General features: G+C 47.3%; 2 protein-coding genes across 6 annotated transcripts in view; both read left to right on the plus strand.

The window, feature by feature from the left end:
- Positions 1-6,243: 6,243 nt before the first annotated feature.
- On the plus strand, positions 6,244-102,989 carry ACVR1C (activin A receptor type 1C). Of its 2 annotated transcripts, none has more exons than XM_072122464.1 (9): positions 6,244-6,489; positions 51,829-52,059; positions 83,747-83,986; positions 85,023-85,253; positions 86,789-86,956; positions 87,080-87,236; positions 89,213-89,337; positions 90,409-90,542; positions 93,173-102,989. In XM_072122464.1, the coding sequence occupies exons 1-9, from the start codon at positions 6,411-6,413 to the stop codon at positions 93,296-93,298; spliced, it is 1,491 nt and encodes a 496-aa protein (XP_071978565.1). In that variant the 5' UTR covers positions 6,244-6,410; the 3' UTR covers positions 93,299-102,989. The 2 variants fall into 2 exon arrangements, with proteins under 2 accessions (XP_071978565.1, XP_071978566.1); XM_072122465.1 differs by having other exon boundaries at positions 90,412-90,542; positions 93,173-102,988.
- A 32,141-nt stretch (positions 102,990-135,130) lies between these two features.
- The window catches only part of CYTIP (cytohesin 1 interacting protein), a 26,598-nt gene continuing 17,549 nt past the window's right edge, over positions 135,131-144,179 (plus strand). The window contains exons 1-3 of one of the 4 annotated variants that reach the window (XM_072122468.1): positions 135,131-135,178; positions 138,135-138,363; positions 140,613-140,668. In XM_072122468.1, coding sequence (XP_071978569.1) covers positions 138,190-138,363; positions 140,613-140,668 — 230 coding nt within the window. In that variant the 5' untranslated portion in view covers positions 135,131-135,178; positions 138,135-138,189. Of the gene's footprint in view, positions 135,179-136,210; positions 136,316-138,134; positions 138,364-140,612; positions 140,669-144,179 lie in introns of those variants that run through there. The other 3 variants (XM_072122467.1, XM_072122466.1, XM_072122470.1) reach the window with 3 other exon arrangements.

Raw genomic sequence — 144,179 nt, forward strand, 5'->3', positions numbered from 1 at the left:
CATAGACCTCAGGTCTTGCTGTGTGATAGACTCCACAGACCTCAGGTCTTGCTGTGTGATAGACTCCACAGACCTCAGGTCTTGCTGTGTGATAGACTCCATAGACCTCAGGTCTTGCTGTGTGATAGACTCTACAGACCTCAGTTCTTGCTGTATGATAGACTCCACAGACCTCAGGTCTTGCTGTGTGATAGAGTCTACAGACATCAAGTCTTGCTGTGTGATAGACTCCACAGACCTCAGGTCTTGCTGTATGATAGACTCCACAGACATCAGGTCTTGCTGTGCGATAGACTCCATAGACCTCAGGTCTTGCTGTGTGATAGACTCCACAGACCTCAGGTCTTGCTGTGTGATAGACTCCACAGACCTCAGGTCTTGCTGTATGATAGACTCCACAGACATCAGGTCTTGCTGTGTGATAGACTCCATAGACCTCAGGTCTTGCTGAGTGATAGACTCCACAGACATCAGGTCTTGCTGTGTGAAAGACTCCACAGACATCAGGTCTTGCTGTGCGATAGACTCCGTAGACCTCAGGTCTTGCTGTGTGATAGACTCTACAGACCTCAGGTCTTGCTGTGTGATAGACTCTACAGACCTCAGGTCTTGCTGTGTGATAGACTCCACAGACATCAGGTCTTGCTGTGTGGTAGACTCCACAGACATCAGGTCTTGCTGTGTGAAAGACTCCACAGACATCAGGTCTTGCTGTGCGATAGACTCCATAGACCTCAGGTCTTGCTGTGTGATAGACTCCACAGACATCAGGTCTTGCTGTGTGATAGACTCCACAGACATCAGGTCTTGCTGTGTGATAGACTCCACAGACCTCAGGTCTTGCTGTGCGATAGACTCCATAGACCTCAGGTCTTGCTGTGTGATAGACTCCACAGACATCAGGTCTTGCTGTGTGAAAGACTCCACAGACATCAGGTCTTGCTGTGTGATAGACTCCATAGACCTCAGGTCTTGCTGTGCGATAGACTCCATAGACCTCAGGTCTTGCTGTGTGATAGACTCCACAGACCTCAGGTCTTGCTGTGTGATAGACTCCACAGACCTCAGGTCTTGCTGTGTGATAGACTCCATAGACCTCAGGTCTTGCTGTGTGATAGACTCTACAGACCTCAGGTCTTGCTGTGTGATAGACTCCACAGACATCAGGTCTTGCTGTGTGATAGACTCTACAGACCTCAAGTCTTGCTGAGTGATAGACTCCACAGACCTCAGGTCTTGCTGTGTGATAGACTCCACAGACCTCAGGTCTTGCTGTGTGATAGACTCCACAGACCTCAGGTCTTGCTGTGTGATAGACTCCACAGACCTCAGGTCTTGCTGTGTGATAGACTCCACAGTCCTCAGGTCTTGCTGTGTGATAGACTCCACAGACCTCAGGTCTTGCTGTGTGATGGACTCCACAGACCTCAGGTCTTGCTGAGTGATAGACTCCACAGACCTCAGGTCTTGCTGTGTGATAGACTCCACAGACCTCAGGTCTTGCTGTGTGATAGACTCCACAGACCTCAGGTCTTGCTGTGTGATAGACTCCACAGACCTCAGGTCTTGCTGTGTGATAGACTCCACAGACCTCAGGTCTTGCTGTGTGATAGACTCCACAGACCTCAGGTCTTGCTGTGTGATAGACTCCACAGACCTCAGGTCTTGCTGTGTGATAGACTCCACAGTCCTCAGGTCTTGCTGTGTGATAGACTCCACAGACCTCAGGTCTTGCTGTGTGATGGACTCCACAGACCTCAGGTCTTGCTGTGTGATAGACTCTACAGACATCAAGTCTTGCTGTATGATAGACTCCACAGACCTCAGGTCTTGCTGTATGATAGACTCCACAGACCTCAGGTCTTGCTGAGTGATAGACTCCACAGGCATCAGGTCTTGCTGTATGATAGACTCCACAGACATCAGGTCTTGCTGTGTGATAGACTCTACTACACAGACTCTCCACAGGGAAGTATATACTACTATCACTATGAATAATCAGACAGGTTCCTGTCAAACAGGGACATAATCCAGACCATAAGTATACAGTCAGGGAGGCTGAGTTGTGAGCTATAGCTCAGCCTTCCTGACTGTATACTTATGGTATGGATTATGTAGATCATCTCAGGGCACCCCCAGCTATGAGATATGTTTACTCACTTTATGCTCTTGTGATGTTGGCTTGAGGCATCATGGGAATGTACAATTATGTGGGTGCCAAGAGAGGGTGTAGGGGGGGGGGGGAGTTGTGTGGCTCCAATCTGTGAATCGGCAGAATGGAAGACTCCACAGACATCAGGTCTTGCTGTGTGATAGACTCCACAGACCTCAGGTCTTGCTGTGCGATAGACTCCATAGACCTCAGGTCTTGCTGTGTGATAGACTCCACAGACATCAGGTCTTGCTGTGTGAAAGACTCCACAGACATCAGGTCTTGCTGTGTGATAGACTCCATAGACCTCAGGTCTTGCTGTGCGATAGACTCTACAGGCATCAAGTCTTGCTGAGTGATAGACTCCACAGACCTCAGGTCTTGCTGTGTGATAGACTCCACAGACCTCAGGTCTTGCTGTGTGATAGACTCCACAGACCTCAGGTCTTGCTGTGTGATAGACTCCACAGACCTCAGGTCTTGCTGTGTGATAGACTCCACAGTCCTCAGGTCTTGCTGTGTGATAGACTCCACAGACCTCAGGTCTTGCTGTGTGATGGACTCCACAGACCTCAGGTCTTGCTGTGTGATAGACTCTACAGACATCAAGTCTTGCTGTATGATAGACTCCACAGACCTCAGGTCTTGCTGTATGATAGACTCCACAGACCTCAGGTCTTGCTGAGTGATAGACTCCACAGGCATCAGGTCTTGCTGTATGATAGACTCCACAGACATCAGGTCTTGCTGTGTGATAGACTCTACTACACAGACTCTCCACAGGGAAGTATATACTACTATCACTATGAATAATCAGACAGGTTCCTGTCAAACAGGGACATAATCCAGACCATAAGTATACAGTCAGGGAGGCTGAGTTGTGAGCTATAGCTCAGCCTTCCTGACTGTATACTTATGGTATGGATTATGTAGATCATCTCAGGGCACCCCCAGCTATGAGATATGTTTACTCACTTTATGCTCGTGTGATGTTGGCTTGAGGCATCATGGGAATGTACAATTATGTGGGTGCCAAGAGAGGGTGTAGGGGGGGGGGGGGGGGGGGAGTTGTGTGGCTCCAATCTGTGAATCGGCAGAATGGAAGAGGATCAAGAGGATCATAATAATTCAACTATTTTAAAATTCCTTGTTCAAAATGGTTTATATTATTTATATTTCTGTCTGAAATATTTTTTGATTCTTTTATCCCTTTTATAACGTTGGACCCTAATGGACCTTCTAATTTTGGAGTGGGACGCCCCTATTTTTGCGTTGTCTAATAGAGATAATTGTCCCAAAGTAATGTAACGCTGTAAAAATAACAATTATGGATGACATTTATAAAAAAAAATCAGACGCCTTTTATGACGCCTTTTGCACAGAACCACTTTGGACCAGCTCGGACTTGACTGAATTTTCTGCAGAGCTTCGTATTAGATCAGCAGCCAAAGCCATTTAACCCTTTAGATGGTTCAGTTACACAATAATAAAAGTGCCCTTCATGATGCCAGTTTTTATAACCAGAACCAATCTGGACAGCACCGGTCCACACCAGTTAATGTGAGACGGCTCCATCTTTGTTGCTCAGAGTTCATTTAACCCTTTGAAACCTCATGTTACAATCAATAAAAAGTTTATATCTGTCCATTGTGGTGCCGGTTTTCATGCTCATAATCCCTTTGGATACGCTTTGTATTTAACCCTTTGAAAACACCAATTACCTGTTGCTGATGCCCGTATCAGATTTGGGACATTGTGATGTGGGAGAACCTTGTATTTGCTTAGGCAGTTTAACCTGTTATTTACTTCTATCCAGTAGAGAAGCCATTTGCCCCCTGAAACAGGGACGAATTATAGGGGGGTGCCCGGGGCGCACGCCACAGGGCCCCCACCACTTTGCCCTAAAAGGGGCTCCCACCAAATGTGAGCGATTCACCCACTGTGCACAGGGTCCGGGCTGTGTATTAGCGGTACCAGGCAGACATGGGGCAGGCCCCCGAGATGCCAAATCTCATGCCCATAACTACCCGGGGTCAGACTGTATCTGCTCTATTTTATCAGAATGGAAACGATAATGTATATGGTCTGTGGTGTATATAGTTAGGAGCAGTCTCTCTATCTCTCTCTCTGTAGTAGGAGCAGTCTCTCTCTCTGTAGTAGGAGCAGTCTCCCTCTCTGTAGTAGGAGCAGTCTCTCTCTCTGTAGTAGGAGCAGTCTCTCCCTCTCTCTCTGTAGTAGGAGCAGTCTCTCTCCCTCTCTCTCTCTGTGTAGTAGGAGCAGTCTCCCTCTCTCTCTCTGTGTAGTAGGAGCAGTCTCTCTCTCTCTGTAGTAGGAGCAGTCTCTCCCCCTCTCTCTCTGTGTAGTAGGAGCAGTCTCTATCTCTCTCTGTAGTAGGAGCAGTCTCTCTCTCTGTAGTAGAAGCAGTCTCCCTCTCTCTCTCTGTGTAGTAGGAGCAGTCTCTCTCTCTGTAGTAGGAGCAGTCTCTCTCCCTCTCTCTCTGTAGTAGGAGCAGTCTCTCTCTCTGTAATAGGAGCAGTCTCTCTCCCTCTCTGTAGTAGGAGCAGTCTCTCTGTCTATCTCCCCCTCTCTCTCTCTGTAGTAGGAGCAGTCTCTCCCTCTCTCTCTCTGAGTTAGGAGCAGTCTCTCTCTCTCTCTCTTTCTGTAGTAGGAGCAGTCTCTCCATCTCTCTCTCTGAGTTAGGAGCAGTCTCTCTCTCTCCCTCTCTCTCTGTCTCTCTCTATCCCCCTCTCTCTCTGTGTAGTAGAAGCAGTTTCACTCCCTCTCTGTCTATCTCTCTCTCTCCCTCTCTCTCTGTAGTAGGAGCAGTCTCTCTCTCTTTATCTCCCTCTCTCTCTCCTCCTCCTCTCTCTCCCTCTCTCTCTGTCTCTCCCTCTCTCTCTGAGTTAGGAGCAGTCTCTCTCCCTCTCTCTCTCTCCCTCTCTCTCTCCCTCTGAGTTAGGAGCAGTCTCTCTCCCTCTCTCTCTGAGTTAGGAGCAGTCTCTCTCCCTCTCTCTCTGTCTCTCCCTCTCTGTCTATCTCTCTCTCTCCGTCTCTCTCTCTCTTTCTGTCTTCCTCTGTCTCTCCCTCTCTCTTTCTGTCTCCCTCTCTCTGTTCCTCTCTCTCCCTCTCTCTCTCTCTCTCTCTCTGTGTCTTCCTCTCCCTCTCTCTGTAGTAGGAGCAGTCTCTCTCTCTGTCTCTCCCTCTCTGTCTCTCCGTCTCTCTCTCTCTCTGTCTCTCTCTCTTTCTTGCTCTCTCTGTCTCTCCCTCTCTCTCTCTGTCTTTCCCTCTCTCTCTGTCTCTCTCTCTCTCTCTCCCTCTCTCTTTCTTGCTCTCTCTCTCTCCCTCTCTCTCTCCCTCTGTAGTAGGAGCAGTCTCTCTCTCTGTCTCTCTCTCCCTCTCTCTCTCTGTCTTTCCCTCTCTCTCTGTCTCTCTCTCTCTTTCTTGCTCTCTCCCTCTCTCTGTCTTTCCCTCTCTATCTGTCTCTCTCTCTCTCTTTCTTGCTCTCTCTATCTCTCCCTCTCTCTCTCTGTCTTTCCCTCTCTCTCTCTGTCTTTCCCTCTCTCTCTGTCTCTCTCTCTCTCCCTCTCTCTTTCTTGCTCTCTCCCTCTCTCTCTCTCTGTCTCTCTCTCCCTCTCTCTCTGTCTCTCTCCCTCTCTCTGTCTTTCCCTCTCTCCCTCTCTGTCTCTCTCCCTCTCTCTTTCTTGCTCTCTCTGTCTCTCCCTCTCTCTCTCTCCCTCTCTCTCTGTCTTTCCCCCTCTCTCTCTCTGTAGTAGGAGCAGTCTCTCTTTCTGTCTCTCCGTCTCTCTCTCCCTGTCTTTCCCTCTCTCTCTGTCTCTCTCTGTCTCTCCCTGTCTTTCCCTCTCTCTTTCTTGCTCTCTCCCTCTCTCTCTCTCCCTGTCTTTCCCTCTCTCTGTCTCTCTCTCTCTCTTTCTTGCTCTCTCCCTCTCTCTCTCCCTCTCTGTCTCTCCGTCTCTCTCTCCCTGTCTTTCCCTCTCTCTCTCTCTCTCTCTCTCCCTCTCTCTCTCCCTCTCCCTCTCTCTCTGTCTCTCTCTCTCTGCTCCTCTCTCTCTCTCTCTCTCTGGGTGACAGCCGGGGGTGCAGGTGACAGCCCCGGGAGGAGGCGGAGCTGCTGGCTGAGGTTCTCCTGTCGGAGAGTTGCCGGGAGCTGCAGAGCCGCTTCCCCCGTGTCCTGTCCCTCTGCTCGGACACCGCATCCGCCCCGGGCCGGGAGGCAGCCGCCTGCAGATGAGCGTGCAGAATGCGGAGCTCCGGGCTCTCCCCCCGGGCCACTGCCCGGCTCCTGCTCCTGCTGCTGGGGGCCACCAGCCTGTGCACAGGTACCGACCCGACACACGCTTCACAGACACTGTATACAGACACAGAGTATATACATATACAGAGTATACCTACACTATATACACTATTATATACACTGTATGCAGATACAGACTATATACATGTACAGAGTATACCTACACTATATACATTATATACCCAACTACACATACACTATTTATACATTATATATACAGATGCAGAGTATACCTACACTATATACTCAGACTATACATATACTGCACTATATATACATTCTATACATAGACTATACATACACTATATACACACTATTATATACACTATATGCAGACACAGACGATATACCCAACTACACATGCACTATATATACATTATATCCCCAACTACACATACACTATATATACACAGACACAGACTATATACACACTATTATATACACTGTATACACAGACTTACATATACTGCACTATATATACATGATATACACAGACTATACATACACTATATACATTATATATACAGACACAGAGTTTACCTACACTATATACACACCATTATATACACTGTATACATAGTATACAGACTATACATGCACTATATATACATTATATTCATAGACTATACATACATGTACTGCACTGTAAAAAAAATATTTATATACACTGTACATACTGCACTGGGATACGCTGTATACACACACAAACTATACATACAGTACTATATTTAGATGTAATGTAAAGAGATTCAGAATGTATACATGTACTAAACAGGGATACAGTATATACATATACTGAACTTGGATGAGCTATATATGTACAAATATATATACACAAGCTATACATACAGCCCTATATTAGATGCATTGTAAATACATTTATATTTTAGACATTTATTATACAGTGTATATATATAATACATGAATTATACATATAAGAACATTATATACCTGTGATGTATATAATATATCTGCTATATACGCATTATAAGGACGCATTAGATATGCAGGTATGATAAAGCCGCACACTGTATATTCCCATGTGTTGTACAGAGATACACCTTATATAAAGGGAGACCTTATACATGCATGTCCTGCTAAGGGACATGTACATATAGAAATACACGTGACATACGCTCTGTGAGTAAATATCTATTCATATGTTAACTTGGGAACAAGACATTTTATTCTATTCTACATGATCTGTTCTATACATACACATGTACTGTGCACATTATATAGGGGAATACACTATATTTACTGAAGAAGTGCACATCACACACATGTATACAGTGATATACCATAGAAGCCTGTGTTATACAGGGATACACCTTATATACAGGTGCAAAAGAATAAATTACTTGTGCACTTTACACTATATAATATATGGTAGTATAACAATATATAGTATATTATTACAGTAGAAGATGAAACAAAATATCCATGTACATACAGGATACACTATATATATACATTTACTGTCCAGGAGACACATTCCATACATTCACTACTCTCTATATAAAGCTTTGCCTGGATTATATATATATATATATATAATGTGCTATGGAGGATTACACCTATATATTTATGTTCTCCTTGTGTACATGTTGTGTATTGGATATTACATTGTATACATTCACATGTTACATGATATATACATGTACTGCACACTGATAGACTACAGTCCAGTATATATGTATCCACTAGATGTACATATTATTATGTAGGTGAATACAGTAAATGTTCTTCTATGATACATGGATATTATATCCATATCCAGACCATCCATGAGTCTGTGCACATGTGTAATATCTGGATGTAGTGAATATTTCATGCATTTATGGGATGTATATAGTTGTTGCTGCAGTAAATGTATCACATAAATAATATACAAAACTATTCACCGATACAGAATATAAAGTATCTGTGTATTTCCACACATCATATAGACACATCATACACACACATGCTCTGTATAGGAGTGCACCATATTGGGATCACCTTATACTTTCCTTATACTCAGTTATTAATATATTCAATGTGTCCTAAAATATTATTACGTGTTACAGTACAAGAACCTGTGACCATTCAACTTTCCTACACTCCTGAATGGCAATTTGATCTAGTTAGCAAAAATACAATAGTGTGTTTAGTGCCTAATTGATTTTGCCAGTCAGAGCCTCAGAAAAGCTGGGTATGCTCATAGTCCCCAGCTGTGCAGGAAACAGATATAACTAATAAAGGAAATACTAAAATGACAAGTTATTCCTTATCTACACCAGACCCCCCATTGATCTCAGTATTGGGGTCACCTGTTTGGACGCAGAGGGGTCTGCAGCTCTGTACAAGGCTATGAGACAACTGGGTCATGCCCGGTGTTCATGGAGTTGAATGGCAGCTGGATAGTTAAGTGGGTTTACTAGAAATACCCCTTTAAGATTCACCATTTTCTGGCAAAGCTGGGTGACAGTTATTATGGCTCACAGTGTAGCTATTACAGGTGCTTTCATCCAGCTTCCCTAGAGTCCTGAATGGTGAATCTAAATGTGCATTAATCTGCCAATCAGACTGCGGATAGGTGATAAGTTGTGATCCTCGGAATATCCCTTTAAGTATTGGCTAAATAGAAACATTAGGACAAGGTAAGCATGGAATGTGTATATATATATACTCCCGTGTATCCTCCTTTATATAACCGCAGGTAACAGATTGCTTTGTGCTGCTGCGGACTGGCGCCATCCGGCTGGCATTACACACTCCATCAGCATTAAGCCCAGTGGGCGCCTACTTAAGGGGGCGGGGGGTCGGTCTCTTGGGTGCTGGAGGCATCTGCACGGGTCAGTCCCGTATTTTGGGGATGTTTGAGGAAACCTCTGGGTCAGTGTTGTCCCTGGGGGATATTTCCCGTCGTATGAACGTTGTGTCGGAGGCTTTAGCTCGTCATGATTAAATCTGCTGCTGCGGGTGAACTCTGAGCCCTCGTGTAATCTTCTTATGGGCGAGAGCTAAAAAAAGGTCAGAAATATCCGAGCAAGGAGACGCCGTCCATGGACATGTGATTACGTAAAGGCAATGGAACAGATAGGAGCCGATACAAAGTGGATACAATGAAAGTTCTACATCAAACGCCTCCCAAAAACGCAATGAGCGGCGCAGATACGGATGTCATTAGTGGTAACGCGTTATAACATAGACCCTTTCACTGCCACGGGGTTTCGGATATTTTGTGTAACGAGGAGGATTTTAGCATTTAGGTTACAAATGATAAAAAAAAAAAAGAAACATATTCAGAAATTTTTGGGAAAGTAGAAACCTGGCACCCACCAAAATACCACGCAGCCGCTCAGAAACACATGAACCCTCATGCAATTTTGCAATAAATGAATTTTTTTTTATAAGTGTATAAAAATTGATGGTTGAAATGGTTAATAGTTTCACCCAAGCAAAATGCTTTATCAAACCATCAAGTGTAAAAGGTCACGACCTGTGGAGTTTATATAGAGAGGCTTAGGCTCAGTGGGATCTGATTGCTGCCCTGTGGCTCCATACATTGTATAGTTAATCTGAAAGCAGCTGATAGCTGGGGGGGGGGTCCCAGATGACAGACCCCCCCCCAATATCTCCTTCTCATGACTTATCCAGTGGATAGATCATCAATCTCAAGTCCTGGAAATACCCAGCGCTCCACCTCCGCTCCGCCTGGTGCTCTGCTATCTGATACATTGGCTGGGCACCCAGAGCACGCTGACCTAGGAATGGGAGGCTGGTCCTTCATTTCCACCCCCCCCCCATTCCTGCTGGTCCTTCATTTCCACCCCCCCCCATTCCTGCTGGTCCTTCATTTCCAGCCCCCCCCCCATTCCTGCTGGTCCTTCATTTCCACCCCCCCCCCATTCCTGCTGGTCCTTCATTTCCACCCCCCCCCATTCCTGCTGGTCCTTCATTTCCAGCCCCCCCCATTCCTGCTGGTCCTTCATTTCCACCACCCCCCCCCATTCCTGCTGGTCCTTCATTTCCAGCCCCCCCCATTCCTGCTGGTCCTTCATTTCCACCCCCCCCCATTCCTGCTGGTCCTTCATTTCCACCCCCCCATTCCTGCTGGTCCTTCATTTCCAGCCCCCCCCCATTCCTGCTGGTCCTTCATTTCCAGCCCCCCCCCCATTCCTGCTGGTCCTTCATTTCCAGCCCCCCCCCATTCCTGCTGGTCCTTCATTTCCAGCCCCCCCCCATTCCTGCTGGTCCTTCATTTCCACCCCCCCCCCCATTCCTGCTGGTCCTTCATTTCCACCCCCCCCCATTCCTGCTGGTCCTTCATTTCCACCCCCCCCCATTCCTGCTGGTCCTTCATTTCCACCCCCCCCCATTCCTGCTGGTCCTTCATTTCCACCCCCCCCCATTCCTGCTGGTCCTTCATTTCCAGCCCCTCCCCATTCCTGCTGGTCCTTCATTTCCCACCCCCCCCCATTCCTGCTGGTCCTTCATTTCCACCCCCCCCCATTCCTGCTGGTCCTTCATTTCCACCCCCCCCCCATTCCTGCTGGTCCTTCATTTCCAGCCCCTCCCCATTCCTGCTGGTCCTTCATTTCCACCCCCCCCCCCCCCATTCCTGCTGGTCCTTCATTTCCACCCCCCCCATTCCTGCTGGTCCTTCATTTCCAGCCCCTCCCCATTCCTGCTGGTCCTTCATTTCCACCCCCCCCCCCATTCCTGCTGGTCCTTCATTTCCACCCCCCCCCATTCCTGCTGGTCCTTCATTTCCACCCCCCCCCCATTCCTGCTGGTCCTTCATTTCCAGCCCCTCCCCATTCCTGCTGGTCCTTCATTTCCACCCCCCCCCCCCCCATTCCTGCTGGTCCTTCATTTCCACCCCCCCCCATTCCTGCTGGTCCTTTAATTCTCACAATTAATCTTTATTTATAGAACATCATATTCTGCAGCACTTTCCACATTGTGCAGTTTCTCTGTTGTTCCTCCTGGAAATCTTTGAGTTTACTGATAACCAGGACCTGCAGTTCCGGTCCAGACAGCGCTGATCCGTCATACATAACCCTGCGATACAGGAATTGGTAAGCGATGTACAGATAGATTTCCAGGAGGAACAAAAGAGGACAGTGCGATGAGGAAATCCACCATGAAAATCCATCCTGATAATTTTATATTTGTCATCCACGGGCTCCTTCCTTCTAAAATCAACTTTTATCATTATGCTAATGAGGCAGTAGGGCTCTGGGGCTTTACCAGAGCCCCCCATTCTGTAGCTGTTACACTGTGCAGAAGCTCTTCCCCCTCCCACTGTTTGAGATTACAGCAGCCAGAGGAAGGGGAGAAGTGCTAGTAGAGGGGAGGTTGAGAAAGTGTAACAGTCTGTGAAGCTACAACACTAAGGGGCTCTGGTAACAACCTCAAGAGCCTTCTGGCTAATTAACATAATTATGAAAGTTGCTGTTAGAAGGAAGGAGACCATGGATAACAAATATAAGAAGATCCCACAGTCCCGGTGCCTGGATCTATTGGTAAGTGCTTATCATGATCAATTTTGTTGATCGATTTTCTTTAAAGAATCATCATCCCAGAAACCTTAAGTCAGTGGAATACAGTTACTCTTAGTTGTACCTTAAAGGGGTCGTCCACTTTAAGCACATTACAGCAAATAATTGATATGGTTTGTGTAAAGAAAAGTTATACAAATTTCCAATTTACTTTATGTATCAATTCTTTACAGTTCTCTTCACTAGAGATGAGCGAACATACTCGTCCGAGCTTGATGCTGGTTGGAGCATTAGCGTACTCGAAACTGCTCGTTGCTCGGACGAATACTTCGCCCGCTCGAGAAAATGGCAGCTCCCGCCGTTTTGCTTTTTGGCGGCCAGAAACAGAGCCAATCACAAGCCAGGAGACTCTGCACTCCACCCAGCATGACGTGGTACCCTTACACGTGGATAGCAGTGGTTGGCTGGCCAGATCAGGTGACCCTGGGATAGACTAGCCGCTGCCCGCGCTGCTCGGATCATTCTGTGTCTGGATGCCGCTAGGGAGAGAGCTGCTGCTGGTCAGGGAAAGCGTTAGGGTGTTCTATTAGCTTACTGTTAGGCAGGAGTGATTCTCCAAGAACCCAACAGCCCTTCTTAGGGCTACAATAACGTTATACTTTTTTTTTTTTTTGTTTGCTTGTGGCTGGGCTTGCTGGCACTAGTAGTGCAGCTAGTACCATATTGTGAGGAATTAGCAGGGGGACTTGCGACCGTTGTGTTTAGCGCTTAGTGACGCACATATCCACCTCAAACACCAAAGTGGGAAAATTTATTAGGGGTTTGAGTAGAATTAGGCAGTCTGCTGATTTTTTTTTTTTTTTACCTTTATTTAATTTTATAGCTCAAACTCTTCTTGCAAAGCACAAAATCCAGTTGTGTGCTGTCAGTGTAGGTTAGAAACTAGCCATAGCAATAGGATAGCATCGTTTTGTTAAAAAAAAAATAAACACAAAAATTTTTTTTTTCAAGTTTACACTTTAATTTGGAAAATGTTTAACCCGAGGGCTAGGGGTAGAGGACGAGGGCGGGGACGTGGGCGTCCAACTACTGCAGGGGTCAGAGGCCGTGGTCCTGGGTGGTCCTGGGTGGGGTGAGACACCACCTGCTGATGAGGGAGCAGGGGAACGCCGCAGAGCTACACGTCTAGGTTCATGTCTGAAGTTACTGGGACTCGTGGTAGAGCACTGTTGAGGCCAGAACAGTGCGAACAGGTGATGTCGTGGATTGCTGACAATGCTTCGAGCAATTTGTCCACCAGTCAGTCTTTCACGCAGTCCACCCATGTCACCGAAATCCCCACTCCTCCAGCTTCTGCACCTCAGCCTCCTCCCCCCCAGTCTGCCCCCTCCCACCAAAATGTGGCATTTGAACCGGCATACTCTGAGGAACTGTTTCCTGGACCCTTCCCACAGTCACAAACCACTTGTCCGGTTGCTGCTGAGCAATTTTCCGATGCCCAGGTTTTCCACCAGTCGCAGTCTGTGGGTGATGATGACCTTCTTGACGTAGTGGAAGTGTGTAAAGAGGTGTCCGACGATGAGGAGACACGGTTGTCAGACAGTGGGGAAGTTGTTGTCAGGGCAGGAAGTCCGAGGGGGGAGCAGACTGAGGGATCGGAGGATGATGAGGTGACAGACCCAAGCTGGGTTGAGAGGCCGGGTGAACACAGTGCTTCTGAGACGGAGGAGAGTCCTCGACCAGAACAGGTTGGAAGAGGCAGTGGTGGGGCCAGACGGAGAGGCAGGGCCAGAGCTGGTGCATCAGCGCCAAATGTTGCCCGTAGTCAAGCTCCCGTGGCGAGGGCTCCTGCGGCGAGGGCTAGATTTTCAGAAGTCTGGAGGTTCTTTAAAGAAACACCGGATGACCGACGGACTGTGGTGTGCAACCTGTGCCAAACCAGGATCAGCAGGGGTTCCACCACTACTAGCTTAACCACCACCAGTATGCACAGGCATATGAATGCTAAGCACCCCACTCAGTGGCACCAAGCCCGTTCACCTCCAGCCGGGCACACCATTGCTCCTTCCCCTGTGTCATCTGCTAGTCAGCCCCCTGCCCAGGACCCCGGCCCAAACACCTCCCGTGCGAAAACCCCATCTTCGCCTCCACGATCCTCCACAGCATCCACCAGCGTTCAGCTCTCCATACCCCAGACGCTGGAGCGCAAAAGGAGGTATAGCGCAACCCACCCACACGCCCAAGCCCTCAACGTCCACATCTCCAAGTTGCTTAGCCTGGAGATGCTGCCCTATAGGCTGGTAGAGACCGAGGCCTTTCGAAACCTCATGGTGGCGGCCGCCCCTCGGTATTCGGTCCCCAGCCGCCACTACTTTTCCCGATGTGCTGTCCCAGCCCTGCACCAGCACGTGTCAGACAACATCATCCGTGCCCTGACCAACGCCGTTTCTGACAAGGTCCACCTGACCACGGACACGTGGACGAGTGCTGCCGGGCAGGGCCACTATATATCGCTGACGGCACATTGGGTTAACTTGGTGGAGGCTGGGACCGAGTCTGACCCTGGGGCTGCTCATATACTGCCGACGCCGAGGATTGCGGGGCCTACCTCGGTCCAGGTCTCAAAGGCCTACTATGCCTCCTCCTCCTCCCACCCCTCCTCCACCTCCTCCTCCGAACTACCATCCGTGGGCACGGCGCCATCAGTCGGTAGCTCTAGGCACAGCAGCAGTGCCATCGCTAAGCGACAGCAGGCGGTGCTCAAACTGCTGAGCCTAGGCGATAAAAGGCACACCGCCCAAGAGTTATTACAGGGCATCACGGCGCAGACTGATCTGTGGCTGGCACCGCTGAACCTGAAGCCAGGCATGGTTGTGTGTGACAACGGCCGTAACCTGGTGGCGGCTCTGCAACTCGGCAGACTGACACATGTGCCATGCCTGGCCCATGTGTTAAATCTGATAGTTCAGCGTTTCCTCAAGACATACCCCAATCTGTCAGATTTGCTCACGAAGGTGCGCCGCATCTGTGCGCATTTCAGGAAGTCCAGCACAGATGCTGCCACTCTCAGGGCAGCGCAGCGCCGCCTCCAACTGCCCGCTCACCGACTGTTGTGCGACGTGCCCACGAGGTGGAATTCAACACTGACCATGTTATCCAGAGTTTACCAGCAGCGCAGAGCGATTGTAGACTGCCAGATGTCAACTTCCACCAGAACTGGTAGTCAGGTCAGTCAGCTTCCTCAAGTCTACAATGAGGAGTGGACGTGGATGTCTGATATCTGTCAGGTGCTGAGTAACTTTGAGGAGTCAACACAGATGGTCAGTGGCGATGCCGCCATCATCAGCCTCACCATCCCGCTGCTTGGCCTGTTGAAAAACTCTCTGATCAGCATGAAGTCGGAAGCTTTGCACTCGTCACAAGAGACGGGGGAAGAAGATTCCCTTGTTGATAGCCAAAGCACCCTGAGGTCTGTTTCTCAGCGCATATCGGAGGAGGTGGAGGTGGAGGAGGATGAGGAGGAAGAGGAGGAGAATGTTGGCGAGACACAAGAGGGGACCATTGTTGAGTCCTTCACTGTTCAGCGTGTATGGGCAGAAGAAGAGGAGTTGGAGGAGTTGGAGGAGGAGGAAATGGACAGTCAGGCCAGTGAGGGGAGTGAATTCTTACGCGTTGGTACTCTGGCGCATATGGCAGATTTCATGCTAGGCTGCCTATCCCGTGACCCTCGCGTTCAAAGAATTTATTCCAGCACCGATTACTGGGTGTTCACTCTCCTGGACCCACGGTACAAGCAAAATCTTTCCACTCTCATCCCTGCAGAGGAAAGGAGTGTGAGAATGCATGAATACCAGCAGGCCCTGGTGCACAAGCTGAAACAGTATTTCCCTTCTGACAGCGCTAGCGGCAGAGGGCGTAGTTCTGCGGGACAAGTAGCGAGGGAGAGTAGGCGAGCAGGCAGCTTGTCCAGCACTGGCAAGGGTACGCTTTACAAGGCTTTTGCCAGCTTTATGTCACCCCAGCAAGACACTGTCACCTGTCCCCAGTCTCGGCAGAGTAGGGCTGATCTTTACAGAAAGATGGTGAGGGAGTACGTAGCTGACCATACCATCGTCCTAAATGATCACACAGCTCCCTACAACTACTGGGTTTCAAAGCTGGACATGTGGCACGAACTGGCGCTGTACGCCTTGGAGGTTCTTGCCTGCCCTGCCGCTAGCGTCTTGTCCGAGCGGGTTTTCAGTGCAGCTGGTGGCATCATCACCGATAAGCGTACACGCCTGTCGACTGACAGCGCTGACAGGCTGACACTTATTAAGATGAAAAAAGCCTGGATTTCTCCTAATTTCCAATCTCCACCAGGTGAAGGAAGCTCAACCTGAATAATTTATCCACTCCTCCTCCTCCTCATTTTCCTCCTTCTCCTCCTCTTTGTACACTAAAGCAGAGGAAACTGGCTATTTTTTGACAGGGCCCACTGGCTCTAGCTATAGTACTTTATGCATTTAATTTTCTGGAGGGCCAACTACCCTGTCCTCTGTTTTAAACAATTTTTGGGAGTGCCACATACAGGCACTCAATCTATGTAATTTTTCTGGAGGGACACCTACCTGCTCCTCTGGTTTGAAAACTTTTTTGGTCTGCCACATACAGGCACTCAATCTATGTAATTTTTCTGGAGGACCAGCTACCTGCTCCTCTGGTTTGAAAACTTTTTTGGACTGCCACATACAGGCACTATCCAAATTAAATTGTCTCCATAGCAGCCTCCACACGTTGTCTCCATTGCTACCTCCACACGTCATCGCCATAGCTGCCTCCAAAAGTAGTCCATATAGCTGCCTCCATACATGGTCCCCTTATCAAACGAGCTGTGTCAGGCAGAATTTGGGGTTGTTTTCATGGCTTCCATGTTAACTTTGTCGCCACCCTGCTGTGTAATCCACAAAATATACTGGGAAACTTTTATCATGTAGCGATATTATTTGAGCGCTTCTTGCTCACCTCCTTTGGTTCCTCTCTGCCACCCATTGGTTTGAAGCCTGAGTCCATTTAGAGTATGTCGCCATGCCACTCTCTAGCCTGCTGCCGCTGCCTCTGCATGCCGTCCCCTATAGTGTCAGGGTCAATTATTAGATGTTTTAGATGCTATCTAGCTTCATTCTGTCACTCTGTCATGGCCATGCTGTTGCCCATAATTTTGGCATAATGGTGCGATTAAGCAGCCTCAGAGGCATCCATGCATGCTGCCCCTGCTGTTTCCTGTCCATTTCCGTGGTGTTTCCATCCTTTTCTGAGGTTCCCAGGTGTTTGGCCAAGCTTCCCTGTGCAGAGCCTTGGTCCCCTTGAAAAATGCTCGAGTCTCCCATTGACTTCAATGGGGTTCGTTATTCGAGACGAGCACTCGAGCATCGGGAAAAGTTCGTCTCGAATAACGAGTACTCGAGCATTTTAGTGCTCGCTCATCTCTACTCTTAATTCTTTACTTCCTATAGATAAACACAGGCTAATGGTCACATGATGTCACACAGGTGCAGGGCTTGTTAGTATCACATGGCTGTGATTACACTGAGTACTATAACGAGCCGTGCACCTGTGTGACATCACATGACCAGGGATATAACGAGCCGTGCACCTGTGTGACATCACGTGACCAGGGATATATAACGAGCCGTGCACCTGTGTGACATCACGTGACCAGGGATATATAACAAGCTCTGCACCTGTGTGACATCACATGACCAGGGATATATAACAAGCTCTGCACCTGTGTGACATCACATGACCAGGGATATATAACAAGCTCTGCACCTGTGTGACATCACATGACCAGGGATATATAACAAGCTCTGCACCTGTGTGACATCACATGACCAGGGATATATAACAAGCTCTGCACCTGTGTGACATCACATGACCATGGACCGGTGCTTATTTACAGGAACTAAAGAGTGAAGTTTCCGTTGCATGACAGCAAGCAGAGATCTAGAAAAAACCCTTAAGAATTGCTATAGAAAGTATATTAGAAAATTGTATAAGTTTTTATTACACAAACAATATCAATTATTTGGTAGAATGTGCTTAAAGTGGACAATCCCTTTAATTCAGAGGTATTATTGTTATATTCCATCCACAGGAGGGGTCCAGCTTCTGGACAGCACTCGGCTCGCTCCGAGACCCCCATTCACTGTCTATTAGAGTGTTGGAGATGCTTCGCGCTGCTCCCCCTCTGACATTGGCACAGTACTGTATGGAGGGACACACGCACCCCCTGCCGCTCCACCTCTGACACTGGCACAGTACTGTATGGAGGGACACACGCACCCCCTGCCGCTCCACCTCTGACACTGGCACAGTACTGTATGGAGGGACACACGCACCCCCTGCCGCTCCACCTCTGACACTGGCACAGTACTATATGGAGGGACACACGCACCCCCTGCCGCTCCACCTCTGACACTGGCACAGTATTGTATGGAGCGACACACGCATCCCCTGCTGCTCAACCTCTGACACTGGCACAGTATTGCATGGAGCGACACACGCATCCCCTGCCGCTCCACCTCTGACACTGGCACAGTACTGTATGGAGCAGAGGGACACACGCACCCCCTGCCGCTCCACCTCTGACACTGGCACAGTATTGTATGGAGGGACACACGCACCCCCTGCCGCTCCACCTCTGACACTGGCACAGTACTGTATGGAGCAGAGGGACACACCCACCCCCTGCCGCTCCACCTCTGACACTGGCACAGTATTGTATGGAGGGACACACGCACCCCCTGCCACTCCAGCTCTTACACTGCCACAGTATTGTATGGAGCAGAGGGCCACACGCACCCCCTGCCGCTCCACCTCTGACACTGGCACAGTATTATATGGAGGGACACACGCACCCCCTGCCGCTCCACCTCTGACACTGGCACAGTACTGTATGGAGCAGAGGGCCACACGCACCCCCTGCCGCTCCACCTCTGACACTGGCACAGTATTGTATGGAGGGACACACGCACCCCCTGCCACTCCACCTCTGACACTGGCACAGTATTGTGTGGAGGGACACACGCACCCCCTGCCGCTCCACCTCTGACACTGGCACAGTACTGTATGGAGGGACACACGCACCCCCTGCTGCTCAAACTCTGACACTGGCACAGTATTGTATGGAGGGACACACGCATCCCCTGCTGCTCAACCTCTGACACTGGCACAGTACTGTATGGAGGGACACACGCACCCCCTGCCGCTCCCCCTCTGACACTGGCACAGTACTGTATGGAGGGACACACGCACCCCCTGCCGCTCAACCTCTGACACTGGCACAGTACTGTATGGAGGGACACACGCACCCCCTGCCGCTCCACCTCTGACACTGGCACAGTACTGTATGGAGGGACACACGCACCCCCTGCCTCTCCATCCATTAGTGAGGGGTGCACTCCAGCACATGAGGACTGTGCAGCGAGATCTTTGGGGGTCCCAGCATCGGATTTTCTCTTGTGGACAGAGGATAACACTTGGTACATCCCCTATGAGGCTGTGTGATGTCTCCATGCGGCCTCCTGCAGCCTTGACCCTGCAGACGACTTGATTTATGCTGCTTTTTTTTAACCATTCACCGTTCAGAACCAAAATCCAGCGACACGGGTGTTTTCTTCTGGGCTCCTTCATTAGGATCATTTTTGGAAGTTTACAAATAATGGAAATGTTACATATTTATAGCAGAAAAAAAAACATCCCCCGAAAAGAACTTTCCATTGCAGTGAATGGTGGAGGATGCTCCTCAGTCTCATCCCGGACCTTCAAAATGTTTAACTCCGCGCTGTCGTGTATCGAAGCCTTCAGAAATGTTTAGGTGTTTTCTTTACTTTGAGCTGAAGCTTTAGTCTAGAGATTGTATCTGAATATTGTAATAAAATAGATACAATTGATATAATGGGGCAGATTTACTTACCCGGTCCTGTCGCGACCCCGCGGTGCGTTGTCCAACGTGGATTCGGGTCTGGCGCAATTCACTAAGATCGTGCGCCTGAGTTCCTGCAGGTGTCGCTGCTGCGCTGAGGTCCGCCGGAGTTCACCTGCTTCTTCTTCCCGGTGCATGTGAGTGCTGATCTTGCGACATAAATCCTTTTTTAAATTCTGCGGTTTGTCCGAATCCGTCGGGTTGTCTGATGGCCACGCCCCCCGATTCCTGTTGTGTGCAAGCCGGCGCCGATGTGCCAAAATCCAATCGCGCACACCAAAATCCCGGGGCAATTCAGCGCAAAACGGAAATATTGGGGAAACCCGACAAAAGTGCACTCCGCGGACCCATTGTAAATTAGCCCAATGTGGGGGGTTTGAAGGGGGCGGGGTTTGTGGAAGCAGTGCCCCATATAATATTCTGCTCACTTCTTCCACCTATGGCAATAAAAATGCTTCTCCACCAGAAGCTCAAATGTCTTTATTTATATATAATACTTAATGTTTTGTATATAAACCAAATAAAAATTGCAATAAAACATAAAAAATACCTGGTGACCTACAACTCGCAGGTGGCAGCCGTCTCCCCCCTGTATCTGTCACTATCAGGATAGCTACAACTTTTCTCTGTGCCTTTTTTGGTTCTTCTTTCTCCTGTGGTGAGCAGTGTATCTGAAGTACAGCATAGAAACGGGGAGAGGAGGTGAAAGATTAACTCATTACATACCCTGAGCATATTTCCCTTGATGATTTAGACCACTAACGAGAGTTCTCTCAGCAGTGATATGAGACAGAAAGTTAATTTAGGGAAAAATGCTTTAAGAAAATCCATCATGATAAACCAGGGACATTACTCATAGATCCAGGCACCGGGGCTGTGGGAATCTTATTATATGTGTTAACCATGGCCTCCTTTCTTCTAAAATCAACTTTTAAAATTATGCTAATGAGCCAGAAGGGTTATCAGAGCTTTTCCGTGCTATAGATTCACATGCTGCTACACAGTCTCCCCTCCCCCTGCTCTTGCACAATGTAACAGCCTTTAAATCTGCAAATACAGAAAGAAAGAAGGAAAAGGATTATCCATCACTTAGAGGGAGACACAAGTGAATGACTGGATGATTGTAGATGTTTCTCCTCATATCGCCGGGGCTCCCGATCACATATGAGCATGAACAGCGAGGGTTAATATTGCGGTCCCTGTCTGACCTCTGATCTGTGACCACGGCTCATCCTGTACATGGATCTATCAGTGATGATTAGCGAGGGCTGTGTCCTTTGTAGGGAACATATTGTTGGGGTAATGTAATTAGTAGAGATGAGTGAACCCATCAAAATTTTGTCTCAGCTAAACCCGAACTTTAAAAATCTGTTCGGGACCTTGTACCGAACCCATAACAATGATCACAGGTATTAACTGTTTAAATGCTGCCAGCAAAGTCATTAAAATGATTGTCCGTGATCTCTGCAGCATTTTAACAATAATAATAATAATTCCATTCCATGTATATAGCGCTCACATATACCGCAGCGCTGCACAGACCTTGTCCCTGTCCACAATGGGGCTCACAATCTAATCACCAACCAGTATGTTTTGGAGTGTGGGAGGAAACCGGAGGACCCAGAGGAAACCCACGCAAACATGGATTTTGGGTAGAGTCGGTGATCCCCCCAACACAGCGTTGCCCCTTCATACCGGTGCACACGGCTGCCGCGATTGAAAGCCCCTAGCTACTTTGCCATCAGCATTTAAATTGTTAAAACCTGCAATTGGTGCCTGGACTGATCACGGCTGTTACCGGCCGGGAGGTGTTGGGGCATGAGCAGAACCCGGCCTCAAACTTCTAATGAGATTCGGGGTCGGGTCCAGGGAACCTCAACCTCTTCAACACTAGTGATCAGGTGTCTCTACAAATAGTGTGACAGAGTATATATATATATCTATACTGCACTATATATACTATGTACTTATATACCTATATACTATGTATCTATATACTATGTACTTATGTATCTATATACTATGTATCTATATACTATGTACTTATGTATCTATATACTATGTACTTATGTATCTATATACTATGTACTTATGTATCTATATACTATGTACTTATATATCTATATACTATGTACTTATATATCTATATACTATGTATCTATATACTATGTACTTATATATCTATATACTATGTACTTATGTATCTATATACTATGTACTTATATATCTATATACTATGTATCTATATACTATGTACTTATATATCTATATACTATGTACTTATGTATCTATATACTATGTACTTATGTATCTATATACTATGTATCTATATACTATGTACTTATGTATCTATATACTATGTACTTATGTATCTATATACTATGTACTTATATATCTATATACTATGTACTTATATATCTATATACTATGTATCTATATACTATGTACTTATATATCTATATACTATGTACTTATGTATCTATATACTATGTACTTATATATCTATATACTATGTATCTATATACTATGTACTTATATATCTATATACTATGTATCTATATACTATGTACTTATATATCTATATACTATGTACTTATGTATCTATATACTATGTACTTATGTATCTATATACTATGTACTTATGTATCTATATACTATGTATCTATATACTATGTACTTATATATCTATATACTATGTACTTATGTATCTATATACTATGTACTTATGTATCTATATACTATGTACTTATGTATCTATATACTATGTACTTATGTATCTATATACTATGTACTTATGTATCTATATACTATGTATCTATATACTATGTACTTATATATCTATATACTATGTACTTATGTATCTATATACTATGTACTTATGTATCTATATACTATGTACTTATGTATCTATATACTATGTACTTATGTATCTATATACTATGTACTTATGTATCTATATACTATGTACTTATGTATCTATATACTATGTACTTATGTATCTATATACTATGTACTTATGTATCTATATACTATGTACTTATGTATCTATATACTATGTACTTATGTATCTATATACTATGTACTTATGTATCTATATACTATGTACTTATGTATCTATATACTATGTATCTATATACTATGTACTTATATATCTATATACTATGTACTTATGTATCTATATACTATGTACTTATATATCTATATACTATGTACTTATATATCTATATACTATGTATCTATATACTATGTACTTATATATCTATATACTATGTACTTATGTATCTATATACTATGTACTTATATATCTGTATACTATGTACTTATATATCTATATACTATGTATCTATATACTATGTACTTATATATCTATATACTATGTACTTATATATCTATATACTATGTATCTATATACTATGTACTTATATATCTATATACTATGTACTTATGTATCTATATACTATGTACTTATATATCTATATACTATGTATCTATATACTATGTACTTATATATCTATATACTATGTACTTATGTATCTATATACTATGTACTTATGTATCTATATACTATGTACTTATGTATCTATATACTATGTATCTATATACTATGTACTTATATATCTATATACTATGTACTTATGTATCTATATACTATGTACTTATGTATCTATATACTATGTACTTATGTATCTATATACTATGTACTTATGTATCTATATACTATGTATCTATATACTATGTACTTATATATCTATATACTATGTACTTATGTATCTATATACTATGTATCTATATACTATGTACTTATGTATCTATATACTATGTACTTATATATCTATATACTATGTACTTATGTATCTATATACTATGTACTTATGTATCTATATACTATGTACTTATGTATCTATATACTATGTACTTATGTATCTATATACTATGTATCTATATACTATGTACTTATATATCTATATACTATGTACTTATGTATCTATATACTATGTACTTATGTATCTATATACTATGTACTTATGTATCTATATACTATGTATCTATATACTATGTACTTATATATCTATATACTATGTACTTATGTATCTATATACTATGTATCTATATACTATATACTATGTATCTATATACTATGTACTTATGTATCTATATACTATGTACTTATGTATCTATATACTATGTACTTATGTATCTATATACTATGTACTTATGTATCTATATACTATGTATCTATATACTATGTACTTATATATCTATATACTATGTACTTATGTATCTATATACTATGTATCTATATACTATATACTATGTATCTATATACTATGTACTTATGTATCTATATACTATGTACTTATGTATCTATATACTATGTACTTATGTATCTATATACTATGTACTTATGTATCTATATACTATGTACTTATATATCTATATACTATGTATCTATATACTATGTACTTATGTATCTATATACTATGTATCTATATACTATGTACTTATGTATCTATATACTATGTACTTATGTATCTATATACTATGTACTTATATATCTATATACTATGTATCTATATACTATGTACTTATGTATCTATATACTATGTATCTATATACTATGTACTTATGTATCTATATACTATGTACTTATGTATCTATATACTATGTACTTATATATCTATATACTATGTATCTATATACTATGTACTTATATATCTATATACTATGTACTTATGTATCTATATACTATGTATCTATATACTATGTACTTATGTATCTATATACTATGTACTTATATATCTATATACTATGTATCTATATACTATGTACTTATGTATCTATATACTATGTACTTATGTATCTATATACTATGTACTTATGTATCTATATACTATGTACTTATATATCTATATACTATGTACTTATATATCTATATACTATGTACTTATGTATCTATATACTATGTACTTATATATCTATATACTATGTATCTATATACTATGTACTTATATATCTATATACTATGTACTTATGTATCTATATACTATGTACTTATATATCTATATACTATGTATCTATATACTATGTACTTATATATCTATATACTATGTACTTATGTATCTATATACTATGTACTTATGTATCTATATACTATGTACTTATGTATCTATATACTATGTACTTATGTATCTATATACTATGTATCTATATACTATGTACTTATATATCTATATACTATGTACTTATATATCTATATACTATGTACTTATATATCTATATACTATGTACTTATGTATCTATATACTATGTATCTATATACTATGTACTTATGTATCTATATACTATGTATCTAAATACTATGTACTTATATATCTATATACTATGTACTTATGTATCTATATACTATGTACTTATGTATCTATATACTATGTACTTATGTATCTATATACTATGTATCTATATACTATGTACTTATATATCTATATACTATGTATCTATATACTATGTACTTATATATCTATATACTATGTACTTATGTATCTATATACTATGTACTTATGTATCTATATACTATGTACTTATGTATCTATATACTATGTACTTATGTATCTATATACTATGTACTTATGTATCTATATACTATGTATCTATATACTATGTACTTATATATCTATATACTATGTACTTATGTATCTATATACTATGTACTTATATATCTATATACTATGTATCTATATACTATGTACTTATATATCTATATACTATGTACTTATGTATCTATATACTATGTACTTATGTATCTATATACTATGTACTTATGTATCTATATACTATGTACTTATGTATCTATATACTATGTATCTATATACTATGTACTTATATATCTATATACTATGTACTTATGTATCTATATACTATGTATCTATATACTATGTACTTATGTATCTATATACTATGTACTTATGTATCTACTACATATGCTGTATACAGAGTCTATACAGCCAGTCCCCGGGTTACATACAAGATGGGTTCCATAGGTTTGTTCTTAAGTTGAATTTGTATGTAAGTCGGGACTGTATAGCTTATAATTGTAGCTTCAGGCAAAAAAAATTATCACCCAATTATCAATTGGAGTTTAAATTTTTTTTGCTGTAATTGGATCAAGCATTATCCATAAAACTTCATTACAGACACTACAGAGAGGTCACCAGAGGTCACAGTTACGTCTGTAACTAGGGGTTGTCTGTAAGTCAGGTGTCCTTAAGTAGGGGACCGCCTGTATTCTGGAACCATAACATTACTATATAATGTATCTCCCCGAGAGTCACAGATCAGATGATGCAAATAAGCCCAAGGTTTATTGTGGCTCCAGTGTCATCAGTGCAAACAGCAGAAACATTGTGGGGACAGTAATTGTTTCTATTAATAATAAGTAATGGTGACATTGACGTTACTATAAACCTTGTCTGCACCTGCACCAGGCAATGCAATCTGCCGGCGTCATCTGAACTCTAATGATACAGTCCATCTATGGTGACCCATATAGTGGGTACCTACCTACACAAGCCTATAGTGGGGGGGGGGGGCTGGGCCGTGCACCCTCTCCAGGCAATGTCATCTGACCTGCGCTGCGACTCTGATGATACAGTCCATCTATGGCGACCCATATAGTGGGTACCTACCTACACGAGCTTAAAGGGGAGGGGGTGCACCCTCTCCAGGCAATATCATGCACAAAGACACAGAGGCGGCTGCTGCTCTCATGTCATGTCCTTTGCACTGGGGGTTCACTATTTACTGGACCCTTCCCTGTCCATAGGATCAGCAGGACAGGGAGGTGACACTGGGAGAAGAGGGAATGGATTTGGGTTGGAATCCCAGTGCTCCGGGTTCTGAGGACACTCCCCGGGTGACCGTCTCATTAGTATATGGATTATCACACTGGGAATAGCCGGGATATTGTACAGAACTAATAACATGATGGAATCACAGAGCTCCGGATTCTGAGGACACTCCCCGGATGATGGAATCACAGAGCTCCGGATTCTGAGGACACTCCCCGGATGATGGAATCACAGAGCTCCGGATTCTGAGGACACTCCCCGGATGATGGAATCACAGAGCTCCGGATTCTGAGGACACTCCCCGGATGATGGAATCACAGAGCTCCGGATTCTGAGGACACTCCCCGGATGATGGAATCACAGAGCTCCGGATTCTGAGGACACTCCCCGGATGATGGAATCACAGAGCTCCGGATTCTGAGGACACTCCCCGGATGATGGAATCACAGAGCTCCGGATTCTGAGGACACTCCCCGGATGATGGAATCACAGAGCTCCGGATTCTGAGGACACTCCCCGGATGATGGAATCACAGAGCTCCGGATTCTGAGGACACTCCCCGGATGCTGGAATCACAGAGCTCCGGATTCTGAGGACACTCCCCGGATGATGGAATCACAGAGCTCCGGATTCTGAGGACACTCCCCGGATGATGGAATCACAGAGCTCCGGATTCTGAGGACACTCCCCGGATGCTGGAATCACAGAGCTCCAGATTCTGAGGACACTCCCCGGATGATGGAATCACAGAGCTCCGGATTCTGAGGACACTCCCCGGATGATGGAATCACAGAGCTCCGGATTCTGAGGACACTCCCCGGATGATGGAATCACAGTGCTCCGGGATCTGAGGACACTCCCCGGATGATGGAATCACAGAGCTCCGGATTCTGAGGACACTCCCCGGATGATGGAATCACAGAGCTCCGGATTCTGAGGACACTCCCCGGATGATGGAATCACAGAGCTCCGGATTCTGAGGACACTCCCCGGATGATGGAATCACAGAGCTCCAGATTCTGAGGACACTCCCCGGATGATGGAATCACAGAGCTCCGGATTCTGAGGACACTCCCCGGATGATGGAATCACAGAGCTCCGGATTCTGAGGACACTCCCCGGATGATGGAATCACAGAGCTCCGGATTCTGAGGACACTCCCCGGATGATGGAATCACAGAGCTCCGGATTCTGAGGACACTCCCCGGATGATGGAATCACAGAGCTCCGGATTCTGAGGACACTCCCCGGATGATGGAATCACAGAGCTCCGGATTCTGAGGACACTCCCCGGATGATGGAATCACAGAGCTCCGGATTCTGAGGACACTCCCCGGATGATGGAATCACAGAGCTCCGGATTCTGAGGACACTCCCCGGATGATGGAATCCCAGTGCTCCGGGATCTGAGGACACTCCCCGGATGATGGAATCACAGAGCTCCGGGATCTGAGGACACTCCCCGGATGATGGAATCACAGAGCTCCGGATTCTGAGGACACTCCCCGGATGATGGAATCACAGAGCTCCGGATTCTGAGGACACTCCCCGGATGATGGAATCACAGTGCTCCGGGATCTGAGGACACTCCCCGGATGATGGAATCACAGAGCTCCGGATTCTGAGGACACTCCCCGGATGCTGGAATCACAGAGCTCCGGATTCTGAGGACACTCCCCGGATGATGGAATCACAGAGCTCCAGATTCTGAGGACGCTCCCCGGATGATGGAATCACAGAGCTCCGGATTCTGAGGACACTCCCCGGATGATGGAATCACAGAGCTCCGGATTCTGAGGACACTCCCCGGATGATGGAATCACAGAGCTCCGGATTCTGAGGACACTCCCCGGATGATGGAATCACAGAGCTCCGGATTCTGAGGACACTCCCCGGATGATGGAATCACAGAGCTCCGGATTCTGAGGACACTCCCCGGATGATGGAATCACAGAGCTCCGGATTCTGAGGACACTCCCCGGATGATGGAATCACAGAGCTCCGGATTCTGAGGACACTCCCCGGATGATGGAATCACAGAGCTCCGGATTCTGAGGACACTCCCCGGATGATGGAATCACAGAGCTCCGGATTCTGAGGACACTCCCCGGATGATGGAATCACAGAGCTCCGGATTCTGAGGACACTCCCCGGATGATGGAATCACAGAGCTCCGGATTCTGAGGACACTCCCCGGATGATGGAATCACAGAGCTCCAGATTCTGAGGACACTCCCCGGATGATGGAATCACAGAGCTCCGGATTCTGAGGACACTCCCCGGATGATGGAATCACAGAGCTCCGGATTCTGAGGACACTCCCCGGATGATGGAATCACAGAGCTCCGGATTCTGAGGACACTCCCCGGATGATGGAATCACAGAGCTCCGGATTCTGAGGACACTCCCCGGATGATGGAATCACAGTGCTCCGGGATCTGAGGACACTCCCCGGATGATGGAATCACAGAGCTCCGGATTCTGAGGACACTCCCCGGATGATGGAATCACAGAGCTCCGGATTCTGAGGACACTCCCCGGATGATGGAATCACAGAGCTCCGGATTCTAAGGACACTCCCCGGATGATGAAATCACAGAGCTCCGGATTCTGAGGACACTCCCCGGATGATGGAATCACAGAGCTCCGGATTCTGAGGACACTCCCCGGATGATGGAATCACAGAGCTCCGGATTCTGAGGACACTCCCCGGATGATGGAATCACAGAGCTCCGGATTCTGAGGACACTCCCCGGATGATGGAATCACAGAGCTCCGGATTCTGAGGACACTCCCCGGATGATGGAATCACAGAGCTCCGGATTCTGAGGACACTCCCCGGATGATGGAATCACAGAGCTCCGGATTCTAAGGACACTCCCCGGATGATGAAATCACAGAGCTCCGGATTCTGAGGACACTCCCCGGATGATGGAATCACAGAGCTCCGGATTCTGAGGACACTCCCCGGATGATGGAATCACAGAGCTCCGGATTCTGAGGACACTCCCCGGATGATGGAATCACAGAGCTCCGGATTCTGAGGACACTCCCCGGATGATGGAATCACAGAGCTCCGGATTCTGAGGACACTCCCCGGATGATGGAATCACAGAGCTCCGGATTCTGAGGACACTCCCCGGATGCTGGAATCACAGAGCTCCGGATTCTGAGGACACTCCCCGGATGATGGAATCACAGAGCTCCAGATTCTGAGGACACTCCCCGGATGATGGAATCACAGAGCTCCGGATTCTGAGGACACTCCCCGGATGATGGAATCACAGAGCTCCGGATTCTGAGGACACTCCCCGGATGATGGGATCACAGAGCGTTTCTCTGCTGGAGGAGGTGGAGGATTCCCTTTACATGGTCGCTCCATTTGCAACAAACTTTCCATAAACAATAGAACAGGTGAATGCGGGAAACATTGTGATACATCAGGACAAAGCGCTTCCTTCCACTCTAATCTCCGATGGCTTCCAACTAGACAGAAACTTACAAAGGAAATTCCCTTAAACCTCTTTTATAATCAAACTCCATCTTGATTCCTCATAGCTCCCGGCCCCGGGACTGTGGGATCTTCTTATATCTGTTATCCATGGTCTCCTTCCTTATAAAATCAATTTTTAAAATTACCCTAATTAAACCTGAAGGGTTCAGGGGGCATTACCAGAGCCCTTCTGTGGTATAGCTTCACGGGCTGTTACATAGTCTCCCCTCCCTCTGCTCTTTCACAGTGTAACAGCCTGTAGATCTGCAGCAGGAAGGGGCTCTGGTTACACCCTGAGGAGTCCTTTTGGCTCACTGTCTTACCCTACTCTCTGCTCCCTTCTCACTTCACCCCTCCCTCTCCTTCTTGCCATCTTACACAGTGGGAGGGGGGAACTCCTCGAGTACAGTGTAACAGCCTGTGAATCTGTAGCACAGCAGAGCTCTGGTAGCACTCCAGAGTCTTTGTGTCTCATTAGCATAATTTCAAAAGTAAATTGTAGAAGGAAGAAGGATAAGAAATATAGGAATATTAGTAAAATCCTGGTGCCCGGATCTATGAGTAATGTCCCTGGTTTATCATGATGGACGTTAGATTTCCGCTAAGGAAGGAGTCGCAGCAGCTAAGCCTCATCCCACCAGAGCAGAGAATCACATACAGAGCGTGTACAGAGGAATATCGCTTAATGCTTCCCCGGTTTCACCTTCTTCCTGGTGCATATAAGTGCTTGATCTTGCGACACAATTTGAAAGTTAAATCCTGCACTCAGTCCAAATTCGTCGGATCATCCAATGCCAAAATCTGCACGCATGCGCCACAATGCAGCGCCAATCGGTTATCGTCAGAAAACATCCGCCGTTTGTGTGGTCCGCGGACCCTTAGTAAATGAGCCCCAATGTACCAGTGATTTGTGAAAAGGTTATTGAAAGGTTAAAAACGGTTTAAAAGTTATTAGAAAAGTTAAACTTTAAGAAGCTTTTTAATCAAAACATAAAAATGTCTAAAATGTTTACATATCGAATTCCTTTTGATTGCTCTTTTTCAATAAGATACAATTTGTTGACATTGATGCCATTTTTGCCGCTCGGCAGGTAAAATCACGGACATCATTACGCAGATCCGTGGACATTGCGAGGTCACATCACCCTGTAGTCAGGTACAGGAGGGGAGGGGGAGGCGGCTCTTATTATGGGCACATTCACTGCATTATGCTCAAATATTCTCTCATTATAAAATCTAATTGGTAATTTGCAAAGAAAAATTGGAATAAAGTTTTGCAAATGTAAAGCACAAGAAAAGAGCAAAGGCTGGGTTTGATATTTGTTTCCTATTCTCCATCCTGTCCTCTATCAGATAAAAGCTCAGTACAAGGACAAGTAAAGCCCCTTTACAATAATGTGCAGCACGTTGTGTACATACAATAACTCACTGCTCCCCCTCCTAGCTGCTGTGACTCACTGCTCCCCCTCCTGGCTGCTGTGACTCACTGCTCCCCCTCCTAGTTGCTGTGACTCACTGCTCCCCCTCCTGGCTGCTGTGACTCACTGCTCCCCCTCCTGGCTGCTGTGACTCACTGCTCCCCCTCCTAGCTGCTGTCACTCACTGCTCCCCCTCCTAGCTGTTGTGACTCACTGCTCCCCCTCCTAGCTGCTGTGTCTCACTGCTCCCCCTCCTAGCTGCTGTGACTCACTGCTCCCCCTCCTAGCTGCTGTGACTCACTACTCCCCCTCCTAGCTGCTGTGACTCACTGCTCCTCCTCCTAGCTGCTGTGACTCACTGCTCCCCCTCCTGGCTGCTGTGACTCACTGCTCCCCCTCCTAGCTGCTCTGAGTCACTGCTCCCCCTCCTAGCTGCTGTGAGTCACTGCTCCCCCTCCTAGCTGCTGTGACTCACTGCTCCCCCTCCTGGCTGCTGGGACTCACTGCTCCCCATTCTAGCTGCTATGACTCACTGCTCCCCCTCCTGGCTGCTGTAACTCACTGCTCCCCCTCCTAGCTGCTGTGACTCACTGCTCCCCCTCCTAGCTGCTGTGACTCACTGCTCCCCCTCCTGGCTGCTGTAACTCACTGCTCCCCCTCCTGTCTGCTGTGACTTACTGCTCCCCCTCCTGGCTGCTGTGACTCACTGCTCCCCCTCCTGGCTGTTGTGACTCACTGCTCCCCCTCCTAGCTGCTGTGTCTCACTGCTCCCCCTCCTAGCTGCTGTGACTCACTGCTCCCCCTCCTAGCTGCTGTCACTCACTGCTCCCCCTCCTAGCTGCTGTGACTCACTGCTCCCCCTCCTAGCTGCTGTGACTCACTGACCCCCCTCCTAGCTGCTGTGACTCACTGTTCCCCCTCCTAGCTGCTGTGACTCACTGCTCCCCCTCCTAGCTGCTGTGACTCACTGCTCCCCCTCCTAGCTGCTGTGACTCATTGCTCCCCCTCCTAGCTGCTGTGATTCACTGCTCCCCCTCCTAGCTGCTGTGACTCACTGCTCCCCCTCCTAGCTGCTGTGACTCACTGCTCCCCCTCCTAGCTGCTGTGCCTCACTGCTCCCCCTCCTGGCTGCTGTGACTCACTGCTCCCCCTCCTGGCTGCTGTGACTCCCTCCTAGCTGCTGTGACTCACTGCTCCCCCTCCTGGCTGCTGGGACTCACTGCTCCCCCTTCTAGCTGCTATGACTCACTGCTCCCCCTCCTGGCTGCTGTGACTCACTGCTCCCCCTCCTAGCTGCTGTGAGTCACTGCTCCCCCTCCTAGCTACTGTGACTCACTGCTCCCCCTCCTAGCTGCTGTGACTCACTGCTCCCCCTCCTAGCTGCTGTGACTCACTGCTCCCCCTCCTAGCTGCTGTGACTCACTGCTCCTCCTCCTGGCTGCTGTGACTCACTGCTCCCCCTCCTAGCTGCTGTGACTCACTGCTCCCCCTCCTAGCTGCTGTCACTCACTGCTCCCCCTCCTAGCTGCTGTGAGTCACTGCTCCCCCTCCTGGCTGCTGTGACTCACTGCTCCCTCTCCTAGCTGCTCTGAGTCACTGCTCCCCCTCCTAGCTGCTGTAAGTCACTGCTTCCCCCACCCCTCTGCAGAGACCTCTGTATAATCTGACACCTTCAGCAGAGATAAATAAATAGAGAAAGAAGTTTCTTATATTTATTTGTGTTATTAGATTATTGATACTTTGTTGCAGGGAGGAGCCTCCTAATAACGGACAAATCTCCCATGTTGGGTTCTGATTGGTGTTTCGGTTCTGGGGCAGGGATGGGGATGGTCACCATTAGAGTTCGGGTTTATTGTTTGGGTTTGGCGGTTGAACAATCTAGCAAATGATTGGCCAGTTGTTATGGTCAGGGGGCTGAACCCGAACACTGAACCCAAATTTGGACATTTGTTCTGCTAATATCTAGTTAGTTCATACATTTGTGTATATTCCCTGGTGGGCTGTTAGCATGTTACGTATCGTTTTTTATTATATATTTGGTCACCGGGAAGGTAAAGTTCTATCTTTTTATTTTGGAGGGTGGAAGGTTTCTGATGCTGGATGTATAGACTCGCTCTCCAAGCCTTCTCTTTTGTATATTGCATCTGTGAATAAGAAGTATAGAACTTTTAGATACCGAATGTTTGTTGGATATACAGGCAGTCCCCAGGCTACGTACAAGATAGGGTCCGGAGGTTTGTTCTTAAGTTGAATTTGTATGTAATTCGAAACTGTATATTTGATAATTGTAGATCCAGACAAAAAAAAATTTTGGCCCCAGTGACAATTGGAGTTTAAACATTTTTTACTGTAATGGGACCAAGGATTATGAATAAAGCTTCACCACAGACACCTTACAGCTGATCAGTGCAGTCTGGGACTATAGTAACATCCAGAGAGGTCACAGGGGTCTGTCTGTAACTATGGGTTGTCTGTAAGTCGGGTGTCCTTAAGTAGGGGACCGCCTGTATTTAAGAGCCCTCATTTTTTTGTTGGTTAGAAGAGTCATATTTTACCTGAGATGAATCAAGTTTAGAAGCTTGAAGGGAGCGTCACTGCAGACACCCCCATCTTCAGTTCTATAGCACCTAACAACATGCTGCTGGTGTCATAGTCAAGATAAGAATCTCATTGCTCAGTACTTGTGGTTCTATGAGGCTAGAGAACAGGAGATATGGGCTGTTAAAAACATAGTTGGGAATGTGAGCTGTAGCTTAATATCCAACTGCCAGTGACTCTGGATGATATAACCACAAAGCATGAGAGATTCTTATATTTAATATGACACCAGCAGCATGTTTTCAGGTGCTACAGAACCAAAGATCGAGTCGCCTGAAGTGACACTCCCTGCAGCCTCTAAACGTGACTCATGTCATGCAAAATATGACTTTTTATAAGGTAAACTGGAGAGATTTTTCATGAAGGAAGGAATTCTAGAAAGGACATTTTACTCTCGACCTGAGGGGTGGGTAATTTAATGGGGTGACCGGTTCTCTACCATCAAAATCCATCACCAGGAACATTCCTCATAGCTCCAGGCACTGTGACTATGGGAATCTTCTTATATTTGTTATCCATGGACTGCTTCCTTTTAAAATCAACTTTTAAAATTATGCAAATGAACCTGAAGGGCTTTTTGGCATTTTTAGCAGAGCCCCTCCATGCTGCAATATCATAGGCTGTTACACGCATTCTCCCCTCCCTCTGCACGTTCCCCCATCCCTCTGCCTGATTTAATCTAACATAGTGGGAGGTGGAGACAGAGTAACAACCTCTGAAGCTATAGCAGCGTAGGGCTCTGGTAACACCCCCAGGAGCCTATCTGGCCATAAGCATAATTTTAAAAGTTGATTTTAGAAGGAAGGAGGCCATGGATAACAAATATAAGAAGATCCCACAGTCCCGGTGCCTCCTGGATCTATGGGTAATGTCCCGGGTTTATCAGGATGGATTTTCATGATTTTCATGGCAGAAAAAAACAAGACCAAAGGGATGAGGTTTTTGGGGCTGTGATGAACTGTGATAGGGTGACCAGGGGGCGATGCTTCTTCTCCTTGATTCTCCAAATCGGACGCAATTTTAGCAACCAGTCTGGGTAACCTGCATCCCACCAATACATGATGCCCCGGGGTCTGCGGTGCCCCTGGGTATAACACTATCCATTATTCCCCTATGGTATTTCCTTAGCCCTGGTGGACTAGTGTATATAACTATAGACAGAGGAGTTAGAGACTTTTGTATTCTGGCAGCGTCTCCTCCTTATCGTCTGATACGTCCTTATCTACGCCGATCTCTTGTGTATCACATCACCGCGGGGCAGAAGCAGGGCACAGGCTACGGTTCTTAACCTGTTTTACTTGACCAGCAATGGCCACACACAAGGCAACCTAGATTGGAGCTAGAAACGATGGATCGGGCCGAGCTGCAGAACCAGCGCCTACAGATGTTATATATGTGACCAGGGACGTCCCTCACCAGGACCTTACGGACTCTGTGTCCTACAAACCTTCAGATTCCCCAGAATTCTCCTTTCCTGTTGGTCCTTCTGAGCGATTCCTACAATTCTCATGTCCCGGAGCCTCCATTCTCACATATTCGGTGTATAGTGTAACTGTCCGGACCCTGCGCAGATGTTCCCTTCTAGTGACAAGGTGACAGAGCTGACGGCAGGGACCGGCATCATAACTGCATCACACAGTCCTAGTCCTATTATCTAAGGCGGCTTATCTCCAGCCCCTCCAGAACCTGAGCTCCTGCCTGGAGATGATAGCGCGAGTATTAACCGCAGTAAGTGTCCACCATGTACCGTACACAAGGTCCTGAGTTTCCTTTTTATGAATTTGTATCATTCCAAAAAGTTTCTTAAGTTTTTGAAAAGGTGAAAACATTGTGTAATGTAGAGAAGCTCAGACCTGGAAGATCTACGAGGAGTGGACACAATTGTATCTGCGATGCTACATGGATACATAGAGATACATTACAACTAGTCCCATTGTCTACACCGGGTAACGTTGTATCTGCTACTGACCAGGACTTGTGTGTAGGGAAGATCCGTATCTCCCAATGTCTGAAGAAGGTAAAAGGGACAAAAGATGCAGCACATTTGTGTATGTAACAGTGTATCCGTCATTTCTGAAGATTTTAGATATTGGGGCTCATTTACTTACCTGTCCCTTGCGCGATCCCCGCTGTGCGTTGTCCGGCGATCATGGCCTCCGGCGCAATTCACTGAGATTGTGCACCCGATTTTCTGCATATGTTGCTTCCCCGCTCAGGTCCCCGGAGTTCACCTTCTTCTTCCTGGTGCATGTAAGTGCATTGTCCGTGTATAATGTGCTGTGCGGGGAGTCACTAACATCATGCGCCGATATCCTGCATGTGTCGCTTCCCTGCTCAGGTCCCAGGAGTTCACCTTCTTCTTCCTGGTGCATGTAAGTGCATTGTCCGTGTATAATGCGCTGTGCGGGGAGTCACTAAGATCCTGCCCCCGATATCCTGCATGTGTCACTTCCCCGCTCAGGTCCCCGGAATTCACCTTCTTCTTCCTGGTGCATGTAAGTGCATTGTCCGTGTATAATGCGCTGTGCGGGGAGTCACTAAGATCCTGCGCCCGATATCCTGCATGTGTCGCTTCCCCGCTCAGGTCCCTGGAGTTCACCTTCTTCCTCCTGGTGCATGTAAGTGCATTGTCCGTGTATAATGCGCTGTGCGGGGAGTCACTAAGATCCTGCGCCCGATATCCTGCATGTGTTGCTTCCCCGCTCAGGTCCCCGGAGTTCACCTTCTTCTTCCTGGTGCATGTAAGTGCATTGTCCGTGTATAATGCGCTGTGCGGGGAGTCACTAACATCATGCGCCGATATCCTGCATGTGTCGCTTCCCCGCTCAGGTCCCAGGAGTTCACCTTCTTCTTCCTGGTGCATGTAAGTGCATTGTCCGTGTATAATGCGCTGTGCGGGGAGTCACTAAGATCGTGCCCCCGATATCCTGCATGTGTCACTTCCCCGCTCAGGTCCCCGGAATTCACCTTCTTCTTCCTGGTGCATGTAAGTGCATTGTCCATGTATAATGCGCTGTGCGGGGAGTCACTAAGATCCTGCCCCCGATATCCTGCATGTGTCACTTCCCCGCTCAGGTCCCCGGAGTTCCCCTTCTTCTTCCTGGTGCATGTAAGTGCATTGTCCGTGTATAATGCGCTGTGCGGGGAGTCACTAAGATCCTGCGCCCGATATCCTGCATGTGTCGCTTCCCCGCTCAGGTCCCCGGAGTTCACCTTCTTCCTCCTAGTGCATGTAAGTGCATTGTCCGTGTATAATGCGCTGTGTGGGGAGTCACTAAGATCCTGCGCCCAATATCCTGCATGTGTCGCTTCCCCGCTCAGGTCCCCGGAGTTCACCTTCTTCCTCCTGGTGCATGTAAGTGCATTGTCCGTGTATAATGCGCTGTGCAGGGAGTCACTAAGATCCTGCACCCGATATCCTGCATGTGTCGCTTCCCCGCTCAGGTCCCCGGAGTTCACCTTCTTCTTCCTGGTGCATGTAAGTGCATTGTCCGTGTATAATGCGCTGTGCGGGGAGTCACTAAGATTGTGCGTCCGATATCCTGCATGTGTCGCTTCCCCGCTCAGGTCCCCGGAGTTCACCTTCTTCTTCCTGGTGCATGTAAGTGCATTGTCCGTGTATAATGCGCTGTGCGGGGAGTCACTAAGATCCTGCACCCGATATCCTGCATGTGTCACTTCCCCGCTCAGGTCCCCGGAGTTCACCTTCTTCTTCCTGGTGCATGTAAGTGCATTGTCCGTGTATAATGCGCTGTGCGGGGAGTCACTAAGATCCTGCGTCCGATATCCTGCATGTGTCACTTCCCCGCTCAGGTCCCTGGAGTTCACCTTCTTCTTCCTGGTGCATGTAAGTGCATTGTCCTTGTATAATGCGCTGTGCGGGGAGTCACTAAGATCCTGCCCCGATATCCTGCATGTGTCACTTCCCCGCTCAGGTCCCCGGAGTTCACCTTCTTCTTCCTGGTGCATGTAAGTGCATTGTCCGTGTATAATGTGCTGTGCAGGGAGTCACTAAGATCCTGCACCCGATATCCTGCATGTGTCGCTTCCCCGCTCAGGTCCCCGGAGTTCACCTTCTTCTTCCTGGTGCATGTAAGTGCATTGTCCGTGTATAATGCGCTGTGCGGGGAGTCACTAAGATCCTGCCCCGATATCCTGCATGTGTCACTTCCCCGCTCAGGTCCCCGGAGTTCACCTTCTTCTTCCTGGTGCATGTAAGTGCATTGTCCGTGTGTAATGCGCTGTGCGGGGAGTCACTAAGATCCTGCGTCCGATATCCTGCATGTGTCGCTTCCCCGCTCAGGTCCCCGGAGTTCACCTTCTTCTTCCTGGTGCATGTAAGTGCATTGTCCGTGTATAATGCGCTGTGCGGGGAGTCACTAAGATCCTGCGCCCGATATCCTGCATGTGTCGCTTCCCCGCTCAGGTCCCCGGAGTTCACCTTCTTCTTCCTGGTGCATGTAAGTGCATTGTCCGTGTATAATGCGCTGTGTGGGGAGTCACTAAGATCGTGCGCCCGATATCCTGCATGTGTCACTTCCCCGCTCAGGTCCCCGGAGTTCACCTTCTTCTTCCTGGTGCATGTAAGTGCATTGTCCGTGTATAATGCGCTGTGCGGGGAGTCACTAAGATCGTGCGCCCGATATCCTGCATGTGTCGCTTCCCTGCTCAGGTCCCCGGAGTTCACCTTCTTCTTCCTGGTGCATGTAAGTGCATTGTCCGTGTATAATGCGCTGTGCAGGGAGTCACTAAGATCCTGCACCTGATATCCTGCATGTGTCGCTTCCCCGCTCAGGTCCCCGGAGTTCACCTTCTTCTTCCTGGTGCATGTAAGTGCATTGTCCGTGTATAATGCGCTGTGCGGGGAGTCACTAAGATCCTGTGCCCAATATCCTGCATGTGTCGCTTCCCCGCTCAGGTCCCCGGAGTTCACCTTCTTCTTCCTGGTGCATGTAAGTGCATTGTCTGTGTATAATGCGCTGTGCGGGGAATCACTAAGATCCTGCACCCAATATCCTGCATGTGTCGCTTCCCCGCTCAGGTCCCCGGAGTTCACCTTCTTCTTCCTGGTGCATGTAAGTGCATTGTCCGTGTATAATGCGCTGTGCGGGGAGTCACTAAGATCGTGCGTCCGATATTCTGCATGTGTCGCTTCCCCGCTCAGGTCCCCGGAGTTCACCTTCTTCTTCCTGGTGCATGTAAGTGCATTGTCTGTGTATAATGCGCTGTGCGGGGAGTCACTAAGATCGTGCGTCCGATATTCTGCATGTGTCGCTCCCTGCTCAGGTCCCCCAGGCCTGCCTTCCTGGAGCACCCAATTATAATCACATCCACTGCTCAGTGCCCCCGTTTGGCACATTTTATGTATACAATTATTTAAAGGGTTCCCAGGATTTTGATATACATGACAGTCTTAGGGTAGATCTCGTTGTATGGAGCTTTCTGCTCGCTATTATTGGTTTGGCCCAGGGGTCTCCCAATATCAGCTGATCAGTGGGATTGTGTGTGGTCCGACCCCCCTGGTTTTCCAGGAATTGCTCTTGATGGCCTAATCCTCATGGTAGACCACCAATAGTTGGTATGGGGGGGCTGACACCATCTTTTGAGCTCCACATAAATTGGTGTGAGGTCCAGGTGTCAAATATCCTATCATCAATAATTACTGGAAAACCCATTAAAGGATCGATTATCCATATAAAAATCCTATTGATCTTTTTCAAACATTATTTTCCTAGATCCCTGACTGTTTGTCCTTGGGCAGCAGTAATTTCCTATGGACATTGGTGGAGGGGGCAGCGTTTACCCGCCGATGTCGGACGCGCGGCTCGTTGCTTGCAGCCTGCAGACGTTCATGTGTTGGGGGTTAATAATGGTCTCTTTTCTGGTGATTGTTCTTGAAATGAGAATGTGTGCCGGAAGTCATCGGGTCGGAGCGTTTTGGCAATTCCCCAGGACATTGCTCCATACGTGAGGTCGATTCCTTCCAAACATTATAGTGAAAATGTGATATTTCTGCCGCGCGTGTATGACCTGTATACAGGCCAGAGCTGTAGGTTCTGGACATTGGGTCACTGGGTGACGGCGCCTGTAGAGCTGCCATCTGTGGCCGCCTGAAGAAAGTCACAGAAAGATACATAAGACCGTGCTCTTCTCTATGTAAACCTCCGACCTTTACCCCTGTACTAGAGCTAATAAACTGCGGTTACTTATCAGCTCACGACAGCTGCAGCCCTTCCATACGAGCTGCTCTCCAAACATATATTCACAAGTAGATATTTAGGGATTTTTAGATGTATAGAAAGACCCCAATGACCTCCCCTGGATGTGAAAAGCCAAATTGCTCATTTGGATTGAATGTCACAGGGTGTAGTCACATCTGTAGTCACCATGAGGTTCATATATAGTCATCTTCTATAGTGATGTTACCCATGGGAACCCCAGAGAGCCAGGGCCAGGCCCAACAGAACCCCAAAACCTCTGGTCAGACACAGCCCCAAAACCTCTGGTCGGACGCAGCCCCAAACCCCCTGGTCAGACACAGCCCCAAAACCTCTGGTCAGACACAGCCCCAAACCCCCTGGTCAGACACAGCCCCAAAACCTCTGGTCAGACACAGCCCCAAAACCTCTGGTCAGACACAGCCCCAAACCCCCTGGTCAGACACAGCCCCAAAACCTCTGGTCAGACACAGCCCCAAACCCCCTGGTCGGACGCGGCCCCAAAACCTCAGGTCAGACGCAGCCCCAAAACCTCAGGTCAGACGCAGCCACAAACCCCCTGGTCGGACGCAGCCCCAAAACCTCTGGCCGGACGCAGCCCAAAAACCTCTGGTCAGACACAGCCCCAAAACCTCTGGTCGGACGCAGCCCCAAACCCCCTGGTCAGACACAGCCCCAAACCCCCTGGTCAGACACAGCCCCAAACCCCCTGGTCAGACACAGCCCCAAAACCTCTGGTCGGACGCAGCCCCAAACCCCCTGGTCAGACACAGCCCCAAACCCCCTGGTCAGACACAGCCCCAAACCCCCTGGTCAGACACAGCCCCAAAACCTCTGGTCGGACGCAGCCCCAAACCCCCTGGTCAGACACAGCCCCAAAACCTCTGGTCGGACGCAGCCCCAAACCCCCTGGCCGGACGCAGCCCAAAAACCTCTGATCAGACACGGCCCCAGACCCTCTGGCCAGTAATAGTTTGGAAGCTTTTTATTCTTCACGTATTTGACCATTGCTTTGGTTACTGACAGTCGTTTGCTTTTCTCAGATAAATCATCACGTTACCAAGAAATGTCCTAGAATGCCCCGGGCTTGGCAGAGGGGGCCCCAATAATGGGAACCATCCAATGGATATTGGCAATGGTGCAGCCACGGGAAAGGCCTGGATCTTTGTCAGATCAGTAATATCAAGACTTTAATATGGAAACGGTGCCAGAAATGTGTGTGTTTTGCAAGGATCTCCATTAATGATTACTAATGAGTACATTCATAGCATGATGTTGTAGGATATGGAGAACTTAGAGCTTCCGAAACATTTCCCCAGTTATTTGTGGTACAATTAGTGCCCTGGCTTATAGTCGGGTCGGCTTATAGTCGAGTATATACAGTAAATGCTACATGTACTGATGTGCTCCTCGTAGTTCCTGAAAATCTTACTGCAGATTTTGGCTTGATCCTGTTGGTGAGTTTCCCTACAATAACCTCTTAGGACTCTACATATAATAATGTGCCGTGCACTGGCCCCGCTCTGGTATCATCGTGGATCAAGTCCAAACTATAATCCTACAGTGTAGATCCAGAGGAAGGAAAACAACTAATTGACCCAAAAGAACTAATTGACCCATAGTAGGGTGGCAGCCAGAATAAATCCCTGGATCTACCTCCCGTTGCTGGAATCCCGTTCCCATTACAGGTTATGTTTTGCTCCAGGAGAAGCCTCTGGGACATGTGCAAGTTATCAACCATCACAGCAGCAGAAACGTATGGAGAACCAGATCCTCCACATGATGGACTTATAGTAAGGTCTGTTGAGTTGGATCAGGGTGAGGAATGAACAGACCCATTCGAATTTGACTGAACCGAAAAGTTCTCTTGAGGTTTGACCAAACCCAAACGCTCGGGTGTTTTCCTTTAATTGGTGCTGATGCCATGTTCCAGGGATCGCTGCTCCCCATGACATCTTTGCCGGTGGCTTTGGGGGGCGAGACAAACACTGACACCAAAATTCTGGTTATAGTCTGGTTTCGGGTTCATGAACCTGCAATGTTCGTCATGGATCCTATGCAGGTCACTAGTCACGGTGCCTGTCATGTCTATACCATGTATATGGGTCTTATAGGGAATCTGTCAGGGACCAATAATCTCGCCCCATGCCTTTATACAGATGGGGTTTAGTGTCCCAGATATATTTAGCTCACATCTGGCCATTGCAACTTGGAGAAAATCAGATGGAAAGCTGCAGGTGTCCACCGATGTGGGTCCAGGTGAAGCCTCCCGTGCATGCACAGGGACTATGGGGAAGCCTAGGACGCTACACGCTGCAGAAGATCTGGATATTGGGGTAACATGGGGTCTCAAATAATTAAACCTCTGACCCATTCCCACAAGTTACAGCAATGGGCAAAAGGGGAGCGATATATATTTCATATCCCGGAAACCCAAATGCCTAAAGACCTAAAGACACCCTGATGGTTTACTGGTCCCAAACGCCCGGACAGGTTCCCTTTAAATATGACTCAGGACCATAAAGTGGAGGATAATGACTTTACTGTCAACACTGGATTCATAGAAGTTACCGACGGCCGTCCAGGAACATATTACTAGAAATTACTGACAATTACTAGAAATACAACTCCCAAACACGGCCAAACTGGACTTTCCCTTTAATTGTGGATAACAGACACGACCCCAGTTACTGGATGTGATCACAAAACTATTAATATATCTGGATGTTCCTCAAAGTCCTGATCCGTCCGGTCTGGAGCCAACAATAAATCCGAGCAGATAGTGAGCGGTGGAGACCCCCATGTAGAGTCCTCACTCATCTGTAGGGGGGTGCCCAATGGTCCCCGCTGATGTGGTCCCCAAGCATTTGTGCACCAGACCTTCATCACAGGTTTCATAGGGAGCAGGAGGCTCAGATTATTCTACAGACCTGACGGATGTTAAAGATTAACCGGCTCCATGTGTTAATGACATTTTATTATCTGAACTCTTGTCTCCAGTTCAGCGGCTGCGGCATTGGCCCCGGTGATAAGCTCATTTCTGAAGTTACTCTAGGACAACACAGGGAATTGTCTGCTTTACCGAACTACAAATTGATAAATAATACAAAAATCTGTAAAGTTTTCTATTGTCACAATAGGGAGAATGGGCTGCAGGCCCTGATTTACCCACAACCTACATAACAAGCCTTGCGAACCCGAATGGTCAGGGACTTGTGGTGGACAATCCCTACCACTGACAAGGAGCGATGACAAGACCCAGAGAGACAAAGCAACAAAGTCAGGCAGGACAGGGTCCGATCCAAGGTGCTGGCGAGGCACAGAATCCAATAGCAAGACAATAGTCAAATAACAAGGTTCAGATACACAGTAAAGCAAAACAATAGCAAAAAGCAAGAGAAGTAGATAATAGGTGTCAGAAAGACCAGAATTAACAAGCAATGTGAAATCAGGACTGGTCTGATATGTAAAGGAGTGTCGGTACGCCGCCCCCAGCAGCTGACTGGTTTTGTCATCCATCACTCATTCCACTGCTGAACACAAACTGAACTCAAAATAACACACCCAGCTTTCCCACCGAACAGATCCTGAATGGCAGCTGTCAGCTCTGGGAATGGTTTTCAAGCACAGAAACCTAAAACCTGATCCCATTCGGAGGATTCTGACACATATATTTAGAAGCTATAATCGCACATATACATAGTTTTTACTCCCAAGTAACATCTATTCCTTTTTATCTCCTTCTCCATGATCACTTCTTCCAGCCATTTGATATCTTTTACATCACCCTCTACCCAAACTCATTATCCCACTGTTACCCCCAGTGATGTAACAGTTAAGTGCCCTCAAATCCTGTGTTTTAGCAACAAAACACAGATATTGACCCCAAAAAAACTAGAAAAGGTTGAGCATTTTATAGGCATTCATCTTACATAGAGCTGACCTTACATGAATCTTCATACAAAACATGTGAATTTTCGGGGGCATATGGGGGTAAACATAACTTTGAGCCTCTGTCCCTTATTTTTAAGACCCTGGTGGCTAGAGCTTCATTATTGGAGCATGGGGGGCGGCGAGCTCCACCTGGAGACACCAGTTATGATCCCAATTGTTGCCTTCAAGGACAATAATCTCTTTCCCCTCCTTAGTTTGTGACTGTATCAATGTTCAGAAAATACATTAGAAAATGTTGCCTCTCCCCGGAGTCCAACATCAGGATCCTGTGTAGCTGCAACGTTTCCTCTATGGTTACAGCATTTCAGCTTTTTGGTGACCTCGATCCTTGTACAGTGACCCGGACTGTAGAGGTCAGAAGTGGCGCATTGGACGCTTCTTCCACATCTGCGACATCCCGGCACTAAGAACCCGTAGACCCCTGTCTGTGGGAGAGGCGTCGGAGAGCGCGGAGTGTCAGACATGTTTATAGAGGAGACGTTTCTGGGTTTTCGGTGGAGGGTGCGGGAGCGGATTAATAAGAAGCTGCTTCACTTTCTGGCTGTCAGAAGGTCTTAATGATGAGGCCTCCGGGTATAAGGTGCTGGACATTTATCCCTAAGGCTCCTAAATATAAATATATATATGTAACTTATAGCAGGTCCCTTCCTCGTGGGACCCCGGGAGATTAGTCGTCTGTGGGGTAAAACAGCAGCAAAAATGCTAATTGTATAAACTGAATGCTAAAAATTATAAAAAATTCTAATAACTATTCTCTCATCCACTATTAGGGAACCATATAACTATTTAGGGGTGCCCTCATTCCCCCAATTACAAAAACTAATTTGACTTCATTCTGCTGACCGGTCTGTCAGTCGTTGGGGTGAAGTCTTGTGACTGGCGTTTTTAAGGAAATCTACCACTTACTATGAGGCTTCATTAACCAAACATCCATCCAGACGGCATTGGTTATGCTGATGCTGGGACTGATCTTGGCTTGTGCCGTAACCCACCATTTTCTGCAATTGATAATAAGTTGAGGCAAATTATGCTCTGGCCTCCTCATGCCGTCACACAGACGCCTCGGTGCTCTGTTATTGTCCTAATTATGCACACCTCCAGCGTGCATGTCACACCTCATGCGTGCATGTCACTCCTCCAGCGTGCATGTCACTCCTCCAGCGTGCATGTTACACCTCCAGAGTGCATGGCACACCTCACGCGTGCATGTCACTCCTCCAACGTGCATGTCATACCTCCAGCGTGCATGTCACACCTCACGCGTGCATGTCACTCCTCCAGCGTGCATGTCACTCCTCCAGCGTGCATGGCACACCTCCAGCATGCATGGCACACCTCCAGCATGCATGTTACACCTCCAGAGTGCATGGCACACCTCCAGTGTGCATGTCACACCTCCAATGTGCATGTCACTCCTCCATTGTGCATGTCATTTCCCAGTCCGCCCTCTCTTTCTCCATTCCCAAGAGCTGGTGACGTTACCAAGCTCTCCAGAGCTGTAGCTGATGTGCACTGGTTTGGTTACACGGAAGCCTCTGAACTGATGAATGTCTCCGAACCAAGTGCTAGGACATGTGCATTACAGCTCCCAAGTGCTCGGTGACATCACCAACTTGGGAATGGGGAAAGGGATGGCGGGCCGGGCAATGACATGCACGCTGGCGGTGTGACATGCACGCTGGCGGTGTGACAAACACGCTGGAGGAGTGACATGCACGCTGGAGGTATGACATGCACGCTGGAGGTGTGACATGCACGCTGGCGGTGTGACAAGCACGCTGGAGGTGTGACATGCACGCTGGTGGTGTGACATGCACGCTGGAGGTGTGACATGCACACTGGAGGTGTGACATGCACGCTGGCGGTGTGACATGCACGCGTGAGGTGTGACATGCACGCTGGAGGAGTGACATGCGCGCGGGTGGTGTGACATGCACGCTGGAGGTGTGACATGCATGCTGGAGGTGTGCATAATTAGGATAATAACAGAGCACCGAGCCGTCTGTGTGACAGCATGAGGAGGTCAGAGTATAATTTGCGTAAACTTATAATCCTTTTTTTTGCACAAAATGCTAAGTTAAAGCACAAGCCAAGATCGATCCCAGCATCAGCATAAGAAATACTGTCTGAAGGTATTTTTGGTTAAACAAGCCCCACACTAAGTGGTAGATTTCCTAAGTAAAGGGAACAGTAATGGGGTCTAACTTTGCCCCTCAATGTAGAATCAGGAGTAACGGTCACTTTTATTATAGTAGAATACATACTTGTCACTCATGTGAAAGAAAACCCCACATTTTATATGAAACTTGTATTATTTCAACACAATGATAGCGATATCAGAAACCTCCAATAACGCTATCTAAGACCGCTGCGGAGTACAAAAGGAACGCCGAGGCACTGCCTCTTCCCTAGACCACCCCCTCGTTCCATAGCTGGGCAGTGACTGCTGCGCGACACCGCCCCTAATCACACCCACAACCCCGCCCCCTCATGAATACGCTGGACCGCTCTGAGAGCGGTCTGTCATTTCTATTGTACTCCGCAGCGATGTTAGATATTATTACCGGAGGTTTCCATTGTCTCCCTTTATGAGGCTCTTTATTATACGTCTCCCTGGATACACACAACGTCATATTCTCTGTATTTGTTCTAGTTATGAACTTTCTGCATTTAGTTTTGTTTTAATCTCTATAAAAACTATTTGAAGGGGAATTAAATAAGAAGGACCACAGGCGAAGTCTATACTGTACCCATATACATACACAAGTAAGGGGAGTTATACCGGGTCTATATCACGGGGGGTGGACGACTATCCAATGTGTAGGGGGAGCTTGGATACATTGACTATAATGTATATTTTATGTGTTTGTCAGGGTAAAGAACCTGCTGTAATGAATGCACAGAGCGGCTTCCAGGAGTTCTACATCTTTATGTAGGATTTCCTTTAAGCCATGGGGATGGGGTGTGACCCTCTCATTCTGGAAACCTACAAGCATTGCTAATACTGTCCGCCGTACCTATGGCTACATTAAAGGGGTTTGCCATCTGAAATCTATTTCAAACTCTCTCTGTCTAGGAAGATGTACAGCACTTTTTATCAGGTTGCATAGATGTCTATGGAGAGGGGAGGAGGAGCAGTGAGTCACAGCAGCCAGGAGGAGGAGCAGTGAGTCACAGCAGCCAGGAGGGGGAGCAGTGAGTCACAGCAGCCAGGAGGAGCAGTGAGTCACAGCAGCTAGGAGGGGGAGCAGTGAGTCACAGCAGCTAGGAGGGGGAACAGTGAGTCACAGCAGCCAGGAGGAGGAGCAGTGAGTTTCAGCAGCTAGGAGGGGGAGCAGTGAGTCACGGCAGCTAGGAGGAGGAGCAATGAGTCACAGCAGCTAGGAGGAGGGCAGTGAGTCACAGCAGCTAGGAGGAGGAGCAGTGAGTCACAGCAGCTAGGAGGAGGAGCAGTGAGCCACAGCAGCTAGGAGGGGGAGCAGTGAGTCACAGCAGCTAGGAGGAGGAGCAGTGAGTCACAGCAGCTCGGAGGAGGGCAGTGAGTCACAGCAGCTAGGAGGGGGAGCAGTGAGTCACAGCAGCCAGGAGGGGGAGCAGTGAGTCACAGCAGCTAGGAGGAGGAGCAGTGAGTCACAGCAGCCAGGAGGGGGAGCAGGGAGTCACAGCAGGAAGGAGGGGGAGCAGTGAGTCACAGCAGCTAGGAGGGGGAGCAGTGAGTCCCAGCAGCTAGGAGGAGGAGCAGTGAGTCACAGCAGCCTGGAGGGGGAGCAGTGAGTCACAGCAGCTAGGAGGGGAGCAGAGAGTCACAGCAGCCAGGAGGGGGAGCAGTGAGTCACAGCAGCTAGGAGGAGGAGCAATGAGTCACAGCAGCTAGGAGGGGGAGCAGTGAGTCACAGCAGCCAGGAGGGGGAGCAGTGAATCACAGCAGCTAGGAGGGGGAGCAGTGAGTCACAGCAGCTAGGAGGGGGAGCAGTGAGTCACAGCAGCTAGGAGGGGAGCAGAGAGTCACAGCAGCCAGGAGGGGAGGCAGTGAGTCACAGCAGCTAGGAGGGGGAGCAGTGAGTCACAGCAGCTAGGAGGGGGAGCAGTGAGTCACAGCAGCTAGGAGGGGAGCAGAGAGTCACAGCAGCCAGGAGGGCGAGCAGTGAGTCACAGCAGCTAGGAGGGGGAGCAGTGAGTCACAGCAGCTAGGAGGGGGAGCAGTGAGTCATAGCAGCTAGGTGGGGGAGCAGGGAGTCACAGCAGCTAGTAGGGGGAGCAGTGAGTCACAGCAGCTAGGAGGGGAGCAGAGAGTCACAGCTGCCAGGAGGGGGAGCAGTGAGTCACAGCAGCCAGGAGGGGGAGCAGTGAGTCACAGCAGCTAGGAGGGGAGCAGAGAGTCACAGCAGCCAGGAGGGGGAGCAGTGAGTCACAGCAGCTAGGAGGGGGAGCAGTGAGTCACAGCAGCTAGGAGGGGGAGCAGTGAGTCACAGCAGCTAGGAGGGGAGCAGTGAGTCACAGCAGCCAGGAGGGGGAGCAGTGAGTCACAGCAGCTAGGAGGGGGAGCAGTGAGTCACAGCAGCTAGGAGGGGGAGCAGTGAGTCACAGCAGCTAGGAGGGGGAGCAGTGAGTCACAGCAGCTAGGAGGGGGAGCAGTGAGTCACAGCAGCTAGGAGGGGGAGCAGTGAGTCACAGGAGCTAGGAGGGGGAGCAGTGAGTCACAGCAGCTAGGAGGGGAGCAGTGAGTCACAGCAGCCAGGCAGCCAGGAGGGGGAGCAGTGAGTCACAGCAGCTAGGAGGGGGAGCAGTGAGTCACAGCAGGTAGGAGGGGAGCAGTGAGTCACAGCAGCTAGGAGGGGGAGCAGTGAGTCACAGCAGCTAGGAGGGGGAGCAGTGAGTCACAGCAGCTAGGAGGGGGAGCAGTGAGTCACAGCAGCTAGGAGGGGGAGCAGTGAGTCACAGCAGCTAGGAGGGGGAGCAGTGAGTCACAGCAGCTAGGAGGGGGAGCAGTGAGTCACAGCAGCTAGGAGGGGGAGCAGTGAGTCACAGCAGCTAGGAGGGGGAGCAGTGAGTCACAGCCGCTAGGAGGGGGAGCAGTGAGTCACAGCAGCTAGGAGGGGGAGCAGTGAGTCACAGCAGCTAGGAGGGGAGCAGTGAGTGACAGCAGCTAGGAGGGGGAGCAGTGAGTCACAGCAGCCAGGAGGAGGAGCAGTGAGTCACAGCAGCTAGGAGGGGGAGCAGTGACTCACAGCAGCTAGGAGGGGGAGCAGTGAGTCACAGCAGCTAGGAGGGGGAGCAGTGAGTCACAGCAGCTAGGAGGGGGAGCAGTGAGACACAGCCGCTAGGAGGGGGAGCAGTGAGTCACAGCAGCTAGGAGGGGGAGCAGTGAGTCACAGCAGCCAGGAGGGGGAGCAGTGAGACACAGCAGCTAGGAGGAGGAGCAGTGAGTCACAGCAGCCAGGAGGGGGAGCAGTGAGTCACAGCAGCTAGGAGGGGGAGCAGTGACTCACAGCAGCTAGGAGGGGGAGCAGTGAGTCACAGCAGCTAGGAGGGGGAGCAGTGAGTCACAGCAGCTAGGAGGGGGAGCAGTGAGTCACAGCAGCTAGGAGGGGGAGCAGTGAGTCACAGCAGCTAGGAGGGGGAGCAGTGAGTCACAGCAGCCAGGAGGGGGAGCAGTGAGTCACAGCAGCTAGGAGGGGGAGCAGTGAGTCACAGCAGCAGGTAGGTCTCCACCCAGCATCTCAGAAAGGATAACAAATAATAGATACAGACTACTGAGATAAGAACTACTGAAAAATGTAGATTACAAGTCACATAATGACCAGAAGGAATGTTGTTTCTCATATTCACATGGTGGACTCCTTATTTCTGCAAAGTTAGTACAAAGTTGAGAAAAGCTTGGAGATAAAATGTCATGTGATGATGTCACTTGCTCTGTGGAGGCAACAGATGATTTATTTTGTCCAAATTACATAATGAAAACAAAATATTTACACAATTCTCTTTATTGCTGTTCTGATATTGTGTGTTCTGGAGCAGAGGATATTATCACATGCGCTTCCTCTGTATAATGGAGGATGTTATAATGTATTATACTGTTACTCTTGTAAATAAGGTGGTGTTTGGGTCATTTTATGTCACTTTCTCGGCTGCTCTCAATTATATCTTTAGAACTCAATCCAAAGTTGACTTACAATATGTAAATTTATGCTGCTGTATTATGGCGCAGGAACGGGGTGGTCTTACACGTCCCTGTATCCTCTTTTTTCCGTGCCGTCTGTAGGTCCAGTCTTGCACTCTGTAATTTTGAATACAAGTTTATAGCATTTAGACTTCCATTACTGCAGTACAGAGACCTGTTCATAGACAAAGGGAACCGGTGATGCAGGAGGCTCTTGTGGATCCCGCTCAGTGGATCCGCTGCTGCTTTTCATCCAGATCATTCTGCGTTGCGGTAACAGCCAGAGATGAGATGTTTCTGCCCTAATCCCCAGCTCCTTACACATTTCCATTGACATATTTGTCCTCTCTCCACCAAGTGATTTCACAACTAAATACATAGTAGAAAACGAAGACTCTTCTTTGCAGCCTCCACGAGATATCAGTCCCAATATCTGACCAATATAATCCTGTGTTCTGTCATAGAGGAGGGGCTGGAACAGAAGAGGCGTGTGTATGTTATGTAAATCTACCCTGACAGATTAACATAACACATGCCCCATCCTCCTCTGCTCCATAACCTCTTCTTTTTCTAATGGTCAGATACTGGGACTGATATCTGTACAACTTTAGGGGCTAGGAAGAAAATGCAAAGTGCCCCATGATATGTGAAGGAGCAACTACATTATGGTACATTCATCTTCACATTCGCCAGGTGGTGGAATTGAAGTTGTCAGGACCGGAGCCAGCACTGGGCATACCTGGGCAAGTGCCGGGGCCCAGAGCTCCTGGGGGGCCCACATAGGCCTGTATGTAAAGAATCCATAGGGAGTGATGGGGACTTTATATAAAATAACCATGAGGGGCTGTTAGGGAATATTTTAGGGAACGGGAGGCTGTTTTAGTGCCTGTATTTATAATGCCGCCATATAAGTTCACTGCAAGGGGCCTACTGAGGGTCTGTCGCCCAGGGGCCTAGTGAAACCTGGAGCCGACCCTGGGAGTTGCGGAGATGGTGCAAGTACTCATTAATGGTAAATGTTGGATCCGGGATTCAATATGAGGTCAAAGATAGCGGCCAAATCTCCTGCTGCAGGGACCTTGGTAACTGCTCGTTAGATTTTGTTTTCATGTTATTTGACTAATGTTAATGTTCTTTCCCCGGGAACAATCTAATCAATCTGATCACACTGTATTACTCATCACCAAAATATGTAACTGTTGCCTCTTTGTCTCCATTTTCAGGTCTCCAGTGCGTCTGTCTGATGTGTGAGAGCACCAACTACACGTGCCAGACGGAAGGAGCCTGCTGGACCTCGGTGATGCTGACCAATGGCAAGGAGGAGGTCATCAAGTCTTGTATCTCTCTCCTCGAGTTAAAGGCTCAGGTTTACTGTCACAGCTCCAACAACATCACGAGGACCGAGTGCTGCCACTCCGACTTCTGTAACAATATTACACTCCATTTACCCTTAGGTGAGTGAATGAGGAGGATTTAACCATCAAAAACATACAAATATTTTTAGAAAATGTCAGTTGTTCCTCCGTCAAAGTCTCCCGGCTCCCAAGTGACCTACAAGTAGACCCCCAATTTAGGAAGGTTGGATGAGACGACTTCAAAACATAAATTTTCTGTTTCACAATAATCTCTCATTTTAGACTAAATTCAGGTAAGAATTGATGCCCGGGGGCCCCTGATGCCGGTGCAATCCTTCTCTTATTGTTGTGACACCCAGAGCCCTCTACATGTTCTGCTCATATTCACATCCCTTGTGTAAAGAAGACAATGGAGGCAGCACCCATAGTCCTCCCACCCATAGTGCTCCCACCCATTGTCCTCCCACCCATTGTCCTTCCACCCATAGTCCTCCCATCCATAGTCCTCCCACCCATAGTCCTCCCACCCATAGTCCTCCCACCCATAGTGCTCCCACCCATTGTCCTCCCACCCATAGTCCTCCCACCCATAGTCCTCCCACCCATAGTCCTCCCACCCATAGTCCTCCCACCCATTGTCCTTCCACCCATAGTCCTCCCACCCATAGCCCTCCCACCCATAGTCCTCCCACCCATAGTCCTCCCACCCATTGTCCTCCCACCCATAGTCCTCCCACCCATAGTCCTCCCACCCATTGTCCTCCCACCCATTGTCCTCCCACCCATAGTCCTCCCACCCATAGTCCTCCCACCCATAGTTGTCCCACCCTCAGGGCACCAAGAAGATCATTAGCAAAAATGTTTAAACTGAATTTTCTCTAAAATGACAAATGACCAGCAAATAGGTAACACACGGAAATATTGTTACGTGCCCTGCCGCCTGCCCCCTGCCCCCTGCTCTCTGCACCCTGCACCCTGCTCCCTGCCTCCTGCTCCCTGCACCCTGCCCCCTGCTCCCTGCCCCCTGCTCCCTGCCCCCTGCTCCCTTCCTCCTGCTCCCTGCACCCTGCCCCCTTCTCCCTGCCCCTTGCACTCTGCACCCTGCTCTCTGCACCCTGCCCCCTGCACCCTGCCCCCTACTCTCTGCCACCTGCACACTGCCCCCTGCCCCCTGTACTCTGCTCCCTGCACCCTGCTCCCTGCACCCTGCCCCCTACTCTCTGCCGCCTGCAGCATGCCCCCTGCTCCCTGGCCCCTGCTCTCTGCACCCTGCTCCCTGCCCCCTGCACCCTGCCCCCTGCTCCCTGCACCCTGCAGGCTTTAGTGTCGGGTTGATCTGTGCGCTGCCTGTTCTTGTTCTTATTTTTGATGCAGGTTTTTATTTTACAATTCATTTCACCTACGTGTGTGTGTGTGTGTGGGTATATGTATGTGTACATGTCCTGTGTGTGTATGTGGGTATATGTATGTGTACATGTCCTGTGTGTGTATGTGGGTATATGTATGTGTACATGTCCTGTGTCTGTGTATGTGGGTATATGTATGTGTACATGTCCTGTGTCTGTGTATGTATGTGTACATGTCCTGTGTCTGTGTATGTGGGTATATGTATGTGTACATGTCCTGGGTCTGTGTATGTGGGTATATGTATGTGTACATGTCCTGTGTCTGTGTATGTGGGTATATGTATGTGTACATGTCCTGTGTCTGTGTATGTGGGTATATGTATGTGTACATGTCCTGTGTCTGTGTATGTGGGTATATGTATGTGTACATGTCCTGTGTATGTATGTGGGTATATGTATGTGTACATGTCCTGTGTGTGTGTATGTGGGTATATGTATGTGTACATGTCCTGTGTGTCTGTGTATGTGGGTATATGTATGTGTACATGTCCTGTGTCTGTGTATGTGGGTATATGTATGTGTACATGTCCTGTGTGTGTGTATGTGGGTATATGTATGTGTACATGTCCTGTGTCTGTGTATGTGGGTATATGTATGTGTACATGTCCTGTGTCTGTGTATGTGGGTATATGTATGTGTACATGTCCTGTGTCTGTGTATGTGGGTATATGTATGTGTACATGTCCTGTGTGTGTATGTATGTGGGTATATGTATGTGTACGTGTCCTGTGTCTGTGTATGTGGGTATATGTATGTGTACATGTCCTGTGTCTGTGTATGTATGTGTACATGTCCTGTGTGTGTGTATGTGGGTATATGTATGTGTACATGTCCTGTGTGTGTGTATGTGGGTATATGTATGTGTACATGTCCTGTGTCTGTGTATGTGGGTATATGTATGTGTACATGTCCTGTCTGTGTATGTGGGTATATGTATGTGTACATGTCCTGTGTCTGTGTATGTGGGTATATGTATGTGTACATGTCCTGTGTCTGTGTATGTGGGTATATGTATGTGTACATGTCCTGTGTGTGTGTATGTGGGTATATGTATGTGTACATGTCCTGTGTGTCTGTGTATGTGGGTATATGTATGTGTACATGTCCTGTGTCTGTGTATGTGGGTATATGTATGTGTACATGTCCTGTGTGTGTGTATGTGGGTATATGTATGTGTACATGTCCTGTGTCTGTGTATGTGGGTATATGTATGTGTACATGTCCTGTGTCTGTGTATGTGGGTATATGTATGTGTACATGTCCTGTGTCTGTGTATGTGGGTATATGTATGTGTACATGTCCTGTGTGTGTGTGTATGTGGGTATATGTATGTGTACATGTCCTGTGTCTGTGTATGTGGGTATATGTATGTGTACATGTCCTGTGTGTGTATGTATGTGGGTATATGTATGTGTACATGTCCTGTGTCTGTGTATGTGGGTATATGTATGTGTACATGTCCTGTGTGTGTATGTATGTGGGTATATGTATGTGTACGTGTCCTGTGTCTGTGTATGTGGGTATATGTATGTGTACATGTCCTGTGTCTGTGTATGTATGTGTACATGTCCTGTGTGTGTGTATGTGGGTATATGTATGTGTACATGTCCTGTGTGTGTGTGTGTGTATGTGGGTATATGTATGTGTACATGTCCTGTGTCTGTGTATGTGGGTATATGTATGTGTACATGTCCTGTGTGTCTGTGTATGTGGGTATATGTATGTGTACATGTCCTGTGTGTGTGTATGTGGGTATATGTATGTGTACATGTCCTGTGTCTGTGTATGTGGGTATATGTATGTGTACATGTCCTGTGTCTGTGTATGTATGTGTACATGTCCTGTGTCTGTGTATGTGGGTATATGTATGTGTACATGTCCTGGGTCTGTGTATGTGGGTATATGTATGTGTACATGTCCTGTGTCTGTGTATGTGGGTATATGTATGTGTACATGTCCTGTGTCTGTGTATGTGGGTATATGTATGTGTACATGTCCTGTGTCTGTGTATGTGGGTATATGTATGTGTACATGTCCTGTGTATGTATGTGGGTATATGTATGTGTACATGTCCTGTGTGTGTGTATGTGGGTATATGTATGTGTACATGTCCTGTGTGTCTGTGTATGTGGGTATATGTATGTGTACATGTCCTGTGTCTGTGTATGTGGGTATATGTATGTGTACATGTCCTGTGTGTGTGTATGTGGGTATATGTATGTGTACATGTCCTGTGTCTGTGTATGTGGGTATATGTATGTGTACATGTCCTGTGTCTGTGTATGTGGGTATATGTATGTGTACATGTCCTGTGTCTGTGTATGTGGGTATATGTATGTGTACATGTCCTGTGTGTGTATGTATGTGGGTATATGTATGTGTACGTGTCCTGTGTCTGTGTATGTGGGTATATGTATGTGTACATGTCCTGTGTCTGTGTATGTATGTGTACATGTCCTGTGTGTGTGTATGTGGGTATATGTATGTGTACATGTCCTGTGTGTGTGTATGTGGGTATATGTATGTGTACATGTCCTGTGTCTGTGTATGTGGGTATATGTATGTGTACATGTCCTGTGTCTGTGTATGTGGGTATATGTATGTGTACATGTCCTGTGTGTGTGTATGTGGGTATATGTATGTGTACATGTCCTGTGTCTGTGTATGTGGGTATATGTATGTGTACATGTCCTGTGTCTGTGTATGTGGGTATATGTATGTGTACATGTCCTGTGTGTGTATGTGGGTATATGTATGTGTACATGTCCTGTGTCTGTGTATGTGGGTATATGTATGTGTACATGTCCTGTGTGTGTGTATGTGGGTATATGTATGTGTACATGTCCTGTGTGTCTGTGTATGTGGGTATATGTATGTGTACATGTCCTGTGTCTGTGTATGTGGGTATATGTATGTGTACATGTCCTGTGTGTGTGTATGTGGGTATATGTATGTGTACATGTCCTGTGTCTGTGTATGTGGGTATATGTATGTGTACATGTCCTGTGTCTGTGTATGTGGGTATATGTATGTGTACATGTCCTGTGTCTGTGTATGTGGGTATATGTATGTGTACATGTCCTGTGTGTGTGTGTATGTGGGTATATGTATGTGTACATGTCCTGTGTCTGTGTATGTGGGTATATGTATGTGTACATGTCCTGTGTGTGTATGTATGTGGGTATATGTATGTGTACATGTCCTGTGTCTGTGTATGTGGGTATATGTATGTGTACATGTCCTGTGTGTGTATGTATGTGGGTATATGTATGTGTACGTGTCCTGTGTCTGTGTATGTGGGTATATGTATGTGTACATGTCCTGTGTCTGTGTATGTATGTGTACATGTCCTGTGTGTGTGTATGTGGGTATATGTATGTGTACATGTCCTGTGTGTGTGTGTATGTGGGTATATGTATGTGTACATGTCCTGTGTCTGTGTATGTGGGTATATGTATGTGTACATGTCCTGTGTGTGTATGTGGGTATATGTATGTGTACATGTCCTGTGTCTGTGTATGTGGGTATATGTATGTGTACATGTCCTGTGTCTGTGTATGTGGGTATATGTATGTGTACATGTCCTGTGTGTGTGTGTATGTGGGTATATGTATGTGTACATGTCCTGTGTCTGTGTATGTGGGTATATGTATGTGTACATGTCCTGTGTGTGTATGTGGGTATATGTATGTGTACATGTCCTGTGTGTGTGTATGTGGGTATATGTATGTGTACATGTCCTGTGTCTGTGTATGTGGGTATATGTATGTGTACATGTCCTGTGTGTGTGTGTATGTGGGTATATGTATGTGTACATGTCCTGTGTCTGTGTATGTGGGTATATGTATGTGTACATGTCCTGTGTCTGTGTATGTGGGTATATGTATGTGTACATGTCCTGTGTCTGTGTATGTGGGTATATGTATGTGTACATGATCTGTGTGTGTGTGTGTATGTGGGTATATGTATGTGTACATGTCCTGTGTCTGTGTATGTGGGTATATGTATGTGTACATGTCCTGTGTGTGTATGTGGGTATATGTATGTGTACATGTCCTGTGTCTGTGGGTATATGTATGTGTACATGTCCTGTGTGTGTATGTATGTGGGTATATGTATGTGTACATGTCCTGTGTCTGTGTATGTGGGTATATGTATGTGTACATGTCCTGTGTCTGTGTATGTGGGTATATGTATGTGTACATGTCCTGTGTGTGTATGTGGGTATATGTATGTGTACATGTCCTGTGTGTGTGTGTATGTGGGTATATGTATGTGTACATGTCCTGTGTCTGTGTATGTGGGAATATGTATGTGTACATGTCCTGTGTCTGTGTATGTGGGTATATGTATGTGTACATGTCCTGTGTCTGTGTATGTGGGTATATGTATGTGTACATGTCCTGTGTCTGTGTATGTGGGTATATGTATGTGTACATGTCCTGTGTGTGTGTATGTGGGTATATGTATGTGTACATGTCCTGTGTCTGTGTATGTGGGTATATGTATGTGTACATGTCCTGTCTGTGTATGTGGGTATATGTATGTGTACATGTCCTGTGTGTGTGTGTATGTGGGTATATGTATGTGTACATGTCCTGTGTCTGTGTATGTGGGTATATGTATGTGTACATGTCCTGTGTGTGTATGTGGGTATATGTATGTGTACATGTCCTGTGTCTGTGTATGTGGGTATATGTATGTGTACATGTCCTGTGTCTGTGTATGTGGGTATATGTATGTGTACATGTCCTGTGTCTGTGTATGTGGGTATATGTATGTGTACATGTCCTGTGTCTGTGTATGTGGGTATATGTATGTGTACATGTCCTGTGTCTGTGTATGTGGGTATATGTATGTGTACATGTCCTGTGTGTATGTGGGTATATGTATGTGTACATGTCCTGTGTCTGTGTATGTGGGTATATGTATGTGTACATGTCCTGTGTCTGTGTATGTGGGTATATGTATGTGTACATGTCCTGTGTCTGTGTATGTGGGTATATGTATGTGTACATGTCCTGTGTGTGTATGTGGGTATATGTATGTGTACATGTCCTGTGTGTGTATGTGGGTATATGTATGTGTACATGTCCTGTGTGTGTATGTATGTGGGTATATGTATGTGTACATGTCCTGTGTCTGTGTATGTGGGTATATGTATGTGTACATGTCCTGTGTGTGTATGTGGGTATATGTATGTGTACATGTCCTGTGTGTGTATGTATGTGGGTATATGTATGTGTACATGTCCTGTGTCTGTGTATGTGGGTATATGTATGTGTACATGTCCTGTGTGTGTATGTGGGTATATGTATGTGTACATGTCCTGTGTCTGTGTATGTGGGTATATGTATGTGTACATGTCCTGTGTCTGTGTATGTGGGTATATGTATGTGTACATGTCCTGTGTGTGTGTGTATGTGGGTATATGTATGTGTACATGTCCTGTGTGTGTGTATGTGGGTATATGTATGTGTACATGTCCTGTGTGTCTGTGTATGTGGGTATATGTATGTGTACATGTCCTGTGTGTGTGTGTATGTGGGTATATGTATGTGTACATGTCCTGTGTCTGTGTATGTGGGTATATGTATGTGTACATGTCCTGTGTGTGTGTGTATGTGGGTATATGTATGTGTACATGTCCTGTGTGTGTGTATGTGGGTATATGTATGTGTACATGTCCTGTGTGTGTGTATGTGGGTATATGTATGTGTACATGTCCTGTGTCTGTGTATGTGGGTATATGTATGTGTACATGTCCTGTGTCTGTGTATGTGGGTATATGTATGTGTACATGTCCTGTGTGTGTATGTGGGTATATGTATGTGTACATGTCCTGTGTCTGTGTATGTGGGTATATGTATGTGTACATGTCCTGTTTGTGTATGTGGGTATATGTATGTGTACATGTCCTGTGTCTGTGTATGTGGGTATATGTATGTGTACATGTCCTGTGTCTGTGTATGTGGGTATATGTATGTGTACATGTCCTGTCTGTGTATGTGGGTATATGTATGTGTACATGTCCTGTGTCTGTGTATGTGGGTATATGTATGTGTACATGTCCTGTGTCTGTGTATGTGGGTATATGTATGTGTACATGTCCTGTGTCTGTGTATGTGGGTATATGTATGTGTACATGTCCTGTGTCTGTGTATGTGGGTATATGTATGTGTACATGTCCTGTGTGTGTGTGTATGTGGGTATATGTATGTGTACATGTCCTGTGTCTGTGTATGTGGGTATATGTATGTGTACATGTCCTGTGTCTGTGTATGTGGGTATATGTATGTGTACATGTCCTGTGTCTGTGTATGTGGGTATATGTATGTGTACATGTCCTGTGTGTGTGTATGTGGGTATATGTATGTGTACATGTCCTGTGTCTGTGTATGTGGGTATATGTATGTGTACATGTCCTGTGTCTGTGTATGTGGGTATATGTATGTGTACATGTCCTGTGTCTGTGTATGTGGGTATATGTATGTGTACATGTCCTGTGTGTCTGTGTATGTGGGTATATGTATGTGTACATGTCCTGTGTTTGTGTATGTGGGTATATGTATGTGTACATGTCCTGTGTCTGTGTATGTGGGTATATGTATGTGTACATGTCCTGTGTGTCTGTGTATGTGGGTATATGTATGTGTACATGTCCTGTGTTTGTGTATGTGGGTATATGTATGTGTACATGTCCTGTGTGTGTATGTGGGTATATGTATGTGTACATGTCCTGTGTGTGTGTATGTGGGTATATGTATGTGTACATGTCCTGTGTCTGTGTATGTGGGTATATGTATGTGTACATGTCCTGTGTCTGTGTATGTGAGTATATGTATGTGCACATGTCCTGTGTCTGTGTATGTGGGTATATGTATGTGTACATGTCCTGTGTCTGTGTATGTGGGTATATGTATGTGTACATGTCCTGTGTCTGTGTATGTGGGTATATGTATGTGTACATGTCCTGTGTGTGTGTATGTGGGTATATGTATGTGTACATGTCCTGTGTCTGTGTATGTGGGTATATGTATGTGTACATGTCCTGTGTCTGTGTATGTGGGTATATGTATGTGTACATGTCCTGTGTCTGTGTATGTGGGTATATGTATGTGTACATGTCCTGTGTGTGTGTATGTGGGTATATGTATGTGTACATGTCCTGTGTGTGTGTATGTGGGTATATGTATGTGTACATGTCCTGGGTCTGTGTATGTGGGTATATGTATGTGTACATGTCCTGTGCCTGTGTATGTGGGTATATGTATGTGTACATGTCCTGTGTGTGTGTATGTAGGTGTACATGTCCTGTGTCTGGGTATGTGGGTATATGTATGTGTACATGTCCTGTGTCTGTGTATGTATGTGTACATGTCCTGTGTCTGGGTATGTGGGTATATGTATGTGTACATGTCCTGTGTCTGGGTATGTGGGTATATGTATGTGTACATGTCCTGTGTCTGTGTATGTAGGTGTACATGTCCTGTGTCTGGGTATGTGGGTATATGTATGTGTACATGTCCTGTGTCTGTGTATGTATGTGTACATGTCCTGTGTCTGTGTATGTATGTGTACATGTCCTGTGTCTGGGTATGTGGGTATCAGTCGTCATCAATATGTTACTTTGTTGCTCCATCTATTTCTTGTTTCTATGAGCCGGTCTTCTGTCTATAATCCATCCATACGATGCTGGGATCCTCCATGATCCATTATAAAACATAATGTAGGAAATAAAATCCTAGAGACCTATAGATTGGGTTGTCTTAGATTGGGATCCGAAGTAGAACGGATTTTCTTTATTAGTCCTCCCCTTTAAGTCACATATGGAGTTGGTTATTGACCTTTCCCCGGTCTCCGCAGACATCTGTATACGTCGCAGATTCCCTGTAATGGATGTAAAACTGCTGATACTTACCCATCGCTGAAACTCCCACAAATAACCAAAGGGAAAGAAAATAATATAAATAATATAAATAATATAAATAATCCTCTTCCACCTTCTCTCGGAGGTCTCGTGGTGTCCTCAGGGGACGTTGCATAAACTGCTGGAGGCTTTTGCTCCACTCATTTGATGAAATCCGCGCTGATTCCCCGGCGCTGACACATTTTACTTGTTGTTTGCTTATTGCACAAGGAGCGATAATTGGGTAAAAGTGAAAAGGGAAACAGTTACCCAAATCACAGACTTGTCCTCTGTCTCCAGGGTCAGAAAGTTCTCCAGATGTGACCACAGTTTATTCTTAAAGGGTAAAACATCACAATGGAAAAAGGCCACAGAGGACGTATGACATAATGGAGGCTCAAGGAGAAGGGTTGTCACAGTACAGGACATATACACACATATACACACATATACATACACATAGTACAGTACAGGACATATACACACATATACATACACATAGTACAGTACAGGACATATACACACATATACACACATACATACACATAGTACAGTACAGGACATATACACACATATACACACACATAGTACAGTACAGGACATATACACACATATACACACATATACACACACATAGTACAGTACAGGACATATACACACATATACACACATATACATACACATAGTACAGTACAGGACATATACACACATATACATACACATAGTACAGTACAGGACATATACACACATATACACACATATACACACATATACACACATATACACACATATACATACACATAGTACAGTACAGGACATATACACACATATACACACATACATACACATAGTACAGCACAGGACATATACACACATACATACACATAGTACAGTACACGTGCATATACATACATACATACATACATACACACACATAGTACAGTACAGGACATATACACACATATACATACACATAGTACAGTACAGGACATATACACACATATACACACATACATACACATAGTACAGTACACGTGCATATACATACATACATACATACACACATATACATACATACATACACACATATACATACATACACATAGTACAGTACAGGACATATACACACATATATACACATACATACACATAGTACAGTACACGTGCATATACATACATACATATATATATACATACATACATACACACACATAGTACAGTACATGTGCAAATACATACACACATATACACACATATACACACATATACATACATACATACACACACATAGTACAGTACAGGACATATACACACATATACACACATACATACACATAGTACAGTACACGTGCATATACATACATACATACACACATATACACACATACATACACACATATACATACATACACATAGTACAGTACATGTGCAAATACATACACACATAGACACACACATATACACTCACCGGCCACTTTATTAGGTACACCTGTCCAACAGCTCATTAAAACTTAATTTCTAATCAGCCAATCACATGGCGGCACCTCAGTGCATTTAGGCATGTAGACATGGTCAAGACAATCTCCTGCAGTTCTCCCGAGCATCAGTATGGGGAAGAAAGGTGATTTGTGGCCTGTGAACGTGGCATGGTTGTTGGTGCCAGAAGGGCTGGTCTGAGTATTTCAGAAACTGCTGATCTACTGGGATTTTCACGCACAACCATCTCTAGGGTTTACAGAGAATGGTCTGAAAAAGAAAAACCATCCAGTGAGCGGCAGTTCTGTGGGCGGAAATGCCTTGTTGATGCCAGAGGTCAGAGGAGAATGGGCAGACTGGTTCGAGCTGATAGAAAGGCAACAGTGACTCAAATCGCCACCCGTTACAACCAAGGTAGGCAGAAGAGCATCTCTGAATGCACAGTACGTCCAACTTTGAGGCAGATGGGCTACAGCAGCAGAAGACCACACCGGATGCCGCTCCTTTCAGCTAAGAACAGGAAACTGAGGCTACAATTTGCACAAGCTCATCAAAATTGGACAGTAGAAGATTGGAAAAACGTTGCCTGGTCTGATGAGTCTCGATTTCTGCTGCGACATTCGGATGGTAGGGTCAGAATTTGGTACAACAACATGAAAGCATGGATTCATCCTGCCTTGTATCAGCGGGTCAGGCTGGTGGTGGTGCTGGTGTCATGGATCCATCCTGCCTTGTATCAGCGGCTCAGGCTGGTGGTGGTGGTGTCATGGATCCATCCTGCCTTGTATCAGCGGGTCAGGCTGGTGCTGGTGGTGTCATGGATCCATCCTGCCTTGTATCAGCGGCTCAGGCTGGTGGTGGTGGTGTCATGGATCCATCCTGCCTTGTATCAGCGGCTCAGGCTGGTGGTGGTGGTGTCATGGATCCATCCTGCCTTGTATCAGCGGCTCAGGCTGGTGGTGGTGGTGTCATGGATCCATCCTGCCTTGTATCAGCGGCTCAGGCTGGTGGTGGTGGTGTCATGGATCCATCCTGCCTTGTATCAGCGGCTCAGGCTGGTGGTGGTGGTGTCATGGATCCATCCTGCCTTGTATCAGCGGGTCAGGCTGGTGGTGCTGGTGTCATGGATCCATCCTGCCTTGTATCAGCGGGTCAGGCTGGTGGTGGTGGTGTCATGGATCCATCCTGCCTTGTATCAGCGGCTCAGGCTGGTGGTGCTGGTGTCATGGATCCATCCTGCCTTGTATCAGCGGGTCAGGCTGGTGGTGGTGGTGTCATGGATCCATCCTGCCTTGTATCAGCGGCTCAGGCTGGTGGTGGTGGTGTCATGGATCCATCCTGCCTTGTATCAGCGGGTCAGGCTGGTGGTGCTGGTGTCATGGATCCATCCTGCCTTGTATCAGCGGGTCAGGCTGGTGGTGGTGGTGTCATGGATCCATCCTGCCTTGTATCAGTGGGTCAGGCTGGTGGTGGTGGTGTCATGGATCCATGCTGCCTTGTATCAGCGGCTCAGGCTGGTGGTGGTGGTGGTGTCATGGATCCATCCTGCCTTGTATCAGCGGGTCAGGCTGGTGGTGGTGGTGTCATGGATCCATCCTGCCTTGTATCAGCGGCTCAGGCTGCTGGTGGTGGTGTCATGGATCCATCCTGCCTTGTATCAGCGGCTCAGGCTGGTGGTGGTGGTGTCATGGATCCATCCTGCCTTGTATCAGCGGGTCAGGCTGGTGGTGGTGGTGTCATGGATCCATCCTGCCTTGTATCAGCGGGTCAGGCTGGTGGTGGTGGTGTCATGGATCCATCATGCCTTGTATCAGGGGGTCAGGCTGGTGGTGGTGGTGTCATGGATCCATCCTGCCTTGTATCAGCGGGTCAGGCTGGTGGTGGTGGTGTCATGGATCCATCCTGCCTTGTATCAGCGGCTCAGGCTGGTGGTGGTGGTGTCATGGATCCATCCTGCCTTGTATCAGCGGGTCAGGCTGGTGGTGGTGGTGTCATGGATCCATCCTGCCTTGTATCAGCGGCTCAGGCTGGTGGTGGTGGTGTCATGGATCCATCCTGCCTTGTATCAGCGGCTCAGGCTGGTGCTGGTGGTGTCATGGATCCATCCTGCCTTGTATCAGCGGGTCAGGCTGGTGGTGGTGGTGTCATGGATCCATCCTGCCTTGTATCAGCGGCTCAGGCTGGTGGTGGTGGTGTCATGGATCCATCCTGCCTTGTATCAGCGGCTCAGGCTGGTGCTGGTGGTGTCATGGATCCATCCTGCCTTGTATCAGCGGGTCAGGCTGGTGGTGGTGGTGTCATGGATCCATCCTGCCTTGTATCAGCGGGTCAGGCTGGTGGTGCTGGTGTCATGGATCCATCCTGCCTTGTATCAGCGGCTCAGGCTGGTGGTGCTGGTGTCATGGATCCATCCTGCCTTGTATCAGCGGGTCAGGCTGCTGGTGGTGGTGCCATGGATCCATCCTGCCTTGTATCAGTGGGTCAGGCTGGTGGTGGTGTCATGGATCCATCCTGCCTTGTATCAGCGGCTCAGGCTGGTGGTGGTGGTGTCATGGATCCATCCTGCCTTGTATCAGCGGCTCAGGCTGGTGCTGCTGGTGTCATGGATCCATCCTGCCTTGTATCAGCGGCTCAGGCTGGTGGTGCTGGTGTCATGGATCCATCCTGCCTTGTATCAGCGGGTCAGGCTGGTGGTGGTGGTGTCATGGATCCATCCTGCCTTGTATCAGCGGGTCAGGCTGGTGGTGGTGGTGTCATGGATCCATCCTGCCTTGTATCAGCGGGTCAGGCTGGTGGTGGTGGTGTCATGGATCCATCCTGCCTTGTATCAGCGGCTCAGGCTGGTGGTGGTGGTGTCATGGATCCATCCTGCCTTGTATCAGCGGCTCAGGCTGGTGGTGGTGGTGTCATGGATCCATCCTGCCTTGTATCAGCGGCTCAGGCTGGTGGTGGTGGTGTCATGGATCCATCCTGCCTTGTATCAGCGGGTCAGGCTGGTGGTGGTGGTGTCATGGATCCATCCTGCCTTGTATCAGCGGCTCAGGCTGGTGGTGGTGGTGTCATGGATCCATCCTGCCTTGTATCAGCGGCTCAGGCTGGTGGTGGTGGTGTCATGGATCCATCCTGCCTTGTATCAGCGGCTCAGGCTGGTGGTGGTGGTGTCATGGATCCATCCTGCCTTGTATCAGCGGGTCAGGCTGGTGGTGGTGGTGTCATGGATCCATCCTGCCTTGTATCAGCGGCTCAGGCTGGTGGTGTCATGGATCCATCCTGCCTTGTATCAGCGGGTCAGGCTGGTGGTGGTGGTGTCATGGATCCATCCTGCCTTGTATCAGCGGCTCAGGCTGGTGCTGGTGGTGTCATGGATCCATCCTGCCTTGTATCAGCGGGTCAGGCTGGTGGTGGTGGTGTCATGGATCCATCCTGCCTTGTATCAGCGGGTCAGGCTGGTGGTGGTGGTGTCATGGATCCATCCTGCCTTGTATCAGCGGGTCAGGCTGGTGGTGCTGGTGTCATGGATCCATCCTGCCTTGTATCAGCGGCTCAGGCTGGTGGTGGTGGTGCCATGGATCCATCCTGCCTTGTATCAGCGGGTCAGGCTGGTGTTGGTGGTGTCATGGATCCATCCTGCCTTGTATCAGCGGCTCAGGCTGGTGGTGCTGGTGTCATGGATCCATCCTGCCTTGTATCAGCGGCTCAGGCTGGTGGTGGTGGTGTCATGGATCCATCCTGCCTTGTATCAGCGGGTCAGGCTGGTGGTGGTGGTGTCATGGATCCATCCTGCCTTGTATCAGCGGCTCAGGCTGGTGGTGCTGGTGTCATGGATCCATCCTGCCTTGTATCAGCGGCTCAGGCTGGTGGTGGTGGTGTCATGGATCCATCCTGCCTTGTATCAGCGGGTCAGGCTGGTGGTGGTGGTGTCATGGATCCATCCTGCCTTGTATCAGCGGCTCAGGCTGGTGGTGGTGGTGTCATGGATCCATCCTGCCTTGTATCAGCGGCTCAGGCTGGTGGTGGTGGTGTCATGGATCCATCCTGCCTTGTATCAGCGGCTCAGGCTGGTGGTGGTGGTGTCATGGATCCATCCTGCCTTGTATCAGCGGCTCAGGCTGGTGGTGGTGGTGTCATGGATCCATCCTGCCTTGTATCAGCGGGTCAGGCTGGTGCTGGTGGTGTCATGGATCCATCCTGCCTTGTATCAGCGGGTCAGGCTGGTGGTGGTGGTGTCATGGATCCATCCTGCCTTGTATCAGCGGCTCAGGCTGGTGGTGCTGGTGTCATGGATCCATCCTGCCTTGTATCAGCGGCTCAGGCTGGTGGTGGTGGTGTCATGGATCCATCCTGCCTTGTATCAGCGGGTCAGGCTGGTGGTGGTGGTGTCATGGATCCATCCTGCCTTGTATCAGCGGCTCAGGCTGGTGGTGGTGGTGGTGTCATGGATCCATCCTGCCTTGTATCAGCGGCTCAGGCTGGTGGTGCTGGTGTCATGGATCCATCCTGCCTTGTATCAGCGGCTCAGGCTGGTGGTGCTGGTGTCATGGATCCATCCTGCCTTGTATCAGCGGCTCAGGCTGGTGGTGCTGGTGTCATGGATCCATCCTGCCTTGTATCAGCGGCTCAGGCTGGTTCTGGTGTCATGGATCCATCCTGCCTTGTATCAGCGGCTCAGGCTGGTGGTGGTGGTGTCATGGATCCATCCTGCCTTGTATCAGCGGCTCAGGCTGGTGCTGGTGGTGTCATGGATCCATCCTGCCTTGTATCAGCGGCTCAGGCTGGTGGTGGTGGTGTCATGGATCCATCCTGCCTTGTATCAGCGGGTCAGGCTGGTGGTGGTGGTGTCATGGATCCATCCTGCCTTGTATCAGCGGGTCAGGCTGGTGGTGCTGGTGTCATGGATCCATCCTGCCTTGTATCAGCGGGTCAGGCTGGTGTTGGTGGTGTCATGGATCCATCCACCATGCTAGTAACGGGTTGGACCCCCTTTTGCCTTCAGAACTGCCTCAATTCTTCGTGACATAGATACAACAAGGTGCTGGAAGCTCCTCAGAGATTTTGCTCCATAGTGACATGATGGCATCACACAGTTGCCGCAGATTTGTCGGCTGCACATCCATGATGCGAATCTCCCGTTCCACCACATCCCAAAGATGCTCTATTGGATTGAGATCTGGTGACTGTGGACTCCATTTGTGTCCAGTGACCTCATTGTCATGTTCAAGAAACCAGTCTGAGATGATTCCAGCTTTATGACATGGCGCATTATCCTGCTGAAAGTAGCCATCAGATGTTACAGGGTACATTGTGCTCATAAAGGGATGGACATGGGCAGCAACAATACTCAGGTAGGCTGTGGCGTTGTACCAAGGGGCCCAAAGACACCATGACACCACCACCACCAGCCTGACCCGCTGATACAAGGCAGGATGGATCCATGACACCACCACCACCAGCCTGACCCGCTGATACAAGGCAGGATGGATCCATGACACCACCACCACCAGCCTGACCCGCTGATACAAGGCAGGATGGATCCATGACACCAGCACCACCAGCCTGAGCCGCTGATACAAGGCAGGATGGATCCATGACACCACCACCACCAGCCTGAGCCACTGATACAAGGCAGGATGGATCCATGACACCACCAGCACCAGCCTGAGCCGCTGATACAAGGCAGGATGGATCCATGACACCACCAGCACCAGCCTGACCCGCTGATACAAGGCAGGATGGATCCATGACACCACCACCACCAGCCTGACCCGCTGATACAAGGCAGGATGGATCCATGACACCACCACCACCAGCCTGAGCCACTGATACAAGGCAGGATGGATCCATGACACCAGCACCACCAGCCTGACCCGCTGATACAAGGCAGGATGGATCCATGACACCAGCACCACCAGCCTGAGCCGCTGATACAAGGCAGGATGGATCCATGACACCACCACCACCAGCCTGAGCCGCTGATACAAGGCAGGATGGATCCATGACACCACCACCACCAGCCTGACCCGCTGATACAAGGCAGGATGGATCCATGACACCAGCACCACCAGCCTGACCCGCTGATACAAGGCAGGATGGATCCATGACACCACCACCACCAGCCTGAGCCGCTGATACAAGGCAGGATGGATCCATGACACCACCACCAGCCTGAGCCGCTGATACAAGGCAGGATGGATCCATGACACCACCACCACCAGCCTGAGCCGCTGATACAAGGCAGGATGGATCCATGACACCACCACCACCAGCCTGAGCCGCTGATACAAGGCAGGATGGATCCATGACACCACCACCACCAGCCTGAGCCGCTGATACAAGGCAGGATGGATCCATGACACCACCACCAGCCTGAGCCGCTGATACAAGGCAGGATGGATCCATGACACCACCACCACCAGCCTGAACCGCTGATACAAGGCAGGATGGATCCATGACACCACCACCACCAGCCTGAGCCGCTGATACAAGGCAGGATGGATCCATGCTTTCATGTTATTGACGCCAAATTCTGACCCTACCATCCGAATGTCGCAGCAGAAATCGAGACTCATCAGACCAGGCAACGTTTTTCCAATCTTCTACTGTCCAATTTCGATGAGCTTGTGCAAATTGTAGCCTCAGTTTCCTGTTCTTAGCTGAAAGGAGTGGCACCCGGTGTGGTCTTCTGCTGCTGTAGCCCATCTGCCTCAGAGTTGGACGTACTGTGCGTTCAGAGATGCTCTTCTGCCTACCTTGGTTGTAACGGGTGTCGATTTGAGTCACTGTTGCCTTTCTATCAGCTCGAACCAGTCTGCCCATTCTCCTCTGACCTCTGGCATCAACAAGGCATTTCCGCCCACAGAACTGCCGCTCACTGGATGGTTTTTCTTTTTAGGACCATTCTCTGTAAACCCTAGAGATGGTTGTGCGTGAAAATCCCAGTAGATCAGCAGTTTCTGAAATACTCAGACCAGCCCTTCTGGCACCAACAACCATGCCACGTTCACAGGCCACAAATCACCTTTCTTCCCCATACTGATGCTCGGGAGAACGGCAGGAGATTGTCTTGACCATGTCTACATGCCTAAATGTACTGCCGCCATGTGATTGGCTGATTAGAAATTAAGTGTTAACGAGCAGTTGGACAGGAGTACCTTATAAAGTGGCCGGTGAGTGTACCTCCATAAGGGAAAAGTTTCTCTGTGTCTTTTCCTGCTTTTTTCTCCTGCAGTGAGCAGTGTATCTGAAAGCCCTGAAAGATTCAGCTCTGTAGGGTCATTAGACCATCCAGGGACTTTCTGTAAGGAGTTAAGTCTTTAGACACTTTATCAGCTTCTCCTTATCTGTCAGTGGTTATAGGACAGAAAGGTGATTTACACAAACTGCTTAATATAGGAAGAAAGGCCGGGGAAAAGAAGGACACAGGAACAGATTTCTCCAATAAAGTATATAACAAAGTTTACTATTATCACCTGTTTTGTTCATTTATGCAATTTTCTTGAAACTCTCTCCCTATCTCAGCACATAATCATCCAGTGTCTATATTTATTCAGTTTTTCCCCTGGGCAAATGTCCAGCAACTACCAATTCTGCAGAAAGGACCTTGGACATTGATTGTTCTATTTTTGGCATTTTGTTTGATGAGTGGAATATGGTATTTTGTTCCTGTCTATCTATCTATCTATCTATCTATCTATCTATCTATCTATCTCCTATCTATCTCCTATCTATCTATCTATCTATCTATCTATCTATCTATCTATCTATCTATCTCCTATCTATCTATCTATCTATCTATCTATCTTCTATCTATCTATGTATCTATCTCCTATCTATCTATCTATCTCCTATCTATCTCCTATCTATCTATCTATCTATCTATCTATCTATCCATCATCTCCTCCATCACCTCCTCCATCATCTTCTCCATCATCTTCTCCATCACCTCCTCCATCACCTCCTCCATCACTTCCTCCATCATCTTCTCCATCAACTCCTCCATCATCTTCTCCATCACCTCCTCCATCACCTCCTCCATCATCTCCTCCATCACCTCCTCCATCATCTTCTCCATCACCTCCTCCATCACCTCCTCCATCACCCCCTCCATCACCCCCTCCATCACCTCCTCCATCACCTCCTCAATCACCTCCTCCATTACCCCCTCCACCATCTCCTCCATCATCTCCTCCATCACCTCCTCCATCACCTCCTCCATCATCTCCTCCATCACCTCCTCCATCACCTCCTCCATCACCTCCTCCATCACCTCCTCCATCACTTCCTCCATCATCTTCTCCATCATCTCCTCCATCATCTCCTCCATCACCTCCTCCATCACCTCCTCCATCACTTCCTCCATCATCTTCTCCATCAACTCCTCCATCATCTTCTCCATCACCTCCTCCATCACCTCCTCCATCATCTCCTCCATCACCTCCTCCATCATCTTCTCCATCACCTCCTCCATCACCTCCTCCATCACCCCCTCCATCACCCCCTCCATCACCTCCTCCATCACCTCCTCAATCACCTCCTCCATTACCCCCTCCACCATCTCCTCCATCATCTCCTCCATCACCCCCTCCATCACCTCCTCCATCACCCCCTCCATCACCTCCTCCATCACCTCCTCCATCACCTCCTCCATCATCTCCTCAATCACCTCCTCCATCATCTCCTCCATCACCTCCTCCATCATCTCCTCCATCATCTCCTCCATCACCTCCTCCATCATCTTCTCCATCACCTCCTCCATCATCTCCTCCATCACCTCCTCCATCAACTCCTCAATCACCTCCTCCATCACCTCCTCCATCATCTCCTCCATCATCTCCTCCATCACCTCCTCCATCACCTCCTCAATCACCTCCTCCATCACCTCCTCCATCATCTCCTCCATCACCTCCTCCATCACCTCCTCCATCATCTTCTCCATCACCTCCTCCATCATCTCCTCCATCACCTCCTCCATCACCTCCTCAATCACCTCCTCCATCACCTCCTCCATTACCCCCTCCATCACCTCCTCCATCATCTCCTCCATCACCTCCTCCATCACCTCCTCAATCACCTCCTCCATCACCTCCTCCATCATCTCCTCCATCATCTCCTCCATCACCTCCTCCATCACCTCCTCCATCATCTCCTCCATCACCTCCTCCATCACCTCCTCCATCACCTCCTCCATCACCTCCTCCATCATCTCCTCCATCACCTCCTCCATCACCTCCTCCATCACCTCCTCCATCACCTCCTCCATCACCTCCTCCATCACCTCCTCCATCATCTCCTCCATCACCTCTTCCATCACCTCCTCCATCACATCCTCCATCACCTCATCCATCACCTCCTCCATCACCTCCTCCATCACCTCCTCCATCACCTCCTCCATCATCTCCTCCATCACCTCCTCCATCACCTCCTCCATCACCTCCTCCATCATCTCCTCCATCACCTGCTCCATCACCTCCTCCATCACCTCCTCCATCATCTCAGGACGCCCCTCGCCCCCTATGTAATCCTGATTAGCACTGGAATAAAACAATATCATTCACAACAGTTCTTTGCTCTTCACCAGACTCCTGTGTGACCGCGGCCCGATCTCATGTCCCCCCGGGGTATCAGGGGCTGAAGTGGCTGCAGCTAATCCCCCCCCCCAGAGTTCTGCAGATTAGGGGTCCGGCTCAGGAACCTGTGAGCTCCGGGTATGTCCCGGGTGGGTGAGAAGCCGCAGCCTCATCTCTGAGCTTTGTCTCTGGAGTTTCTGTAAGGATTAGGGCAGAACCTGAAGACTAGAAATACAGTAAAGACTGGAGCCCAAGAAGAGCAGCAGAGGCTGCGGCACCCCTTACCCATCATGCCTGGTCCCTTCTTCCCCTGACATTATTTGCTGGTTTGTTCGGTTTGTTCTTAAAGGGATTTTCCATAAGTTTTTGATCACCTAAGATTCTGCTCTCAGTCTCCATCTGATCGTGGGGAGAAGTTCTCTGCATCTCAAAAGAGCTTCCCGTAGAGGGGAGAAGAGTCATATTTGCCAGACTTTTGGTGGAAATTTTACATCATAGAGGAAGTTCTACAAAGATCAGTGGGGAAAACCTGTTGATGGTCCCTTTACCTTTAACCCTTAACGACATTGGTTTTTGTGTTTCCGTTTTTTGCTCCTTTTTCTGTGTAACAAATTGCACTTTTTACTATTATTCAGACTTTAACCCCAGGATGTCTGATTGATCCCACCATATACTGCCATACTATAGTATGTACTACATATTGTGTATTACAATGTCAAATCACACATTATAATGAATGGGTTAAAACGAGACTCCATATGACCCCACACTATCATAGCAACCGATCGCCAATCCCCCCCGATGAGCTCAAAGGGGGCAGTGACCGAACCAAAAATGGCGGCTCCTGATGCGTAATTGGCGCTGTGACTACTGGGGGCATCACTATGACTTCTGGCTCCTGGAGGAAGGCGCTATGACTATTGTCTACTGGGGGCAGGCGCTGTGACTACTGGGACATCACTGTGACTTCTGGATCCTAGAGGCAGGAACTGTGACTAGTGGCAACTGGGGGAATCACTATGGATTCTGGATCCTGGAGGAAGGCGCTGTGACTATTGGCTACTGGGGCAGGCGCTGTGACTACTGGGAGCTGGCACTGTGACTACTGGGACATCACTGTGACTTCTGGCTACTGGAGGCAGGCGCTGTGACTACTGGGACATCACTGTGACTTCTGGATAATGGGGACAGGCTCTGTGACTACTGGGACATCACTGTGACTTCTGGATCCTAGAGGCAGGAACTGTGACTAGTGGCAACTGGGGGAATCACTATGGATTCTGGATCCTGGAGGAAGGCACTGTGACTATTAGCTACTGGGGCAGGCGTTGTGACTACTGGGAGCAGGCACTGTGACTGTTGGCTACTGGGGGCATCACTATGACTTCTGGATCCTGGAGGAAGGCGCTGTGACTATTAGCTACTGGGGCAGGCGTTGTGACTACTGGGAGCTGGCACTGTGACTACTGGGACATCACTGTGACTTCTGGCTACTGGAGGCAGGCGCTGTGACTACTGGGACATCACTGTGACTTCTGGATACTGGGGGCAGGCTCTGTGACTACTGGGACATCACTATGACTTCTGGGAGGAAGATGCTGTGACTATTGGCTACTGGGGCAGGTGTTGTGACTACTGGGAGCAGGTGCTGTGACTATTGGCTACTGGGGGCATCACTATGACTTCTGGCTCACAGAGGCCGGCGCTGTGACTATTGGCTACTGGGGCAGGTGTTGTGACTACTGGGAGCAGGTGCTGTGACTATTGGCTACTGGGGCAGGTGTTGTGACTACTGGGAGCAGGTGCTGTGACTATTGGCTACTGGGGGCATCACTATGGGGCACATTTACTAAGGGTCCTCAGCCGCGAATCGGTCGGGTTTTTCCCGAATATTTCCTCTTTGCGCTGTATTTCACGGGATTGTGGCGCACGCGATCGATTTTTGGCGCAATCGCGCCGACTTTCGCGCGACAGAAATCGGGGGGCGTGGCCACCGGACAACCCGAAGGATTCGGAAAAACCGCAGAATTTAAAAAGCCATTTGTGTCGCAAGATCAAGCACTCACATACACCAGAAAAAAGCAGGTGAACTCCAGCGGACCTCGGCGCAGCAGCGACACCTGGTGAATATCGGCGCACGGACCTTAGTGAATCCCGGCAGAACCCGAATCAGCGGCGGAGAACCTGCCGCTGGATCGCGACTGGACCGGGTAAGTAAATGTGCCCCTATGACTTCTGGCTCACAGAGGCCGGCGCTGTGACTATTGGATACTGGGAGCAGGTGCTGTGACTATTGGCTACTGGGGGCATCACTATGACTTCTGGCTCCTAGAGGCCGGCGCTGTGACTATTGGCTACTGGGAGCAGGTGCTGTGACTATTGGCTACTGGGGGCATCACTATGACTTCTGGCTCCTAGAGGCCGGCGCTGTGACTATTGGCTACTGGGAGCAGGTGCTGTGACTATTGGCTACTGGGGGCATCACTGTGACTTCTGGCTCACAGAGGCCGGCGCTGTGACTATGATCTTGGTTCATAACGTAGCAGGACAGTTATGAGGTAGCAATGAAAATAATTTTTTGGTTGAGGGTCACAGTAATGTGAGGGACTATATAGAAGGACATTAGGACGGTTGAGAACCACTGATGTAAATACACTCCAAAATCCTAGGAAAAATTCCAGGATAAATCTGAACAATATGATAAACGATAAAGTTACAGAGACGTCCTGTGACATTACTGCTTCTTCCTATCAGCGTGGACATTGCCCTGCGATACCCCGGGGACAGGACGGCAGATATAGGGCCACGATGGGTACGGCTTATCCTATAGGATTAGTGGAAGGGTTAAAGATCGCACTTTTATCTTGTTCACCCTCCTCAATCCTGATTGGTTGTTCTGAGCCGCACCTCCTGCTCTGATTGGTGACATTAAGAGGAGGTTTCCATTTATTACTTTATGGCAGTTTGTAGAATAGTGAGAAGTGAATGACCCCCTGTGATATGATAGGACACTGGTGTATGTCACTCGCTGCACTAGGATACAACTTACCATAAAACATATTACTGCTACATGTGAACAAGGGACAAGGGACGGGGGATGGCAGATCTACAGTGTGCGCTAGAGATCGGAGCTGTCACTAGACGTGGGTCAGTACCAGTGCACTTTACTTTAGGAGTGCACTTCCCGCACTAACACGAGCCTCATGTGCAGCGTCCAAGTGCAAGGGATCAGCCGCTGCTTCTCCATGTATAATAGAACAGCGACACCTACTGGTGGTTCGGGGATTTCCTGGATTTGCCTTTTCCAGGTCTTTGAAAGAAATTGAGAGACAGCAGCAAAATGACCATTGAAAATGCAAATATTGCCCAGAAAAATCCTGGTGGGCTGTGGAAATCCCAGTAATGTACTAGGTCCGGCGGGGTCCAACTTCTGTAAATCTTATCAACTCTGGAGACACTTGGTTCAGTTGCCTCCAGTACAAATACCTTGAGTAAGGATGTGGAGGATGGGGGTAATCCTGCACTGGAGGACCTATACCTTACACTGCAGGACCTATACCTTACACTGGAGGACCTATACCATACACTGGAGGACCTATACCTTACACTGGAGGTCCTATACCTTACACTGGAAGACCTGTACCTTACACTGGAGGTCCTATACCTTACACTGGAGGACCTATACCTTACACTGGAGGTCATATACCTTACACTGGAGGTCCTATACCTTACACTGGAGGACCTATACCTTACACTGGAGGTCCTATACCTTACACTGGAGGTCATATACCTTACACTGGAGGTCCTATACCTTACACTGGAGGTCATATACCTTACACGGGAGGACCTATACCTTACACTGGAGGACCTATACCTTACACTGGAGGTCATATACCTTACACTGGAGGTCCTATACCTTACACTGGAGGACCTATACCTTACACTGGAGGTCATATACCTTACACTGGAGGTCCTATACCTTACACTGGAGGACCTATACCTTACACTGGAGGTCCTATACCTTACACTGGAGGTCATATACCTTACACTGGAGGTCCTATACCTTACACTGGAGGTCCTATACCTTACACTGGAGGTCATATACCTTACACTGGAGGTCCTATACCTTACACTGGAGGTCCTATACCTTACACTGGAGGACCTATACCTTACACTGGAGGACCTATACCTTACACTGGAGGTCCTATACCTTACACGGGAGGACCTATACCTTACACTGGAGGTCCTATACCTTACACTGGAGGACCTATACCTTACACTGGAGGACCTATACCTTACACTGGAGGTCCTATACCTTACACTGGAGGACCTATACCTTACACTGGAGGTCCTATACCATACACTGGAGGTCCTATACCTTACACTGGAGGTCCTATACCTTACACTGGAGGACCTATACCTTACACTGGAGGTCCTATACCTTACACTGGAGGACCTATACCTTACACTGGAGGTCCTATACCATACACTGGAGGTCCTATACCTTACACTGGAGGTCCTATACCTTACACTGGAGGTCCTATACCTTACACTGGAGGACCTATACCTTACACTGGAGGTCCTATACCTTACACTGGAGGTCCTATACCTTACACTGGAAGACCTGTACCTTACACTGGAGGTCCTATACCTTACACTGGAGGTCCTATACCATACACTGGAGGTCCTATACCTTACACTGGAGGTCCTATACCTTACACTGGAGGACCTATACCTTACACTGGAGGTCCTATACCTTACACTGGAGGACCTATACCTTACACTGGAGGACCTATACCTTACACTGGAGGTCCTATACCTTACACGGGAGGACCTATACCTTACACTGGAGGTCCTATACCTTACACTGGAGGACCTATACCTTACACTGGAGGACCTATACCTTACACTGGAGGTCCTATACCTTACACTGGAGGACCTATACCTTACACTGGAGGTCCTATACCATACACTGGAGGTCCTATACCTTACACTGGAGGTCCTATACCTTACACTGGAGGACCTATACCTTACACTGGAGGTCCTATACCTTACACTGGAGGTCCTATACCTTACACTGGAAGACCTGTACCTTACACTGGAGGTCCTATACCTTACACTGGAGGACCTATACCTTACACTGGAGGTCCTATACCTTACACTGGAAGACCTGTACCTTACACTGGAGGTCCTATACCTTACACTGGAGGACCTATACCTTACACTGGAGGACCTATACCATACACTGGAGGTCCTATACCTTACACTGGAGGTCCTATACCTTACACTGGAAGACCTATACCTTACACTGGAGGTCCTATACCTTACACTGGAGGTCCTATACCTTACACTGGAGGACCTATACCTTACACTGGAGGTCCTATACCTTACACTGGAGGTCCTATACCTTACACTGGAAGACCTGTACCTTACACTGGAGGTCCTATACCTTACACTGGAAGACCTGTACCTTACACTGGAGGTCCTATACCTTACACTGGAGGACCTATACCTTACACTGGAGGTCCTATACCTTACACTGGAGGTCCTATACCTTACACTGGAGGTCCTATACCTTACACTGGAAGACCTGTACCTTACACTGGAGGTCCTATACCTTACACTGGAGGACCTATACCTTACACTGGAGGTCCTATACCTTACACTGGAGGACCTATACCTTACACTGGAGGTCCTATACCTTACACTGGAAGACCTGTACCTTACACTGGAGGTCCTATACCTTACACTGGAGGTCCTATACCTTATACTGGAGGACCTATACCTTACACTGGAGGACCTATACCTTACACTGGAGGTCCTATACCTTACAATGGAAGACCTGTACCTTACACTGGAGGTCCTATACCTTACACTGGAGGTCCTATACCTTACACTGGAGGACCTATACCTTACACTGGAGGACCTATACCTTACACTGGAGGTCCTATACCTTACACTGGAGGACCTATACCTTACACTGGAGGTCCTGTATCCTGCATATTTATGCCCTGTGCCTGGACACTAAAGTAACTTCTCTATAAAGATCATGTATCACAGTCTGGGGTACAGGGGGTACAGGCCACCAGGAAACATCTATAGTATCCTATAGGAAAGATTGTATAGTAAATGCACCCTATATGTTACACGTAATGTATACGTCTGAGTGAGTCCTATATATCCCTATGAGACTGTACACACCGGAGATTCATAAATTGTTTATATTCTAAATGTACAGAATAAAAATGTAAACGAGATCATAGTAAAAGACATTGATAAAAATGAGAGACTTTCAGATTCCTGCAGTTATTGGTGATAATCTGCACCCGATTTCCCCATGTAACCGGCAGTAACAAAATCTTGTGCCGTTCCAAAGGGACTGAAACTCTGGAGCAGCAGATGAAGGGGCGACCCCATCAGCCGGAGCAGGAGAAGTTGGTTCTTCCAAGTCTGTGAATTTTAGAATATTGCATAACCCATGACTCATTCAAGTCCCCCAAGAAGGCGGTCACCCCGAAATACAAATGCAAGAGAGGACAGGATAACGCGGAGAATCTCCATGGGGAATTGCCACCAGTTCAGCACAGAACAGAGTAAGGTCTCGTCATACAGTGTCAGGACCAAGAGCGTCAAAGAGCATTTGGACTGAAAGCCGCCTGTGCAGTGACCGAACCTTTGCTGAGGAGGATGTTGTGTGGACAGAAGAGACATGTCCTCAGTTCATTTCCGTGATGAAAGCAAGTTTAATGTATTTAGATCTGATGGAAACATTATGCTTGTCGACAAACTGGTGAAGGACTGAACCGAAAGTGTGTAAAGAAGTCAGTGACAGGAGGTGTAGGAAGTGTCAGGGTTTGGGGAATGTTGGACCTCTAATACAGCTACATGGCAGAGGGACTACAAGAACCTTCTACAATAACACCTGGTCCCTTCCTTCCGATCTTCATTCAATCAGCAGCAGTTTTCATGCCGGACATTGCCCCCTGTTACACAGCAAAAAGGGGAAAGCAGTTGCCTGAAGCAGAAGACACTGAAACAATGAAATGGCCACAGTCCAGAGTCCTGATCTAAACCCAATAGAGAACCTCCTTGGTAACAAAGTTCTGGCCAAGAAACCCACAACAGTCACAGAACTGAGGGAGAGACTGGAAGAAGAGACGAGCACATCCCAGCAGTGATCAGTGATGTCTTGTGGCCGGTGCTGAGGTCCTGTGGCCGGAACGGAGGTCCCGTGGCCGATGCTGAGGTCCTGTGGCCAGTGCTGAGGTCCTGTAGCAGTGCTGAGGTCCTGTGGCCGGAGCAGAGGTCCTGTGGTCGGAGCAGAGGTCTTGTGGCCGGGGCTGAGGTCCTGTGGCCGGGGCTGAGGTGCTGTGGCCGGGCTGAGGTCCTGTGGCCGGGGCTGAGGTCTTGTGGGAGGGGCTGAGGTCCTGTGGCAGGGGCTGAGGTCCTGTGGCTGGTGTTGAGGTCCTGTGGCCAGGGCTGAGGTCCTGTGGCCGGGGCTGAGGTCCTGTGGCAGGTGCTGAGGTCCTGTGGCCGGTGCGGAGGTCCTGTGGCAGGTGCTGAGGTCCTGTGGCCTGTGCTGAGGTCCTGTGGCCGTTGCAGAGGTCTTGTGGCAGGGGCTGAGGTCCTGTGGCCGGGGCTGAGGTCCCGTGGCCGATGCTGAGGTCCTGTGGCCAGTGCTGAGGTCCTGTAGCAGTGCTGAAGTCCTGTGGCCGGAGCAGAGGTCCTGTGGTCGGAGCAGAGGTCTTGTGGCCGGGGCTGAGGTCCTGTGGCTGGGGTTGAGGTGCTGTGGCCGGGCTGAGGTCCTGTGGCTGGGGCTGAGGTGCTGTGGCCTGTGCTGAGGTCCTGTGGCCGGGGCTGAGGTCCTGTGGCAGGTGCTGAGGTCCTGTGGCCGGGGCTGAGGTCCTGTGGCCGAGGTCCTGTGGCCAGGGCTGAGGTCCTGTGGCAGGTGCTGAGGTCCTGTGGCCGGTGCGGAGGTCCTGTGGCAGGTGCTGAGGTCCTGTGGCCTGTGCTGAGGTCCTGTGGCCGTTGCGGAGGTCTTGTGGCAGGGGCTGAGGTCCTGTGGCCGTGGCTGAGGTCCTGTGGCAGGTGTTGAGGTCCTGTGGCCGGGGCGGAGGTCCTGTTGCTGAGGTCCTGTGGCCTGTGCTGAGGTCCTGTGGCCGTTGCGGAGGTCTTGTGGCAGGGGCTGAGGTCCTGTGGCCGGGGCTGAGGTCCTGTGTCAGGTGCTGAGGTCCTGTGGCCGGGGCGGAGGTCCTGTGGCTGGGACGGAGGTCATTGCTGTTCTCTCATTATCATCAGGTTTTATATTGATACTTTGGGGATATCCTGTTCTAGTGACCTGGTGACCCCTTACACCAATCCATGAAATGTTCAACAATGGAGATTATATTATTCCTAAAAAATCCGGGGATCTGACATTGTTCTCTAATATTGATCTCTCTCTCTCTATATATATATATGTATATGTTTCCCCATACATCACCTGTATATCCCCTCTGCTGGCCTCTTTATATATATCACTATAAGAAGCCGTATATTGTTCTATATGATTATGGGGTCTGCAGATATCAGACACATGTGATTGTATAACACGTTTGTTATTTTATACATCACTTCATGACTTTATATATAACTATATATCTCACGGCCTTCCTATAGACAGCGATATCCCGCTGCTTATCTCTTTATGGATGGGATGGTATTTATATAGAGGATTATTCCCGCAGATCTGTGTCCTACATAAGAGGGATGTTTGGTGAGGCTGCGGTGCTCCTCAGGGTGCAGCAGGGGGCGCTGTATACACAGGACTGTAAGTGATAAATGTACAACGATTATTAGGAGAGAAGATGTGTAAGAGTAGAGCCCGTTACTTTATGTTATTCCCTATTATCGAGGGTTTCTGATTGTGAGAGATACATAAAGTGCCGAATCCTCAGGAGAAGGACAGCGGCAGCTACAATGTATCATGTCCAGAGCTCCGAGATCTCTGCTCTGCCGCAAAACGATTCATTAACAACATAAAATTGCTATTATTTCTATGAATCTAAAGTTTTTCTGATTGTGCCGGTATATTAAAGGGGTTTAAAGGGGTTTTCCTCCCACGAAGACAATGGGGCACATTTACTAAGGATCTGCAGCCGCGAATCCATCGGGTTTTTCCCGAATATTTCCGCATTGCGCTGTATTTCACGGGATTGTGGCGCACGCAATCGATTTTTGATGCAATCGCGCTGACTTTCACGCGACAGAAATCGGGGGGGGGGGGGGGGGGGCGTGGCCACCGGACAGCCCGAAGGTTTTGGAAAAAACGCGGAATTTAAAAAGCCATTTGTGTCGCAAGATCAAGCACTCACATACACCAGAAAAAAGCAGGTGAACTCCGGCGGACCTCGGTGCAGCAGCGAAACATGGTGAATATCGGCGCACGGACCTTAGTGAATCCCGGCAGAACCCAAATCAGCGCGGAGAACCCGCCGCTGGATCGCAACTGGACCGGGTAAGTAAATGTGCCCCAATATACCTAAATATACTCAGGATAACAAAATATCACATTCTCTATTTCACTGTTATTAACAATAATGCAGCATATCACAGATATAATCCCACCTGTCTCTATCAGTCCTGCTGGACACCATTTCAGTTGCCCCTAGACACGACCCTGTAACTTCGGACTTAGGGTCGGCAGCCATCTTGAATTTCTGTGTGTGATTGTGTAGAAGGGATTCTGTCTCTTTCTGCTCTGAGCCTGTAGCCCCGCCCCCTGCACGGAGCTCAGAGACTCTCACTGATCACATCCTCCCAGGACATTGAGAGCAGAGAGAGAGGCTGCAACTACAAACTACAAGGAGATAAGTGATCTGGGGGAAGGGGGAGGCAGGCACATAGGTGTGAGATGTAGCAGAGCTCACAGTGTCAAAAGCTACAAGGAAATAAGTGATAAGGGAAGGGGGAGGCAGGCACATGTCTGTGAGATGTAGCGGAGCTCACAGTGTAGCAAGCTACAAGGAGATAAGTGATAAGGTAAGGGGGAGGCAGGCACATGTCTGTGAGATGTAGCGGAGCTCACAGTGTCACAAGCTACAAGGAGATAAGTGATCTGGGGGAAGGGGGAGGCAGGCACATATCTGTGAGAAGTAGCAGAGCTCACAGTGTAACAAGCTACAAGGAGATAAGTGATAAGGGAAGGGGGAGGCAGGCACATGTCTGTGAGATGTAGCGGAGCTCACAGTGTAACAAGCTACAAGGAGATAAGTGATAAGGGAAGGGGGAGGCAGGCACATGTCTGTGAGATGTAGCGGAGCTCACAGTGTAACAAGCTACAAGGAGATAAGTGATAAGGGAAGGGGGAGGCAGGCACATATCTGTGAGAAGTAGCAGAGCTCACAGTGTCACAAGCTACAAGGAGATAAGTGATAAGGGAAGGGGAAGGCAGGCACATAGCTGTGAGATGTAGCAGAGCTCACAGTGTAACAGTGTAAAAGTCTGTCAGCCTCTGTGTAAAAGGCATCATGCATCTCTGATCTGTCTCATCCCTCTCTCTATGTGTCAGTACAGAAGTCAGATGAAAGTGTATATACACCTGGACCCTGATAATCTAACCACAGTGTCACCCCACAGAACTAGATGATCATAATGAGGCAAATTTACTTACCTGGTCCTGTCGCGATCCCCGATCCGGATGGTCTGACGAAAATGAAGTCCGGCGCGATTCACAAAGCTCGTGCGCCCGAGTTCCTGCATCCGTCGCTTCCCCGCTAAGGTCCGCCGGAGCTCACCTTCTCCTTCCCAGTGCATTTTCTTGCATCACAACTCGAAATGTCCGAATCCGTTGGGTTGTCTGACGGCACGCCCCCTCCCCCCAATTTGTGTCGGACACAACCCGTTTCGGACTACAACGGGATTTAACATTTAGAATTGTGTCACGAGACACGCACTTACAAGCACCGGGAAGAAGAAGGTGAACTCCGGCGGACCTCAGCGCGAAAGCGACGAATGCAGGAACTCAGGTGCACCAGATTGGTGAATCGCACCGGACTTCATCTTTGTTGGACTGTCCGAATCGGGGATCGTGACAGGACCGGGTAAGTAAATTTGCCCCAGTATATACAGCATAAACTTTCTTATCGCATCTCAACCCCAATACAAATGATCCTTTCTAGAATTCCCTCTTCCAGGTGAAATTTCACCCATTTAATGTGTGGAATAGGCTATAGAACAGGAGATGGAGACTCTACCCCTGTAAACACTAAAAATGACTCATCTCATGTGAAAAGGGGTGAGAAGAGTCACATTTCCCGACTTTGGGGGAGACTTTTTCTTTTATAGGTAGACGGATGAGATGGGGGTGACCCTGGAGTAGTCGGGGTGCCCATTGTGTGTGTAACCCTTTCTAGTCCTGCTACCCATAGTAATAGTTTTCTCTCTATCCGCAGTCTCTACGAGTCCTTCACATTTCAGTCATGTGGAATTGTGGGTATTGGTCACCGTCCCAATCTGCGTCCTGGCTATCGCCATCCTGCTGACGGTCTACACCTGCCAGAGGCGCTACGGCGCCTACAAGAGGACGCGGCGGCAGTGCATCGAGGAGCCGCTCACAGACTGCAATCTGGACACTGACGGGAAATGCTTGAAGGATCTCATCTACGACATGTCCACGTCCGGATCTGGATCTGGTAAGTTCCATCTTCTACTTCCTTCCTGGTGTCTAGGAGGGTGGTGCACGTCCCAGGGCGGCCTCTGGTGTCCCTGCACGAAACATCACAAAGTCTGTCCGGAATGTTTCAGGATAGAACTTGCTAGCACAGCGCCACCTCTGTCCGAAGGTTACGTGCGGCATTACATCTCAGCCTCAGCTGATCTGCAATACTAGACTAAGCCTGGAGTCAGGGGGGCGCTGTTTCTGGATATTAGTAGCCTTGTTTTTCTTATCCTGTACAACCCCTTTACGGATATACCCCATGCCGACACTTGTCTCTGTGTCTGTCACTAACCTTAAAGGAAATCTACCATCCTGATAAAGCAGATACTGTGGTATCATCTTATTTCTTACCAATGGCCTCCTTCCTTCTAAAATCAACTTTTAAAATTATGTGAATGAGCCAGAAGGACTCTGGGGCATTACCAGAGCCCCTCAGTGCTATAGCTTTACAGGTTGTTACACTGTTTCCCCCTCCCTGCTGCTCTCTCAGCACACTCTTCCCTCGGTCAGCTGTAGTGGGAGGGGGAAGTGCTCCTTGCACAGTGTATCAGCATGTGCAGCTACTGGATGGAAGGACTCCGGTAACTCCCCCCCTTCCCCAGAGCACTTCTGTTTCTTTAGCATAATTTTAGAAGTTAATTGTAGAAGGGAGGATAACAAATATAAGAAGATCCCACAGTCCTGGTGCCTGGATTTATGACTATTCATGAAGGTTTTTTAATGGAAGATTTACTTTAAATGATAAAATATGAGTTATCTGCTCCCATCACTAGGGGGCGCTCACTGTATACTGAGTTATTATTGGGCAGTGTCTACAGACAGAACACAGGAGGCTCCTGAGCTCCCTCTAGTGGCTGCGGTTACATCTGTCTATACTGGGGGCTGTACAGTAAGATGATACATATGTAACAAGAAATGATTTCTACATGAACATAAGTTATTGTAAGTGCATAGTGTAGCCCCTCCCGCTCCTGCTCATCTCTCACTGTCTCCTGGGGATTTCCGGGCAGGATTACCTTTACTCGTCCAGAGAACCATCGCCAGAACAGTTATTATCCAGGAAGTGGTCGGCAAAGGACGTTTCGGAGAGGTTTGGAGGGGAAAGTGGTGCGGAGAAGATGTGGCCGTGAAGATTTTCTCCTCTCGAGATGAAAGATCCTGGTTCCGTGAAGCTGAGATTTATCAGACTGTGATGCTGAGACATGAGAATATCCTCGGATTTATCGCCGCTGACAACAAAGGTAAGAACAATGCGCCAGTTTTGCAAGTAAACACCAAACTAGCCGCACAGCAAAAATAACCGGGTTTTCCTCATTTATCCTCAGTCCAGATGTTTTGCCTAATAATCATTCATCATTAGCGACTTTTAATTCAGGCGAAAAACACCCCAGCCTGAAGGAGGCGTAAACTGAGAAGCAACACTGAGCTCTTGTGCAGAGCAGCTCATCCCCAGCAGAGCTCACGAGACATTACAGACACCACAGACACTATGTGCAGCCTCTGTTTACACTTCATGTTCTTTTATTTACAAACAATCTGCAAAAGCCTCAGCTCAGAGCAGGATGGAAGAGAATTTTGTATAAGTTTGCAGATAGGACAGAGAAGTGTCCCGTGTAGCAGGATAGAAGAGCAGGGAGAGGTGGAGAGACAGTACAGAGAAGTGTCCCGTGTAGCAGGATAGAAGAGCAGGGAGAGGTGGAGAGACAGTACAGAGAAGTGTCCCGTGTAGCAGGATAGAAGAGCAGGGAGGGGGGGTGAGACAGTATAGAGAAGTGTCCCGTGTAGTAGGATAGAAGAGCAAGGAGAGGGGGAGAGACAGTACATAGAAGTGTCCCGTGTAGCAGGATAGAATAGCAGGGAGAGGGAGAGACAGGACAGAGAAGTGTCCCGTGTAGCAGGATAGAAGAGCAGGGAGAGGGGGAGAGACAGCACAGAGAAGTGTCCCGTGTAGCAGGATAGAAGAGCAGGGAGGGGGGGTGAGACAGTATAGAGAAGTGTCCCGTGTAGTAGGATAGAAGAGCAAGGAGAGGGGGAGAGACAGTACATAGAAGTGTCCCGTGTAGCAGGATAGAATAGCAGGGAGAGGGAGAGACAGGACAGAGAAGTGTCCCGTGTAGCAGGATAGAAGAGCAGGGAGAGGGGGAGAGACAGCACAGAGAAGTGTCCCGTGTAGCAGGATAGAAGAGCAGGGAGGGGGGGTGAGACAGTACAGATAAGTGTCCTGTGTAGCAGGATAGAAGAGCAGGGAGGGGGGGTGAGACAGTACATGGAAGTGTCCCATGTAGCAGGATAGAAGAGCAGGGAGAGGGAGAGACAGTACAAAGAAGTGTCCCATGTAGCAGGATAGAAGAGCAGGGAGAGGGAGAGACAGGACAGAGAAGTGTCCCATGTAGCAGGATAGAAGAGTAGGGAGAGAGGGAGAGACCGGACAGAGAAGTGTCCAGTGTAGCAGGATAGAAGAGCAGGGAGAGGTGGAGAGACAGTACAGAGAAGTGTCCTGTGTAGCAGGATAGAAGAGCAAGGAGAGGGGGAGAGACAGTACAGAGAAGTGTGCAGAATTAAAGGGGGGGGGGGCAGGAGATCAGCACTGGGGGATCCCCTTCAGGAGAAGGCACTGCTGAGGAGGTCACTGGGTGCAGGGTGTCACACACCTGGGTGCTGCTGTGGGGGTCATTCTCATGCTGGGGTGCGGGAGAGAAGCAGAGAGGAGCTTGTAGGAGGATCACATGTATCTCTCTCTCTATGTATCTTCCTGTAACTACACTCTCCCTTGCAGATAATGGCACGTGGACGCAGCTGTGGCTCGTGTCTGAATACCATGATCAGGGCTCGCTGTACGATTACCTGAATCGTAACACAGTAACTATTGGGGGCATGATGAAATTAGCGCTATCCGTGGTCAGTGGTTTGGCTCATCTTCACATGGAGATCGTAGGGACTCGAGGTAGGTACAGAAATCTTCATGACAATAGTAAATCTAAATGAACATTGTTTTAGAAATCAGAATTTTCCAATTTGGAGATTTCCCCGGAATCTCACCTGCCGTCTGATACTGATGTCTTCCCAGGAAAACCGGCCATCGCACATCGGGACCTCAAATCCAAGAATATCCTAGTGAAGAAGAACGAAACCTGCGCCATCGCTGACCTGGGGCTGGCAGTGAAACACGACTCCATCACCAACACCATAGACATCCCACAAAACCCGAGAGTGGGGACCAAAAGGTAGAGGGGGTAGCGATGGCAGTCTGCTAATAAAGGGTTAATCCTGTCTTATTATATGGGTGGTATCCAGGGCTCTTTTTGGGTTCCACACTCTGTAACCCTTATAGTTTTCTCCTACAGGGATCTTCTCGGGTCTCAGGTGCAGGCGACCAGACAACCTCCCCTTGTACCTATAGTAGTAGGCATAGGGGACACAGAGCTAAATCAGGATAGATGGGTGTGGGGGGGTCCGAAAGCTGAGACCCCCATCAATAATGACATGTTATTACATGTCGGGGGAATTTTATCTTTAATGAAGGTTGAACCAGTTGTAGGACGTGGATCATCTCGTGGCTACGTTTCACAGCGATATATATATATTTTTATTATTTCCTCATTTTTGTAAGATGTCCAAGCAGTTTGCACGTGCAAAGTGCGACAGAAAACGGGCGCAAGGACCTTAGTAACTGAGCCCCATTGTGTATATTATATACATAATCACCTATAGACCCAGACACATTACATCATTCAGTGTATCAGGAAATCGGAGTAACCAAAGGAAACCACCAGTCAGACGGAGAAGACATTCAGGCTCCAGACAGTGTCACACCGGGCCGGACGTGGTTCTGGCGCTGGTTCTGTTTGGCTCTTGATGTCTGTAGATTGGGATTTTGCCGTTTACCCACAGAACTTTCGATATGAGTCACCGGCTTGGAAGCCGCTGAAATGTGGTTGTCATGTAGAAATAGTCATGTGATGTATAGTTGTGACCCATTCGTTGCGCTGGTGTCACCATTGTTCTCCTCACTTCTCATCTTGGCAAATATTTGACAATTTAGTAAAGGGAATGTCTGAAATGAGACATATGGCTCTGCCCTATGCACTCGTACTCCATAGAGGGCAATTCAAGTCAGGATGTGATGTCCCGTGTGTGGTAAGTCCTAGGGAGGCATCTTCCACTCTTCCTGATGACATGTGCAGTTTTCCAGGATGGGATAAGGAAGTACGGGATGTGAGGCAGCTCCCTTGACATCAAGATGACCTTCAGCCAAACCAGTTCCCTACAGTGTGCTGAGGAGACACAACCAGGTCGAAACATCACTGTCTACAGCTGGGAGTCTGTTCCTTCTGGAATACATGGACTGGTTTGATTTCATTCCCGCATCATGTCATTAGGCTTCCTGGAAGTCATGCTTGATGTCAAGGGAGCTGCCTCACAAGGAGCTAAAAAAGGCAGGGTTTTCCTTATTCCATCCTGGAAAACTTTGCATATTTTCCCAGAATTCTCTAGTGGAGCATCCATGGCGGTAAGACTCCACCACACTCCTACATGGAGGCCTTAATCGGCAAAGTCTCCATAAGGAGAATTCTTACTTCCCGATTTCCCTGATTCCTTGAGGAGACCTGCAGAGATCCTCAGCCATACACGTGATTGTGTTTCGGTTTGGTTGTCTCCATAACCGTCTATTCGCTTTTCAAGAGGAAGAGGTAGGGAAAAAAAGGCTCCATCTTGGTTATAAGGTAACGAGATTGGCACATGGGACAGTCTACCACTGAGAAAATGCTGGTAGATGCCCAGTAAGGTTCGATATTTGCCCACCTGACATCCTGGCCAATCACAGCCGTGACTTATTGCTAGGGGCAACAATTTGCTCTATTGGCTCTTCGGCTGCCAATCCAGCGAGTTGATGCCCCTAACAAGTAGTCATGGCTGTGATTGGCCAGGGGCGGGGCTTACAATATCTTATTGATGCTTATAGGGTAAATATATTCCTTAATATTTACTTCTTAACTAGAATGTTTAGTTTTCTTTTGCTTAAATTATTTTATAGATTTATATATGATTTTAAAAAATGTTTACGAGAGAGAAGCCCCAATACGCCCCCGACCTCGCGACCTCATATTAGTGTGAATTGCCTGCGATGCTTTTATCCAATGTTCCCCGGTCCATTTGTTCTTTCTTCTGCCGTAATATTTTGTTTTTCATATATTACAAGGTACATGGCTCCGGAATTACTGGACGATTCGATAAACATTCACCACTTTGAGTCATTCAAATGTGCAGATATCTACTCCCTGGGCCTCGTGTTCTGGGAAATCGCCCGGAGATGTTCTGTGGGAGGTCGGTGGCTTTTGTTCATTTTTCATTTGATTAAGTTGATTTGATTTATTATATTTGTGAGGTTGTTCCTGTTTTTGATGTCGTATTAATATTCTTACATTAAAGCCTTATTAGGACTTCTGTTATTATCTATTAGTCCAGTGGAGATCGGGCCGTGGTCAGAACCCATAACGTCGTGTTCAGAAGGGAACGTTCTCTCTACCATAGTCTCTTTGGTTGCCCATGAATCCTCATGTACCGTAGTTACGGGATTAGGCCGCAGTTTGGAAGATTACATTGTCCTCCACAACATTGGTGACTGTAGCATGTAGGGTTTACATCTCAACGCTCTCCTGTTGCATAGTCCTCTTCGAGAGTCTATGATATCATCCCAAAATTACCACAATGGGGCACATTTACTAAGGGTCCGAATCACGTTTTTCCACCGGGTTTCCCGAATTATTCCGATTTGCGCCGTATTGCCCCAGGATTTTGGCGCATGCAATCGGATTGTTGCGCATCAGCGCCAGCTTTCACGCAACAGAAATGGGGGGGGATGGCCGTCGGAAAACCCAACGGATACGGAAAATAATGCGTAATTTAAAAAAATTATTGTGTTGCAAAAATAGCAATCAAATAGCACTCCAATGGGGCAGATTTACTTACCTGGTCCAGTCGCAATCCAGCGCGGCGTTCTCCGACGCTGATTCGGTTTCTGCCGGGATTCACTATGGTCGTGCGCCCGATGTCCACCAGGTGTCGCTGCTGCACCGAGGTCCGCTGGAGTTCACGTCACGTCCTCCGTCTCGGTGTATGTGAGTGCGGTTTTTCCAAATCCGTCGGGTTTTCCAACGACCACGCCCCCCGATTTCTGTCCAATGAAACCCGGTGCCGATGCGCCACAATCCGATCGCGTGGTTAAGAAATGTAGCCAAGCACAAGACCAATGCAGCTGAAACATTTATGAGGGACAGGGTGTAGGAGAAGCAGATGTTAGGGGCAGTATGTGTAATGACCTTTCGATGAGGAGATGTTGTTCTGCTCTATACACACCATAAAAACATTGCTGATCTTTGCTTTTCTTCTCTGAAGCAGGTGTTGTGGATGAATATCAGTTGCCTTACTATGACCTGGTGCCTTCTGACCCTTCATTGGAAGATATGAGAAAGGTTGTTTGTGATCAAAAATTAAGACCCAGCATTCCTAACCAATGGCAGAGTTTTGAGGTACCTTCTAAAACTCGTACTCTTAGTCTTAGGATGGGGGGTTTTCTGTGCTATATATTATATTGACTTTCATTCCTTATTTCTGCTTGTTTCTCCTGTAGTGAGCAGTGTATCTGAAAGCATTCAAAGCTCCACCCACCTCAGACAGATAAGGAGGATAGTGAATCATCTCTGTGGAGATTATTCTTTCCAGGGACTGTCTGTAAGGAGTTAAAAGAACCTGTCATCAGAAATTGGCCTAATAAACCACTACTGGTATGTTGTTAAGCAGTTGAGCAGCTTCTAGATGATGTTTCTTTCATGGATCAGTGCGGTGGCATCATTGAGAAAATCAACTCTGAAGTGAGATGTTAATTGGTTGTATAAAGTCAGGGAGGTGGAGAGTTTAACACTGAAGTCAAGCTCTCCTGTCTCTAAACACCTCCTCCCATGTGATTGACATCATGCGCTGGACTTCAGGAGATCTGGTCAATGATGTCCCTGGATGCAGGACCACAATTACAGTGACCGGGACATTCTAAGGCAGGGAGAGCTTGACTTCAGTGTTAAACTCTCCGCCTCCTTGACCTCATAAAACCAATTTACTTCCCACTTCAAAGTGGATTTTCCAGATGATGCCACCGCACCAGGCCATGAAAGAAACATCATGAAGAAGCTTGACAACTTACTGCTAGTGGTTTCTTATGCCAATTTCTGATGACAGGTTCCCTTTAAGTCATTAGACACTTTATCTTCAGAGGTGTTTGGAGACAAAAACTGCTTAAATAAGGAAGAAAGTTATGGAAAAAGCCGGACACTTCAGTAGATATTTCTTTAATAAAGTTCATTATTATTGTCTATTCATTTACAAGCTGTTGGTGTAACATCTTTGTCAGCTCCCCCTCGGCTTGTCTTGTGCCCCTGAGGATACAGTCATATTTTTTCTGCATATCACTGTATTTGTGTGACCATGGACTTAACTTGCTGGCTGTTTAGGAGTTAATTGCACTACACCTTTCTCCTCCTGCTGTCTGCACTTATTCAGCAATGTTCAGAGCTCAGCTCCAATCAGTCCCGGGGCAGAGGGTCTGTACGTCCATAAGTGTTCTGCTCACATTCTGCTTCATCTTGCTCCATACCTCGGTTGTGAGACTCTGTTTGCTGTGTTTCTGGTATCTCGGCTCCTGTTCAGACTACTCTACTGCTTCTGTGATTATGTACTTCATTGCTATCTCTGTTGTCCCTAACACCCCACGCAGCCGCGTTGGTTCCTATATATATATATATAGAAAACATAAGTCCTTTCGCATGCGCACACTTACCTGATTGTAGGTACGTAACTGTACTGCTGTAGCGACTTTCGAGAAGGATCTGACGTCAGCTATGAGAGCCCAAACGAAGGTTATATCTGTCAGCACGCCACAGTTCGTGCTCACACTTAGCCCTGTAAGGTGGTGAAACATGTCGGGGGGGGGGGGGGGCTGTAGTGTTTTCTGTTTTATTTAGCAGTCAGAGAGCCAAACGAATTGAATGATACTCAGATTAGAACCAATAGATACAAGTGAAGAAGGTTACTCTGTATCTAAAAATGTATCTAGTGTCCAAACTATACAGTGTCCTCCATCCAGCTACGAGTGAATAGAGACTTTGGGGCACATTTACTTACCCGGTCCATTTGCGATCCAGCGGCACGTTCTCCGGCGCTGAATCGGGTCCGGCCGGGATTCACTAAGGTCGTGCGCCCGTTGTCCACCAGGTGTTCCTGCTGCGCTGAAGTCCGCTGGAGTTCACTATTCTATCCTGGGTGCAGGTAAGTGCGTGTCACGCAAAACTTTTTTTTTTTTAAATACGGCGGTTTTTCTGAATCCGTTGGCTTTTCCGACGGCCACGCCCCCGATTTCTGTTGTTTGCATGCCGGCGCCGATGCGCCACAATCCAATCGCATGCGCCAAAAACCTGGGGTAATTCGCCGCAAAACGGTAATATTCGGGAAACCCGACGGAAAACAGCGATTCGGGTCCATAGTAAATGATCGAAAACAATAAACAAACGCCACATTACTTTTTCGCCAACTAGGTGTATACGAATAATAAACCAGTACTACACACAACACTCCGCCCACAAACATATAATTATATATTAAATCTCACATTGCTGGCCTTACTGACTGTAGATTTTTAAGAATTCTTGTGTTGCCCATACCAATTTCTCTTTTAAAATATATACGAATAAAGATAGTTGTTTTAACATATATTTCTTTCTTGACTAATTGGTCTTAGTGAGGCCGTCTCTAGGCCTTTTTTGTAATAACTATCTCTGTTGTGACCCGGCTTGTTGACTATTCTTCACTGTTTGTATTGTTATGTGTTTGCAATTTGGCATGGGTATGGACCATTTTCAAGTTGTCCCGTACTGGCAAGTAGGTGTGGCCTTATGGGGGGGGGGGGCTTCAGAGTCAGGGCTCATTATCTATGTCCCTCATTACAGTTATCGGAAGTTAAGTTACGCTTTAAAACTATGAAAACTCATGTGCAAATTAACTTGTCTAACTTTGTCTAAAGTTTAGACACTTTTAGAAAAATCTGCTGTATAATGCCCCAATTCTTTTTCTAAAATACAACTGTATTTACTAAATTCTAAATGTTTTCCAGGCTCTGAGGGTCGTGGGCAGGATCATGAGGGAATGCTGGTACGCCAACGGCAAGGCTCGCCTCACCGCGCTGCGGATAAAGAAGACGCTCTCGCAGTTGTGTGTGGAGGAAGATTTCAAGCTGTAATCTGATGGATTCGAGACCACGACAATCACGAAATGTAGAGGGGGGGGGGAGGGTCTTTGTTGTTGTGTTTACTCTACCTCAAAAGTAACAAGTGCCAGACAGAAGAACGGATATGGACTCATCGTTATACATGTCAGTGCTGACTTACCGGGCTTTATTATGAGGTCCCATGGAAAAAAGTATTAAAAGGAGGGTCTGCCTTAGCCCACTGGGCTTGGGGGATGGGTGTTGGATACGGCAGGACCCACTGGGCTTGGGGGATGGGTGTTGGGTACGGCAGGACCCACTGGGCTTGGGGGATGGGTGTTGGATACGGCAGGACCCACTGGGCTTGGGGGATGGGTTTTGTATACGGTAGCACCCACTGGGCTTGGGGGATGGGTGTTGGGTACGGCAGCACCCACTGGGCTTGGGGAATGGGTGTTGGGTACGGCAGGACCCACTGGGCTTGGGGAATGGGTGTTGGGTACGGCAGGACCCACTGGGCTTGGGGGATGGGTGTTGGGTACGGCAGGACCCACTGGGCTTGGGGGATGGGTGTTGGATACGGCAGGACCCACTGGGCTTGGGGGATGGGTTTTGTATACGGTAGCACCCACTGGGCTTGGGGGATGGGTGTTGGGTACGGCAGCACCCACTGGGCTTGGGGAATGGGTACGGCAATCATCATAGTCCTGCTTTATCCTTGTCCTGCCTGGAGTTGCATAGCCCAGGACGCCCACTGTGACTTTGTTGCCCATGGGTCAAGGTATAAGCCCAACCCGAAGGCTGCGTGTGCTCCATAGTCAATGTATCTATGTATCTATGTATATACATTATGTGACGACCGTATAAGCTTAGACACATGTAAAAGACTGGCTGCTGTATAGCGAGATACAGAGGACGTAGATTCCACATTTGTGTTCATCTAAGGGAACGACTTTTACTCAATCTGTCAATTTCATGATGTTAATTGTGTTATTTTCTCTGCTTATCGCTATCATATTCCAAATGGACGTATAAGAAGTTCTATATTTATATACAGTTTATATACAGGGTGTCTGTCCATACATTCCATAACAGCACTTAGTATAGGAAGGAGCCAGGCCAGGCTTCTTAAAGGGGATGTCGAAGACGTGGCCTCGCTCTTGTAATGGACTATGGCCGGTATTGCAGGTCAGTTATATCCACGGGGATTGAATTGCTGAGCTGCAAAACCAGATATCACCAGACTCTAAGGATATGTTCACACTAAGTTATATCAAGCTTTTGCAAGGAAACGGAGACTCAGCTAAGGCACCGTAGCTAAAATCGAAGTCTCGGTGACTCTGCTCAGGGTCCTCATGGTCCCATTGAAGGAGACAGATTTTGCAATAGAGGCTTTTGAGTCAAAGACTGAAAGCGATCCAACAGGAACCCGGCTTTGGTTCAGAAAACTGCATAAAAATCTGTGATTCAAGATTGTTCCAGATGGAAAAATGGTGGTTAGAAGGAGGACAACCTCTAGGTTTCTGACTGCTGTCTGTAGTGAGCAATGAAACATTTGTCATAGATATTTGCACTATGTTTGGTCCTGCGTCTATGGGACATCTGCTGGATACCCTGTGAATATGGAATAACCCTTTAAAGAGGATACCCACCCATTCCATCTAAATTCAATGGGGCTCATTTACTTACCCGGTCCAGTCGCGATCCAGCGGCGCATTCTCCGACGTGGATTCGGGTTCTGCCGGGATTCACTAAGGTCGTGCGCCCGATATCCAGCAGGTGTCGCTGCTGCGCCGAGGTCCGCCGGAGTTCACCTTCTTCTCCCTGGTGCATGTAAGTGCGTGATCTTGCGACACATTTCGTTTTTTAAATTCCTCGTTTTTTCCGAATCCATCGGGTTTTCCGAAGGCCATGCCCCCGATTTCTGTTGCGTGAAAGCCGATCGCGTGCACCAAAATCCAGGCGGAATTTGGCGCAAAACGGAAAAATTCGGGAAACCCGCCGAAAGTGCGGCTGCGGAGCCCTTAGTAAATGAGCCCCAATGTCTTATCATATATCTCTATATGTTCACTCCTTATTGTAAAGTAATTTTTATAAAATTGTGTCCTGCCGCCACCACTAGAGGGAGCTCTGGAGCTGACAACAAGCAATTATCTATATAACTCTAGATAAGTAAAACTATCTTTATATCTGCACCGTAGATTCCATTCAGAGTTATGAACTAAATGTTCCTGCAGGCAGGACTACTTGTCTGTTAAAATAAGAACACCCCAAAAGGAGGCAAAACAATCCCTATTATAATAAATGGGGGTATTATGGGAAATGTAGGTGTCCATTATTCTAAGTATCGGAGTCTCCAGTTTTGAATCGTTGCTGTGCTATACCAGTGGAAGCCATTAGTGTGGACATTGAACTCAATGATAACATATTGTGCAGTGAGCTCCCCCTAGTGGTGGCAGCAACCAGAAAATTACCATATGACTCTACGTCTGTGCAGGGATTTCAGAGATTTGTATTAAAATAAGAGCTTTAAGACTTATAGTTATATTGATATACTGTAAACATTTTAAAAATATATTTTTTATATTAAATTGTAATGCAGATGTCGTGAGACACTTTAATCATCGGATTTTCCAAGTGCTTATATTTCTAGGTTCTCAATAGTAGATAAAGAGGACACTTGGATTTCCTAGAAACTTTATGTGATAACATGAAGCATAATCTGAATCTGTGAAAGTTATACACAACTTCAGGTACAATTCATTATTGCACTTCATCTATTTGGGCTAAAATCAGGTTTTCATTAAAACTTTTCCTTGTTTCTCTCCTGTAACTGCCCCATCTCAAACGCCCTGCTAGCTGGCTATGCAGAGAAATCCCTCGAATGAGCAAACTGATGTCTTAGTAAATGTATCTTATCTGTCTTCTCCTAAGTGGTTGGAAACTCTCATTTAAGCTGAAGACATAAATCAACTAAAATGAGTGTTTCTAACCACAAACTAAAATTCAGATAAATGATGCACATTCTGTCACTCGCCAAAGATACAAATCAGACTTCGAAGATTGAGGAGAAGTTTCCACAGAAGAAAAAAGTTATTCAAATAGAAACTCAATGATTTTAGCCCATAATGCAATAGAATAGCCCTGGTACCATACCGTAGCACATGAAGTAACTATGGCTCCATGTGCCTTCATGCTGTGTCCTTCACATGGATTCACCATGATACATACATAAGGTTTAGGACGGCCACGTATAGATTCATACATTGTTGGGTTCTGCCAACATAAATTTATGGGTAGGACAACCTGACAATACCAGATATCTCACCAACCAGCATTATAGGGGCAACTTATCTTTGCAATCACTTACAGGAAGGGATGAGAATTTGATTTTCAGTGTTGGATTCTTCTGTCTATTTCTGACATATCCACAGAACTATCTAGAGAACATTGGTCTCCTTACTCCCTTCCCGTAATTGGGTCGAATGTAGAGTTTGCCCCTGCAAGGCCACTCTCTAAACGGCTCTATGGGAGCAGCAAAGATAGACGAGCCTACACCCCATCCTCCAGATATGAAAGGATTGTGGGGCCCAAGCGCCTTCAGACCCTTGGTAATAGACCCTAGTAACCCTCACATTGGGTTGTCTCTTGCTGGACCTCTGAGGCCCATTACTGAGCACTGGAGGACCTTCTGGTACTTTGTTATGGGCCAGTGCAGCCCATTGTTATGGTTATGGTTAGATATGAATGTATATTTTTCGGGCAAACCTTTGAACAACGTGTTGGGGTCGTACATATTCTATCACTTTGTGCCTTTTGTAACTTGTGTAGGTTTAGTAGTTTCAATGTGAACATCTACATTACCTTACATTGTGCAGACAATCCCCGCTCTTACCCAATAAAGACATTTGGGGGCTATTTATCATTAGACGGCTCCTTGGGACAGTTCTAGGTCTGTTTTTGGAGCTTCGTTGCCCATCAGATTCATTAAAGGGGCTTTGGCCCTTTAATAAATGTTCTTATGGTTTATTTTCTGTCTGGGGATTATTTTTTCAAAAAGTCCCAAAAATGTCTCAAAATGCAGAAAAAAGTCCCAGAAGTTATGCCAAAAAGCCCATGAAAACCCATGATAAATAACCCCCATTTTCTACATTCCTCTGACTTAAAGCTGGCCCCGCCCAGGGGTATTGGTGCAGATTTGGGTGTAGATCCGGTAAACTGCTGATGATATGAGAGGATCTCACTTCTACCACATGATCGGATTCATTCATTTATCAGTGCAATGTAATTGGTCAGTAACTTCTCAACAAACTTTGCAGAAATCAATAGTACGGAAGGTAACAATAAGATACTTTGTCATAAATCAGAGGAAACGGCTTCCTTCTCCTCTTACTTTGGCTTTTCTCCTCTTCCCTATTTAATATCAGAGAGAACAAAAAATTCATGGAAAGCGACTGCTGAGAAAACTCCTCATGTGCAACGACTGATTTCTGCAAAATAAACCTAAATTTATTCAGGGGACCAAGTACATGACATATGAGGGAATATGATTTTGCACTATTGATGTTTAGTCCCCCGATCGCTATTTTCGATCAGTTAGTTGTCTTCTGTATTATTCAGGAAGGAAGAGGATTATAGCGACCAAAGAATATATCATAGGGAGGGCAGATCGGGAGTAGAAATAGAATGAAAGTTAACTTAGTTTTTGGAACAGCTCCACTCATGTCTACAGGTGGGGCCTGGTATTGCAGTTGAGCCCCATTCACTTAAATGTCTTAGGCTGCACTTTTTGATACACTATTTGTGGTGCTTTTGATTTTTGCAATTTTCGTGGCCCAGCATTACATTCTCTAAGCAGGGTCAGTAGTAAAACACCTCCGTACCCTTTACCCCACAGTGAGGAGACCCTTGTAGCCCCAGATTTCATAATGTGGACCCTTACTTACCAGAACTAGTGATGATTGGACCTGAACCACAATGTTCCGATTGCGGGTGTTAACTATTTAAATGCCACCGGCCCACTGCCACTTACTCTAGGATCGGAGACTTTCCAGGCAACTTTGAAGGGTAACACCCGGGAACTTGAACGGGTCCACTCATCCTTAACCAGGTCCAGAATGTCAGTACTATAGAAAGGATTTGGGTCACCTCTGGATCCCTTTACCCGATTGGCCGAGTCTGGTTGTGCCCTATTACACATTTTATTGTATAGTTTCTTCTGCTAATACAAAATAACAAAAACACATAAATATTTGGTAAAAATGTATCTAATTTCACATTCTGTTCTGTGCTATGATGAAGGAATTACTCTCCATCCGCTTTGCCAATATATTATTATGTCCCCTATGTATCTGTATCGGTAGTCTGTGTGTTTTTGGTGCGTATTTCACTCTACAAAACTGTTTTTTGTACAAGGAGTTTATATCATGTGTATTTGTATTGCTGTTTTATAGCGTCTTAAAAATGGTCTGTATTATAGGGATAGCACAAGAGCCAATTGGCCTCCTCCATCATGGGGACCATGGCGATATCAACTTTCCAACCACCCCAATCTATTCTCAACAATTTTACCGACCCAGAAGATTCGGTAAGGTTTGGCACAAATGAGTCTTAAAGGAAATCTACCACCAGGATGAAGGATTGTAAACCAAGCACTGACATACTGGTGTGTGCCCCCTCTAGCACGATCTGCTCTTCTTTTAGCTTCTTATGCCCTGGTTTTTGAAAAAAAAAATCATAACAAATGAGCCTGTGGGGCTCCAAGCTGCATAACTGTCAATTGAGTCTGGAGCTCCTAAGGCTTATTTGCATATTTGTTTTCCTATTTTGTAAAAACAAGGGCATAAGAAGCTGAAAGAAGAGCGGATCCTGCCAGAGGGGGCGCACACCGGAATGTCAGTGCTCGGTTTACTTGGTTCTAGAGTTAGTATTAAACCTCCAACCTATGGTGGCCCTTATTATGGTAAACACAGCTCATATCACGATGCCTAATGGGGAATGTCTAATTTTCTGATCTATAAAGACAGTGTCAGAGGTTCCGGGGGCCCACACCTCATCATCTCCCAGGGGATAGATCCTACAAATTAGGTATCTACTGATGTGTCTACGGGGTCCAATAACAGGTTAGAGTCTGGGCCCACCGGAGGATCCTCTGGGGATCTGGTGGGCCAGTCCGACACTGTATACAGAATGTATTGCTTATAAAAATAACTTGTAGAATGTGGGTGACATTAGTCGCTATCCAGGCTTCAGTGTTATTGGTGCCACTCGCTGCCCTGTAGCGTCTCTGGTGTATTTTTATGCCACCGGAGAACTTATTTTGCTATTGATTATCATTATTTTTAGTGCTGCGGAGGCTCCTTGGGCGCTGGCACCGAGTCTCAGTACGAGGATTCTATTCTCATTGTGGAAATGCTGTGATTACAATTCCGTAAATATTGTGAACCCCCCCCCCCTCCGCTTATTACGAGCCGCAGCTCAATATTTAGGCTTTCAGTTCCAATTTATGATTTTTTATTACCGCTTCCTATTTGTTTGTTTTCTCTGATCTCCCGAGTTATTAGTCAAGGTCTGAATTATCTCTGTTATATCAGAAACATGGCGGCCGCGCTAATTATCTGTCTTCACAATCTGCTTAATGAATAACTCAGGTGCCGGGTTAATAAGAAACAAATGGAAATGATCTCCTGCGGAGCCGGAAGCAGGGATGGAGCCGGCAGAAGTGAGGGAGCCGGCAGAAGTGATGGAGCCGGCAGAAGTGAGGGACATATCCATTGTCATTGATGAGTTTAGGTTTTAGAGCCAATGCCAGGTGGGAGGGTAAAGGGAGCAGAATTATGTAAGTCGGAATCCACATCATCTCCACATTAACAGTCATTCAAAAGCTGCAGGTTTTTAGTATTTTAAGTGCAGGAATGATCAGAGCTGTTATGGGTCGGTTCTGGTTCGGGTCCGAAACCGAAACATTAACCCTGACTGGTACGACTCACGTTACTCCCCACCATTTCTGAGAGATTGTTGACATCACAGGGAGCAATGATCCTCGGGAAAATGGCGGAGTGTTCCCCTTTTATAGCGTTTAGGTGCCAGCACTGATGTCCTGTTAATTGCAGGACTAACGACCAAACCCGAACCTGAACTTCTGGCTGCAGCTTGTGTTCTGGGATCTGATCCTGTAATGTTCTGCATGGACCTGAAGTTCTGGCTGCAGCTTGTGTTCTGGGATCTGATCCTGTAATGTTCTGCATGGACCTGAAGTTCTGGCTGCAGTTTGTGTTCTGGGATCTGATCCTGTAATGTTCTGCATGGACCTGAAGTTCTGGCTGCAGTTTGTGTTCTGGGATCTGATCCTGTAATGTTCTGCATGGACCTGAAGTTCTGGCTGCAGCTTGTGTTCTGGGATCTGATCCTGTAATGTTCTGCATGGACCTGAAGTTCTGGCTGCAGTTTGTGTTCTGGGATCTGATCCTGTAATGTTCTGCATGGACCTGAAGTTCTGGCTGCAGTTTGTGTTCTGGGATCTGATCCTGTAATGTTCTGCATGGACCTAAAGTTCTGGCTGCAGTTTGTGTTCTGGGATCTGATCCTGTAATGTTCTGCATGGACCTAAAGTTCTGGCTGCAGCTTGTGTTCTGGGATCTGATCCTGTAATGTTCTGCATGGACCTGAAGTTCTGGCTGCAGTTTGTGTTCTGGGATCTGAACCTGCAATATTCTCCATGGACCTGACTGGGATCTTCTCATCACTAAAAAAAAGTTTTAAAAAATTGCTTGTTAATCTTGATCAATGTTTTTAAAACTTTCGTGAATCTGTTGACTTGTTATTGGCCAAACCCACTGACGAGACTTTTAAGAAACTATGGGGTGAGGTTTATGCTCCCTATTTATTCCAGCGGTGGAGCAGCTGCTCTTTGTCTTGCCATATTTTGCCATATACAGTTTATTTGTTACTTTGGTCGTCCTACGATTAATCAGCAGCGGCTTCTGGTTTCTGCCACCACCTGAGTTTTGCCCTATATTGTGTGTAGGGAGCAGCTGTCAATGTATATCACTGTATATCTGCTGCCACAGTATCCAAAGCTGGAGCCCCTGGAGATGCCTTGGAGTTTAGTTCTCAGTATTCAGGAGCTTCTCCCCCCCCAGCACAGAACATTTGATAGATTCCTCTCTAAGTACAGGGGCAGCAGCGATGCTCCGCTCATACATTGAGGGCTATCAATGCAATATGCAAATACATTTCCCATAAGAAATACATTGCCTCTTTTGCTACCCTGTGAGGCAGTCTCCTTACCATCAAGCCAAACCAGTCTGTGTATTCCAGAAGGAACAGACTCCCGGCTGTAGACAGAGCTGTTTTGCCCTGGTTGCGTCTCTTCAGCACAGTGCAGGGAACTGGTTTGGAGTGAGAGGCTTGTGACGAGGGTCAGGAAGTGAGAGTTCTCCTCTGGCAGTATTATGCACAGTATGGAAAGAATTAAAAAGTCAGTGACCAGCCCCTGGAATCAAGGACCCTCAAATAGGGTGGCGGGTTTCCTATGAATTCTGCATAGGATAAGTCCGACTGCTCATATGCAGCGATTATCCATAATCTCAGTGGAAGTTTAACATCAATCAATGTTCGTGCAGCGCCCCCGCAGGAGAAGTGTAGCATTACACAAATCCTACTGAAGACAATGGACTGAGTGTCCTCCATGGTGCAAAACCCTTGTCCCCAACGTTCCATCGTGCGGCGGGGATTACCCCACAGTTAACTAAAAGTTCCTTCACATATTTCCCAAAATAGGGATTTATAAACTAGAAGCAACCGCAGGGATCACAACATTCCCATAAACAATTGTGTCATTTATAGAAGTCCATGGACCGGTATGAACCATCTCATGTCTCATGTTTGTCGTTGTATCCATTGACTCCATCATCAATGTAACATGAACGAGCTGCTACCAGACAGATCGAGGTCCATAATCCCCAGTTATTATCCAATCCGTAGTCTCATCCGAGGCGAAAGGCGCAAAAATCACCCAAAACACCTTCTTACCCCGGGGTCATTCATAGTAAACTCAGCCGCCGGCACATGAAGAGTTAAGATTGTCTCCTCCCACTATTCTTCCCTTAGTATATATATACATGTGTGTGTAGGCGATGTGCTGTATACTGTATGCATGTGCTGTATACTATGTCCACAGCGTAACCAAAATCCACATAAAGAGACAATGTCGGGCGTCGCTTATTTTCATATATCGGCATTTTTTTCATGCATCATTTTTATGACCGTGTAATGTTTTTGTAAAGTGATAACTATAGTCAGTTCTATCAGTGTTTCAGTGAAATTAAGATATATATATATATTTTAAATTAAAAAAAATTTAAAACTCAGCTGTTTGTGTTTTTTTCTTAACCTTGTATCAAAATGAGTTTTTCGCCTCTAGAGGGCAGTATTATGGATGAGCGTTGGAGTTTAGAGGTCATGGGAGTCATGGGGGCGGGGTCTTCTCTTGGGATATTTGTCACATTTAATCAACATGATTTATTTCCCTCTGATTTTTCACCCTCTCGGATCAGTCACATGGAGGTAGACGCAGACAGAAGAGGGTCCTTGTTCCCTTATAGAAGAGGGTCCTTGTTCCCTTATAGAAGAGGGTCCTTGTTCCCTTATAGAAGAGGGTCCTTGTTCCCTTACAGAAGAGGGTCCTTGTTCCCTTATAGAAGAGGGTCCTTGTTCCCTTACAGAAGAGGGTCCTTGTTCCCTTATAGAAGAGGGTCCTTGTTCCCTTATAGAAGAGGGTCCTTGTTCCCTTATAGAAGAGGGTCCTTGTTCCCTTATAGAAGAGGGTCCTTGTTCCCTTATAGAAGAGGGTCCTTGTTCCCTTATAGAAGAGGGTCCTTGTTCCCTTATAGAAGAGGGTCCTTGTTCCCTTATAGAAGAGGGTCCTTGTTCCCTTATAGAAGAGGGTCCTTGTTCCCTTATAGAAGAGGGTCCTTGTTCCCTTATAGAAGAGGGTCCTTGTTCCCTTATAGAAGAGGGTCCTTGTTCCCTTATAGAAGAGGGTCCTTGTTCCCTTATAGAAGAGGGTCCTTGTTCCCTTACAGAAGAGGGTCCTTGTTCCCTTATAGAAGAGGGTCCTTGTTCCCTTATAGAAGAGGGTCCTTGTTCCCTTATAGAAGAGGGTCCTTGTTCCCTTATAGAAGAGGGTCCTTGTTCCCTTATAGAAGAGGGTCCTTGTTCCCTTATAGAAGAGGGTCCTTGTTCCCTTATAGAAGAGGGTCCTTGTTCCCTTATAGAAGAGGGTCCTTGTTCCCTTTTAGCAGAGGGTCCTTGTTCCCTTTTAGCAGAGGGTCCTTGTTCCCTTTTAGAAGAGGGTCCTTGTTCCCTTATAGAAGAGGGTCCTTGTTCCCTTTTAGCAGAGGGTCCTTGTTCCCTTTTAGCAGAGGGTCCTTGTTCCCTTTTAGAAGAGGGTCCTTGTTCCCTTATAGAAGAGGGTCCTTGTTCCCTTTTAGCAGAGGGTCCTTGTTCCCTTTTAGCAGAGGGTCCTTGTTCCCTTTTAGAAGAGGGTCCTTGTTCCCTTATAGAAGAGGGTCCTTGTTCCCTTTTAGAAGAGGGTCCTTGTTCCCTTTTAGCAGAGGGTCCTTGTTCCCTTACAGAAGAGGGTCCTTGTTCCCTTATAGAAGAGGGTCCTTGTTCCCTTATAGAAGAGGGTCCTTGTTCCCTTATAGAAGAGGGTCCTTGTTCCCTTATAGAAGAGGGTCCTTGTTCCCTTTTAGAAGAGGGTCCTTGTTCCCTTATAGAAGAGGGTCCTTGTTCCCTTATAGAAGAGGGTCCTTGTTCCCTTATAGAAGAGGGTCCTTGTTCCCTTATAGAAGAGGGTCCTTGTTCCCTTATAGAAGAGGGTCCTTGTTCCCTTATAGAAGAGGGTCCTTGTTCCCTTATAGAAGAGGGTCCTTGTTCCCTTATAGAAGAGGGTCCTTGTTCCCTTATAGAAGAGGGTCCTTGTTCCCTTATAGAAGAGGGTCCTTGTTCCCTTTTAGAAGAGGGTCCTTGTTCCCTTATAGAAGAGGGTCCTTGTTCCCTTGTTCCCTTATAGCACATATAATAATAACAATTCTTTATCTATATAGTACCTACAGATTATGCAGAGCTGCGCAGAGTTTGCCAAATTGATCCCTGTCCCTATTGGAACTCACAATCTAAACATTGGGGGTCATTTACTAAGGGCCCGAATCGCGTTTTTACACTGCGTTACCCGAATTTTACCGTTTTACGCTGATTTTCCCTGAATTGCCCGGGGATTTTGGCGCACGCGATCGGATTGTGTCGCATCGGCGCCGGCATGCATGTGACAGAAATCGGGGGGCGTGGCCGTCGGAGAAACCGCCGTATTTTTTTAAAAAATGTGTCGCTTGTCAAGCGCTTACCTGTGCCCGGCTTAGTGAACTTCAGTGCATTCCGATGCAATTCAGCGCAGCAGCGACACCTGGTGGACATCGGGCGCACTACCTTAGTGAATCGCCGGAAGACCTGAATCCAACGCAGAGAACGCGCCGCTGGATCGCGAATGGACCGGGTAAGTAAATCTGCCCTATTATGTTTTGGAGTGTGGGAGGAAGCCAGAGGACCCGGAGGAAACCCACCACGTTACTCCCCACCATTTCTGAGAGATTGTTGACATCACAGGGAGCAATGATCCTCAGGAAACTGGCAAAGTGTTCACCATTTACAGAGTTCAGGTGCCAGGACTGATGTCGGGTGTTAATTGCAGGACTAACGACCAAACCCGAACCTGAAGTTCTGGCTGCAGTTTGTGTTCTGGGATCTGATCCTGTAATGTTCTGCATGGACCTGAAGTTCTGGCTGCAGTTTGTGTTCTGGGATCTGATCCTGTAATGTTCTGCATGGACCTGAAGTTCTGGCTGCAGTTTGTGTTCTGGGATCTGATCCTGTAATGTTCTGCATGGACCTGAAGTTCTGGCTGCAGTTTGTGTTCTGGGATCTGATCCTGTAATGTTCTGCATGGACCTGAAGTTCTGGCTGCAGTTTGTGTTCTGGGATCTGATCCTGTAATGTTCTGCATGGACCTGAAGTTCTGGCTGCAGCTTGTGTTCTGGGATCTGATCCTGTAATGTTCTGCATGGACCTGAAGTTCTGGCTGCAGTTTGTGTTCTGGGATCTGATCCTGTAATGTTCTGCATGGACCTGAAGTTCTGGCTGCAGCTTGTGTTCTGGGATCTGATCCTGTAATGTTCTGCATGGACCTGAAGTTCTGGCTGCAGTTTGTGTTCTGGGATCTGATCCTGTAATGTTCTGCATGGACCTGAAGTTCTGGCTGCAGCTTGTGTTCTGGGATCTGATCCTGTAATGTTCTGCATGGACCTGAAGTTCTGGCTGCAGCTTGTGTTCTGGGATCTGATCCTGTAATGTTCTGCATGGACCTGAAGTTCTGGCTGCAGCTTGTGTTCTGGGATCTGATCCTGTAATGTTCTGCATGGACCTGAAGTTCTGGCTGCAGCTTGTGTTCTGGGATCTGATCCTGTAATGTTCTGCATGGACCTGAAGTTCTGGCTGCAGCTTGTGTTCTGGGATCTGATCCTGTAATGTTCTGCATGGACCTGAAGTTCTGGCTGCAGTTTGTGTTCTGGGATCTGATCCTGTAATGTTCTGCATGGACCTGAAGTTCTGGCTGCAGTTTGTGTTCTGGGATCTGATCCTGTAATGTTCTGCATGGACCTGAAGTTCTGGCTGCAGCTTGTGTTCTGGGATCTGATCCTGTAATGTTCTGCATGGACCTGAAGTTCTGGCTGCAGCTTGTGTTCTGGGATCTGATCCTGCAATATTCTCCATGGACCTGACTGGGATCTTCTCATCACTAAAAAAAAGTTTTAAAAAATTGCTTGTTAATCTTGATCAATGTTTTTAAAACTTTCGTGAATCTGTTGACTTGTTATTGGCCAAACCCACTGACGAGACTTTTAAGAAACTATGGGGTCAGGTTTATGCTCCCTATATATTCCAGCGGTGGAGCAGCTGCTCTTTGTCTTGCCATATTTTGCCATATACAGTTTATTTGTTACTTTGGTCGTCCTACGATTAATCAGCAGCGGCTTCTGGTTTCTGCCACCACCTGAGTTTTGCCCTATATTGTGCGTAGGGAGCAGCTGTCAATGTATATCACTGTATATCTGCTGCCACAGTATCCAAAGCTGGAGCCCCTGCAGATGCCTTGGAGTTTAGTTCTCAGTATTCAGGAGCTTCTCCCCCCCCAGCACAGAACATTTGATAGATTCCTCTGTAAGTACAGGGGCAGCAGCGATGCTCCGCTCATACATTGAGGGCTATCAATGCAATATGCAAATACATTTCCCATAAGAAATACATTGCCTCTTTTGCTACCCTGTGAGGCAGTCTCCTTACCATCAAGCCAAACCAGTCTGTGTATTCCAGAAGGAACAGACTCCCGGCTGTAGACAGAGCTGTTTTGCCCTGGTTGCGTCTCTTCAGCACAGTGCAGGGAACTGGTTTGGAGTGAGAGGCTTGTGACGAGGGTCAGGAAGTGAGAGTTCTCCTCTGGCAGTATTATGCACAGTATGGAAAGAATTAAAAAGTCAGTGACCAGCCCCTGGAATCAAGGACCCTCAAATAGGGTGGCGGGTTTCCTGTGAATTCTGCATAGGATAAGTCCGACTGCTCATATGCAGCGATTATCCATAATCTCAGTGGAAGTTTAACATCAATCAATGTTCGTGCAGCGCCCCCGCAGGAGAAGTGTAGCATTACACAAATCCTACTGAAGACAATGGACTGAGTGTCCTCCATGGTGCAAAACCCTTGTCCCCAACGTTCCATCGTGCGGCGGGGATTACCCCACAGTTAACTAAAAGTTCCTTCACATATTTCCCAAAATAGGGATTTATAAACTAGAAGCAACCGCAGGGATCACAACATTCCCATAAACAATTGTGTCATTTATAGAAGTCCATGGACCGGTATGAACCATCTCATGTCTCATGTTTGTCGTTGTATCCATTGACTCCATCATCAATGTAACATGAACGAGCTGCTACCAGACAGATCGAGGTCCATGATCCCCAGTTATTATCCATTCCGTAGTCTCATCCGAGGCGAAAGGCGCAAAAATCACCCAAAACACCTTCTTACCCCGGGGTCATTCATAGTAAACTCAGCCGCCGGCACATGAAGAGTTAAGATGGTCTCCTCCCACTATTCTTCCCTTAGTATATATATATAGATGTGTGTGTGTAGGCGATGTGCTGTATACTGTATGCATGTGCTGTATACTATGTCCACAGCGTAACCAAAATCCACATAAAGAGACAATGTCGGGCGTCGCTTATTTTCATATATCGGCATTTTTTTCATGCATCATTTTTATGACCGTGTAATGTTTTTGTAAAGTGATAACTATAGTCAGTTCTATCAGTGTTTCAGTGAAATTAAGATATATATATATTTTAAATTAAAAAAAATTTAAAACTCAGCTGTTTGTGTTTTTTTCTTAACCTTGTATCAAAATGAGTTTTTCGCCTCTAGAGGGCAGTATTATGGATGAGCGTTGGAGTTTAGAGGTCATGGGAGTCATGGGGGCGGGGTCTTCTCTTGGGATATTTGTCACATTTAATCAACATGATTTATTTCCCTCTGATTTTTCACCCTCTCGGATCAGTCACATGGAGGTAGACGCAGACAGAAGAGGGTCCTTGTTCCCTTATAGAAGAGGGTCCTTGTTCCCTTATAGAAGAGGGTCCTTGTTCCCTTATAGAAGAGGGTCCTTGTTCCCTTACAGAAGAGGGTCCTTGTTCCCTTATAGAAGAGGGTCCTTGTTCCCTTATAGAAGAGGGTCCTTGTTCCCTTATAGAAGAGGGTCCTTGTTCCCTTATAGAAGAGGGTCCTTGTTCCCTTATAGAAGAGGGTCCTTGTTCCCTTATAGAAGAGGGTCCTTGTTCCCTTATAGAAGAGGGTCCTTGTTCCCTTATAGAAGAGGGTCCTTGTTCCCTTATAGAAGAGGGTCCTTGTTCCCTTATAGAAGAGGGTCCTTGTTCCCTTATAGAAGAGGGTCCTTGTTCCCTTATAGAAGAGGGTCCTTGTTCCCTTATAGAAGAGGGTCCTTGTTCCCTTACAGAAGAGGGTCCTTGTTCCCTTATAGAAGAGGGTCCTTGTTCCCTTATAGAAGAGGGTCCTTGTTCCCTTATAGAAGAGGGTCCTTGTTCCCTTATAGAAGAGGGTCCTTGTTCCCTTATAGAAGAGGGTCCTTGTTCCCTTATAGAAGAGGGTCCTTGTTCCCTTATAGAAGAGGGTCCTTGTTCCCTTATAGAAGAGGGTCCTTGTTCCCTTATAGAAGAGGGTCCTTGTTCCCTTATAGAAGAGGGTCCTTGTTCCCTTATAGAAGAGGGTCCTTGTTCCCTTATAGAAGAGGGTCCTTGTTCCCTTTTAGCAGAGGGTCCTTGTTCCCTTTTAGCAGAGGGTCCTTGTTCCCTTTTAGAAGAGGGTCCTTGTTCCCTTATAGAAGAGGGTCCTTGTTCCCTTTTAGCAGAGGGTCCTTGTTCCCTTTTAGCAGAGGGTCCTTGTTCCCTTTTAGAAGAGGGTCCTTGTTCCCTTATAGAAGAGGGTCCTTGTTCCCTTATAGAAGAGGGTCCTTGTTCCCTTATAGAAGAGGGTCCTTGTTCCCTTATAGAAGAGGGTCCTTGTTCCCTTATAGAAGAGGGTCCTTGTTCCCTTTTAGCAGAGGGTCCTTGTTCCCTTATAGAAGAGGGTCCTTGTTCCCTTATAGAAGAGGGTCCTTGTTCCCTTTTAGCAGAGGGTCCTTGTTCCCTTATAGAAGAGGGTCCTTGTTCCCTTATAGAAGAGGGTCCTTGTTCCCTTATAGAAGAGGGTCCTTGTTCCCTTATAGAAGAGGGTCCTTGTTCCCTTATAGAAGAGGGTCCTTGTTCCCTTATAGAAGAGGGTCCTTGTTCCCTTATAGAAGAGGGTCCTTGTTCCCTTATAGAAGAGGGTCCTTGTTCCCTTATAGAAGAGGGTCCTTGTTCCCTTATAGAAGAGGGTCCTTGTTCCCTTATAGAAGAGGGTCCTTGTTCCCTTTTAGCAGAGGGTCCTTGTTCCCTTTTAGCAGAGGGTCCTTGTTCCCTTTTAGAAGAGGGTCCTTGTTCCCTTATAGAAGAGGGTCCTTGTTCCCTTTTAGAAGAGGGTCCTTGTTCCCTTTTAGCAGAGGGTCCTTGTTCCCTTACAGAAGAGGGTCCTTGTTCCCTTATAGAAGAGGGTCCTTGTTCCCTTATAGAAGAGGGTCCTTGTTCCCTTATAGAAGAGGGTCCTTGTTCCCTTATAGAAGAGGGTCCTTGTTCCCTTATAGAAGAGGGTCCTTGTTCCCTTTTAGAAGAGGGTCCTTGTTCCCTTATAGAAGAGGGTCCTTGTTCCCTTGTTCCCTTATAGCACATATAATAATAACAATTCTTTATCTATATAGTACCTACAGATTATGCAGAGCTGCGCAGAGTTTGCCAAATTGATCCCTGTCCCTATTGGGACTCACAATCTAAACATTGGGGGTCATTTACTAAGGGCCCGAATCGCGTTTTTACACTGCGTTACCCGAATTTTACCGTTTTACGCTGATTTTCCCTGAATTGCCCGGGGATTTTGGCGCACGCGATCGGATTGTGTCGCATCGGCGCCGGCATGCATGTGACAGAAATCGGGGGGCGTGGCCGTCGGAGAAACCGCCGTATTTTTTTAAAAAATGTGTCGCTTGTCAAGCGCTTACCTGTGCCCGGCTTAGTGAACTTCAGTGCATTCCGATGCAATTCAGCGCAGCAGCGACACCTGGTGGACATCGGGCGCACTACCTTAGTGAATCGCCGGAAGACCTGAATCCAACGCAGAGAACGCGCCGCTGGATCGCGAATGGACCGGGTAAGTAAATCTGCCCTATTATGTTTTGGAGTGTGGGAGGAAGCCAGAGGACCCGGAGGAAACCCACACAAACACGGAGAGAACATACAAACTCTTTGCAGATGTTGATCTGGGTGGGACTTGAACCCAGGACCCCAGCGCTGCAAGGCTGAAGTGCTGCCCACTGAGACATCGTGCTGCCCTATTTAAGCACTTCCCCATTCAAAATCCCCCCCCCCCCAAAATCTCCTGCACAATATATAATAAATTCTGTCTTAGAGACAGTAGGAAGATGATTTTGGTAGGTAATGATGTCCCCACTTGTTACTATACGTTGCACACGATGTACAAGCCTGATGCACCTGGAACTGGCCAGAAACTGCCCCACCACCGGCCGCTGGGTACATCTGGAGGCCGGAGCCGTCTGATAGACCATGGTATGGCCACCCCTGCATCAGCCTACTGGAGCATGCACTTTTAGAGGTCTTTGTGCTCTTTCTTGTTTATCACATCATTAATAGAATAAACCTTCAGCCTTTCAAAAATCTTGTTCCAAAGAGTTACATTAGAGGGAACCTGTCATCAGAAATTGGCCTAATAAACCACTACCAGTTTGTCGTTAAGCAGTTTAACACCTTCTAGATGATTTTTCATGACCCAGGGTGGTGGCATCATCCAGAAAATCAACTTTGAAGTGAGATGTAAGTTGGATGTATAAAGTCAGGGAGGCGGAGAGTTTAGCACTGAAGTCAAGCTCTCCTGCCTCTAAACACCTCCTCCCATATGATTGACATCATGCGTCGGATTGAGGAAATTTGATGAAGGATGTCCCTGGATGCTGTCGCAGGACCATCAATTGTGAAGGGGGAACAATGAAGAGGGTGTTCTAAGGCAGGGAAAGCTGGACTTCAGTGCTAAACTCTCCGCCTCCTTGACTTCATGAAAACAATTTACATCTCACTTCAAAGTACAATTTCTGGATGATGCCACCGCACCAGACCGTGAAAGAGACATCATCTAGAAGCTGCTCAGCTGCCTGACAACTTACTGCTAGTGATACACCCCTATCAAATGTGGTTAAATAATCAAGTACCAATAGATGGTTATCAAAATTCAATAAACTTTATTAGATAGTCAAAAAAGCTTCCCGTAGGGATAAAATATGGGAACACAAAGACAACAAACAGACTAACATACAATGCACAAAACCCGGATAATGGTAAATTAAGAAGTGGTATTATCACTCATGATACATCGCTACTGTTAGCAAGGACCTATCCGTCCTAAACAAATTGCATACAGTGCAAAAATCTCCTACTAAAGTTACATAACTATATACCTCATTGGTCTGAGGAACCACCAGGGAACAAAAAGATATGGGAATCAATGCATAGACCACTAATGTAAAGTATATACAGACCGCAGTGATGTGCAGGGACCCCGACACGTGTTTCGCCTTCAAGGCTTCTTCTGACTCCCCCAGAAGAAGCCTTGAAGGCGAAACACGTGTAGCCACACCGTGGAGCGGGGGCTATGGATTCTCCACTTCGCAGTAGCCTCTTTCGATCCCTCCTGCCCCAGTCTTCAATGGGGACACTAGGGTAAGAGGGATCTAAGGAGGCTACTTGGGCGTGGAGTATCTGTAGCTCCCTCTACCATGTACCTGCACACCGGCATTTAAAGGGTTAACACCCACTATTGGTGACAGCACTGATCACGGGTGCTTCTGCTGGGGATGAGCCCAAATGCCAAACCCTAACTTCTGACCTAACCTGCAATGTCCGGGTCCGCTCATCCCTAATCTTCACAGATTCCCATATTCCATAATCTTTCCCGGATACATTGCTGATAAAGTGCTTCCCAAAGTTGCCACCCACATCTGGAGCAGAAGATCCCCCAATTATACGGTGGGGCAGGTACCAGGCCGGTATCTTCCAGTAATACGACAACAGCAGATCATCTGCCCGGAGAGGGAAATGTAATATTTGTCTGTGGTTTCACCCACATCTAGATGACAGAGCCGCGTCTTGTATTTTAGCACCTAGAGGAGCCGGAGGGTGCGGCCAGAGGAGTTTCCTGTGTTCTCAGAGAAGAAGACGCCGGGTATTTCTGTAGCATCTGCAGTATGATAGAAATAGCTGAAAACTTTATATATATTATGTATCTGTGTGATAATAACTATGATCCCCCATGGAAGTGTGGGAATAATGTGACAAGTGGGCGGTATCATTCCTGTTGTTGGTAGGATGTGTCCTAATCTGATAGACGTCTCTGAAGAGCATAAGGGTCGTATGGAAAGAGAATTCATCGCAGCGAGCGGCCACCGCATACCATAGCGGCTACTCAGGACAGAAGAAGGACCATTACCATAGACTAGTAGTAGTTGTATGTGTCTTATGTGCTGTATCTCTATACTGTATATCCATAGGTTCCTTGTATTTATATGTACATCCCTTTTGATTTATTGGTTAATAAACATGGTCATGTGATCCAGAGCTGTGATACAGGTCCTTATGGACAGGAGGTTTAGTGTCCATTTTCAAGCCCCTATGTGGCCCCTATTATAGTAAAAGACGCTTACTCCTACCTTGATCCAGTGCCCCACATGCAGTCGCACAGTGAAGCCGCCATGTTACACCCCGGCTCCACTGACTATGGCCGTAGTTACTGCGCTTGTACAATGAAACCCAGGGCGTAGGGCTTCGACTGCATTGAAGAACTGCGCATGCGCGGAGAGCACAGGAGATGGGTCTGATGCGCCTCATCGGACTATAGGTAAGTAAAAAGCTTTTTTTTCTGAGGTACTTGATAAAGGGCACCAGTCCATAAGGACCTGAGGGTGATTAGTTGTCCCAGGTCGCCATGACAGGTCCTCTTTAAGGCTAAAGCAGACGTCTGGATCTACAATGGCCATTTTTCACGGACCCACCACAGTTTGGGGGAATGGCCTGTAACAGAGGAGCCGTGAACTTTGCACATTTGTGGACATTTGCATATTTCCCCTATCCGAATTCAGCGCTTTTTACTTTATTTTCCATCAAGGGTTAACTTGCATTAGTCTATAATGTTTTGCTATATACATATCATACATACATATATACTGTATCTGTATAGACTGGCAGAAAGGGTTAATGAGCACTGAGAGACATTTCTGACTGTATCTCCCAGAGAAGCCGGTAGTAATATTCCACTTCTATAGTTTAGATTAGAACAGACTTGTTTACCAGACAAGCAGACAGCCGGACCTATAGAATGACAGGGGGTGGCTGGAAAGTTGTTTACACTTCAGAGATTTTATGGAGACTTCATTCCCAGAGAATATTATGGAGACTTAATGTAAGTCTATGGGAGAATGCTTTGTCATTGTTTTTGTGCTGAAATGTAACTCCTCCTCCCCTGGTAGAAAGTATATAAGGATCACAGTCCAAGTCCCAAGTGCCTTGCTCGGAGAAGAAGACTACCAGACTACCGGAGCCACCAGAAGAAGTAGCTGAGACGAGGAAACTGTGCCATAGACATTGGGCTAGCCCAGGCCTGTCCTCAGCATTAACCCTTCTTCTGCCAGGGAGGACATTGGAGATGTCGGTCTTTTGCTTTTCTTGTATTTCTTTTCACCTGAGTTTCTACAGTAAAAAAGAAAACTGTTCGCTGCAGACCCCGACTCTCTGCACTTATTTCCCATTGGGGCAGACACCACCCTTCACCATCCCTCCCAGAAAGCAGCAACACGTGGTGTCACCTTGATGATGCCTGGTGGACCCAGCATGGCTTTGGGCTGTCCCCAACCAATGCACCACAGGTACTATGCTATCCCGATACTAATACTATGATCCAGGTGTTTCCATTGTGATTGATCCGTGAATTCCAACTGCTGCAGTTGATTATTTTCCCTTCTGTCTGAGAGGTTCCAATGTAAACCAAATTATGTAAAAAAACAAAATATCATAAACTATATTGGAACCCAATGGAGCACATTCTCATCAATGGGATATGACGGTGAGGAGAGGGAAGGTGCAGGAGGGAGATACCAAATGTTGTTTGAGTCGAGACAAACTCTCGAAGTTGATTGTGTTTATGGACTGTACTCTGGTTCCTTGGCTTCTGCCGAACCCTTCTGTAGTCTCACTTCTGGTCAGATCAATTGTTCACAATATGGGAAAAATTTGGATCAATTAATCACTGGAAAAAGAAAATAAGTACAAATCTACAACGTTTCCTTAAGGATTATAATGAAAGAGCCTGGGAACCATTTCTGGTGCACAGCAGTGAAAATGAAACCTTTACACCCCCACAGTGTTACATCTGTCCCCGTTCAGCTTTAGCTCCATTCTCCGCCCATAAAGAGCGGCAGGAGATGCGCTGCTGACTGCACTGGTGACTTTGTGCTTAGTTTTCATCCTTCCCTGCACTAGTCTGAACGCCGTCTCATTTCACTCCTATTAATTGATATCCAGCACATCTCTCTGTCTCCTAATGACTTTGGTCAGAGCCGCAGACGGTTAAACTAGCTGTGATAGACACCTTCTCCGTTGACATTCATCCCCTGCTTTTACTTTGGTGCAGAAAGGGAATGTCAACCAGTTGTCACCTACTACCTAGTGTGGGATTAGCAGGTAGGTAGGGACAGCTGTGGAGTTTAGTGTCCATGTCTGTCATTGAAACACTAAAAGAAAGAATTATTACGAGGTCAGAACCACTGAATTGAATATATTGCTCAAACAACAGACAAGTAAAGGAAAATAACAATAAAATGTAGGACTTCTCTTTCTTCTTTCATGACCTTTTTGTTGTCAGATGTTTTACTTCCTGTTAGTCTCTGTATAGAACTTAGGGGTTTTCTTCAGAAACTGCAGTTTCTTTTCAATGTACCTGATAATGTGGGAACGTAATATGGACACAGCAACACAGAAAGTTATATGTCACAAAACAAGGTTATACGACCATAAACTCATACGCATAAAAACTGTTCCAGCTAAGTAAGAAGACAATCACTGTGCCATGTGGAGTTTTTATTATGACTTTGGTGCAGTGTGTACTATGTGCAGTGTGTACTATGTGCAGGGGGTGTACTATGTGCAGGGGGTGTACTATGTGCAGTGTGTACTATGTGCAGTGTGTACTATGTGCAGGGGGTGTACTATGTGCAGGGGGTGTACTATGTGCAGTGTGTACTATGTGCAGTGTGTACTATGTGCAGTGTGTACTATGTGCAGGGGGTGTACTATGTGCAGTCTGTACTATGTGCAGTGTGTGTACTATTTGCAGTGTCCTGTGTACTATGTGCAGTGTGTACTATGTTCAGTCTGTACTATGTGCAGGGGGTGTACTATGACAGTGTCCTGTGTACTATGTGCAATGTCCTGTGTACTATGTGCAGGGTCCTGTGTACTATGTGCAGGGTGTACTATGTGCAGTGTGTGTACTATGTGCAGGGTGTGTACTATGTGCAGGGTCCTGTGTACTATGTGCAGGGCCCTGTGTACTATGTGCAGTGTGTACTATGTGCAGTTTCCGGTGTAGTGTGCAGGGGGTGTACTATGTGCAGTGTGTACTATGTGCAGTGTCCTGTGTAGTGTGCAGGGGGTGTACTATGTGCAGTGTGTACTATGTGCAGTGTCCTGTGTACTATGTGCAGTGTGTACTATGTGTAGTGTCCTGTGTACTATGTGCAGTGTGTAATATGTGCAGTGTGTACTATGTGCAGGGGTCCTGTGTACTATGTGTAGTGTCCTGTGTACTATGTGCAGGGGGTATGTACTGTGTGCAGTGTCCTGTGTACTATGTGCAGTGTCCTGTGTACTATGTGCAGGGTGTACTATGTGCAGGGGGGTACTATGTGCAGTGTGTACTATGTGCAGGGTGTACTATGTGCAGTGTGTACTATGTGCAGTGTGTACTATGTGCAGTGTCCTGTGTACTATGTGCAGTGTGTACTATGTGCAGTGTCCTGTGTACTATGTGCAGTGTCCTGTGTACTATGTGCAGTGTCCTCTGTACTATGTGCAGTGTGTGCTATGTGCAGTGTCCTGTGTACTATGTGCAGTGTGTACTATGTGCAGTGTCCTGTGTACTATGTGCAGTGTGTGCTATGTGCAGTGTCCTGTGTACTATGTGCAGTGTGTACTATGTGCAGTGTCCTGTGTACTATGTGCAGTGTCCTGTGTACTATGTGCAGTGTCCTGTGTACTATGTGCAGTGTCCTGTGTACTATGTGTCCTGTGTACTATGTGCAGTGTCCTGTGTACTATGTGCAGTGTGTACTATGTGCAGTGTGTACTATGTGCAGTGTCCTGTGTACTATGTGCAGTGTCCTGTGTAGTGTGCACGGGGCGCCAGATTCAGGATTTCTGGCGCACGTTCTTCATGAATCTGGCACCTCCTGCACTGCCACAACTTGGAGCGTGTGACACAATTCTGTCAGACTTTCCATAATAAATCTGGTGCACGTTTTGTCTCCGGCCTCCTGATGACCTGATGAAGCCCTTGATGCAGAAGGCGAAACGCGTTGTCCTTTTTTTATTATTTTATTAAAGTTTTTAAAAAATGTACTTTGTAGGCCAGCGCCGAGACATACAAGTGTCACAGCAAACAATCAGAGAACAAGTTTAAGAAGTGAAAGCCGTGCTGTGATTGGTCCAGAGTTGTAGCTATTTAAGGAAGTTTTAACAGGACTGGAAAAGCTCCTGATAAACTATTGTACCTTGTATGATTGAGAATACGGCTCCTGAGTTAAATGGAATGAAAAGTTACGTTACCGACAGAGACAAATCATTTTCCGGGGCTTTACGGCCTCCAATATAGCTTCATTTGCTTCCACTTTAGTATTGAATATATAGAAGACTTCTCTGTTGAAACATTAGTATCTATCACTGGGAATTGTCAGCTCATCAGCGCTAAACAGTAATTGGAAATATATAAAAGCAACATAAGTTCAAAGAGGGAAAAAAAGAGGTGAACATTGATAGTGCGGGAGACGTAGTGGCCCCAAGGCGAGATCAAGCCGCTCATCCGGAAGATTGTATAATGAAAGGGGTCGATGAACAAGGCGAGCCGGCGGGGGAGGGAGCAGGGGGCTAATAATTAGCCCAGAATTTATGTCTGAGATGGTAAGATTTATCAAACGTAATGGTGGATGAAAGTCTCCAATATTTCAGCGTAAAGAGATTGCCTCGCACTTCGTTTATGGGCCACTTTCCCAACAATTTTACCATTTGGAGTCAATCATTAATATTAAGAATTACAGGAGATCATAAGCCGTAAATTGTGATGCCCCAGAGATGTACAGCCGAGGCGAGAGTTTTATCACAGAGAGGAAGACTCAAGGATTTATTTTTAACCAACTTTTTTTTAACCCAAAATACGTAATCACGGATTTCTGTGGCTCCGAGGCCGAGGGATCACGCGGAAAAATCATGGAACCGCGGCTTTGGGGATCGGTAACTTATATTTTAGACTCGGCTCAAGCGATGCACATAGTAGAGATCTACAATGTCCAAAAGGATCCATTTGGACTCTTTCCTGTTGTATTCCTCTGATTTGTTACTTTAAAAACTAAAAAGTAACAAATCAGAGGAAATATTTGCACATTATTTGCCAGGGAATATGAAATGTAAGACCCCTGAATCTCTGCAAGAATCATCAGTGACATGCAAGACCATGTAGATAGAATTATTATATCACATTATGTTATATTATATTATATTAATGAGCTGGTGCCATAATGAGCTTGACACATACCGATATTTATGGCTCCACCTCCCTATCATGGCATTTCTTCAGCTGCAGAGGAGATGTAAAGGGTACATAACCAGGAATGTCATTTTTAGCTGGTGATGGGTCACAATATGCTATGTTGATTTTAAAAATGCCTTTGTCCAAATTCTGAATCATTTCAATACTTTATAAAAGTTTATTTCACATTACCTGGGTCCCTGCCAGCAGCGTCTGGTGAGTCCCAGGGAAGGAGGGAGCACCTGCAGCCTGTGTGTAACTCTATCAGTCTCCTCTTCTGTTGGCAATGAGCCAGGTGATGGGAAATAAACTTTTATAAAGTAGTATTCACAATGCTGACAAAGCCATTTTTTATAATCGGCACTGAATTTTAAATTAACATTCAATAGAACAGCATTTTCCTTATACAAATTTCTCAACTGCAGGTCCTCAGTGTTATTTTCCATTCTCTGAGCTGATGGGTAGAGAATAGAGATGAGCGAACACTAAAATGCTCGGGTACTCGTTATTCGAGACGAACTTTTCCCGATGCTCGAGTGCTCGTCTCGAATAACGAACCCCATTGAAGTCAATGGGAGACTCGAGCATTTTTCAAGGGGACCAAGGCTCTGCACAGGGAAGCTTGGCCAAACACCTGGGAACCTCAGAAAAGGATGGAAACACCACGGAAATGGACAGGAAACAGCAGGGGCAGCATGCATGGATGCCTCTGAGGCTGCCTAATCGCACCATTATGCCAAAATTATGGGCAACAGCATGGCCATGACAGAGTGACAGAATGAAGCTAGATAGTATCTAAAACATCCAATAATTGACCCTGACACTATAGGGGACGGCATGCAGAGGCAGCGGCAGCAGGCTAGAGAGTGTCATGGCGACATACCCTAAATGGACTCAGGCTTCAAACCAATGGGTGGCAGAGAGGAACCAAAGGAGGTGAGCAAGAAGCGCTCAAATAATATCGCTACATGATAAAAGTTTGCCAGTATATTTTGTGGATTACACAGCAGGGTGGCGACAAAGTTAACAACTTTGATGTGGAATGCCCTGTAATAGCTCTTGGGCGGTGTGCCTTTTATCGCCTAGGCTCAGCAGTTTCAGCACCGCCTGCTGTCGCTTAGCGACGGCACTGCTGCTGTGCCTAGAGCTACCGACTGATGGCGCCATGCCCACGGATGGTAATTCGGAGGAGGAGGAGGTGGAGGAGGGGTGGGAGGAGGTATAGTAGGCCTTTGAGACCTGGACCGAGGTAGGCCCCGCAATTCTCTGCGTCGCCAGTATATGAGCAGCCCCAGGGTCAGACTCGGTCCCAGCCTGCACCAAGTTAAGTGTAGTAGCGTTCTTATAAGTTTGGGATATGGCGGGTGAGGGGAATGTAAACAGATGCGCAAGAAGCGCATGATGCGCATGGAGCTGGCGCTCCGCTGCCAGGCGAGCTTTCGCCAATCCAAGCCCCTGTCTCTAGGCTACTCCCCAAACAGCACTTCTAAGAACCTTTTGTATAAGATCAAGTGTAGTAGCGTTCTTATAAGTTTAGGATATGCCGGGTGAGGGGAATGTAAACAGATGCGCAAGAAGCGCTGAAATAATATCCCTAAATGGTAAAAGTTTGCCAGTATATTTTGTGGATAACACAGCAGGGTGGCGACAAAGTTAACAACTTTGATGTGGAATCCATGAAAACAACCCAAATTTCTGCCTGACACACCTCGTTTGATAAAGGGACGATGTATGGAGGCAGCTATATGGACGACTTTTGGAGGTAGCAATGGAGACAACGTGTGGAGGCTGCTATGGAGACAATTTAATTTGGATAGTGCCTGTATGTGGCAGTCCCAAACATTTTTCAAACCAGAGGAGCAGGTAGGTGGCCCTCCAGTAAAATGGAATAGATTGAGTGCCTGTATGTGGCAGTCCCAAAAATTCTTCAAACCAGAGGAGCAGGTAGGTGGCCCTCCAGTAAAATGGAATAGATTGAGTGCCTGTATGTGGCAGTCCCAAAAATTGTTCAAACCAGAGGAGCAGGTAGGTGGCCCTGCAGTAAAATGGAATAGATTGAGTGCCTGTATGTGGCAGTCCCAAAAATGTTTCAAACCAGAGGAGCAGGTAGGTGGCCCTCCAGTAAAATGGAATAGATTGAGTGCCTGTATGTGGCAGTCCCAAAAATTGTTCAAACCAGAGGAGCAGGTAGGTGGCCCTGCAGTAAAATGGAATAGATTGAGTGCCTGTATGTGGCAGTCCCAAAAATTGTTCAAACCAGAGGAGCAGGTAGGTGGCCCTGCAGTAAAATGGAATAGATTGAGTGCCTGTATGTGGCAGTCCCAAAAATTGTTCAAACCAGAGGAGCAGGTAGGTGGCCCTGCAGTAAAATGGAATAGATTGAGTGCCTGTATGTGGCAGTCCCAAAAATTGTTCAAACCAGAGGAGCAGGTAGGTGGCCCTCCAGTAAAATGGAATAGATTGAGTGCCTGTATGTGGCAGTCCCAAAAAATTTTTAAAACAGAGGACCGGGTAGGTGGCCCTCCAGAAAAATGGAATAGATTGAGTGCCTGTATGTGGCACTCACAAAAATTGTTTCAAACAGAGGACCGGGTAGGTGGCCCTCCAGAAAAATTAAATGCATGAAGTACTATAGCAAGAGCCAGTGGGCCCTGTCAAAAAATAGCCATTTTCCTCTGCTTTACTGTACAAAGAGGAGGAGAAGGAGGAAAATGAGGAGGAGGAGGAGGAGTGGATCAATTATTCAGGTTGAGCTTCCTTCACCTGGTGGAGATTGGAAATTATGAGAAATCCAGCCTTTATTCATCTTAATAAGTGTCAGCCTGTCAGCGCTGTCAGTCGACAGGCGTGTACGCTTATCGGTGATGATGCCACCAGCTGCACTGAAAACCCGCTCGGACAAGACGCTAGCGGCAGGGCAGGCAAGAACCTCCAAGGCGTACAGCGCCAGTTCGTGCCACATGTCCAGCTTTGAAACCCAGTAGTTGTAGGGAGCTGTGTGATCATTTAGGACGATGGTATGGTCAGCTACGTACTCCCTCACCATCTTTCTGTAAAGATCAGCCCTACTCTGCCGAGACTGGGGACAGGTGACAGTGTCTTCCTGGGGTGACATAAAGCTGGCAAAAGCCTTGTAAAGCGTACCCTTGCCAGTGCTGGACAAGCTGCCTGCTCGCCTACTCTCCCTCGCTACTTGTCCCGCAGAACTACGCACTCTGCCGCTAGCGCTGTCAGAAGGGAAATACTGTTTCAGCTTGTGCACCAGGGCCTGCTGGTATTCATGCATTCTCACACTCCTTTCCTCTGCAGGGATGAGAGTGGGAAGATTTTGCTTGTACCGTGGGTCCAGGAGAGTGAACACCCAGTAATCGGTGCTGGAATAAATTCTTTGAACGCGAGGGTCACGGGATAGGCAGCCTAGCATGAAATCTGCCATATGCGCCAGAGTACCAACGCGTAAGAATTCACTCCCCTCACTGGCCTGACTGTCCATTTCCTCCTCCTCCAACTCCTCCAACTCCTCTTCTTCTGCCCATACACGCTGAACAGTGAAGGACTCAACAATGGTCCCCTCTTGTGTCTCGCCAACATTCTCCTCCTCTTCCTCCTCATCCTCCTCCACCTCCACCTCCTCCGATATGCGCTGAGAAACAGACCTCAGGGTGCTTTGGCTATCAACAAGGGAATCTTCTTCCCCCGTCTCTTGTGACGAGCGCAAAGCTTCCGACTTCATGCTGACCAGAGAGTTTTTCAACAGGCCAAGCAGCGGGATGGTGAGGCTGATGATGGCGGCATCGCCACTGACCATCTGTGTTGACTCCTCAAAGTTACTCAGCACCTGACAGATATCAGACATCCACGTCCACTCCTCATTGTAGACTTGAGGAAGCTGAGTGACCTGACTACCAGTTCTGGTGGAAGTTGACATCTGGCAGTCTACAATCGCTCTGCGCTGCTGGTAAACTCTGGATAACATGGTCAGTGTTGAATTCCACCTCGTGGGCACGTCGCACAACAGTCGGTGAGCGGGCAGTTGGAGGCGGCGCTGCGCTGCCCTGAGAGTGGCAGCATCTGGGCTGGACTTCCTGAAATGCGCACAGATGCGGCGCACCTTCGTGAGCAAATCAGACAGATTGGGGTATGTCTTGAGGAAACGCTGCACTATCAGATTTAACACATGGGCCAGGCATGGCACATGTGTCAGTCTGCCGAGTTGCAGAGCCGCCACCAGGTTACGGCCGTTGTCACACACAACCATTCCCGGCTTGAGGTTCAGCGGTGCCAGCCACAGATCAGTCTGCGCCGTGATGCCCTGTAATAGCTCTTGGGCGGTGTGCCTTTTGTCGCCTAGGCTCAGCAGTTTGAGCACCGCCTGCTGTCGCTTAGCGACGGCACTGCTGCTGTGCCTAGAGCTACCGACTGATGGCGCCGTGCCCACGGATGGTAGTTCGGAGGAGGAGGTGGAGGAGGGGTGGGAGGAGGAGGAGGCATAGTAGGCCTGAAACACCTGGACCGAGGTAGGCCCCGCAATCCTCGGCGTCGGCAGTATATGAGCAGCCCCAGGGTCAGACTCGGTCCCAGCCTCCACCAAGTTAACCCAATGTGCCGTCAGCGATATATAGTGGCCCTGCCCGGCAGCACTCGTCCACGTGTCCGTGGTCAGGTGGACCTTGTCAGAAACGGCGTTGGTCAGGGCACGGATGATGTTGTCTGACACGTGCTGGTGCAGGGCTGGGACGGCACATCGGGAAAAGTAGTGGCGGCTGGGGACCGAATACCGAGGGGCGGCCGCCGCCATGAGGTTGCGAAAGGCCTCGGTCTCTACTAGCCTATAGGGCAGCATCTCCAGGCTAAGCAATCTGGAGATGTGCACATTAAGGGCTTGGGCGTGCGGGTGGGTTGCACTATATTTGCGTTTCCGCTCCAGCGTCTGGGGTATGGAGAGCTGAACGCTGGTGGATGCTGTGGAGGATCGTGGGTTAGGGTTAGGGTTAGAGGCGACGATGGGGTTTTTGTGCCAGGGTCCTGGGCAGGGGGCTGACTAGCAGCTGACACAGGGGAAGGAGCAGTGGTGTGCACGGCCGGAGGTGAACGGGCTTGTTGCCACTGAGTGGGGTGCTTAGCATTCATATGCCTGCGCATACTGGTGGTAGTTAAGCTAGTAGTGGTGGAACCCCTGCTGAGCCTGGTTTGGCAAATGTTGCACACCACAGTCCGTCGGTCATCCGGTGTTTCCTTAAAGAACCTCCACACTTCTGAAGATCTAGCCCTCGCCGCGGGAGCCCTCGCCACGGGAGCTTCACTAGTTGACAGTGGCGCTGATGCACCAGCTCTGGCCCTGCCTCTCCGTCTGGCCCCACCACTGCCTCTTCCAACCTGTTCAGGTCGAGGACTCTCCTCCGTCTCAGAAGCACTGTGTTCACCCGGCCTCTCAACCCAGCTTGGGTCTGTCACCTCATCATCCTCCGATCCCTCAGTCTGCTCCCCCCTCGGACTTCCTGCCCTGACAACAACTTCCCCACTGTCTGACAACCGTGTCTCCTCATCGTCGGACACCTCTTTACACACTTCCACTACGTCAAGAAGGTCATCATCACCCACAGACTGTGACTGGTGGAAAACCTGGGCATCGGAAAATTGCTCAGCAGCAACCGGACAAGTGGTTTGTGAGTGTGGGAAGGGTCCAGAAAACAGTTCCTCAGAGTATGCCGGTTCAAATGGCAAATTTTCCTGGGAGGGGGCAGACTGGGGGGGAGGAGGCTGAGGTGCAGGAGCTGGAGGAGTGGGGATTTCGGTGACATGGGTGGACTGCGTGGAAGACTGACTGGTGGTGGACAAATTGCTCGAAGCATTGTCAGCAATCCACGACATCACCTGTTCGCACTGTTCTGGCCTCAACAGTGCTCTACCACGAGTCCCAGTAACTTCAGACATGAACCTAGGGAGTGTAGCTCTGCGGCGTTCCCCTGCTCCCTCATCAGCAGGTGGTGTCTCACCCCGCCCAGGACCACGGCCTCTGACCCCTGCAGTAGTTGGACGCCCACGTCCCCGCCCTCGTCCTCTACCCCTAGCCCTCGGGTTAAACATTTTTAAAATGAGAGTTATAACTTTTTTTTTTTTTTACTTCTTTTTGTTTTTTTTTGTGTTTTTTTGTGTTTTTTTTTTTTTTTTGTGTTTTTTGTTTTTTTTTGAGTTTTTAAAACCAAACAATCCTATCCTATTGCTATGGCTATTTTCTAGCCAAGTATCAAAGGAAGCACACTACTATGCCAGATGAGATGACACTGAGTTATTGCCTAATAGAAATCCAACCCCTACTGAATTTTGCCACTTCGGCCTTTGCTATGGATATGTGCGCCACTAAGCGCAGAACACAGCGGTCGCAAGTCTCACTACAAATTGCTCAGAATTGGCAAGTACATGCACTGCAGAAACTACAGCCACCAGCAGATCAACCAGAAATCAAATATATAGAACGCTACTGTAGGCTTCAAGAAGCTATTTGTATTCTCCTATGGCTATTTTCTAGCCAAGTATCAAAGGAAGCACACTACTATGCCAGATGAGATGACACTGAGTTATTGCCTAATAGAAATCCAACCCCTACTGAATTTTCCCACTTCGGCCTTTGCTATGGATATGTGCGCCACTAAGCGCAGAACACAGCGGTCGCAAGTCTCACTACAAATTGCTCAGAATTGGCAAGTACATGCACTGCAGAAACTACAGCCACCAGCAGATCAACCAGAAATCAAATATATAGAACGCTACTGTAGGCTTCAAGAAGCTATTTGTATTCTCCTATGGCTATTTTCTAGCCAAGTATCAAAGGAAGCACACTACTATGCCAGATGAGATGACACTGAGTTATTGCCTAATAGAAATCCAACCCCTACTGAATTTTCCCACTTCGGTCTTTGCTATGGATATGTGTGCCACTAAGAGCTAAACACAACGGTAGCAAGTCCCCCTGCTAATTCCTCACAAAATGGTAATAGATGCAAATTAAAATAAAAAAAGTAGAACGTTATTGTAGCCCTAAGAAGGGCTGTTGGGTTCTTTGAGAATCACTCCTGCCTAACAGTAAGCTAATAGAACACCCTAACGCTTTCCCTGACCAGCAGCAGCTCTCTCCCTAGCGGCATCCAGACACAGAATGATCCGAGCAGCGCGGCCAGCGGCTAGTCTATCCCAGGGTCACCTGATCTGGCCAGCCAACCACTGCTATCCACGTGTAAGGGTACCACGTCATGCTGGGTGGAGTGCAGAGTCTCCTGGCTTGTGATTGGCTCTGTTTCTGGCCGCCAAAAAGCAAAACGGCGGGAGCTGCCATTTTCTCGAGCGGGCGAAGTATTCGTCCGAGTAACGAGCAGTTTCGAGTACCCTAATGCTCGACCGAGCATCAAGCTCGGACGAGCATGTTCGCTCATCTCTAGTAGAGAACTAACCACTGTGATTCGGCTCCTGACGTCATTTCCCCCTCCCCTCTCAGTAAACCCCTATGTAAACTGCCACCTGATAGCAAAACGGCACTAAACTGAAATCTTATTCACCAGGAACGGAGGAAGCCTGAAAAGAACCAAGAGAAGAGGAACTGGACACATAATGAATGTCGAAGGCTACACGACCACAACTGAGGTGAATGTCCATATTTCACATCTGACTTGTGTATGTTCCTCGTAGATCCACATGAGCTATTGATGGTCCGGCCTGGTACCTGGTCCAATCACAAAGCTCTTCACTGTCTTCCATTATTCATTGTAATTAGATATGAGCGAACCCGACGTTCCAGTTTGTGTTCTGCGTTTAGGCTCGGCCACCTGACCCAGACATGATACAAGATTGGAGGGAGAACAGCCAATCCGCCACATGGACGCACCTAGCAATCAGCATGGATAAGACTGACCAGGGGGACACCAAACCCAAACGCTGAACCCAAACCTGAATGTTGAGTTCACTCATCTGTAAATGTCGTGCAATGAGCTCTTTGTTTTCCATTAACAGTCAAAATGAGCCCAAAAACAGCAAGTGCCAGCCCCTGCCCCCCAACACAGAACATTCCAGTCAGAGGTGCTGCGGTGAGGGTGCCACAGCCCAAGGTTCCCAGATATGAAATCAAAGAAAAACTATTTCCAGCTGGACATCAGACGTCAGAAGTTTCGTTAAAAAATAGCAAATCTTTATTGTAGATCCATTAAAAATAGACATGATAGTACATGACACAGCATAAGGAGTAAAAAATAGCATCCAAGCTTACGCGTTTCGGTAATTATACCTTATTCATAGCTTATGCATGGCATTTTGCAATCCAGCTATTTAACCCTGCCCTGTTTCAATCCCATGGGTCTCCAGGTGAAATAATTTTAACCCTTTCTATAGTTTCAAAACATATGTTAAATATAAAGGGAAAGAGTTTTATCTTTAAAAATAATATTAGGATGTGAGATTAAAAACACAGTAATCTCATATGCACCTGTCTGGAAAAATGCGACAATTTCTATTTCTAGACAAAGAAAATAATGAAAATAATAATCTGAATTTGGCAGAGGAGAAACACAACGTATCTTTTTATGTGTTGTTTAGCAAAAATGTATCAAATCCTGCTTTTTATTTAGTCCAAAAGGAGCTCTGGTTTTTAATGTAAATATCCAAAAAGTTTCTCGATTCAAAAGGATTCGCCTAAGATCTCCCCCCCGTTTCGGTTTCATAATTTTTTCAATGCCCCTATACCTGAGAACACTGCAATTCCCAGAATGGCATTCTCTGACATGCCTGGATACCGCTGAGATGTTAACCGCACCATCTGCATTGACATCCGACAAATGTCTACGAATGCGGGTTTTTAAGCTGTTAGAAGTGCAGCCAATGTAATCCAATCCACAAGAAATACATTGTATTTGATACACCACGAACGAGGTATTACAATTAATAAATTGTTTTATTTCTTGTTGGGTATCATTAGAATATGAGGAGAAAAATTTGCTTTGGGCCGCATATGTGCAGCACTTACATCGATCAGCTCCACATTTAAAAAAACTAAGCCATGTAGTGTGAACTGGGTTGGATTGGAATAAGCTTGGTGATAGTACATTACTGAGGTTAGGGGCTTTTTTAGCTACACATTTTACATTGTTATGTATAATATCAAACAATGTATGATCCGTATACAAAATAGGAAGATTTCTATAAATAATGTTTTCAATTTCTTTATATTGAACACTATAGGAAGTAGAGAAAACTATTGGACGTTTTTTGTTGTTATTGTTAAAATTATGAAACCGAAACGGGGGGGAGATCTTAGGCGAATCCTTTTGAATCGAGAAACTTTTTGGATATTTACATTAAAAACCAGAGCTCCTTTTGGACTAAATAAAAAGCAGGATTTGATACATTTTTGCTAAACAACACATAAAAAGATACGTTGTGTTTCTCCTCTGCCAAATTCAGATTATTATTTTCATTATTTTCTTTGTCTAGAAATAGAAATTGTCGCATTTTTCCAGACAGGTGCATATGAGATTACTGTGTTTTTAATCTCACATCCTAATATTATTTTTAAAGATAAAACTCTTTCCCTTTATATTTAACATATGTTTTGAAACTATAGAAAGGGTTAAAATTATTTCACCTGGAGACCCATGGGATTGAAACAGGGCAGGGTTAAATAGCTGGATTGCAAAATGCCATGCATAAGCTATGAATAAGGTATAATTACCGAAACGCGTAAGCTTGGATGCTATTTTTTACTCCTTATGCTGTGTCATGTACTATCATGTCTATTTTTAATGGATCTACAATAAAGATTTGCTATTTTTTTACGAAACTTCTGACGTCTGATGTCCAGCTGGAAATAGTTTTTCTTTGATTTCATCGCTATAAGCACCTGTGACCGAGGTTTTCCGTGCTGGAGTGTCCAGAGTCAAGACCGTGTGGATTGTTCTAACGGAGAGGGTGAGCTGATTTCACAAATTATTTTTGTGACTGTTTTAAGGTTCCCAGATAAGATTGCATGCCAGACATAGGCACACCAAGCACAGTGAATGTTTGGCAAAGATGCCCAAATACTGGCGCGTTCCACCTGGTTACACCTACCCCGAGTGTGCACCAGTTACACCTACCCCGAGTGTGCACCAGTTACATCTACCCCGAGTGTGTACCAGTTACACCTACCCCGAGTGTGTACCAGTTACACCTACCCCAAGTGTGCACCAGTTACACCTACCCCGAGTGTGCACCAGTTACACCTGCCCCGAGTGTGCACCAGTTACACCTACCCCGAGTGTGCACCAGTTACACCTACCCCGAGTGTGTACCAGTTACACCTACCCCGAGTGTGTACCAGTTACACCTACCCCGAGTGTGCACCAGTTACACCTACCCCGAGTGTGCACCAGTTACACCTACCCCGAGTGTGCACCAGTTACACCTACCCCGAGTGTGCACCAGTTACACCTACCCCGAGTGTGCACCAGTTACACCTACCCCGAGTGTGCACCAGTTACACCTACCCCGAGTGTGTACCAGTTACACCTACCCCGAGTGTGCACCAGTTACACCTACCCCGAGTGTGCACCAGTTACACCTACCCCGAGTGTGCACCAGTTACACCTACCCCGAGTGTGTACCAGTTACACCTACCCCGAGTGTGCACCAGTTACACCTCCCGAGTGTGCACCAGTTACACCTACCCCGAGTGTGCACCAGTTACACCTACCCCGAGTGTGCACCAGTTACACCTACCCCGAGTGTGTACCAGTTACACCTGCCCCGAGTGTGCACCAGTTACACCTACCCCGAGTGTGGGCCAGTTACACCTACCCCAAGTGTGCACCAGTTACACCTACCCCAAGTGTGCACCAGTTACACCTACCCCGAGTGTGCACCAGTTACACCTACCCCGAGTGTGCACCAGTTACACCTACCCCGAGTGTGGGCCAGTTACACCTACCCCAAGTGTGCACCAGTTACACCTACCCCGAGTGTGCACCAGTTACACCTACCCCGAGTGTGCACCAGTTACACCTACCCCGAGTGTGGGCCAGTTACACCTACCCCGAGTGTGCACCAGTTACACCTACCCCGAGTGTGCACCAGTTACACCTACCCCGAGTGTGCGCCAGTTACACCTACCCCAAGTGTGCACCAGTTACACCTACCCCGAGTGTGCACCAGTTACACCTACCCCGAGTGTGCACCAGTTACACCTACCCCGAGTGTGGGCCAGTTACACCTACCCCGAGTGTGCACCAGTTACACCTACCCCGAGTGTGCACCAGTTACACCTACCCCGAGTGTGTACCAGTTACACCTGCCCCGAGTGTGGGCCAGTTACATCTACCCCGAGTGTGCACCAGTTACACCTACCCCGTGTGCACCAGTTACACCTACCCCGAGTGTGCACCAGTTACACCTACCCCGAGTGTGCACCAGTTACACCTACCCCGAGTGTGGGCCAGTTACACCTACCCCGAGTGTGGGCCAGTTACACCTACCCCGAGTGTGCACCAGTTACACCTACCCCGAGTGTGCACCAGTTACACCTACCCCGAGTGTGCACCAGTTACACCTACCCCGAGTGTGGGCCAGTTACACCTACCCCGAGTGTGCACCAGTTACACCTACCCCGAGTGTGCACCAGTTACACCTACCCCGAGTGTGCACCAGTTACACCTACCCCGAGTGTGTACCAGTTACACCTGCCCCGAGTGTGGGCCAGTTACATCTACCCCGAGTGTGCACCAGTTACACCTACCCCGTGTGCACCAGTTACACCTACCCCGAGTGTGCACCAGTTACACCTACCCCGAGTGTGCACCAGTTACACCTCCCCCGAGTGTGCACCAGTTACACCTACCCCGAGTGTGCGCCAGTTACACCTACCCCGAGTGTGCACCAGTTACACCTACCCCGAGTGTGCACCAGTTACACCTACCCCGAGTGTGCACCAGTTACACCTACTCCGAGTGTGCACCAGTTACACCTACCCCGAGTGTGCACCAGTTACACCTACCCCGAGTGTGCACCAGTTACACCTACCCCGAGTGTGCACCAGTTACACCTACCCCGAGTGTGCACCAGTTACACCTACCCCGAGTGTGCACCAGTTACACCTACCCCGAGTGTGCACCAGTTACACCTACACCGAGTGTGCACCAGTTACACCTACACCGAGTGTGCACCAGTTACACCTATCCCAAGTGTGCACCAGTTACACCTACCCCGAGTGTGTACCAGTTACACCTACCCCGAGTGTGGGCCAGTTACATCTACACCGAGTGTGCACCAGTTACACCTATCCCAAGTGTGCACCAGTTACACCTACCCCGAGTGTGTACCAGTTACACCTACCCCGAGTGTGGGCCAGTTACACCTACCCCGAGTGTGCACCAGTTACACCTACCCCGAGTGTGTACCAGTTACATCTACCCCGAGTGTGTACCAGTTACACCTACCCCGAGTGTTTACCAGTTACATCTACCCCGAGTGTGTGCCAGTTACACCTACCCCAGGTGTGCACCAGTTACACCTACCCCGAGTGTGCACCAGTTACACCTACCCCAAGTGTGCACCAGTTACACCTACCCCGAGTGTGGGCCAGTTACACCTATCCCGAGTGTGGGCCAGTTACATCTACCCCGAGTGTGCACCAGTTACACCTACCCCGAGTGTGTACCAGTTACATCTACCCCGAGTGTGTGCCAGTTACACCTACCCCAAGTGTGCACCAGTTACATCTACCCCGAGTGTGGGCCAGTTACACCTACCCCGAGTGTGCACCAGTTACACCTACCCCGAGTGTGCACCAGTTACACCTACCCCGAGTGTGCACCAGTTACACCTACCCCGAGTGTGCACCAGTTACACCTACCCCGAGTGTGCACCAGTTACACCTACCCCGAGTGTGCACCAGTTACACCTACCCCGAGTGTGGGCCAGTTACATTTACCCCGAGTGTGCACCAGTTACATCTACCCCGAGTGTGCACCAGTTACACCTACACCCAGTGTGCACCAGTTAAACCTACACCGAGTGTGCACCAGTTACACCTACTCCGAGTGTGCCCCAGTTACATCTACCCCGAGTGTGCACCAGTTACATCTACCCCGAGTGTGCACCAGTTACACCTACACCCAGTGTGCACCAGTAACACCTACCCTGAGTGTGCACCAGTAACACCTACCCCGAGTGTGCACCAGTTACACCTACCCCGAGTGTGCACCAGTTACACCTACCCCGAGTGTGCACCAGTTACACCTACCCCGAGTGTGGGCCAGTTACATCTACCCCGAGTGTGCACCAGTTACATCTACCCCGAGTGTGCACCAGTTACACCCACACCCAGTGTGCACCAGTTACACCTACCCCGAGTGTGCACCAGTTACACCTACCCCGAGTGTGCACCAGTTACACCTACACCGAGTGTGCACCAGTTACACCTATCCCGAGTGTGCACCAGTTACACCTATCCCGAGTGTGCACCAGTTACACCTACACCGAGTGTGCACCAGTTACACCTACTCCGAGTGTGCACCAGTTACATCTACCCCGAGTGTGCACCAGTTACACCTACCCCGAGTGTGCACCAGTTACATCTACCCCGAGTGTGCACCAGTTACACCTACCCCGAGTGTGCACCAGTTACACCTACCCCGAGTGTGCACCAGTTACACCTATCCCGAGTGTGGGCCAGTTACACCTACCCCGAGTGTGGGCCAGTTACATCTACCCCGAGTGTGCACCAGTTACACCCACACCCAGTGTGCACCAGTTACACCTACCCCGAGTGTGCACCAGTTACACCTACCCCGAGTGTGCACCAGTTACACCTACACCGAGTGTGCACCAGTTACACCTATCCCGAGTGTGCACCAGTTACACCTATCCCGAGTGTGCACCAGTTACACCTACACCGAGTGTGCACCAGTTACACCTACTCCGAGTGTGCACCAGTTACATCTACCCCGAGTGTGCACCAGTTACACCTACCCCGAGTGTGCACCAGTTACATCTACCCCGAGTGTGCACCAGTTACACCTACCCCGAGTGTGCACCAGTTACACCTACCCCGAGTGTGCACCAGTTACACCTATCCCGAGTGTGCACCAGTTACACCTACACCGAGTGTGCACCAGTTACACCTACCCCGAGTGTGCACCAGTTACACCTACCCCGAGTGTGCACCAGTTACACCTACCCCGACCATATGGGAAATGTTATGCATGCAATGCTTTTTTGGTACCCTATTAAGATTGGCAGCCATTTCATGACATTGGGGCCCGCCATTGTTACATCATGATGTCAAATGTTTTTATAACAATAACAATATACAATTTTATTATATTTCTGATTCATTCCTTCATTGGGGGATTCAGGCTAAAATCTGCTGAGAAAGACGTCTACAGTGGATCAGAGAGGTTTTACTCCACCATGAAGCCCCTCGCGGTCTGACGACCCCCTGACCTATGGGAGGAGACTTGTTCTATAAGTGAAGCTATAAATAGGGGCCCCTTATAGATTTCTTCTTATTACACTCCCAGCGACATCCAATCATCTTCCACCTAATCCGCAGAGATTACCCTGAAGCTGCTCGCGCTACACGTTTTAATCTCGGTGAATGAGACCGGATTATGAGTCAGAGTTTCATTTCCTTCATTTAGATGAAACAATTTTATTTCATGAATTATTTTGTGATTGAGATGAAAATCTTTGGCATTTATTGGTAAGAACATTCTCCGTTATTCCAAGAACTGAAATAAATTGATGTATTTGTTGTGTAGAGATGGATGGAGCCGCGGAAATACAAGGGACGAGACGGAGATAAAAAACAAATGACTAAAATCAGCCGAATCGTTGGCCTGGATCGATGTGTTGTGGGTGTTCCGGAAGGTCGCGGAATCTCGTCATAAAGGAGCCACGTACATTTGTAGCAGCTACCTGACGCCAGCACATTCCTAGTAACTCTCATTTCCCGATCCCTCCTCACCATCACCATCACAAAGACCAATGGACCATTTTATCAAGACTTGTTTCCGATCTTTAAAAATATTTTTAGAGTCGTTTGTTTTTTATTGTTTGATTTCTTTTAGAAATATCTTGAAGTTGAAAAACAAATCAGTTATGGAGCCATTATGGAGAAAGCTTCATAGAATCAGACGGTGCTCGGGGGACTGTAACACCAGGGAAATAACATTTGACCAAATGGACTATGGAGGGGGTGAATGTTTAGGGTGTCCTAAGGATATAGGGGTATTGTGTAGTCAGGGCCGGTGCCAGCACTGGGAATACCTGAGCAAGTGGCGGGGACCAGCGCTGCTGGGGGGCCCACATAAGGAATCCATGGGGGTGAACGGGGTTGTATCTAATGAATCCATAGGGTGTGACGAGGGTTTATATAAAATAAAGGGGGTGCTTGGTGTGATACATTAGAGAACAGGCCTACTGAGGGTCTGTCACCCAGGGGCCTACTGAGGGTCTGTCACCCAGGGGCCTACTGAGGGTCTGTCGCCCAGGGGCCTACTGAGGGCCTGTCGCCCAGGGGCCTACTGAGGGTCTGTCACCCAGGGGCCTACTGAGGGTCTGTCACCCAGGGGCCTACTGAGGGTCTGTCACCCAGGGGCCTACTGAGGGCCTGTCGCCCAGGGGCCTACTGAGGGTCTGTCGCCCAGGGGCCTACTGAGGGCCTGTCGCCCAGGGGCCTACTGAGAGTCTGTCGCCCAGGGGCCTACTGAGGGTCTGTCACCCAGGGGCCTACTGAGGGTCTGTCACCCAGGGGCCTACTGAGGGTCTGTCGCCTAGGGGCCTACTGAGGGTCTGTCACCCAGGGGCCTACTGAGGGTCTGTCGCCTAGGGGCCTACTGAGGCTCTGTCACCCAGGGGCCAACTGAGGGTCTGTCGCCCAGGGGCCTACTGAGGGTCTGTCGCCCAGGGGCCTTCTGAGGGTCTGTCGCCTAGGGGCCAACTGAGGGTCTGTCGCCCAGGGGCCTACTGAGGGTCTGTCGCCCAGGGGCCTACTGAGGGTCTGTCGCCCAGGGGCCAACTGAGGGTCTGTCGCCTAGGGGCCTACTGAGGGTCTGTCACCCAGAGGCCTACTGAGGGTCTGTCGCCCAGGGGCCAACTGAGGGTCTGTCGCCTAGGGGCCTACTGAGGGTCTGTCACCCAGGGGCCTACTGAGGGTCTGTCACCCAGAGGCCAACTGAGGGTCTGTCACCCAGGGGCCTACTGAGGGTCTGTCGCCTAGGGGCCTACTGAGGGTCTGTCACCCAGGGGCCTACTGAGGGTCTGTCACCCAGAGGCCTACTGAGGGTCTGTCACCCAGGGGCCTACTGAGGGTCTGTCACCCAGGGGCCAACTGAGGGTCTGTCGCCTAGGGGCCGACTGAGGGTCTGTCGCCTAGGGGCCAACTGAGGGTCTGTCACCCAGGGGCCTACTGAGGGTCTGTTGCCCAGGTGTCTACTGAGGGTCTGTCGCCATGGGGTCTACTGAAATTTGGAGCCGACCCTGGGAGTAGGAAAAGATCTGAAACTTTCCACTGGATTCTTAAACCATTGAGCTTGATGCAGTGTAAAGGATTTGTTTTATTGCAGGAGCGGGTGATAATAGTAATTCACTGTCTGGATTGTGCCACAAAGCAGCTCCAGCAGAAGATTCCTCATTCAGAATCTGTACTTAGAATTATCTATTTCGCTCACCTTTTTGTAAAAGTAAGACTTTGCAAATGAGCCGCACACGGTGGGAATCGCTGGTATTGAGAAGATCCGAACCCACAATGTTAAGAACCACGTCCAACATTGCCGGATAACACCGACCACTTGTGTCAATTAGCGGAGGTTTCCGGTTTGGTCCACGGACCCAGCCCTTAACATAATTTTTATACTCGGACGATCCCGAACCACATTGGGTCTGTTTATCACTAGGCGTCACCAAAAATTGACTACCCCGCCCCAGAGCACCGAATACACCCCCCCCCCACAGACCATGTTCTTGATACTTCACAGGCGAGTGTCTTTGTCCAGTGTCTCCACAGTAGCCGCCTTTCAGGGGAGTGAAATTTAAAGTTTGTGATGTAGCTGACAGTGGGAGGCAAGAAAGTGGTTGGTAGGAGGGGTACTCAGGGCTATGAGGGGGGGGGGGTCATTTCTGGTAACACCCATCGTAGCACATGCAGCTGATTTGAATTTTTTTAAATTATAATTTTCAAATATTTTTTTTATTTTATAGCTTTTAAATAATTCTCATTTTTAAATTTTGAAAAAGGAGAGTATGACTGAGGAACATATCACTGGAGCTGCTTGGGTAAGTGCAATCCAGGCAGTACAATTTTTGGGGCTTTTTTTCTGTTCTTTCTCCTGTAGTGAGCAGTTTTTTGCCTCCTAGGGTTTGTCTACCTTGGAGAGATACAAAGTGTTTCCATCCGGCAGCAATACAAGTAACACAACACGGGTAATCAGGGGATATTCCCAGTTATCAACATTAACCCCTAGCAATAGCTACACATTCCAGAGTCCTAATTGGGGGAATCCCTTGTTGATCTTTTAGTAAGAGGGGGTGGATCTATTTTTTAATTTTCTTACTGAAATATTTGGCTAAACATTATGGGGCTCATTTACTAAGGGTCTGCATTTTCGTTGGGTTTCCTGACGATTTCCACCGCTTGCGATCGGATTGTGGCGCATCGGCTTGCACGCGACAGAAATCGGGGGGGGGGGGGGGGGCGGGACAACCCGCAGATTTGGTCAAACCGCGGAATTTAAAAACTGAATTGTGTCGCAAGATCAGCACTCACATGCATGGGGAAGAAGAAGGTGAACTCCGGCGGACCTCAGCACGGAAGCGACACAGGAAGAAAATTGGACGCACGATCTTAGTGAATTGCGGCAGACCCGTATCCTCATCGGACAACGCACCGCGGAATCGCGTCAGGACCGGGTAAGTAAATCTACCCCTATGTGGGTGACCTCTTTTACAATAGGGCGTGGAGCATCAGGGCCCGCAATACTCCAACAGGTCAATTCCCAAAGACCCTTGGAAGGAGTCGGCTCACAGACTGTAATAAAGTACTTCATCAGATTCTCCCCATATATAAATATTAACTAATAACACCCGGTCTGTGGAGGAGGAGATCATGGCCGCGTCTAGGGTCCCTGACCACCCATGGCTGATTCTGCTGTCTTTGGGTCATACTTCATATTTAATAAGTGAATATTTTGGAGAATTTCAGGCATTCTGTGACGAGGCAGACACACCCCGGGACTCCTCTGCTGAAACCTGATAAATGACTTGTCGTTAGACTAGAATGTAGTATCTGTATCTAACGCCCCTAACGGAGGAGAAAGCTGTCACTCTGCCTAGGAGGGTAAGAGGGCGGATGAGAAGGGCAGAGGGGAAGCGGTGGAGGAGTGAGAGTAGAAGAACAAGGAAGAGCTACGTAAGGTAAGAGAGGAAACACCAATAATAGCAGCCTGAGGATAGATCAATGTCACAATGTGGATCCACATCTGCAGGAGGTTAGCAGCTACTAATCAATGAAGGTTTAAGAGGTTCCAACGTCCTCATGTTCATGGAAGTCTCAGAACAAAGTGGATTCCTGACATGAATCCCAGGACTTGACCCATTTTCCTCCACTAGACTGGACTCACTTTAAAGATTACGTTGACCGTGTCCATGACAACCCATGGAAATATATTCGTGAGGGACTGATCATCAGATGAAGTGTTCTTGTACCTTCAGCCGAATGCTCGTGGTGCCAACAGTAATTCCACCCTCTGACACCAGGTTGGCTGAGCGTGCATGTGTAGTGAATAGGATGAGAGCAGAACCCAAACCTCCAGCAGCAACTTTTCTGCTTTCTGCATACATAATGTAACATGTCCAACATGTCAGGCCAGGACACCCTCATGCACACCAGGTAGTCAGCCGGTCTGCCAAAATGAGTGGGTGCAGCAGATGTTGGTACCAAATGTATGGCCACTAGAGCTGAGCGGACCCGAAGATTTATTGCAGGTTCATAGTTTGCGTTCAGCCGTGCAACCTGGATGTATTCCCAGATTAGCGGCTCAACAGCCAATCCAGTCCCTTGCTACTAGCTATGGCCATGATTGGCTGGAGCAGTGGTGGCGAACCTATGGCACTGGTGCCAGAGGTGGCACTCGGAGCCCTTTCTGTGGGCACTCAAGCCTTCACTCCAACACAGAGTCTGCCAGCTATGATCCAATTAAGGCTTTCTCCTGTGATCCATTACAGCCCAGGACGTGCCATTCTCAGAGCTATTTAGCTGCCAGGACTACAGGAGGAGCGAGAAGGTGCAGATAGAGATGGATTGTCATTGGAGCTCCTGCTCTGGGTCCCCTGATTCTTCCTCTACAGGGGACCCTGGAGGGAATATACAATCCAAATTTTTCCATCATCTTTCTATTGTATTGATGATCTCAGGACACCAATAAGATTAAATCTGTGATACAGCAGGGATCAATAAGTTGCTGCTTACATTGTCATGTTGGCACTTTGTGACATATAAGTGGGTTTTGGTTGTAGCTTGGGCACTCTGTCTCCAAGAGGTTCGCCATCACTGGGCTAGGGGTTGTCCATCCGGCTAATCATGGCCATGGCTAATAGCAAGGGTTGTTGATTTGCTGGACAATCACGGCCATAGCTCGTAGCTAAGGGTCTAAATTTGTCGGTTTGACTGTTCAGCCGGCAATTCTGCAATATGCCCAGGCTGATCCGCTGAACCCTAACGGAAACTATGGGTCTGCTCATCTCTAATGGCCGCCTTTGGTGGTGGTGTCTATATATATATATATTCCTTTATATAGGGGCACTGAACACTGAACGATAGTTTTCACTCCGGCCCTATCCATTATAACCAGATGATAATAACTTTTATCCCTCTCGGTCCGTAGAGGAGGAGGTCCGCATCTCTTCGTCCTACACTCTCCTGGGACAGATGTCACACATCTAATTAACCTTTGAGGATATTTTTGGAGAGTTGGAGGAAACCTCTTTTTTCTTCTCGTACACGACGGCCGGCCGGTGTTTGTAATGTGTTGCCAGGGGAGATCTTCTACAATCTTCCTCTACGCTTGTTTTTGGTCATTATCTCTCACTTGTCAGGTTCTGGTTGTGCAAGGGTTAATGTAGACAACATATTTCTCCTCTGCTAACACAAAAGATTTAGGCGCTTTACATAGGAAACCACAAGCACTGTTTCCGTTCTCATTTACAGCAGGCAATGCATTTTCTGGTTTTTAAGTAGATATGAAGTTTCGGTAAGGAGAATCGGCTGAGAGGTCGTCATCATCATCATCATGTCCACCATGAGGCCACGGACCAGGGACACGTGTGGATCTCAGCTGGAAAACCTGGTGCTTAACAATTGTGGAGCTTGTTCCAAAACATTGTGGAGTAATGGCTTGGATGGAGGCCGAGGAGGTCATGGCTTGGCGGGGGCTTTGGCCACGTTACCTCGGGGCCACAAGAAGGTAGGTCAATGCTACTTACAGACATTAGTGTACTGTATATGGAGAAGAACTGTACAGACCACACTATGCGAGAGAAAGGAAACATAGACTGTGAACATGTAGAGGAACTTCTCAAATACTTGGATGTTTAGACTATAAGTAAGGTTTTATTTAATGAAAAATTTAGAGCTCATCTAAAAACAACTTAAAAGTTACCAATAATATCAGTGACGGGAACCAATAAGAAAGTCCGGTTATGTATATAAAGAATTCTTGTAATAATAAGGTCTCCTCTTACTGTGGTCGTCATGGACTGGAGGTCTGCAGAGTATCCTGGCTCATCCTATAGAGCAGTGGTGGCGAACCTATGGCACGGGTGCCAGAGGTGGCACTCGGAGCCCTTTCTGTGGGCACTCAGACCATTGTCCAAGGGCAGAGTTCACCAAACACTGAATCTTCAATTTAAGAGATGCTGCTCTCTGCACTATTTTAAAGTGACACTTTATTGGCTGTTTCGAACTGCGGGGAAAGTAAAAAGGTGTTAACAGAACTGCATTATCTTTGGAGGTCATCTTGCTGGACCCACCATTTCTTTCTGTACAGAGAAGCTACAATGATAGTTTGAATTTGCCTTCCTTCTGTCAACTATATTGTTGGCCTCAGATGGCCAATACAATTGAAAGATGTGGAAGAACAGGAAGCAATAAGTTACTGTATAGACTTCTATGCTGGCACTTCACGGTAAATAAATGGATTTTGGATGTAGTTTGGGCACTCTGTCTGTAAAAGGTTCGCCATCACTGCTATAGAGTAATCGTGAACAGGATCAACCACCACTACATTCACATGGAAGAGTAGGGACCCCCGGTCTTGTCACCTCCAGTGATACGACAGGGGACGGGTTATAACTTCTGATTACCAGAACGCTCAACTTCCTACCAGAAGACTGAAAACATTTTATGAGGCCTCAAGTGCTAAAGACTCCGGTAACTTGAAGTCATTTCATATAAAGATGTCATGAAGGTGTCTGAAAATGTTCCTCTAAATCAGATAACTTCAAGGAGCATCAGTGTCCAGCCACATCCACCAGCCACATCCACCAGCCACATCCTTCCTCTGACACCAGATCATCTGAATACATCAACCTATAACCCACGTTTAGCTCCTTGCTCCAGTGCACCTGCAGCTCATGTAGCTACTTACAGGATTGACATAAGATCTGGTGGGGGTCCCATTCTCATGGTTGGTGGGGGCCCCATTCTTGTGATTGGTGGGGGTCCCATTCTTGAGATTGGTGGGGGTCCCATTCTTGTGATTAGTGGGTATCTTATTCTCATGATTGGTGGGGGTCCCATTCTTGTGATTAGTGGGTATCTTATTCTCATGATTGGTGGGGGTCCCATTCTTGTGATTAGTGGGGATCTCATTCTCATGATTTGTGGGGGTCCCATTCTTGTGATTAGTGGGGATCTTATTCTCATGATTTGTGGGGGTCCCATTCTTGTGATTGGTGGGGATCTTATTCTCATGATTTATGGGGGCCCCATTCTTGTGTTGGTGGGGATCTTATTCTCATGATTTATGGGGGCCCCATTCTTGTGTTGGTGGGGATCTTATTCTCATGATTTATGGGGGCCCCATTCTTGTGTTGGTGGGGATCTTATTCTCATGATTTGTGGGGGTCCCATTCTTGTGATTGGTGGGTATCTTATTCTCATGATTTGTGGGGGTCTCTTCTTGTAATCCCAGCAGTGGACCCCCCCCCAAAACATTGTTATTCTATATTCTGTCAAAAGGGGAAAACAGATGAACAACCCTTTTAAGGGGGATTTCCACAATCTTCAAATTTCCACAATTCACAGGGTAGGGCCAATGCCTCAGATCAATTGGACTTTGACAGTTGTGACCCATGAGAATGGGGACCCTCAAGTGCCTCTGTGTGAATTATATTTAAAGGGTATTTATGTATTGCAACAAATTTATACAAATATTATGATGTTCTATAAAAAATAAAGTGTGATAAAATCAGAAAAAGGAAAAGAACCAGATTATTCTCAAAGGCTTCTTCACTGTTTCAGCCCTGAAAATTTGATATTGGCTCCTCGGGGGGCGGGTCTTAAAAGAAATAGTGGATTATTCTGATTTTACCTGGAATTGGATACAATGTTTTGACTATAAAAGTGGCTGATGGTCTATTGTGTTCTTGTTTAGAGCCTAAGAAAAGTCCAGAATCCGAGTTTTGTAAATGACGCCTTTAACTTTCTTTACAGGTTATGAAGTCAAGATCAAATTCACTGGTTGACTCCGAGGAGACAGAACCAAACAGGTCGGTCCACCTGAGTGTATAATGAGGTATGAAGGGAGGCTATGATGTCACACAGAGGTTCTGATGGAGGTGCATCTGGTGCTAAGAGTCAGGTCTTTAGTTTTTGGTGATGGGACCCTTCATAAAGTCTTCTTATCAGTTTGTACAGCAGTTATCTTCCAGGTAGTTGCAGTATCAGAGCAGGTGGAATTTACCAAAATTTTTATCAACTTTAATATAAAATTACTGGACCATTGACTAAAACATAGTAAGTGTAAAACTTGTTCAAGTCATTGTGACATCTGAAGAAACTAGAAGAGGAATCATCTAAAATGTTTTAAATTCCTAACTCGACAATTTTCTCTTCCCTTGGTGACTGTGTATTGGTCAGACCAGGTAACTGCAGTGACAGAAGTCAGCCACTACCCGGACAACAGCGCTATCTGCTCCCTATTCTATTATCTGTGAACAGCTGGAGGTTATGGTGGTTGGATCCTTTGTCATCCATATTATAGCCTCTGCAAAAAAATGACAGCAGATCCTATATACCACAAATATAAATATATTCCAACAATGAATATAAAGATACCAACGAGCAGGCTGCACATATAAGAATTCACCAGCAAGGAATAAGCAGCACTGATAATAATATCCTGCACATATAGATATAAACCAAAATATATATATATAAGCTGATAAATACATATTAACAATAAATAACCACATCAATATATACCAGCATTACATGTACTACAAACATCACCATATACCAGCATTACATGTACTTCACACATCAATATATACCAGCATTACATGTCCTACACACATCAATATATACCAGCATTACATGTACTTCACACATCAATATATACCAGCATTACATGTACTACACACATTAATATATACCAGCATTACATGTACTACAAATATCACCATATACCAGCATTACATGTACTTCACACATCAATATATACCAACATTACATGTATTGCACACATCAATATATACAAGCATTTCAAGTACTACACACATCAATATATATCATCATTACATGAACTGCACACATCACTTTATACCAGCATTACATGTACTTCACACATCACTATATACCAGCATTACATGTATTACACACATCACCATATACCAGCATTACATGCATTACACACATCAATATATACCAGCATTACATGTGTTACACACATCACCATATACCAGCATTACATGTACCGCACACATCACTTTATACCAGCATTACATGTACTTCACACATCACTATATACCAGCATTACATGTGTTACACACATCACCATATACCAGCATTACATGTACCGCACACATCACTTTATACCAGCATTACATGTACTTCACACATCACTATATACCAGCATTACATGTATTACACACATCACCATATACCAGCATTACATATACTACACACATCAATATATACCAGCATTACATGTATTACACACATCACCATATACCAGCATTACATGTACCGCACACATCAATATATACCAGCATTACATGTACTACACACATCAATATATACCAACATTACATGTATTGCACACATCAATATATACCAGCATTACATGTCCTACACACATCAATATATACCAACATTACATGTATTGCACACATCAATATATACCAGCATTTCAAGTACTACACACATCAATATATATCATCATTACATGAACTGCACACATCACTTTATACCAGCATTACATGTACTTCACACATCACTATATACCAGCATTACATGTATTACACACATCACCATATACCAGCATTACATGCACTACACACATCAATATATACCAGCATTACATGTACTTCACACATCACTATATACCAGCATTACATGTATTACACACATCAACATATACCAGCATTACATGTATTACACACATCAACATATACCAGCATTACATGCACTACACACATCAATGTATACCAACATTACATGTACTTCACACATCACTATATACCAGCATTACATGTATTACACACATCACCATATACCAGCATTACATGTACCGCACACATCAATATATACCAGCATTACATGTACTACACACATCAATATATACCAGCATTACATGTATTACACACATCACCATATACCAGCATTACATGCACTACACACATCACCATATACCAGCATTACATGCAGTACACACATCAACATAAACCAGCATTACATATACTACACACATCAATATATATTAGCATTACATGTACTGCATACATCACTATATACCGGCATTACATGCAATACACACATCAATATATACCAGCATTACATGCACTACACACATCAATATATACCAGCATTACATGTTCTGCACATTTGGGCTGCACTCGGTCACAGACATCACTTACTGTTAGGCTGATGCTGTTTCGTTCTATATTTGTGTTGTTCTCGTCCATCCGTCTCTTCTTCCTGTAGTCTCTTCATTGTTTCCAATTCTTCTCCATCAGATAGAGAACGCCATGGAAACTGCAGAATTTGCCACCCGGGTGACTTTGGCCTCTGGAGAACATCCCCACACTTCGTCCCTAAAAAAAAATCAGTCAATATATAATGTACCCTAGATAAATCTCCACAATGTTCCCCCTGCAGCATAGTTTCCCTTTTAACACCAACAAATCCTAATTAAATTAGATAGGAGAGCACCCCCAATATATAGGTAGCCCTGCACATGCTCCCCAATATATAGGTAGCCCTGCACATGCTCCCCAATATATAGGTTGCCCTGCACATGCTCCCCAATAGATTGGTAGACCCGTCACATGCCCACAGTATATAGGTAGACCAGTCACATACCCACAGTATATAGGTAGACCAGTCACATACCCACAGTATATAAGTAGCCCTGACACATGCCTCCAGGATATAGGAAGCGGACACATGCCCACCCCCCAGCATATACGTAGTTCCAGGCTCTCAGCACATGCCCAGCAGTATATAGGTATCCCACACACATGCCACTTCAGTATGTTGGTAGCCCCCCACATATACTCCATTAGTATATAGATAGCTCCCACACAATATTATAATGGTAGCCCACACATGCTCCTTCAGTATATAGGTAACCCACACACATGCTATATCAGTATACAAGTAGCCACCACACATGCCCTGCAGTATACAGGTATCTCCTGGAAGTATAGAGGTATCCCCGCACATGTCCAGCAGTATATAACTAGCCCCCAGCAGTATATAGGTAGCCCCCACACATGCCCTGCAGTATACAGGTAGCTCCTGGAAGTATAGAGGTATCCCCGCACATGTCCAGCAGTATATAACTAGCCCCCAGCAGTATATAAGTAGCCACCACACATGCCCTGCAGTATACAGGTAGCTCCTGGAAGTATAGAGGTATCCCCGCACATGTCCAGCAGTATATAACTAGCCCCCAGCAGTATATAGGTAGCCCCCACACATGCCCTGCAGTATACAGGTAGCTCCTGGAAGTATAGAGGTATCCCCGCACATGTCCAGCAGTATATAACTAGCCCCCAG

The sequence above is a fragment of the Engystomops pustulosus genome, chromosome 8 (genome assembly GCF_040894005.1).
Source record: "Engystomops pustulosus chromosome 8, aEngPut4.maternal, whole genome shotgun sequence".
In the NCBI taxonomy this organism is placed as follows: Eukaryota; Metazoa; Chordata; class Amphibia; order Anura; family Leptodactylidae; genus Engystomops; species Engystomops pustulosus.

What these genes read in the sequence shown, in the direction of transcription:
- ACVR1C (XM_072122464.1), top strand. Translation starts at nt 6,411, where the DNA reads ATGCGGAGCTCCGGGCTCTCCCCCCGGGCCACTGCCCGGCTCCTGCTC. An exon ending in TACACTCCATTTACCCTTAG is followed by an intron (nt 52,060 to 83,746) that starts GTGAGTGAATGA and finishes CTCTATCCGCAG; the next exon opens with TCTCTACGAGTCCTTCACAT. An exon ending in CCGAGAGTGGGGACCAAAAG is followed by an intron (nt 87,237 to 89,212) that starts GTAGAGGGGGTA and finishes ATATATTACAAG; the next exon opens with GTACATGGCTCCGGAATTAC.